The 144,179-nt window shown below is 46.4% G+C and overlaps 1 protein-coding gene across 2 annotated transcripts; it reads left to right on the plus strand.

Annotated features, from left to right (window-relative positions):
• Window positions 1-2,578: 2,578 nt before the first annotated feature.
• TPRG1 (tumor protein p63 regulated 1) lies at window positions 2,579-70,745 on the plus strand. 2 transcript variants are annotated; one of them, XR_010909533.1, is made up of 7 exons: window positions 2,579-2,696; window positions 17,036-17,222; window positions 19,145-19,236; window positions 26,112-26,288; window positions 59,895-60,048; window positions 69,241-69,752; window positions 69,872-70,745. XR_010909533.1 is itself a non-coding variant. In XM_060766756.2 (6 exons), the coding sequence occupies exons 2-6, from the start codon at window positions 17,046-17,048 to the stop codon at window positions 69,433-69,435; spliced, it is 795 nt and encodes a 264-aa protein (XP_060622739.2). In that variant the 5' UTR covers window positions 2,579-2,696; window positions 17,036-17,045; the 3' UTR covers window positions 69,436-70,745. The 2 variants fall into 2 exon arrangements, 1 of the variants encoding a protein (XP_060622739.2); XM_060766756.2 differs by having other exon boundaries at window positions 69,241-70,745.
• Window positions 70,746-144,179: the final 73,434 nt, after the last annotated feature.

Here is a 144,179-nt window from a genome sequence, read left to right on the forward strand (position 1 = left end):
GATTCAAAGAATTGTAGCATGAAGAGACTCCCAGGACCTTCTAGTCCAACCCCTGACATGCAGGAACACAGAATCAGAACACTCCTGACAGATGACCATCCAGTCTATGAGTTGCTGTGAGGTTTTGAGACTGTATGGCCATGCTCCAGTAGCATTCTCTCCTGATATTTTGCCTGCATCTGTGGCTGGCATCTTCAGAGGTGAGTGGAGTGTATATGTATCTGTGTAATGTCCAGGGTGGGAGAAAGAACTCTTGAAGCAAGTCTGGGTGTTGCAATTAGCAAGCTGGAATAGCATTGAGTAGCCACGAAGCTGCAAAGTCAATCAATAAGGGCATCTGCATAGAGGTAGTTAGTTATTTATTTATTTAGCAATTTTGTATACCAGTCATCTCCCTTCTATTGGGGGACTCGGGCCGGTTTCCAACAATAAAATCACAAAACAATCATTAAAAACATCTTATAACTTATTCAATTAAAACATTATAACAAGGTAGCTTGGCTATTGTTGCCTGGAGGCACCCTCTGTTAGAGAGTTGTTCACTGGCACTTGATTGTTGGCTGCCCGGAACTCCCTTGTTTCTGAGTGATGTTCTTTATTTACAGTCTTGAAAATAAAGAACACCAAACACAACAGCTTTGCCCAAACACGAATCAGGAACATGAAAGGCACTGCAGACTAAGTCAACCAGAGAGGTCAGCCATAGCAGAGCACCTGAGGAACCAACCTGGACACAGGATATTATTTGAGAACACAGAAGTGCTGGACCACTCTCACAACCACCATGTCAGACTACACAGAAAAGCCATTGAAATCCACAAGAAGCATGCATTTGTTGAAGCATGTGGACAATTTCAACAGAAAGGAAGAAACCATGAAAATGAACAAAATCTGGCTACCAGTATTTAAAAAACTCTAAAATTACAACAGCACAACAACAGAGAGGAAACAATCAGGCACATGAAATCACTCTCAACAAAAGATTCCCCCCAGACACTTCCAAGCCATTAAATGCTAATCAAGGTGGTCAGTTGAAACATTCACACTTAGCTCCAGCAGACAAGAGTCCTTTGTCCCACCCTGGTCATTCCACAGATATATACACCCTTTTTCCTAGTTCCAACAGACCTCACTACCTCTGAGGATGCTTGCCATAGATGCAGGCGAAACGTCAGGAGAAAATGAATCTAGACCAGTGGTTCTCAACCTGGGGTCCCCAGATGTTTTTGGCCTACAACTCCCAGGAATCCCAGCCAGTTTACCAACTGTTAGGCTTTCTGGGAGTTGAAGGCCAAAAACATATGGGGACCCCAGGTTGAGAACCACTGATCTAGACCATGGCCATATAGCCCAGAAAAACCTACAACAACGCAGTGATTCCGGCCATGAAAGCCTTCGACAATACCATCATAAGGTTTTTCTTCAACACACATTTTGGACTACATTTCTTCAACACACTTCATACGAAACCTGACTGGCACAATCTGGGGATCACAACCAGACACAGTGAAGACATCTGCCCTTGCACTGTGCTATGCTGCTGAGTACGCATGCCCGGTGTGGGACACATCTCACCACAGTAAAACAGTGCATGTGGCTCTTAATGACACATGCCGCATTATCACAGGGTGTCTGCGCCCTACACCACTGGAAAAATTACACTGCTTAGCCGGTATTGCACCACCTGACATCCACTGGGAAGTAGCAGCCAAAAGTGAAAGGACCACGGCAGTGACATCTCCGTCCCATCCCTTGTTCGGATATCAGCAAGCACGCCAACAACTTAAATCAAGAAATAGCTTCCTAAGATTTACAGAGATACTCACAGGAACACCTCAGCAAGCAAGAGTCCAAAAGTGGCAGGTTCAAACCTCAATCAATGGCTGATACCAAATGAGAGATTCCACCCTGGGCACACAGAGGACTGGGCGACTTGGAAGGCGCTGAACAGACTGCGGTCTGGCACTGCGAGATGCAGAGCCAACCTTCAGAAATGGGGCTACAAAGTGGAATCCACGACATGTGAGTGTGGAGAAGAGCAAGCCACTGACCACCTGCTGCAATGCACCCTGCCACATGCACGATGGAGGACCTTCTTCTCGACATGCGAGTGTGGAGAAGAGCAAACCACTGACCACCTGCTGCAATGCAACCTGAGCCCTGCCACATGCACAAGGGAGGACCTTCTTGCAGCAACACCAGAGGCACTCCAAGGGGACAGATAGTGGTCAAAGGACATTTAATGGAATGCCAAGTTTGCAAACTTTGTGTTGTTTTTTTTAAATACAATACAACTGTTTGGTTCGCTCCTGACATGATAGATAAATAAATAAATACATCCTTCTCCCATCTGCACACACTTTGAACCCTTCTGCCCAGGTTTTGTCCTCTCTGGGCCCAGCCTGCAAACCAAACAGGTGGAAGGAGCTCACGCTCCACCCTTCCGGGTTCAAATTCTGCAAGAGGGAGAGCAAGGCCTTTAATGCCTGCAGGGCTTCTGGGAAGGCAAACAAACAACCCTCCCTTTGTAGCCCTAGATAAGAGGCAGCCTCACCTTTTCTCCCAGGAAGCACCGGCACTTCCTCCTCAGGCCGCCCTGACCAGACAGGTAGGTTTGGGCCGGTCACCTGATCCTTCCTCCTGCTGAACACTGAGGGGCAAAGGCACCTAGATCTGCTGCATCACACCTGGAACAGGTAAGTGGGGGGGCTACCTGGGTCCCACCTGTTTAGGGCCACCATGCTAGTGGATCAATGCTGAGAGGAAGGGGATTATTGGTGTGGAAGAAAGAGAGAGACATAAAGGTTTCCAAAGCATTGCCATGTCTGCAGTAATTTTAGAACAGCTGCTTCAGGGAAAAGACTGTATTTTTCCATCTCAGGCTTGACCATCCCTTTGGAAAGACCCAATGAGGCAAAATTGTTTGAACACTGAATGGTGGCGGCAAAAAAAGCCAATAGGATTTTGGCCTGCATCAATAGGAGCATAGTGTAGATCTAAGGAAGTAATGCTACCCCTCTATTCTGCTTTGGTTAGACCACATCTGGAATATTGTGTCCAATTCTGGGCACCACAATTCAAGAGAGATATTGACAAGCTGGAATGTGTCCAGAGGAGGGCGACTAAAATGATCAAGGGTCTGGAGAACAAGCCCTATGAGGAGCGGCTTAGGGAACTGGGCATGTTTAGCCTGAAGAAGAGAAGGCTGAGAGGGGATATGATAGCCATGTATAAATATGTGAGAGGAAGCCACAGGGAGGAGGAGGGAGCAAGCTTGTTTTCTGCTTCCCTGGAGACTAGGACGCAATGGAACAATGGCTTCAAACTACAAGAGAGGAGATTCCATCTGAACATTAGGAAGAATTTCCTGACTGTGAGAGCCGTTCAGCAGTGGAACTCTCTGCCCCGGAGGGAGTGTGGTGGAGGCTCCTTCTTTGGAAGCTTTTAAGCAGAGGCTGGATGGCCATCTGTCAGGGGTGATTTGAATGCAATATTCCTGCTTCTTGGCAGAAAGAGGTTGAACTGGATGGCCCAGGAGGTCTCTTCCAACTCTTTGATTCTATGATTCTATGATTCTATGACTTCATCTACACTGTGGAATTAATGCAGTTTTTCAGCACTTTAACAGCCATGTGTCAATGCTATGGGATCCTGAGAGTTGCAATTTTGCAAAATCTCTAGTTTTCTCTGTCCGTAGAATCATAGAATCATAGAATCAAAGAGTTGGAAGAGACCTCATGGGCCATCCAGTCCAACCCCAGGTGACTGTGGAGCCCTGTTCTTGATCTGCATCTTCTCCCACAGTGAAGGCATCGGTTTCCAGGTGGAAGGAGGTCTCGTTCGGGGTTGGCTTGACGTGCCTTCCTCTTGGCATGTTTCTCTCTTTCGCCCTCCATTCATGCTTCTTCAAATTCTACAGCATTGCTGGTCACAGCTGACCTCCAGCTGGAGGGCTCAAAGGCCAGGGCGTCCCAGTTCTCAGTGTCCATGCCAGAGTTTGTAAGGTTAGCTTTGAGCCCATCTTTCAATCTCTTTTCCTGTCCTCCAGCATTCTGTTTTCCATTCTTGAGTTCAGAATAGAGCAACTGCTTTGGGAGATGGTGGACAACGTGACTGGTCCAGCAGAGTTGATGGCGGAGAATCATCGCTTCAATGCTGGTGGTCTTTGCTTCTTCCAGTACGCTGATATTTCCCCGCCTGTCTTCACAAGAGATTTGTAGGATTTTTCAGAGGCAATGCTGATGGAATTTTCCAGGAGTTGCATGTGACGTCTGTAGACAGTCCACGTCTCGCAGGCGTATAGCAGGGTTGGGAGGACAAAAGCTTTATAGAGAAGCACCTTGGTCTCCCTATGGATGTTCCGGTCCTCAAACACTCTCTGCTTCATTCAGAAAAATGCTGCACTTGCAGAGCTCAGGCGGTGTTGTATTTCAGTGTCAATCTTGACTTTTGTGGAGAGGTGGCTGCCAAGGTAGTGGAAATGGTCAACATTTTCTAATGTTACACATATCTGGCCTTGCAGAGGGATTGTCTTGTGTCTGCTGGAAAAGAACTTTGGTTTTCTCGATGTTCAAGGAGAGGCCAAGCTTCTCATATCGTTCTGCAAAGGTGTATAGAGTGGTTTGTAGGTCTTCTACTGAATATGCACAGACAACATTGTCATCAGCATACTGGAGTTCTATAACAGATGTTGTTGTAACCTTGGTTTTGGCTTTCAGTCTGCTGAGGTTAAATAGCTTGCCATCTGTCCGATAGATGATTTCCACTCCAGTGGGAAGTTTCCCGTCAACAAGGTGAAGTATCATAGCAATAAAGATGGAGAATAGAGTACACTAACACAGACCCACTGGATCAATAGAAACCTGGGAAATCAACACATGCTGAGCTGGGCTTAGCGATGAAGATGGAGAATAACACGTCCCTGTTTGACACCTGATTCCATCTTAAATGGGTCACTTTGGGAGCCATTGCTGTCCAAGACCGTTGCCATCATGTCATCATGATTAAAGTGCATTAATGCTACAGTGTACAGAAAGTCTATGACTCTGCAGAGCAGGATCAAATCCCACTTAGCCATGCAAATCCAGTGGGTCACACTCTCTTAGCTTCCAAAAACTCAGAACAGATCTTGCCAAGGAAACTTAGGTATCAGTTTGGTTTAGGGGCTTGCAAAGTCAGGAATGACTTGAAGGCACAGAAGAACAACAACGTTCTTGACTGGCAACACACTTGCAGCCCTTTCACATCACACAGTTCTAGCACTATGGTATGGTATGTTTTCCATTTCAGTTGCAGTATATACTTCTATGATTTTGTGGGAGAGATTTAGAACTCCCAGCTGGAGAGCTCTAGCTCACCCCCAAACTACAACTCCCAGACTTTCCTGGGATTCAACTGAAGTGGAATCATATTGCTTAAGTGCCTTAAAAGGCCACCTTCTAGTAACCCTGTGGCTACGTTGCAATGAGGGAGCCAAGATATGGTGCAGAGAAATGGGTATATCCAATGACATTGGTATATAGACATTCGGTAAGCTACATATTAACTTGAGTCTAATGACTAAAATGATCAAGGGCCTGGAGAACAAGCCCTATGAGGAGCGGCTTAAGGAGCTGGGCATGTTTAGCCTGAAGAAGAGAAGGCTGAGAGGAGATATGATAGCCATGTATAAATATTTGAGAGGAAGCCACAGGGAGGAGGGAGCAAGCTTGTTTTCTGCTTCCCTGGAGACTAGGACGCAATGGAACAATGGCTTCAAACTACAAGAGAGGAGATTCCATCTGAACATGAGGAAGAACTTCCTGACTGTGAGAGCCGTTCAGCAGTGGAACTCTCTGCCCCGGAGTGTGGTGGAGGCTCCTCCTTTGGAAGCTTTGAAACAAGAGGCTGGATGGCCATCTGTCAGGGGTTATTTGAATGCAAGATTCCTGCTTCTTGGCAGAATGGGGTTGGACTAGATGGCCCATGAGGTCTCTTCCAACTCTTGGATTCTATGATTCTATGATTCTATACATATGCATTCGAGGGGAGCTTTTTGTAAACACTGTAGTTGTAGACATTGCAGATCCTGCAGCCGGTTCGAAACCAGCCTCTGCGGTGCATGCAATCCCCATCTGGAATTACCAGTGTTAATTGCTCCACATTGAAACTGGTTCTTCTACACCAGCTTAAAACTAAGCAGTTCAGTGTAGAGTTGACCTTTGGCTGCGTTTATAATGACCCAAATGGAGTGAACTGATGCAGGCTGTCCTGATGCAGAATGGGTGTATCTCTGGAACCCTTTGCGTGTCCAGACAGCATTAGTGTCAGTAGCCCTGGAGAAATGCCATTTCTGATGAAGTCAGAACATCCAATCATGTGATTATTATTATTGTTATTATTATTATTATTAAATAGTCATGTGCCGTCACACCCATTCCCTATAAAAGTAAAACTAAGATGTGCTTCTCTCTTTGTCTGGGCGGACCGCGGGGGTCTTTCTTTAGAAGCTCAACATTTCTCAGCAACTGAGGCCACTTCAGGTTTGGAACATCAAACAGAATATTTATTTCTCAAAGTCCTTGCAGACTTGGCACAGCTTATTAAAGTTACAAACAAAACAGTCAATTCGTGAAACCATAGAGATGATCTTTCTTCCCTTTTCCTTCAGTTACTGAGGTGCCTTCATCCAAATGGTAGAAGAAAATCCTGAGATCTTTTTACCCCAACCCTGAGCCACTATCTTTTAGAAAGCGTAGGCCTTCCCTATTCCAGCCCAAGGTCAGTTTTGGAGATGAAGCAAATAGTGCTCAATAACTATTTCTCAATAACTCAATATCTATCTATAACTCAATTGCTCAATCACTATCTATAGTGTCTCAATCACTAAATTTATGTTTCTATCTATTTCTCAATCAGCTTCTTTATCTATATAACTCATAGAATCATAGAATCAAAGAGTTGGAAGAGACCTCCTGGGCCATCCAGTCCAACCCCATTCTGCCAAGAAGCAGGAATATTGCATTCAAATCACCCCTGACAGATGGCCATCCAGCCTCTGTTTAAAAGCCTCCAAAGAAGGAGCCTCCACCACAAGAGAGTTCCACTGCTGAACGGCTCTCACAGTCAGGAAGTTCTTCCTCATGTTCAGATGGAATCTCCTCTCTTGTAGTTTGAAGCCATTGTTCCATTGTGTCCTAGTCTCCAAGGAAGCAGAAAACAAGCTTGCTCCCTCCTCCCTGTGGCTTCCTCTCACATATTTATACATGGCTATCATTTCTCCTCTCAGCCTTCTCTTCTTCAGGCTAAACATGCCCAGCTCCTTAAGCCGCTCCTCATAGGGCTTGTTCTCCAGACCCTTGATCATTTTAGTCGCTCTCCTCTGGACACATTCCAGCTTGTCAATATCTCTCTTGAATTGTGGTGCCCAGAATTGGACACAATATTCCAGGTGTGGTCTAACCAAAGCGGAATAGCTTCTCTATCTAAATAACAATCAGCTTCTCTATCTAAATAACTCAATTCTCAATTGTTCTTACAATGGTTTTCTCAGAGTACCTGCCTGACCAACAGCACATCTGAAGCTTGCTTCTCTACTGAAGGAGGCAGGGAAGATTCCAAAATGCAGATCTCAACCCAGGAAAAAAGGCGGTCCCTAGACCCAAAGAGATACTTTTCTAAACCTATAACTGCAGAGGGCCTGCAGTCTGGCTTTGCAGACTCTGATACTGTGCTGCTGAGTCTATAGCAGCCCTGGGGAAATGCAGAAGAATGCTATCCCATGCAGCTAAAAGGCAATGTAAACCATGCTCCTGGAAGACGGAACAAGTCAACAAAAATAATCTCGATGTCTTGGTTTTTATGCTGATCCTCGAGGTTCTTTGGAGCACTGATTCAGAGAATTGGACTGGATAGATTGCAACACCACTGGTTTCTTAAATATAGACATCACGGTTTTCTGTAGGCAAGCAGGTGATGACTGGGAAATGGTACATATTCTGTACCTGATAAGGACCAGCAGGTTAGATAGGCCCAGAAACGGGATTAACATTTGAGGCACCAAAATGTGTGTTGGCCAAGGTTGCTCTGGCTTTGGCCAGTGCCATAGCAATGGATCTGTTGGACCTGCTTTGAGTCTCCTTGTGGAGAGAAAAACCAGGGTATAAATAAACATAATGATAATAGTAATGATAGTAATAATAATACATTTGGGCACTGCAATGGGCCAGATCCAGCTTGATCCAGCTCTCCACACCTCTAAAATACCTTCCTGGAAGCTCCAGAGTAAATCCCGTTCCTACTTGCAACACATTATTTATTTATTTACTAGCCATCCCCTGCCACGCGTTGCTGTGGCCCTCATGGGGGTTCAGTGTGGGAGGTTTGGCCCAATTCTATCATTAGTGGGATTTAGAATGCTCTGTGATTGTAGGTGAACTATAAATCCCAGCAACCACAACTCCCGAATGTCAAGATTCTATTTTCCCCAAACTCTACCAGTATTCACATTTTGGGCATATTGAGTATTCGTGTAGAGCTTGGTCCAGACCCATCATTGTTTGAGTCCACAGTGCTCTCTGGATGTAGGTGAACTACAACTCCAAAACCAAAGGACACTACCCACCAAACCCTTCCAATATTTTCTGTTGGTCGTGGGACTTCTATGTGCCCAGTTTGGTTCAATTCCATTGTTGGTGGAGTTCTGAATGCTCTTTGATGGTAGGTGAACTATAAATCCCAGCAACTACAAATGACAAAATCATTTTTTTTGAGCGAAGGACATACATTGGGTTGTTAGGTGCATTGTGTCCAAATTTGGTGTCAATTCATCCAGTGGTTTTTGGGTTCTGTTAATCCCACAAACGAACATTACATTTTTATTTATATAGATTTATGTGCTTCATTTATATACCACTTTTCTCATCCCTGGGGGAGGACTCAAAGCGGAGTACATCAAGTAATGGCAAGATTCAATGCCTCCATATATATATACAAAACCAAAGCACAGCAGTGCTTCTGCTGTGAATCTTCCATGCAGCAGCTGCAATGTAAGTCCACTTTAGTTGATCCATGTAGACATGGCCACAGACTTGTGTAAGTCACAGTTTGGTTGGGGTGTGGATCATGCTTTGTTTGCTTTTTGCACTGTGTTAAAATACCTCCTACCAGTAGCATTGCCACCCTGTGGAAGAGTCCTGCTCCCGGTCATGCCATTTTCCTGCCTGGGAGGCTGGTGGAGTCTCCTTCTTTTGAGGTGTTCAGGAACAATTGGATGGACACCTGCCAGGAAGGCTTGGATGGTACTTTCCTGCATGGCAGAATGGAATTGGCTGGATGACCTCTGGGAATATCTTCCAACTCTATGATTCTGGAGAGTTGGAAAATGTCACCCATTCAATTCAGGAATTCCAAGTAAGGCAGGGAGCTGTCCAGCTTCTTCCTGAAGGCAATTCAGAGAAGGAGAGCCCAAGGTCTCTCTCTCTTGGCATTTGCCTCCATTGCTGAACTGCTCTCCCTCTCAAGACCTTCCTTTTAATGTTCTGCTGAAATCTACCCACCCAAATGGTCAGTCCCCAATGATGCCCTTGTCTTCCAATTGCTCCAATTTAAGAACAAAACCAGGAGTGAGTCACGTCTCCATTTTGCAGCAAATCCTAAAGTTTTGGGGTTCTTGTTGTCCTCTCCGTTCCCTCCGCAGGAGTCTGCAGCCTCCTTGGCCGCTCCCTCCTGCCAAGATTTGGGATGTCCGGTACATTGGGTATTAGCTAATGGGAGCAAAGCGTTGCAATATTGCTAAGTGATCTCACCCCCTTCGCAGGGTCTCTTTTTGTGCCAGGAAAACTTCCAAAGAGAGGGCAGCGTGACTTTGCAGCAACACCCTGCAAAGCCTTGCCAAGAAGAAGGGAACACCCATTTTTCAGGAGGAAAATGGTTATGTTTATTGAAAGTAAATGGATGCCTTAAAGAGGTGGGAAATGGAGCAGGGAGAAATAGAGGGCGGCTGGAAAGTCCCAGGTCAGGGAGGCAGCAAATCCATTCCTGGTGTTGGTCTAAACTTTGAAGATGTCACTTTCAAAAGTGGATTCTCTACATCAGGAGTCCTCAAACTAAGGCCCGAGGGCCGGATACGGCCCTCCAAGGTCATTTACTTGGCCCTCACTCAGGCTCAACCTAAGTCTGAAACTACTTGAAAGCACACAACAACAACAACAACAACAACAACAACAACAACAACAACAATCCTATCTCGTCAGCCAAAAGCTGGCCCACACTTCCCACTGAAATACTAATAAGCTTATATTTATTAACATTGTTTTTCATTTTAATTATTGTATTGTTTTAAAGTGTTTTTGCACTACAAATAAAATATGTGCAGTGTGCATAGGAATTCATTCATGTTTTTTTTTCAAATTATAATCTGGCCCTCCAACAGTTTGAGATACTGTGACCTGGTCCTCTGTTTAAAAGGTTTGTGGACCCCAACTCTACACAGTTGATATACATCCACACTGTAGAAATACTATAGTTTGATACCACTTTAGTAGCCATGGCTCAGTACTAAGAAATCATAATGTCTTTAGCTGTGCTGGTATGTCTGTAACAGGAGCTCCAACTTTATTTTCTTTCTATCAAGTGTTTGCATGCATTCCAAAGTCTCAGGGATTCTGCAAAAAGGTGGCTTCCTTTGGTTTGCAGTCATAGGGCAAGCCACCTGTCTATCATTGTTAAGTTTGGATCCGCCCCTTCTCCCAGGGAGATGGGAAGGGAAGAGGGGGCCATTTTTAGTTAGTCTTAGTGAGGAAAGCTAAGTTAGAGGACGTGGACAAGCTTCACCTGCAGAAAAGCTTCATTTCTCGGGACATTCCAGGGGAAAATTCCCAAAGCTCTGGCTGGGAGCTTGCAGCCTCTCAGCCTTACAGCATCTGAGGGAAACAGCCCTAAAGTCTTAAGAAATTCCAGAGGGAAAACAGCTTTACAGACCCAAAGAACTCCAGCTGGAGAATCTGCAAGCCTTTACTAGTAGGTCTACTCGGTGCCCAAGATGCAGTTTGGATCCGGTTGTAGTTCCCACATCAGTAACCCTTAGATAATAGATAGCCTGGGAGAGGTTAAAAGGGGTTTTTCCTCTTAAAGTATAAGAACAGTTAACGAAGACAGTTGCCTGTCCCTTGTGGACAAGATTAAGGAAGCCACCAGTTGATTTAAAGCCTTGAAGCATTTGGTTGACTCACTGAAGATTTGAGAAATATTTAATTTGTTCACTAATAAGGACTTTGTTTAACCTTTCAAGCCATCTAAAGACCATTTCTTCAGGAAAATCCTTGAGGGCCTCTTTCGTGGCGCCCTGGCTTTCCCGCTGGGCACAAGGTGCACAACCTATTTCAAAAGACAATTATTACAGGCCCAGTGCGTGACGGAACATTAGCTTTCTCTGGTGTCTTATACTACAACTCGCATGAATCCATAGCATTAGGCCATGGCATTTAAAGTAATGTCAAGCTGGCATTAATTTTACAGTGTAGATGGACCCGTGAAAGCAAACCTTTTCCTCATGAACAAGAATGGAGAACTTACACAGTCTTCTTTTTTTACTTTGAGGGCCTTTGCAAAACAGAAAAGCCAACCCAAAATATGACTAGATTTGATTAGCCAGTGTAGTGTAATGATCTGCATGTTGGGTTACAAATCTGGAGAACAGGGTTTGAATCCCTGTTGAAAACCCAGTCTAGGCAAGTCACACACACTCAGCCTCAGAAAGGTTCACCTTAAGGTCACTATTACACAACAACAACAACAACAACAACAACAACAACAACAACAACAACAACAACATGTCCATTTCAGGCCAAACAGCTTCACATCACACAATTTTCCCACACCCAGATTGTGTACACAGACAGAGAGACAGGCACACCCATTTGTACACACAAGCTGTCACACACCTCTACACCCTTTAAGAAATGCTTTTCCGTGCAAACAATATAACACAAGTAGACATTGTGTAGAATCTCATTGATGTATTGTCGAAGGCTTTCATGGCCGGAATCACTGGGTTGTTGTAGGTTTTTTTGGACTATATGGCCATGTTCTAGAGGCATTCTCTCCTGACGTTTCGCCTGCATCTATGGCAAGCATCCTCAGAGGTTGTGAGGTCTGTTGGAACTAGGAAAATGGGTTTATATATCTGTGGAAAGACCAGGGTGGGGCAAAGGACTCTTGTCTGCTGGAGCTAGGTGTGGATGTTTCAACTGAACACCTTGATTAGCAATTGATAGCCTGGAAGTGCCTGGGGCAATCTTTTGTTGAGAGGTGATTAGATGTCCCTGATTGTTTTCCCTCTGCTGTTTTGCTGTTTTAATTTTAGAGTTTTTAAATACTGGTAGCCAGATTTTGTTCATTTTCATGGTTTCTTCCTTTGAAATTGAAGTTGAAATTGTCCACATGCACATCTAATCCACACTGGGCATGCATACTCAGCAGCAGAGTAGCACAGCGCAAGGGCAGATGTCTTCACTGTGTCTGATTGTGATCCCCAGGTTGTGCCAATCAGCTTTCATATGATATTGTTTCTAGCACCCATTTTTTGCTTCAGGCAGTGCTTCTTGTAGGTCAGAGCACAGTCCAAAGTGACTCCCAGGTATTTGGGTGTGCTGCAGTGCTCCAGTTGGATTCCTTCCCAGGTAATCCTCAGAGCTCGGGATGCTTGCCTGTGTTTTGGATGGGTTGGGGATCAGCTGGTTTTCCCTGTAATAGGCAGTAAGGGCACGTAGAGCTTCGGAGAGCTTCTGTTCAACCATCTCAAAGCTCCCTGCTTGAGCAAGTAATGACCAGAAGCAACCAGAAGCCAACAATATGATGTGGCAGCTCTATAGTGTCTAGATCCAGGAAGTCATGCTACCCATGCTCTATTCTGCCTTGGTTAGACCACACCTGGAATACTGTGTCCAATTCTGGGCACCACAATTTAAGGGAGATATTGACAAGCTGGAATGTGTCCAAAGAAAGAGGGCAACTAAAATGATCAAGGGTCTGGAGAACAAGCCCTATGAGGAGCGGCTTAAGGAGCTGGACATGTTTAGCCTGAAGAAGAGAAGGATGAGAGGAGATATGATAGCCATGTATAAATATGTGAGAGGAAGCCACAGGGAGGAGGGAGCAAGCTTGTTTTCTGCTTCCCTGGAGACGAGGACGCAATGGAACAATGGCTTCAAACTACAAGAGAGGAGATTCCATCTGAACATGAGGAAGAACTTCCTGACTGTGAGAGCCGTTCAGCAGTGGAACTCTCTGCCCCAGAGAGTGGTGAAGACTCCTACTTTGGAGACTTTTAAACAGAGGCTGGATGGCCATCTGTTGGGGGTGCTTTGAATGCAATTTTCCTGCTTCTTAGTAGGGTTGGACTGGATGGCCCATGAGGTCTCTTCCATCTCTATGATTCTATGATTCATCATTTTGAACCCATGCATTTCCAAGGGCTTTCTCAAATGAGGAATACTTGAAGGTGGTTCACTATTATCTTCCTGTCAGATATAGCCTGTCAGAGATGATTTAGCATTGCCTTACTTTGAAATATGATTTGAAGCACCTAGCATTCCTTGGCAACATTTAGAATTAAAATAGTCTGCAATATCAGTATGCAAAGGGATCTTGTAGTATCTTACAAGTCTAGAGAACCATGCGGATAGCATACTCGTTTTGTTGACTGCTTCTGAGGAAGTAGACTCGGGGTGCATCCACAATGTAGAATTAATGCACTTTGATACCACTTTGACTGCCATAGCCCAATGCGGTTGAATACTTGGAGTTGTTGTTTGGTGGCACATCAGCCTTTTTAGGCAGAGAAAATGCAAGACCTTGCAAAACTACAATTCCCAAGCTTCCATAGTGTTGGGTTGTGGAATAGTTTTCTTTGTTTGTATCCTTTGTTTGCATCTCACCTTTCTCTCCAGATTTACAAACAAAGCTGATGCAATATGGAAAAAAACCATGTTGTCATCATGTGCCTCCAAGGCATTCTTGAACTACGGTGACTCTAAACTGAGCCGTTCAGCAGTGGAACTCTCTACCCCGGAGTGTGGTGGAGGCTCCTTCTTTGGAAGCTTTTAAACAGAGGCTGGATGGCCATCTGTCAGGGGTGATTTGAATGCAATATTCCTGCTTCTTGGCAGAATGGGGTTGGACTGGATGGCCCAGGAGGTCTCTTCCAACTCTTTGATTCTATGATTCTGTGATTCTATGAGTATGTTTACCTTGGAGAAACAGAGGCTGAGAGTATAAATATGTGAGAGGAAGCCACAGGGAGGAGGGAGCAAGCTTGTTTTCTGCTTCCTTGGAGACTAGGACGCGGAACAATGGCTTCAAACTACAAGAGAGGAGATTCCATCTGAACATTAGGAAGAACTTCCTGACTGTGAGAGCCGTTCAGCAGTGGAACTCTCTGCCCCGGAGTGTGGTGGAGGCTCCTTCTTTGGAAGCTTTTAAGCAGAGGCTGGATGGCCATTTGTCAGGGGTGATTTGAATGCAATATTCCTGCTTCTTGGCAGAATGGGGTTGGACTGGATGGCCCAGGAGGTCTCTTCCAACTCTTTGATTCTATGATTCTATGATTCTATGTGAGGTGACATGAGAGCCATGTTTCATATCGCAAAGGATGTCTCATTCTATGCAGAGACTAAGATACAATGGAGCCATGGATTCAAATTGCAAGGAAAGAGATTCCACCTAAACATTAGGAAAGAAAGCGCTGTTCAGTGTTCAATACAAACTACCTGGAAGTCCAGTAAATCCTCCTTCTCTGGAAGTTTTTAAGCAGAGGCTGGATGGCCATCTGTTGGGAGGAGTTGGGTTGTGTCTTCCTGCCTGGAAGAAGTGGGTTGGAACGGATGGCCCTTGGGATTTATTTATTTCTTCACTGGAGCATTGCAACGCACCCAAATACCTGGGAGTCACTTTGGACCGTGCTCTGACTTACAAGAACTACTGCCTGAACATCCCCCCTTGGGGGTGAGAAGGGCGGGGTAAAAGTGATGGAAATAATAAACATCAAACAAAAAGTGGGTGCTAGAAACAACATCATACAAAAGCTGACTGGCACAACCTGGGGATCACAACCAGACACGGTGAGGACATCTGCCCTTGCTCTATGCTACTCTGCTGCTGAGTATGCATGCCCAGTGTGGAACACATCTCACTACACTAAAACAGTGGATGTGGCTCTGAATGAGACAAGCCGCATTATCACGGAGTGTCTGCACACTACACCACGGGAGAAATTACACTGCTTAGCCGGTATTGCACCACCTGACATCCGCCGGGAAGTAGCAGCCAATAGTGAAAGGAGCAAGGCAGAGACATCTCCAGCTCATCCCCTGTTTGGGTATCAGCCAGCACATCAACGACTTAAATCAAGACATAGTTTTCTTAGATCTACAGAGACACTCACTGGAACACCCCAGCAAGCGAGAGTCCAAAAGTGGCAGGCCCAAACCCAGCACCTCAATTCATGGGTGATACCAGATGAGAGACTCCCCTCTGGGCACTCAGAAGACTGGGCGACTTGGAAGGTGCTGAACAGACTGCGCTCTGGCACCACGAGATGCAGAGCCAATCTTGATGATCCTGCCTTCTAACCCTTCATTAATGACTTAGATGAAGGGTTAGAAGGCAGGATCATCAAGTTTGCAGACGACACCAAATTGGGAGGGAGAGCCAATAGTCCAGAAGAGAGGAGCAGGATTCAAAACGATCTTGACAGATTAGAGAGATGGGCCAAAACTAACAAAATGAAGTTCAACAGTGACAAATGCAAGATACTCCACTTTGGCAGGAAAAACGAAATGCAAAGAGACAGAATGGGGGACAATGCCTGGCTCGAGAGCAGTACGTGTGAAAAAGATCTTGGAGTCCTCGTGGACAACAAGTTAAATATGAGCCAACAATGTGATGTGGCGGCAAAAAAAGCCAATGGGATTTTGGCCTGCATCAATAGGAGCCTAGTGTCTAGATCTAAGGAAGTAATGCTACCCCTCTATTCTGTTTTGGTTAGACCACACCTGGAATATTGTGTCCAATTCTGGGCACCTCCATTCAAGAGAAATATTGACAAGCTGGAATGTGTCCAGAGAAGAGCGACTAAAATGATAAAAGGTCTGGAGAACAAGCCCTATGAGGAGTGGCTTAACGAGCTGGGCATGTTTAGCCTGAAGAAGAGAAGGCTGAGAGGGGATATGATAGCCATGTATAAATATGTGAGAGAAAGTCATAGGGAGCAGGAGGGAGCAAGCTTGTTTTCTGCTTCCTTGGAGACTAGGACGCGGAACAATGGCTTCAAACTACAAGACAGGAGATTCCATCTGAACATGAGGAAGAACTTCCTGACTGTGAGAGCCGTTCAGCAGTGGAACTCTCTGCCCCGGAGTGTGGTGGAGGCTCCTTCTTTGGAAGCTTTTAAACAGGGGCTGGATGGCCATCTGTCAGGGGTGATTTGAATGCAACATTCCTGCTTCTTGGCAGAAGGGGTTGGACTGGATGGCCCATGAGGTCTCTTCCAACTCTTTGATTCTATGATTCTATGATTAAGAAATGGGGCTACAGGGTGGAATCCTCGGCATGCGAGTGCGGAGAAGAACAAACCACTGACCACCTGCTGCAATGGAACCTGAGCCCTGCCACATGCACAAGGGAGGACCTTCTTGCGGCAACACCAGAGGCACTCCAAGGGGCCAGATACTGGTCAAAGGACATTTAACCAACTACCAAATTTGCAAAATCTGTGTGTGTTTTTTTCCTTTTTCTTTTTAATCTGTGTGTTTGTTTTGCTCTGTTAGAATTGTAATGCAATGGTTGCTGATGACACGATAAATAAATAAATAGCACATATTTTGCTGTGGAAGGACTCTGCTATATTTTTGTTTGCTTCTGGGCACTTGCTACCCAACTTGCAGCAGTTCAGGGAGGTTGTGATTTGGAAACTATAAATCACCTCATGTACTAGCAAATCTTGCGACATGCCTTCCAACTCTTTTATGATCCTGTGTTCTTGTGCTTGCTCTTTCAGTCTCTCGCGAATGATGTCTGGGGGCCCAACTGACCAGCAGTTCTCGAAGGAGGCCGAAGCAGGCTGGACCCAGGGAGACCCAGGTGCCGAGATGCCAAACTCCGCTCCGTCCTCTGCTTCCCAGAGCGTCCTCTACCCACGGCCTTACGATGACCACTCCGATTCGCGGAAGTACTTTGCCACCAGGGTACGTCCCCTTGGAGGAGGGGTTGGTCAAGTTTGGTTATAGGATGACCAACCAGGGAAGTAGAGCTTCATACATTTCTTTTGCAAGGGGTGCATCCACACTGCAGAATGGATGTAGTATAACGTTGTGTTGTCGAATGCTTTCATAGCCAGAATCACTGGGTTGCTGTGAGTTTTTTGGGCTGTCTGGACATGTTCCAGAAGCATTCTCTCCTGATGTTTCACCCACATCAAAGTTTGTTCATTCGTTCAGTCGTCTCTGACTCTTTGTGACATCATGGACCAGCCCACGCCAGAGCTCCCTGTCGGCCGTCACCACCCCCAGCTCCTTCAAGGTCAGTCCAGTCACTAAGGATGCCATCCATCCATCTTGCCCTTGGTTGTGAGGTATATTGGAAATTAAGCAAGGTATGTTTATATATCTGTGGAAGGTCCAGTGTGGGAGAAAGAACTCTTGTCTGTTGGAGGCAAGTGTGAACGTTGCAATCAATCACCTTGATTAGCATTGCAAAGCCTTGCAGCTTCAAGCCCTGGCTGATTCCTGCCTCGGGGAATCTGGCTATCAGTATTTTAAAACTCTAAAATTAGGACAGTAAATAAAGAACAACAAGGTTGTTGTAGGTTTTTTCAGGCTATATGGCCATGGTCTAGAGGCATTCTCTCCTGACGTTTCGCCTGCATCTATGGCAAGCATCCTCAGAGGTAGTGAGGTTATTATTATTATTGGGTTGTTGTAGGTTTTTTCGGGCTATATGGCCATGTTCTAGAAGCATTTTCTCCTGACGTTTCGCCTGCATCTATGGCAAGCATCCTCAGAGGTAGTGAGGTCTGTTGGAACTAGGAAAAAGGGTTTATAGTATATCTGTGGAATGACCAGGGTGGGACAAAGGACTCTTGTCTGCTGGAGCTAGGTGTGACGCTTCTTCTTTGGAAGCTTTTAAACAGAGGCTGGATGGCCATCTGTCAGGGGTGATTTGAATGCAGTATTCCTGCTTCTTGGCAGGGGGTTGGACTGGATGATGGCCCAGGAGGTCTCTTCCAACTCTTTGATTCTATGATTCTATGAATGTTTCAACTGACAACCTTGATTAGCATATAATGGCCTGACAGTGGACATCTAATCACCTCTCAACAAAAGTTTTCTCCAGGCACTGTCAGGCCATTATATGCTAATCAAGGTGGTCAGTTGAAACATTCACACCTAGCTCCAGCAGACAAGAGACCTTTGTCCCACCCTGGTCATTCCACAGATATACTATAAACCCTTTTGCCTAGTTACAACAGACCTCACTACCTCTGAGGATGCTTGCCATAGATGCAGGCGAAACATCAGGAGAGAATGCCTCTAGAACATGGCCATATAGCCCGAAAAAACCTACAACAACCCAGTGATTCCAGCCATGAAAGCCTTCAACAATACAATAATGAAGAACAACACTCTGAAAACGGGGGAATTCCAGACAATAAACAATCGGGGCCAGCTAATCACCTCCCAACAAAGCATTCCCCTAGGCAGGAATCAGACAGACCTTGAAGATGTAAGGCTTTGCAATGCTAATCAAGGTGGCCAATGGCAACATTCACACCTGCTTCAAACATACAAGAGTTCTTTCCCCTGCCCTGGACATTATTCCACAGATATATATATATATATACACACACACACACACACACACACACACACACACATACACACACACCTTTCTTGCTTAATTTCCAATATACCTCACAACCTCTGAGGATGCCTGGCATAGATGTGGGCAAAACGTCAGGAGAGAATGCTACTGGAGCATGACATAAAGAATAGGGAGGAAATTAGAAGACAGGTAGAAAGGAACCACAGAAATTACCTTGTTACTCCATGATTTCCCCTTATATTCTTTCTATTGTTTATTTCTCCTGTCTTCGTGTATATATTTTCAGCCAGGAGCATTTGACCAAGCCATGGATGACCTGAAGGCCCACGTTGTTACCAACATGGGAGAAACGGCCCACAGCTTTTGGCTATTGACTGAGTAAGTTCTTCTTAGGATTATAAGAGTTTCTTCCTTGGATAGACTTTGGGACAGGGTGGTGTCCGCTCTGGGTTCTAGTCTGAACTTCAAAGGAGATCCTCATGGCAATGGACCTCTTTCAGGGAGAGCTTCAAGAGAGCCTTGGGATGTTGACATTGAGACTCTGAGTGTCTTCAGTTCCTTAGTGATATTTACAGGGCATCCACACTATAGGAATAATCCAGTTCCAGACCATTTTAACTACCAGTTAAAAGTTAGATTAAACTGCTTTCATTCTAGTATAAAAGCACATCTGAAGGGCACTAGCCGTCACAACTTTGAGTCCTAAAAGAAGGATCATTGCCAAGCTCTGATGGGAATGGTCACTCTTGATGGGTTGCTGCATTTGTCCATAGAATCATAGAACAAAGAGTTGGAAGAGACCTCCTGGGCCATCCAGTCCAACCCCATTCTGCCAAGAAGCTGGAATATTGCATTCAAATCACCCCTGACAGATGTCCATCCAGCCTCTGTTTAAAAGCTTCCAAAGAAGGAGCCTCCACCACACTCCGGGGCAGAGAGTTCCACTGCTGAACGGCTCTCACAGTCAGGAAGTTCTTCCTCATGTTCAGATGGAATCTCCTCTCTTGTAGTTTGAAGCCATTGTTCCGTGTCCTAGTCTCCAAGGAAGCAGAAAACAAGCTTACTCCCTCCTCCCTGTGGCTTCCTCTCACATATTTATACATGGCTATCATATCTCCTCTCAGCCTCATCATGTCTCCTCTCAGCCTTCTCTTCTTCAGGCTAAACATTTATTTATTTATTTGGTAGTTTTGTATACCGGTCTTCTCACCTCCATTCGAGGGATTCGGGCCGGTTTCCAACATCAATATTACATACCGTCATTAAAACATCATATTTCTAAATCACACTAAAACATTAAAACATTGAAACAATTAAAATGGCAAAAATACAATCATATGATTACAGTGGTCAGTCGTCATCAAAGTCATTATTTGTCGTCATCCATCCATATCACAGAATCATGGCTCATTCGTTGAATGCCAATCCCCAAAGCCAGGTTTTCACCTATTTCCTAAATGTTAAGATTGAAGGGGCAGTTCTGATCTCCAGTGGAAGGGAGTTCCAGAGTCGAGGGGCCACCACCGAGAAGGCCCTGTCTCTAGTCCCCACCAGCCGCGCCTGTAAGGCCGGTGGAATCGAGAGCAGGGCCCCTCCAGATGATCTTAGTAATCTTGATGGCTCATAAACATGCCCAGCTCCTTAAGCCGCTCCTCATAGGGCTTGTTCTCCAGACCCTTGATCATTTGAGTCGCCCTCCTCTGGACACACTCTAGCTTGTCAATATCTCTCTTGAATTGTGGTGCCCAGAACTGGACACAATATTCCAGGTGTGGTCTAACCAAAGCGGAATAGAGCATGGGGAGCATGACTTCCTTAGATCTAGACACTAGGCTCCTATTGATGCAGGCCAAAATCCCATTGGCGTTTTTTGCTGCCACATCACATTGTTGGCTCGTGTTTATTGTTGGCTCATGTTTCCTTTCCTTGAGCATCTTCCCTTCTGCTCTGGCTAAATGTTGTCATATTAAGTTCTTCTTAGGTTCCCTGTGTTACCATTCCCAAAACAAACCTAATACAGCACGAAAAGGAGCTTTTCCAATAGGCCTGGGCGGTTTCGTTCGTTAATTTTGTAATTCGTTAAATATTCGTTAATTTTAGCAATTACAAAACGATTACAAAACTCATTTTTAAACCCGGAAGTGTTTTTAAATATCGAAACGGCAGGCGCCAAAAAATTTTGTATTTCCGTCCATTTCGGAAATACGTAAGATGGCCTGGCGATGCTTGCTGGGAGCTCTCCTCTCTCTCCTCTCTTAGCCAGTCAGAGGCAGAGCCTGAAAGAGGAAGAGGAGGAGGAGGAGGAGAGGGCGGGGAAGGCGCCGGCTGAGCAAGCGAGCGAGAGGGCGAGCGAGAGGGCGAGCGGCGAGCGAGAGGGCGAGTGAGAGGGCGAGCGGCGAGCGAGAGGGCGAGCGAGAGGGCGAGCGAGAGGGCGAGTGGCGAGCAAGAGCGCGAGCGAGAGGGCGAGTGAGAGGGCGAGCGAGAGGGCGAGCGACCCTCAGCGGGAAGGCGGCCCGTCCCTCCTTCCTCACCTTTGCAGTGGGTGTGCTTCATTCTCCCAATTCCTTAGCGGAGGGCTGGGCTAGATGGCCTTTGGGGAGCCCTTCTCCCAATTTCGCATTGCTTCGGAGGAGCCGGGCCCGACTCGGCGGCAGCGCTTGAGGGCCCGCCAGAGTGAGTGCCTGCCTTCCCTCCTTAATAATAATTTCTCCTCCCTATTCTACTAAATTAATAATTAAATTAAAAAAATATTGAAAAAATATTGAAAAAAAAGGGTGCCATCTTTACAAAATGTTTTGTAAATATTAACGAAATTTCGTAAATACCGAACTTTTTTAAGGGAAAATTTTGTAATTATTTTAAATATCGAAACAAAAAAAATCCCAAATATAAATCAATTTTAGAAACAAATTTTTGCGTTGTTACCCAGGCCTATTTTCCAAGTGTTCTGGTTTAAGTTCCTTGCAGTTTAGAGTGTGCCCATTTCTCTCTCTTTGTGCTGCCCCCTTGTGGATACAAAGCAATGTTTTTGTTCCAACCATTCTAGGTTCAATTCTATTTTAATACTTTTAAGATATAGGCTTTAAATTGCATTGTTTGGAATATTGTAAGCCACTTGGAGTCTCAATCGAGAGATAAAAACCAGGAAATAATAATAATAATATTTTTTCATGTCAGGAGCGACTTGAGAAACTGCAAGTTGCTTCTGGTGTGAGAGAATTGGTCATCTGCAAGGACGTTGCCTAGGGGATGCCTGGATGTTTTGATGTGCAAACCATCCTTGTGGGAGGCTTCCCTTATGTCTCTGCATGGGGAGCTGGAGCTGGCAGAAAGAGCTCATCCGTGCTCTCCCCAAATTCGAACATACAACCTGTCGGTCTTTAGTCCTCCCGGCACAAGGGTTTAACCCATTGTGTCACCGGGGACTCCATAATAATAATAATAATAATAATAATAATAATAATAATAATAATTATATAATAAGGATTTAAAGATCAAACTGCAAAGACTGTGGCGCAAGCCAGTAAAGGTGGTCCCAGTGGTGATCGGTACACTGGGTGCAGTGCCTAAAGACCTTGGCCTGCACTTAAATACATCACAGTGATCGAGCTGGTTTGTAAATGGAGATGTGGTTCTGCAAATAGTCTGGGCTGAACCATTTAAAAGCTTTGGAATTGGACATATTATTCTCCCAGAATTTCTTTCTAGAAGCAAGAAATGAGTAATTTAAGCCATCTTTGAAAACTGTGCTATTTTCTATGTTTGTTCACAATTTGGAATTTTAGAGTGTGCAAAATGTGTACATTATTGTCTTGAATAGAAAATAACATTTTTCTGCACGGATATATTATTTTGTGCACATAATAGGCTCTTCGATGTGCAGAAAATTATGGCTGGAAGTCACTGCAAAAATATTTTTATGTTAGCATGAAAATAAAATCCCAAACTGCAAAGAATCATATTATTCCAGGAGTCCAGGAAACACAATTTTTGGACCTTTTTCAGTTGTGAACTTTTTGACACGTTTGGAGTTATGAGGTTTCCTAAAAATAGGAACTCTTAAGGTTTTAAAAAAATACTTCCAAGGGGGTATCTATCTGTAGAACGAATGCAGTTTGACACCATTTGAACTGCTATGGTTCAATGCTATGGAATCCTGGGAGTTGCAGTTCTACAAGGTCTGAGCCTTTTCTGCCAAAGAGTCAAACTATAATTCCCAGGATTCCACAGCATTGAGCCACAGCAGGGAAAGTGGTGTCGAACTGCATTCATTCATTAGATGAAGGGCTGGAAGGCATGATCATGAAGTTTGCAGACGACACCAAATTGGGAGGGAGAGCCAATAGTCCAGAAGACAGGAGCAGGATTCAAAACGATCTTGACAGATTAGAGAGATGGGCCAAAACTAACAAAATGAAGTTCAACAGGGACAAATGCAAGATACTCCACTTTGGCAGGAAAAACGAAATGTAAAGATACAGAATGGGGGACGAGGCCTGGCTCGAGAGCAGTACGTGTGAAAAAGATCTTGGAGTCCTCGTGGACAACAAGTTAAACATGAGCCAGGAATGTGATGTGGCGGCAAAAAAAGCCAATGGGATTTTGGCCTGCATCAATAGGAGCAAAGTGTCTAGATCTAGGGAAGTCATGCTCCCCATGCTCTATTCTGCCTTGGTTAGACCACATCTGGAATATTGTGTCCAATTCTGGGCACCACAATTCAAGAGAGATATTGACAAGCTGGAATGTGTCCAGAGGACGGCAACTAAAATGATCAAGGGTCTGGAGAACAAGCCCTATGAGGAGCGGCTTAAGGAGCTGGGCATGTTTAGCCTGAAGAAGAGAAGGCTGAGAGGAGACATGATAGCCATGTATAAATATGTGAGAGGAAGCCATGGGGAGGAGGAGGGAGCAAGCTTGTTTTCTGCTTCCATGGAGACTAGGACGTGGAACAATGGCTTCAAACTACAAGAAAGGAGATTCCATCTGAACACGAGGAAGAACTTCCTGACTGTGAGAGCCATTCAGCAGTGGAACTCTCTGCCCCGGAGTGTGGTGGAGGCTCCTTCTTTGGAAGCTTTTAAACAGAGGCTGGATGGCCATCTGTCAGCGGTGATTTGAATGCAATATTCCTGCTTCTTGGCAGAAAGGGGTTGAACTGGATGGCCCAGGAGGTCTCTTCCAACTCTTTGATTCTATGATTCTATAATTCCCAGGATTGCACAGCATTGAGCCACAGCAGCGAAAGTGGTGTCGAGGTGCATTCATGCTGCACTCCCAAATGCCAGAGAATATTCTGTATTTTTGCTCATAAATTATTTTAATAGCATCTTGCTGACAGTTTGCTTTGGCTCTCTCTACGGAGTGATGTAAGCCAAAGGATGGGTCTCCTGCCTCAAGATACATACAATTTGGATCTCAATTCAGTCACAACAGTTGAAAGAGATGATGTGGGTAGAGTAGATGCCAGGAAGATAAATGCAATTAGACCTGGTTTACACACAATTCAATTCAATTGTTTAATTCGGAGTGAGAAGTGAAAAGCTGTTGATGGCGGAGTGGGAGAGGCAGCCTTTGTTCCAAACTATTCAAAATCAACAAGTGCACAAATGTGCATCACATCTATATAAATAAAAATGTAATGTTCGTTTGTGATATTCACAGAACTCAAAAACCACTGGGGGAATTGACACCAAATTTGGAGAGCATACACCTAACAGCCCAATGTATGTCCTTCACTCAAAAAAAATGATTTTGTCATTTGGGAGTTGTCGTTGCTGGGATTTATAGTTCACCTACAATCAAAGAGCATTCTGAACTCCACCAACAATGGAATCAAACCAAACGTGACACACAGAATTCCCATGACCAACAGAAAACACTGGAAGGGATTGGTGGGCATTGACCTTGAGTTTGGGAGTTGTAGTTCACCTACATCCAGAGAGCACTGTGGAATCAAACAATGATGGATCTGGTCCAAACTTTACACAAATACTCAATACGTCCAAATGTGAACACTGGTAGAGTTTGGGGAAAATAGAATCTTGACATTCGGGAGTTGTAGTTGCTGGGATTTATAGTTCACCTACCATCACAGAGCATTCTGAACCCCACCAACAATGGAATTGAACCAAACTTGGCATACAGTTCTCCCATGACCAACAGAAAACACTGGAAGGGATTGGTGGGCATTGATCTTGAGTTTGGGAGTTGTAGTTCACCTACATCCAGAGAGCACCGTGGACTCAAATAATGATGGATCTGGTCCAAACTCTACACAAATACTCAATACGTCCAAATGTGAACACTGGTACGTAACACTGGAAAATAGAATCTTGACATTCAGGAGTTGTAGTTGCTGGGATTTATAGTTCACCTACAATCACAGAGCATTCTGAATCCCACCAACGATAGAATTGGGCCAAACCTCCCACACAGAACCCCCATGTGGGCCACAGCAATGCGTGGCAAGGGACGGGTAGTTAGATAAATAAATCCTAACACCAAATACGCACCAAAACTTGCAAACAACTCCCCGAATCCCGTAGCACTGAGCCATGGTAGTTCAAGTGGTATCAAAGTGCATTCATTCTACGGTGCAGAGATGCACCTTCTATTGCTTTGTCCCATTACAGCAAGTTGCAAGACCATAAATGCATGCCTTGTGATATTTCTGTTGGAGTTTTGTGGTTCCAGCTGTTGTGTGCCTTCAAGTCATTTCTCAGATATGGCAACCCTCAGGCAACATGTTTCCCATCCAACTGCATGTGTCCTTTTTGAGTCTTTGCAGGCCTAAATGTTTTGAAGACACCAACTCCATTTGATTTGGGAAGCAAAGCAGGGCTAACCCTGATTAGTACTTGGATGGGAGGCCACCAGTGAAAACTAGGTAGTATAAGCAATATTTCAGAGGAAGCAAATGGCAAAATATTCTGTGAAGATTCCTTGCCTAAGAAAGACCTAAGAAATTCATGAAATCCATTATCATTATTAGGCAAAAGGTGACTTGAAGAGACAGAGAGAGTTCCTTAGAATTAAGGAAGAGGTACTCACTACCTGTCCCAATGGAGCCGAAGACTCTAGGGTTCATATTTTTGGGGTCCAATTTTCTATAGTCCAAACAAAAAAAACCTTCTCCAAAGTCCAGACGGAGAGCCAAGTGCTGTTGGTTGTATTTCAGAGGTCTTACTCATTCTGATTCTAAAAATGTGAGTTAAAGTTGACCTTCCTCTCTCTTGACCGCCTTCTTCCAGGATTGACCACTGGAACAATGAGAAGGAGCGCGTCCTGGTGATCACCGATTCTGCCCTCCTCATCTGCAAATACGACTTCATCATGTTGAAGTGCCTCCAGCTGCAAAGGGTGCCCCTCAGCTACATCGACCGGGTTTCCTTGGGTCCCTTCACTTTTCCGGAGAGGTCATTGGACAAGTGAGGCACATGTGATTATTATTACCTTTTGGATTCTGGGTGGGGGTGTTTTCCAACTTGCTATTGGTGTACTATAAGCAAATGAAGCTTCCAAAGGTCAGGGCAGTATGTTGTTGTTCATTCGTTCAGTCGTCTCCGACTCTTCGTGACCTCATGGACCAGTCCACGCCAGAGCTCCCTGTCGGCCGTCACCACCCCCAGCACCCCCGTCACCACCCCCAGAGGGCAGTATACCTCTGAGTATTAGATGTTTCATGTGTTACAATTGGGAATCATAGAACTGGAGTGGTCTCCAAAGGTGATTGACTCTTATGTAGAAATCAACTTCATAAGTCAGACAATATTAGAAGGCAAGCAAAATGGCATGACCTGATGAAATGAAATGAAAACTTCTTTTTAGGGATGTAATGGTTCACCAAGGTAGCATCTACATTGTAGAATTAATTCAGTTTGACACTACTTTAACAGCTATGATTCAATGCTATGGAATCCAGGGAGTTATAGTTTTGCAAGGTCATTCTCCTTGTGTTAAATCGTGTTGGTGCTTCACCAAGCTACAACCCTTGTGGTACCATAACATTGAGCAATGGAAGTTAAAGTTGGGTCGAACTGAATTAATTCTACAATGTAGATGCATCCTAGAACTCAAGGGGGCAATGGAGTTAATCTCCAGTATTTAGATCACACCTTTTAATGAACTTCTTAATGTCAAGAGACATTCAAGAGTAGAATCTAGGGCTGTGCATGGATCCGTTCTTCAAAACAGTCTAATGCTTTAACCCAGGTCTAGTTGAAGGATATGAGGGTTGACGACCCCATAAAAGGTGGTTTTTTAAGTCTGATGCTTTAACCCAGGTCTAGTTGAAGGATATGAGGGAAAACTAACCCAGAAAAGGTGGTTTCTTAAGTCTGATACTTTAACCCAGGTCTAGTTGAAGGATATGAGGGAGATCTACCACAGAAAAGGTGGTTTCTTAAGTCTGATGCTCTAACCCAGGTCTAGTTGAAGGGTTCGAGGGTTGACAACCCCAGAAAAGGTGGTTTCTTCAGTCTGATGCTTTAACCCAGGTCAAGTTGAAGGATAGGAGGGTTGACAACCCCAGAAAAGGTGGTTTCTTAAGTCTGATGCTTTAACCCAGGTCAAGTTGAAGGATAGGAGGGTTGACAGCCCCAGAAAAGGTGGTTTCTTAACCCAGGTCAAGTTGAAGGATATGAGGGAAAACTACCCCAGAAAAGGCAGTTTCTTAAGTCTGATGCTTTAACCCAGGTCTAGTTGAAGGATATGAGGGAGATCTACCACAGAAAAGGTGGTTTCTTAAATCTGATGCTCTAACCCAGGTCTAGTTGAAGGGTTCGAGGGTTGACAACCCCAGAAAAGGTGGTTTCTTAAGTCTGATGCTTTAACCCAGGTCTAGTTGAAGGGTATGATGGTTGACAACCCCAGAAAAAGGTGGTTTCTTAAGTCTGATGCTTTAACCCAGGTCTAGTTGAAGGGTATGATGGTTGACAACCCCAGAAAAAGGTGGTTTCTTAAGTCTGATGCTTTAACCCAGGTCTACTTGAAGGGTATGAGGGTTGACATCCCCAGAAAAGGTGGTTTCTTAAGTCTGATACTTTAACCCAGGTCTAGTTGAAGGATATGAGGGAGATCTACCACAGAAAAGGTGGTTTCTTAAGTCTGATGCTTTAACCCAGGTCAAGTTGAAGGATAGGAGGGTTGACAACCCCAGAAAAGGTGGTTTCTTAAGTCTGATGCTTTAACCCAGGTCACGTTGAAAGATAGGAGGGTTGACAGCCCCAGAAAAGGTGGTTTCTTAACCCAGGTCAAGTTGAAGGATATGAGGGAAAACTACCCCAGAAAAGGCAGTTTCTTAAGTCTGATGCTTTAACCCAGGTCTAGTTGAAGGATATGAGGGAGATCTACCACAGAAAAGGTGGTTTCTTAAATCTGATGCTCTAACCCAGGTCTAGTTGAAGGGTTCGAGGGTTGACAACCCCAGAAAAGGTGGTTTCTTAAGTCTGATGCTTTAACCCAGGTCTAGTTGAAGGGTATGATGGTTGACAACCCCAGAAAAAGGTGGTTTCTTAAGTCTGATGCTTTAACCCAGGTCTAGTTGAAGGGTATGATGGTTGACAACCCCAGAAAAAGGTGGTTTCTTAAAGTCTGATGCTTTAACCCAGGTCTAGTTGAAGGGTATGATGGTTGACTTCCCCAGAAAAGGTGGTTTCTTAAGTCTGATGCTTTAACCCAGGTCTACTTGAAGGGTATGATGGTTGACAACCCCAGAAAAAGGTGGTTTCTTAAGTCTGATGCTTTAACCCAGGTCTACTTGAAGGGTATGAGGGTTGACATCCCCACAAAAGGTGGTTTCTTAAGTCTGATGCTTTAACCCAGGTCTAGTTGAAGGGTATGATGGTTGACAACCCCAGAAAAAGGTGGTTTCTTAAGTCTGATGCTTTAACCCAGGTCTACTTGAAGGGTATGAGGGTTGACATCCCCAGAAAAGGTGGTTTCTTAAGTCTGATGCTTTAACCCAGGTCTAGTTGAAGGGTATGATGGTTGACAACCCCAGAAAAAGGTGGTTTCTTAAGTCTGATGCTTTAACCCAGGTCTACTTGAAGGGTATGAGGGTTGACATCCCCAGAAAAGGTGGTTTCTTAAGTCTGATGCTTTAACCCAGGTCTAGTTGAAGGGTATGATGGTTGACAACCCCAGAAAAAGGTGGTTTCTTAAGTCTGATGCTTTAACCCAGGTCTAGTTGAAGGGTATGAGGGTTGACATCCCCAGAAAAGGTGGTTTCTTAAGTCTGATGCTTTAACCCAGGTCTAGTTGAAGGGTATGATGGTTGACAACCCCAGAAAAAGGTGGTTTCTTAAGTCTGATGCTTTAACCCAGGTCTAGTTGAAGGGTATGATGGTTGACAACCCCAGAAAAAGGTGGTTTCTTAAGTCTGATGCTTTAACCCAGGTCTACTTGAAGGGTATGAGGGTTGACATCCCCAGAAAAGGTGGTTTCTTAAGTCTGATGCTTTAACCCAGGTCTAGTTGAAGGGTATGATGGTTGACAACCCCAGAAAAAGGTGGTTTCTTAAGTCTGATGCTTTAACCCAGGTCTAGTTGAAGGGTATGATGGTTGACAACCCCAGAAAAAGGTGGTTTCTTAAAGTCTGATGCTTTAACCCAGGTCTAGTTGAAGGGTATGATGGTTGACTTCCCCAGAAAAGGTGGTTTCTTAAGTCTGATGCTTTAACCCAGGTCTACTTGAAGGGTATGATGGTTGACAACCCCAGAAAAGGTGGTTTCTTAAGTCTGATGCTTTAACCCAGGTCTAGTTGAAGGGTATGATGGTTGACAACCCCAGAAAAAGGTGGTTTCTTAAGTCTGATGCTTTAACCCAGGTCTAGTTGAAGGATATGAGGGTTGACAACCCCAGAAAAGGTGGTTTCTTAAGTCTGATGCTTTAACCCAGGTCTAGTTGAAGGGTATGATGGTTGACAACCCCAGAAAAAGGTGGTTTCTTAAGTCTGATGCTTTAACCCAGGTCTAGTTGAAGGGTATGATGGTTGACAACCCCAGAAAAAGGTGGTTTCTTAAGTCTGATGCTTTAACCCAGGTCTAGTTGAACGGTATGAGGATTGACAACCCTTGAAAAGTTGGTTTCTTAAGTCTGATGCTTTAACCCAGGACTAGTTGAAGGATATGGGGGTTGACAACCCCAGAAAAAGGTGGTTTCTTTAGTCTTATGCTTTAACCCAGGTCTACTTGAAGGGTATGAGGGAAAACTACCCCAGAAAAAGGTGGTTTCTTAAAGTCTGATGCTTTAACCCAGGTCTAGTTGAAGGATATGAGGGTTGACAACCCCAGAAAAGGTGGTTTCTTAAGTCTGATGCTTTAACCCAGGTCTAGTTGAAGGATATGAGGGAAAACTACCCCAGAAAAGGTGGTTTCTTAAGACGGATACCCTAAATATGATGGAAAGGGGAGCCTTGGAAGTTCTCCCATTGCTGCCAATGCGACAAGTCTTTCCGGAGCGAAAATTGATCTTTTGGCTGGTGGATTGAAAAATGCAATTTTCCTACCCGAATTCGCCAGACTCCTGAAAACCAGATTGGGGAGGAGAGTGTGGACACCAAAATTCAGACACCTAATATGGCATGGGATTTCACTGAATTGCACACCCCTAGTAGAATCTACTACTACGTTGAGTCATGGAGGAGTCTCCTTTTCTGTAGGCTTTTGGGTGGCCATCTGATGGGAAGGGTTGAATTGTGTCTTCCTGCATGAGGTCTACTTGTGGAGAGAAAAAGCAGGATATAGATAAACATAAACATAAACAATAGTTAAACAGAATGGTCTTTGGGGTCTCTTCCTATTCTAGGATTCTTTTTTGAAGGTGGCCAACTGGCAACCCTTGAACCAAATCTGCCCAAATTCAGAATGTCACTTGGCTCTTTAGATGCCACTTTCAGAGGTTTAGGAGAAAAATAGAGGTGTGGATGAGCTATTTTGGGAAGAATGGGATCCTTTGAAGGGTTTTGCTGGGTACTTTGGCCCACCCTCCCCTTGTTAAAATGGCCCTCTGGCAAGGCCTGGCGCCTTGGAAGTGGAGCCAGTTACTCAGTTGGGCGCGATGAGCCATCCCTTCAATGGGGCAGCCTCTGCCAGCTTCCACTCCCAAAGTCTTTGGGCTTTACAGTTACATCCTTTGTGGGTAATTATATCCTGTTAGACGCTTGCTTTTGGGGAGAAAAATATACATATATTAAATAGGCCATCATCATTGTAGTCATAAAAGCTCCCCAGGGGGGAAAAAAAGTAATAATTACTAGGGCTCTTATGAATGGATGCATGGGAATGGAGATGGCAAGCCCAAACACATGCTGGGCTTGGAAAAGCCTTCCTTATGGTTGCTTCTTCTAACCTCCAAGGCTACAGGGTGTCCAGGGTGCATTTTCCTTGATGCATCCCAATGTAAAGCCTTAAAGGTAAAGGAGTCCCCAAAATTCTGGTTGGCATCCTCCATTCAGTGGGGTATTGATCTGTGCCATATCATGGCTGGACCAGTGGAGTAAAGATGTCTAGAGAAGGTGGCCAATATGGTCAGATATGGAAGTCAAGCCCTGTGGCAGCTTTTCTCAACCTGGGGGTCACGACCCCTTGGGGGGTTGCAAGGGGGTGTCAGAGGGATTACCAAAGACCATCTGTTGGTCACAGGGGTTCTGTGTGGGACGTTTGGCCCAATTCCATCACTGGTGGGTTTCAGAATGCTCTTTGATTGTAGGTGAACTATAAATCCCAGCCACTGCGACTCCCAAATGTCAAGGTCTCTTTTCCCCAAACTCCACCACTGTTCACATTTGGGCATATTGAGTATTTGTGCCAAGTTTGGTCCAGATCCATCATTTTTGAGTCCACAGTGCTCTCTGGACATAGGTGAACTACAACTCCAAACCTCAAGGTCAATGCCCACCAAACCCTTCTATTATTTTCTGTTGGTCATGGGAGTTCTGTGTGCCAAGTTTGGTCCAGTCCTATTGGTGGAGTTCAGAATGCTCTTTGATTGTAGGTGAACTATAAATCCTAGTAATTACAACTCCCAAATGACAAAATCACACACACACCCCAACCCCACCAGTATGCAAATTTGGGCATATCTGGAATGTGTGTTAAATTTGGTCCAGTGAATGAGAATCCATCCTGCATATCAGATATTACATTACAATTCATAACAGTAGCAAAATGACAGTTGTGAAGTAGCAGCAAAAATAATTTTCTGGTTGGGGGTCTCCACAACATGAGGAACTGCATTAAGGGGTTGCGGCATCAGGAAGGTTGAGAACCACTGCCCTATGGAGACTTTGACATATAAAAGCTGCAGAACATATATTTGGAAAGGAAAGAATCCATATATGTCCTCTGAAATGATTCTATTTTGGGGTTCAGCCAGCATTTTATGTGACGAGAGGGAAACTTGGGTGGGGCTTGAAAGTCTTCATTTTGATCATCTAATGCTTTTTGATAAGAGGTTCTTGGGTACGTTTTGTGAGAAAGCATCCAAAAGTGAGGATATTGTGTCTGTGTTAGAAAAAGAGCAGATGGTACAAATGGAGCATCATGCTCCATCTACTTGATGTGGGATCTCAGATCCCACATGTTCCCACATGCAAGATCCCACATGCAAGATACTCCACTTAGGCAGGAAAAACGAAATGCAAAGATACAGAATGGGGGATGCCTGGCTCGAGAGCAGTACGTGTGAAAAAGATCTTGGAGTCCTCGTGGACAAGAAGTTAAACATGAGCCAACAATGTGACGTGGCGGCAAAAAAAGCCAATGGGATTTTGGCCTGCATCAAGAGGAGCATAGTGTCTAGATCTAAGGAAGTAATGCTACCCCTCTATTCTGCTTTGGTTAGACCACACTTGGAATATTGTGTCCAATTCTGGGCACCACAATTCAAGAGAGATATTGACAAGCTGGAATGTGTCCAGAGGAGGGCGACTAAAATGATCAAGGGTCTGGAGAACAAGCCCTATGAGGAGCGGCTTAAGGAGGTGGACATGTTTAGCCTGAAGAAGAGAAGGATGAGAGGAGATATGATAGCCATGTGTAAATATGTGAGAGGAAGCCACAGGGAGGAGGGAGCAAGCTTGTTTTCTGCTTCCATGGAGATTAGGACAAGGAACAATGGCTTCAAACTACAAGAGAGGAGATTCCATCTGAACATGAGGAAGAACTTCCTGACTGTGAGAGTCGTTCAGCAGTGGAACTCTCTGCCCCGGAGTGTGGTGGAGGCTCCTTCTTTGGAAGCTTTTAAGCAGAGGCTGGATGGCCATCTGTCAGGGGTGATTTGAATGCAATGTTCCTGCTTCTTGGCAGAATGGAGTTGGACTGGATGGCCCATGAGGTCTCTTCCAACTCTTTGATTCTATGATTCTATGATTCTAAGCCAGAAAGAAGTGTTCCCTGAAAGCTTGATCCAGGGCTGGAATCCAATACTGCAAAATCCCAAATGGATTGAGTCTTCATTGTGTTATGCAAGTCTTGTGTGGAATGGCAAAGCTATGCACCCAAACATGCAACCAGCTCTACACACAAACAAATGTATAAATAGAAGATCTTTGTTGATTTGAGCAAGAGCGGAGAGATACACAGTCTGGGAATGTACACCTTCGTTCTTCCAGAACTGAATACAAATATTGTGTTTTGGACAAAAATGCCCAAAAGCTTGTGTTGGGAAATGTATGCTTCGATGAGACGGCAATAGGATTTCAGATCAGGTGACGCGGCAGTGCTCGAAGTCTCGGTTGCGTAACAGTTGAGGGCTTTGGCCTTTATGCTTTGCACAACCCATTATTCTGATGGTCAGGGGCCAAGAGCCTTGTGCGCATCCCTTGATTTGTTGTCTTTGGAATTATATGAATAATGTACCCAACATGCCTCTTCCTGAAAGGTGTGGCAATCCAGGGCTGGGTCTCCTTTGGAGGAGAGAAAGAGAAAAGGCAGGAGACTTAAGAGGTCTTTCTAATATCTGTTTATTTATGAAGATACAAGCAGTGTAGAAGTGGAAGCAAATAGGCACACCTTTGTTAGTCCACAGATCTCCATTGATTGGCTTGCAGATCTCATTATAATACATTCCTCGGTTCCAGCTAAAAATGTTTTCCTTTCTTGCCTTCCTGCTCACTTTGGGTGCAGCTACATTGTAGGATTAATGCAGTTTTACATCACTCATGGCTGTGGCTCAGAGCTATGGAATCCTGGGAATTACAGTTTTACAAGGCCCTTAACCTTCTCTGCCAAATAGTTGGGAGCCTCACCAAACTCCAACTCTCAGGATTCCTTAGCATTGAGCCATGACAGTTTGAGTGGCTTCAAACTACATTAATTCTACAGTGTAGATGTAGAATTAATGTATGTAGGTGTGCCTGTTTGACCCCACCTCTTCCTAGAGAGCAGGACAGTGTTTCCTTTTCCATTCCACCATCAAACTTTCTATCAGATGGACATGAGAGAGAGACTTGGCTCTGAAGCCCTTGATTAAGTTACCTCTCAGCACCAATTCTGAGGTTCTTACCCTTGAGACTTATGCTTCATGTTCAGATCAACCTGGACGACGTTGAGAAGTTTCAAGCGCCTTCAAACCAGTCCTTTGGCACCAGAGGAAGACTTTGTGTCTTCAAACATAGGCCATTTGGTCTGGGGTTGTGGATTGCTCCGGCATTCGCAGCCATTGAGAAAGAGGGACCTGGAAAAGCTTCTCAGCTGCAAAACTCCTTGGACCCAAGACAACCAGAGACTGTAATGTATATTTTCCTTTACCCTTTGAAACTTCCAGCTTATTGCCTTAAAGGGATAACTCTTTGTGAGCAATTAAACTTATTTTGAGTTATCTACAATGTTTTGGTTTCAGTTTTCCTAAAGGAGGGCAAGAAGCAATCCCCTGGGGGAAAGATGTCACGTCCATGCCTCTTTCATCCCAGGCGCGACGGCACACAAACATTCAATGCCATAGACACACAACATATATAGACAGACACACAGAGGCTATTTAACATTCCAGGTTTTCCATAAGGGTATTCTGGCCACCAAGGGAGCTGTCGCTTCACCGTCCATTTGTGACACTGATGGAGTACTTCCTCATTCTTTGCATACTTGTTGGAGATTTTTATGGTGTCATAAATTAGCCTCCCCGCATAAGTGGTACCTAAATATCCTACTTGACAGATGCAACTGTCTTTCAGGCTGCAAAGGTTGACAGCAAACTACACAAATTGGTCAGGAGCTCACTCCGACCTGGGCTGGCTTCAAACTCATGACCTTTTGGTCAGTAGTCATCTTAATGCAGCTGACTCCCAACCAGCTGTGCCACAGTCCCAGTGCTTCATGGCTTCCAGACCATTTTGGTGGACTTTCTCTGGGCATCTCTTTCTTGAACTGAACTGGACACAAGGTTATTCCAGAGAGACCTGACCATGAAGTGCCAGGACTGTGGCGCAGCTGGCTGGAAGTCAGCTGCATTAAGATGACTACTGACCAAAAGGTCATGAGTTTGAAGCCAGCCCAGGTCGGAGTGAGCTCCCAACCAATTTGTGTAGCTTGCTGTCGACATCCGTAGGGATACCAAGGTACTTGTCTACAAAGCTATTGTCCTCCCAACCTTGCTATATGCCTGCGAAACGTGGACTGTCTACAGACGTCACATGCAACTCCTGGAACTATTCCATCAGTGCTGCCTCCGGAAAATCCTGCAAATTTCCTGGGAAGACAAGCAGACAAACGTCAGCGTGCTGGAAGAAGCAAAGACCACCAGCGCTGAAGCGATGGTCCTCTGCCATCAACTCTGCTGGGCCGGCCACGTTGTCCAGATGCCTGACCACCGCCTCCCAAAGCAGTTGCTCTACTCTGAACTTAGGAACGGAAATCGGAATGTTGGTGAACAGGAAAAGAGATTTAAAGATGGCCTCAAAGCCAACCTTAAAATCTCTGGCATAGACACTGAGAACTGGGAAGCCCTGGCCCTTGAGCGCTCCAGCTGGAGGTCAGCTGTGACCAGCAGTGCTACAGAATTCGAGGAGGCACGAGTGGAGGGCGAAAGAGAGAAACTTGCCAGGAGGAAGGCGCGTCAAGCCAACCCCGACTGGGACCACCTTCCACCTGGAAACCAATGCCCTCACTGTGGGAGAAGACGCGGGTCAAGAATAGGGCTCCACAGCCACCTACAAACCCACAAGGAAACGCATAAAGGAAGACCATCTTACTCGTCCAACGAGGGATCGCCTAAGTAAGTAAGTAAAATCAAAGCAGAAGAGAGTGGGGCAATGCCTTCCCTGGATCCGGGCACTGTCCTCCAACGGATGCGGCCTAGAACTGCATTTCCTCTGGTGAATGAAAAAGGAAGGCCGTGCCGGAGGAGTGACAACAGATCCAAAGACTCTTAGCTGGAGGCCTCCCTTCTGCCTCTCTCCTGCCAAATCCCATTCTTGACTCTCCCTGGGACAAGCCCAAGCTTGGTGCTCAAGGACGGAGGCCAAGCTGGCACAACGGTTCTGGCCATGTTGTGCTAAGGAGGGAAGGAGGGCACCCTGTCCACGGAACATAAAGGAAACATTGCCTTTGGCACACCTGCCCAGAACATAATGTTGTGGAGATTAGATCCTTGAAATCCTTTGCTTCAGATAGCAAGTGAACTGAGTCTGACCTGGATCTGGGTCCAAAGCTTTTGCAAACTTTCCTCGCTGATTTTGAATGAGATTTTCCTGCTTCTTGGCAAGAGGTTGGACTGGATAGCCCACGGGGTCTCTTCCAATCAAGGATTCTATGATTCTATGATGTGGCAATTGGTGACACTTAGGATTGGGTGCATTTCTTGGGTTGTGATTTCCCTTTGCCTTTTATGGCAGGTGACTTTAGCCTGACTTGGAACTGGGCTCAAAGGTTTTGCAGACTCTTCTAGCTGACTTTGAGGATTGGATGCATTTCTTGGATTTCTCTGTCAGGAACGCTCTGACTGAAGGAAAGTGGTTTGGATTGTTGTAGATTTTTCGGGCTGTATGGCCATGTTCCAGAACCATTCTCTCCTGACGTTTTGCCTGCATCTATGGCAGGCATCTGTAAAGAAGACCGTTTTAATGCCACCGAATGCCACCAAATGTGAAGGTGCGAGTGGTAAAACACCCACTGCCACCTAATCTATGAGGGAAGCCAGGCAACGATCAATATCAACCTAGGAGCTATTTTATAAAGGGACTGCCAACTACAGAAGGCTTTATTTATTTGATAGCGTAGCGTTTACTGTTCCTGGCTGACTTTACTATTGCAGGCTGTTCAACTTAGGAGAAACTGTATCAGGCAAGGCTTGAGGAGAACAGTAACAAGTTTATTTTAACAGGAGTATAACATGTTTAACTGTTTCTTCAAAAGAGGCACAAATCTTGATGGTTACATTGGAAAGGTTTCATGAGTAATCTCAGGCACAGACTTCAAAACGTTTCACAGCAGGTACAACAGGCTTAAACCCTGCCAAACCTTGATTCTTAATTCAGAATCAACAACCCCCTGTAGCTCTCTCACTACCGGGTCCTTCTCTACAACCACTTTGGTCACCAATTGATTCCCTGAATCTCCACCCTGAGATCCAGTCTTTCCTATAGCACACCGGCTACAGACACATTCCCTGAATCTCCACCTAGAGACTCAGTTCTCTCAGTAGCTCCCCGGCTTACTAACTGACCTTTTTTAAAACAGCTGCCTCCTGAAGAGGCAGTTGGCTCCACCCCTGTTGCTATGGCAACTCAGCTAACGCCAAGCCACCATCTCCAACAAACATAGTCTCCCATACTTACCATCCCTAAACTACTGTTTAAATTACACATAACCAAAGGAATAAAATGTACACATCGTCACAGCATCCTTGGAGGTTGTGAGGTCTGTTGGAAACTAGGAAAATTGGATTTATATATCTGTGGAAAGTCCAGGGTGGGAGAAAGAACTCTTGTCTGTTGGAGATAGGTGTGAATGTTTCAACTGGCCACCTTGATTAGTATTTGATGACCTGACAATTTTTAGGTGTGCCTTGTTACTGCCTGGGGGAATTCTTTGTTGAGGGGTGATTAGATGTTCCTGATTGTTTCTTGTCTGGAGTTCCCCTGTGTTTGACCATTGTTCTTTATTTACAGTTATTTTAGAGTTTTCAAATACTGGTAGCCAGATTGTGTTCATTTTCATGGTTTCCTCCTTTCTGTTGAAATTGTCCACATGCTTCTTGTCGGTTTCAATGTGTTCTCTGTGTAGTCTGACATGGTGGTTGTTGGTGTGGTCCAGCATTTCTGTGTTCTCAAATAATCTGCTGTGTCCAGGTTGGTTCATCAGGTGCTCTGCTATGGCTGATTTCTCTGACTGAAGTAGTCTGCAGTGCCTTTCATGTTCCTTGACATTGGTTTGGATGTCCCTTGGGGACATCCAGGTCTAGGAGCCTGTGAGTTTCATGCCATCCTTCAGTAGGTGGCACCCTTCCCTCTGCATACAGTTGCCTTGGAGTTGGATGCCCGAAAGGGGAATTCCAAGGAGAATGGCACTGCTCCCAAAAAAGGGTTGTTTGCAATCTTCCACTGGAGCCAAATCCTCCTTCGTTTGTCCTTGAAGATTGTATGACTGTAAGGATTCACCCCAGAAAGAGAGAGAAGTATAGAAATTCCAAGCCTAGGATGGCATCCATTGGCTGTGAGTCTTCTGCATGTTGGAAGCAAGGCAGGATTGTTATCCTTAGGGAACCTTGCCCTGGTCATATTGTGTTTGCTATTTCAGAGTCTTGTTTGCACCCACTGCAAACCCTCCAGAGAGCTTTGGGAAGGAATTGTCTCAATGCCACATTAAAAAGAGGGAATTCCACAGAATCGTAGTTTGGCGAGGCACTCACTCTCTTTGGCAGGGAAAGTGGAAGACTTTGTAAAACTACAACTCCAGGATTGCAATAGCAGTGAGTCATTGCTGACGAAGTGGGGTCAAACTGCATTCATTCCCCACTGTACACAATGGGTGGAACCCCCCCCCTCCCCCCCCCCCCCCCCCCGTGGCACAGCAGGTTAAAGTGCTGATTGATTTTGTCATTTGGGAGTTGTAGTTGCTGGGATTTATAGTTCGCCTACAATATCAAAGAGCATTCTGAACTCCACCAATGATGGAATTGAACCAAACTTGGACACAGAACTCCCATGACCAACAGAAAATACTGGAAGGGTTTGGTGGGCATTGACCTTGAGTTTTGGAATTGTAGTTCCCCTACATCCAGAGAGCACTGATGCATCTGGACCAAACTTGGCACGAATATTCAATATGCCCAAATGTGGACACTGGTGGGGGATGGGGAAGATAGACCTTGGCATTTGAGAGTTGTAGTTGGGATTTATAGTTCACCTATAATCAAAGAGCATTCTGAACTCCACCAATGATAGAATTGGGCCAGACTTCCCAGACGGAACCCCCACGACCAACAGAAAATACTGGAAGGGTTTGGTGGGCATTGACCCTGAGTTGAGTTGTAATTCACCTACATCTAGAGATTACTGTGGACTCAAACAATGGTGGATCTGGACCAAACTTGACATGCATATTCAAAATATGCATGTCAAAATATGCATATGGGGAAAATAGACTTCACATTTGGGAGTTGTAGTTGCTGGGATTTATAGTTCACCTACAGTCAATGAGCATTGTGTTTTCTAATTGTCTTTGGTGACCCCTCTGACACCCCCGCGTGACCCCCCCCCCCCCCCGGGGTCCTGACCCCCAGGTTGAGAAACACTGATGCAGTCCAATCTCTTGCAATGCAAGAACTCATGAATAACTTTTTCTGTCTGTGTGCTGGTACGGCTTTTCTTTCTTTGAGCGTTTGCAAAGTTCCATGCATTTTGCAATAAGGTGGCTTCCCTTGGTTTGCAGCCACCTGCCTATCATCGTTGGGTTTTTTAGTTCTGCCCCTTACAGTCTTACAGTTGAAAGCTTAGCTACAGGACGTGAATCAGCTCCATCTGTAGAGAAGCTTCATTTCTTACGAAATTCTGGGGGTGGGGGCGACAGTTCCAAAGGACTCCAACTGGAGAATCTACAAAGCCTTGACTGGTAGGTCTACTCGGGACCTAACAAGCAGTTTGGAGCCGGGAGTAGAGCCCACACCAGCAAGGTTTAGAAAGTAGATCACCAAAGGAGGGGTTAAAAGGGGTTTTCCTTGTTAAAGAAAATAAACAGTTCATGAAGCCAGTTGTCTGTCCCTTGTGGACAAGACCCTTTACGACTCCGGCCCAGCGTACCTGTCCGAACGTATCTCCTTCTACGTCCCACCTCGGAGTTTAAGATCTGCTGAGGGGGCCCTGCTCTCGGCCCCACCTTTATCACAAGCGAGAGTGGTGGGGACGAGGGACAGGGCCTTCTTGGTGGTGGCCCCTCGCCTGTGGAATGCGCTCCCCGGGGAAATTAGGACATCAACATCCCTCCTCTCCTTCAGAAGGAAGCTAAAAACCTGGATGTGGGACCAGGCCTTCGGGTAAGCTGGCAGATGGACAAAGACAACCAATAATGACCAGAGTAGGAAAGGACAATGACGATGCTAAATGGTTTACGGACTTGGATTTGGTGAACATTGACCACAAGATGTTTTTATTGCTGCAGTATACTGCTAGTATTGCTGCTAGTATTCCTCTCACATATTTATACATGGCTATCCTATCTCCTCTCATCCTTCTCTTCTTCAGGCCAAACATGCCCAGCTCCTTAAGCCGCTCCTCATAGGGCTTGTTCTCCAGACCCTTGATCATTTTAGTCGCTTTCCTCTGGACACATTCCAGCTTGTCAATATCTCTCTTCAATTGTGGTGCTCGGAATTGGACACAATATTCCAGGTGTGGTCTGACCAAGGCGGAATGGAGCATGGGGAGCATGACTTCCCTAGATCTAGACACTAGGTTCCTCTTGATGCAGGCCAAAATCCCATTGGCTTTTTTTGCCGCCACATCACATTGTTGGCTCATGTTTAACTTGTTGTCCACGAGGACTCCAAGATCTTTTTCACACGTACTGCTCTCGACCCAGGCATCGTCCCCCATTTTGTATCTTTGCATTTCGTCATTAACCTTGACAGCTTTTGGATTCTTTCTGATTTGGTGACAATAAATCACAAGATCAGGTCTTCCATTGGAAAGTAGCTCTGTCTGCGTCATCTTGAGCGTGTTTGGTCTTGATTCTCAACGGAGCCCAAATCTCCAAAAGAATCAAAATGCATCTAGAAGCAAAACCCCTCTTCGTTCTTTTCCTGGTTCTTTTCTGACTAAGGAAGACAAAGGAAGAGAAGAGAAGCCAAGATTTGAGAAGATGATCTGGTTAAATACCCTCTTTGCTGATTTCCAGGCAGCACCCGAGTCATGTTGATTGTTTAGGGTGTGCTTTTCGTCCCTTCGGGGGATAGGTGCGTCTTACCAGCCCATCCCGAGAGGGAGAGAGGCATGAATGCCAAGTCAATCCCTCTGACTTTGACTGCAGGTCTCTTCCCCTGTCTTCTTTGCAAGGTGCCCAGACCTTGGCAACCCAAGCTTTGGATCTGACTCTGTAATCTTTATTTACTGCAGTGTTTCTCAACCTTCCTAATGCCATTTTTTTTGTCATGTCAGGAGCGACTTGAGAAACTGCAAGCTGCTTCTGGTGTGAGAGAATTGGCCGTCTGCAAGGACATCCTAATGCCATGACCCCTTAATACAGTTCCTTATGTTGTGGTGACCCCCAAACATGAAATCATTTTTGTTGCTACTTCATAACTGTAATTTTGCTACTGTCATCAATTGTAAAGTACATATCTGGTGTATTTTCATTGACTGGACCAAATTTGACACAAATACACGATATATCTGAGTTTGAATATTAGTGGTGTGTGTGTGTGGGGGGGGGGGGGGGGGGATTGATTTTGTCATTTGGGAGTTGTAGTTGTTGGGATTTATAGTTCACCTACAATCAAAGAGCATTTTGAACTCCGCCAACAATGGAATTGAACCAAACTGGACACACAGAATTCCCATGATCAAAAGAAAATACTTGTGCCGTCACGCCTGGGGGCTATTATTCTGGGGGCTATTATTCTTTCCCCCAGGGGATTGTTCTTGCCCTCCTATAGGAAACTGTAACTTTCAAGAACCCAAAACACCATAAATAACTCAAAAAAAGTTTTATTTAACACAAAGTCATTTCCTTAAAGCAATGAGCTGGAAAACTTCAGAGGGGTGAAGGAAAATATATGTTACACTCTCAATTAGTCCTGGGTCCAAGGAGTTTGAAGCTGAGAAGCCTCACCAAGTTTCCTCTTTCCTCAATGGCTGTGAATGCCGGAGCAAACCACAACCCCAGTTCAGATGGTTTATGTTTTGAAGACTCAGGATCTTCCTTTGGTGCCAAAAGAACCGGCTTGAAGGCGCTTGGGTCTCCTCAATGTTGTCCAGGATGATCTGGACATAAAGCATGAGTCCCAAGGGTAAAAAACCTCAGAGTTGATGCTAAGAGGTAACTTAAATCAGGGTCTTTTAGAGCCAAGTCTCTTACTCACGTCCATATGGTAGGAACTCTGATGGCAGAATGAAAAGAAAAGGAAGCTCTCCCCTCCTGCAGGAAGGGGTGGAGCCAAACAGTACTGATAGACAGCTATAAGTAACCAATCCATACAACTATACATAAGCAGGCTAAAAGGGGCAGGATTAAGCATGATACAATTAAAATCTTGCAACTAACAGTTTTACACATAGGTGGCGCCACTTGCGCCGTCACAATACTGGAAGTGTTTGGTGAACATTGACCTTGAGTTTTGGAGTTGTAGTTCACCTACGTCCAGATTGCACTGTGGACTCAAACAATGATGAATCAGGACCAAACTTGGCAAAAATAATATGCCCAAATGTGAACACTGGTGGAGTTTGCGGAAAATAGAATCTTGACAGTTGTAGTTGCTGGGATTTATAGTTCACCTACAATCAAAGAGCATTCTGAACCCCACCAACAATAGAACTGGGCCAAACTTCCCATACAGAAACTCCACAACCAACAGAAAATAGTGTTTTCTGATAGTCTTTGGTGACCCCTCTGACACCCCCTTGCGACCCCTCCAGGGATCCCCACCCCCAGGTTGAGAAACACTGATTTACTGTATTGAAAAATAGATGTTTTGGAGAACAGTTCCATAGATTTGTTGTCGAAGGCTTTCATGGCTGGAATCACTGGGTTATTGTAGGTTTTTCAGGCTATATGGCTATGTTCTAGAAGCATTCTCTCCTGACGTTTAGCCTGCATCTATGGCAAGCATCCTCAGAGGTTGTGAGGTATGTTTGAACTGGGAAAATTGAGTTTATATATCTGTGGAATGCCCAGGGTGGGAGAAACATCTACAACAACCCAGTTCCATAGATTTGGGTATTTGTGTCAAATCTGGTCCAGTGAATGAAAATGCATCCTACATACATCTTGCATATCAGATATTTAAATTACGATTCATAACATTAGCAAAATGACAATTATGGAAGTAGCAATGAAAATAATGTTATGGTTGGGGGGTCAACACAACATGAGGAACTGTATTAAGGGGTTGCAGCACTAGGAAGGTTGAGAAACACTGCTTTAACTGCTGTGGCTCAATATTATGGGATTGTAAATGATGGAGTTTGGTACCTGTGCTCTTTGGCAGAGAAGGCTCAAGACTTTATAAAGCTACAACTTGCACGATTGCATTCTCTTCTCTCTTAGGCGATCCCTCGTTTTCCGAGGATGATTGTCTTCCAGTGTTCTTGTGGGTCCTTATGTGGCTGTGGAGCCCTATTCTTGATCTGCATCTTCTTCCGCAGTGAGGGCATTGGTTTCCAGGTGGAAGGCGGTCTCGGTCGGGTTGGCTTGACGCGCCTTCCTCTTGGCACGCTTCTCCCATTCACCCTCCATTCGTGCCTCTTCAAATTCTGCAGCACTGCTGCTCACAGCTGACCTCCAGGTGGAGCGCTCAAGGGCCAGGGCTTCCCATTCTCAGTGTCTATGCCAGAGTTTTTAAGGTTGGCTTTGAGGCCATCTTTAAATCTCTTTTCCTGTCCACCAACATTCCGTTTTCCGTTCTTGAGTTTGGAGTAGAGCAACTGCTTTGGGAGACGGTGGTCGGGCATCCGGATAACATGGCCGGTCCAGCGGAGTTGATGGCGGAGGATCATCGCTTCAATGCTGGTGGTCTTTGCTTCTTCCAGCACGCTGACGTTTGTCCGCCTGTCTTCCCAAGAGATTTGCAAGATTTTCCGGAGGCAGCACTGATGGAATCGTTCCAGGAGTTGCATGTGATGTCTGTAGACAGTCCACGTCTCGCAGGCATAGAGCAGGGTTGGGAGGACAATAGCTCTATAAACAGGCATCTTGGTATCCCTATGGATGTGCCGGTCCTCAAAAACTCTCTGCTTCGTTTGGAAAAATGCTGTGCTCGCAGAGCTCAGGCGGTGTTGTATTTTGGTGTCGATGTTGACTTTGGTGGAGAGGTGGCTGCCAAGGGAGCGGAAATGATCAACATTTTGTAATGTTACACCATTAAGCTGTATCGCTGGCATTGGAGGGGGATTGGCTGGTGTCTACTGGAACAGAACCTTGGTTTTTTCAATGTTCAATGACAGGCCGAGCTTCTCATATGCTTCTGCAAAGGTGTTTAGAGTGGCTTGTAAAACTTCTTCTGAATGCGCACAGATGACGTTGTCATCAGCATACTGGAGTTCTATAACAGATGTTGTTGTAACCTTGGTTTTGGCTTTTAGTCTGCTGAGGTTGAATAGATGATTTTCCACTCCGGTGGGAAGCTTCCCATCAACAAGATGAAGTATCATAGCGATGAAGATGGAGAATAAAGTTATTCTCCATGTTATTGCCCCAACGATTACATTGAGCCATAGCAGTTAAAAGTGCTGCCAAACTGCATTCATTCTACTGTGCAGATGCACCCCCTCCCAGGCTTGCTCCATGTCTACAGCAGACCTATTTGTGGCCTGATCGTCCCAGGTTCCCTTCACTGATAATAATGGAGTTAAGCCATGTCTCTTTGTTGCTGCATCAGCTTAACTTCCTAAACCCTGTGTTTGTTTGCTTAAAGTCCCGTGTTTGAATATCGCCTTCCCTCCACCGTCGCCACAAAGCATCTTGCAGAAACGGGGCAGGAAGCGCACCAACCCCCGGCCTGGAATGCTTTCCCTAAGTGGTTTATCTCCGCAAACCATGTGAGTAATTAACGGGAACAGAGAGGGAAGGCTCACGGATTCTGATGGGATTATCACAGCCAGGGATTGTTAGCAGCCCTGGCCTCAGGGCTGGCAGCAGCAGAAGCTATGGCAACCACATCCAGCTCCAAAGACAAGCACACACCTCTCAGAATCTAGGCTGCTCCTTTGATGAGATGTAACGTCTTATCCTGCTGCCATTTTGTTTGGAATCCTACAGTTGGAAGAGCTGCAAGTCGCTCCTGTCACTTCTGGAGTGTGAGAATCAGCCGTCTATGAAAACGTTGCCCAGGGGACTCCCAGATATCTTCCAATCCTGTGGGGAGGCTTCTGTCATGTCACCCTGGGCATGTCCCCTTCTCTCATGATCTACAGAGACACGCAATCATAAAATCAAAGAGTTGGAAGAGACCTCATGGGCCATCCAGTCCAACCCTATTCTGCCAAGAAGCAGGAATATTGCATTCAAATCACCCCTGACAGATGGCCATCCAGCCTCTGTTTAAAAGCTTCCAAAGAAGGAGCCTCCACCACACTCCAGGGCAGAGAGTTCCACTGCTGAACGGCTCTCACAGTCAGGAAGTTCTTCCTCATGTTCAGATGGAATCTCCTTTGTTGATTTTGAAGCCATTGTTCCTCGTCCTAATCTCCATGGAAGCAGAAAACAAGTTCGCTCGTTCCTTCCTGTGGCTTCCTCTCACATATTTATACATGGCTCTCATCATATCTCCTCTCATCCTTCTCTTCTTCAGGCTAAACATGCCCAGCTCCTTCAGCCGCTCCTCATAGGGCTTGTTCTCCAGACCCTTGATCATTTTGGTCGCCCTCCTCTGGACACATTCCAGCTTGTCAATATCTCTCTTGAATTGTGGTGCCCAGAATTGGACACAATATTCCAGGTGTGGTCTAACCGAAGCGGAATAGAGCATGGGGAGCATGACTTCCCTGGATCTAGACACTATGCTCCTCTTGATGCAGGCCAAAATCCCATTGGCTTTTTTTGCTGCCACATCACATTGTTGGCTCATGTTTAACTTGTTGTCCACGAGGACTCCAAGATCTTTTTCACACGTACTGCTCTCAAACACCTAAGCAAGCAAGAGTCCAAAAGTGGCAGGCTCAAACCCAGAACCCCAATCCATGGCTGATACCAAATGAGAGACTCCCCCCTGGGCACACAGAGGACTGGGTGACTTGGAAGGCACTGAACAGACTGTGCTCTGGCACCATGAGATGCAGAGCTAACCTTAAGAAATGGGGCCACAAAGTAGAATCCACGACATGTGAGTGTGGAGAGGGACAAACCACAGACTACCTATTACAATGCAACCTGAGCCCCGCCACATGCACAATGGAGGACCTTTCTCACAGCAACACTAGAAGCCAGCTACTGATCAAAGGACATTTAATAAAATCTCAAGTTTTCAAACTTTATTTTTGTGTATGTTTTAAATACAATACAACTGTTTGGTCCACTCCTGACACAATAAATAAATATTTGGAAACGGCCCCTAAAGGCTATGCAGTCCGCCCCTCTTCCATCAGGTGGGACAACATATTCCAAGCCATTCAACCCCTGTTGAAAAACTTGCAGAGAAGAAGATTCCATCGCACTCCGAAATCATTCACTCCATCGTCCAAAGACCCCTTACATAGTGTGCTGGTACGGCTGTACCAGGAGCTCCAACTTTATTTTCTTTCTGTTATCTGTTTGCAGTCATAGGGCAGGCCTCCTGTCCATCACAATTAAGCTTTGGTTCCGCCCCTTGTTCAGGGCTCTGGGAGGGAAAGGAGCCATTTTTTGGGCAGTCTCACATAAGGAAGCTAAATTACAGGACGTAGACCAGCTCGTCCCGTAGAAAAGCTTCTTTTCTCAAGAACATCCGGGGAAACAGAAACAGAAATTCCAGGGAAAAGGTCCCAAGGCTCTGGCTGAGAGCTCACAGCCTTTTAGCCTCACAGCAATCAGAGGGAAAACAGCCCTGAAGTTCTCAAAGAATTCTCTGAGGGAGGACAGCACTACAGATCCACGGAATCCCATCTGAAATGTCTACAAGTCTCGGCTGGTAGGTCTACTCGATACCCAGACGCATTTGGAATCGGTAGTAGGACCCACACCGATGAGGCATAGATAGTAAACAGCCTGGGAAAGGTTAAAAAGAGTTTTTCCTACAGAGAAAGTACAGTTAATCAAAGTCAGGTACAAGTCCATTGAGGACTAGACTAAGAAAGCCTTGAAGTGTTGTTTGAACTATTGAAGATTTGTTGTTTGTCCCATAATAAAGACTTTCTTGTATCATAAAAAGACTCATAAAATGACAAGCTGGAATGTGTCCAGAGGAGGGCGACTAAAATGATCAAGGGTCTGGAGAACAAGCCCTATGAGGAGCGGCTTAAGGAGCTGGGCATGTTTAGCCTGAAGAAGAGAAGGCTGAGAGGAGATATGATAGCCATGTATAAATATGTGAGAGGAAGCTACAGGGAGCAGGGAGCAAGCTTGTTTTCTGCTTCCTTGCAGACTAGGACGCGGAACAATGGCTTCAAACTACAAGAGAGGAGATTCCATCTGAATACGAGGAAGAACTTCCTGACTGTGAGAGCCGTTCAGCAGTGGAACTCTCTGCCCCGGAGTGTGGTGGAGGCTCCTTCTTTGGAAGCTTTTAAACAGAGGCTGGATGGCCATCTGTCAGGGGTGATTTGAATGCAATATTCCTGCTTCTTGGCAGAATGGGGTTGGACTGGATGGCCCATGAGGTCTCTTCCAACTCTTTGATTCCATGATTCTATGACTCTAAAGACCATCACTTCAGAAAAATCCCTGAGAACCTCTCTTTGAGGCGCCCTGGCTTCCCGCTGGGCTTAAAGTATACGTCCTATAGAAAAGACAGCTGTTACAGGCCCAGCGCGCGACAGAACACATAGAATTCTGTAATCCTACAGTGAAAGGATCCCCCAAAATTCATCCAGTCCAACCCTCTTTTGCCCTATAGGAAGACATCAACATAGCCCTCCTGACAGACAGCCATCCAGCCTGTGTTGAGAAATCTCCACCGGACTTTCAGGCAGCAACACATGCCATGGTCAAACAGCTCTTACTCTTAGGAAGTTCTTCCTCAAGTTTCAATATCCTTTCAGATATTACAACACGGCTCTTCTTAACCATTTCTTCTTCAAGCTAAATACACACAATTCCCCAAACTGCTCCTCGGAAGGGTGCATGGCTTCCAGACCTTTGATCATTTTGGTCATCCTCTTCTGGACATCTTTCATGCTTTTCCATCTCCTTCTTGACATTTGGTCCACAGAACTGGACTCTCGGCTATTCCAGGTGATGAGTCAAGGGACCCCCTTGACCGGCTTGTGCCAGAGGCTTTGCAGTTCGATCTTTAAATCCTCATTATTGTGTCAGCTTTTCCAATTGTTTTGCTTCAATCCTGCTGTCGCCTGGGATTGCAACATTGATGATCCACACTGTTTTTTAACACAATCGTGAGGTCAGGAGTCTTGTGCTCAAAAACTCCATCAGTCTGAATCTGGAAGTCCCAGAGTAGTTCTTGTGGGTTTTTTCGGGCTATATGGCCATGTTCTAGAGGCATTTCTCTTGATGTTTCGCCTGCATCTATGGCAAGCATCCTCAGAGGTGAGGATGCTTGCCATAGATGCAGGCGAAACGTCAGGAGAAATGCCTCTAGAACATGGCCATATAGCCCGAAAAAAACCACAAGAACTGAGTGATTCCAGCCATGAAAGCCTTCGACAATACATAGTCCCAGAGTAGCTTCACATGTTCATTCTCTCTAACTTTTTCCGGCTTGTGATCCCACCAGTTCTTTGTGGCAGGCAGATGGTCTTTGTGGCACAAGTTCCAATGAATCATCTAAGCAACGGTGTTGTGTCTCTGCTTATAGTCTGTCTGCATGATCTTCTTGCAGTAGCTGAGGATATGATATATTGTTTCACCTGCTTCCTTGCAGAGTCTGCATTTGGGATTATCATCATCATCATCATCATCATCATCATCATTCCTTCCTTCCTTCCTATCTTCCTCCCCCCCCCCCACCCCACCACCCCCTCTCTCTGGAAAGGGGGAAAATAATACATTCTTCAAAAAGCATGAATAACTTTTCACTGGGTTGCTAGTAAACCTCCATCTTCATTTTCTGCCTTTGATTCTGTGATAGTATTTATGCCGCTTGTAAACCCGACCACTAAGCACCGTAATTACCATGTTTCCCGGGCTGCTGCGTCGCTTGTGAGGCGTCAACCCCGCAGCCTCTCTCCTGGAGGACCGTTTGGCCTCCAAATTGGTAGGAAAAGTCTATGAGAACAAAAGGGAGAGGCCGAGGCAAAGAATTACCATTTGTGAGAAGAAAGAGGCCGAAGGAAAACCACGTGGAGAGTAGTCATGGACATTGAGCCATGATTCACAAATCTACTTCTCAAGAACATCCGCTTCTTGTGCTTCCTAAAGTGTTAGGATATCTAGTAAAAAATAATATTTTGGTGAGTGATTCCACACCCAGGTAGCTTTTCCCCTTCCATTCAAATGAGCTGAGCTCTTACATCTGGTCTGTAAGAAGACCTCCAAGGATATTGTTGCACATTGATTCGCTGCATGACTTTGGGAATGGAAATGTGGAACAATGGTAACATTGCCCAACCAAACACGTTACCAAATAAATGTATAATGAAATATGCAATGGAAAGGTTATCACTGGCAGTTCCAGAAGCACCATATGGATCAGTGTACTGATGGTGGGTCCGTAGGTGAATGTGGAGCCCTATTCTTGACCTGCATCTTCTCCCAAAGTGAGGGCATCAGTTTCCAGGTGGAAGGCATTCCTGGTTGGGGTTGGCTTGATGTGCCTTCCTCTTGGCACATTTCTCTCTTTCACCCTCATTTGTGCTTCTTCAAATTCTACAACACTGCTGGTCACAGCTGACTCCAGCTGGAGCACTCAAGGGACAGGGGTTCCCAGTTCTCCTTGTCCATACCAGAATTTTTAAGGTTGTCTTTTAGCCCATCTTTAAATCTCTTTTCCTGTCCACCAACATTATGTTTCCCGTTCTTGGGTTCAGAGTAGAGCAACTGTTTTGGGAGATGGTGGTCGGGCATTTGGACAACATGGCCGGTCCAGTGGAGTTGATGGTGGAAGACCATTGCTTCAGTGCTGGTGGTCTTTGCTTCTTCCAGCACGCTGATGTTTGTACGCTTGTCTACCCAAGATATTTGCAGGATTTTTTTGGAGGCAACGTTGATGGAATCATTCTAGGAGTTGCATGTGATGTCTGTAGACAGTCCACGTTTCACAGGCGTATAGCAGGGTTGAGAGGACAATAGCTTTATAAACAAGCCCCTTGGTATCCCTATGGATGTCCCGGTCCTCAGACACTCTCTGCTTCATATCTCAAAATGGTGATATGATCAACCATCTCCAAACACTTGAAGGGCTGTTATGTGGAAAGTAGAGAGAGTTATGTGCAAGGAAGAGCATAAGACCCAAGTGGCAAAAAAGGAGATTTTCATAAATATTAGGAAGAACATCTTGACAGTGAGAACAGTTTGAGGAATGGACTCCCCTGGGATGTGGTGACCTCACCTTCACTGGAGGTTTTCAGAGCCAGTCTGGAGTCCCATCTCTCATGGTGTCTGTACCAAAAGGGGTTGGACTAGATGGCCCTTAGAATCATAGATCATAGAATCAAAGAGTTGGAAGAGACCTCATAGGCCATCCAGTCCAACCCCATTCTGCCAAGAAGCAGGAATATTGCATTCAAATCACCCCTGACAGATGGCCATCCAGCCTCTGTTTAAAAGCTTCCAAAAAAGGAGCCTCCACCACACTCCGGGGCAGAGAGTTCCACTGCTGAACGGCTCTCACAGTCAGGAAGTTATTCCTCACCCCTTGGGTAAGGCTCAGTCATTCCTTCATTGTCCCCTTCTTTTCAAGCACAGACTCAAGAGCAAATCCTTAGTTGAACTTTTGCAAAAGCTTTGTTTGCCATCCATGTGGCACGCCAGGACACGCGTGGTCCCTTTGTGGGTTTGAGGACAGTGGATACAACTGTGAAAAGAAAAAGAAGGAAATAAAATCCATTTTGGCCTGACACCTTGCCAACATCGCTGGGGATGGGCTTGTCATTGCGGTGGAAGTGGCATGTGTGTGTGTGTGTGTGTAGGGTGGGGAGCCACCTCACCTGCTAGGTCTCACCTGCCCTCTGAGGTGCCAGCGCTTCACTTTGTTTGTGTCTCCATGTATAAACAAAGGCAGAGGAGAGTGCCCTCAGTTGCTGGGCAGGGCTGGGCCTTGTTTGCTCCAGAGAGGGAGAAAGGGGTCTCCATCTCCCCGTCCTTTTGTCTTTTGGAAGTCCTGAGTGTTTGCTCTGCCTTTTTCTCCTGGGCGCACAGCCACACCCAGCCTTTGGAGCAAGAATCAGTGTCTGTGTTTCTCGTAAATCCTGGCGTGCCGCCCCAGGCTACCTTTTTAATTCACTTTCTGAGGTTTGGGAGGAGGAGGAAGAAGAAGAAGAAAGGAGGGAAGAAAGGAAGGGAGAGGCTGGAGGAGCCGAAGGAGGTGGAAGTCACACCTGCCCACCTTGAACCCTCACGCATCAGGGCTAGGCATTTGTGTCTCACAAAAGCAGACCTTGTTATACATTCCATGCAGAATGTATTGTTGAAGGCTTTCATGGCTGGAATCACTGGGTTGTTGTAGGTTTTTTCAGGCTATATGGCCATGGTCTAGAGCAGTGGTTCTCAACTTGGGGTCTCCAGATGTTTTTGGCCTTCAACTCCCAGAAATCCTAACAGCTGGTAAACTGGCTGGGATTTCTGGGAGTTGTAGGCCAAAAACATCTGGGGACCCCAGGCTGAAAACCACTGGTCTAGAGGCATTCTCTCCTGACGTTTCGCCTGCATCTATGGCAAGCATCCTCAGAGGTAGTGAGGTTCACTACCTCACTACCTCTGAGGCTGCTTGCAATAGATGCATCCTCACTACCTCTGAGGATGCTTGCCATAGATGCAGGCGAAACGTCAGGAGAGAATGCCTCTAGACCAGTGTTTCTCAACCTGGGGGTCAGGATCCCTGAGGGGGTCGTGAAGGGGAGTCAGAGGGGTTGCCACAGCATTTTCTGATGGTCATGTGGATTCCATGTGGGAAGTTTTAGCCAATTCTATCGTTGGTGGAGTTCAGAATGTTCTTTGATTGTAATGAACTATAAATCCCAGCAACTAAAACTCCCAAAAGTCAAGGTCTATTTTCCCCCAGGCTCCACCAGCGTGCTGAAAGAAGCAAAGACTACCAGCATTGAAGCAGTGGTCCTTCCATCAACTCAGCTGGACCGGCCACATTGTCCAAATGCCCGATCACCGTCCCCCAAAGCAGTTGCTCTACTCTGAACTCAAGAACGGGAAACGGAATGTTGGAGGACAGGAAAAGAGATTTAAAGATGGGCTCAAAGCCAACCTTAAAAATTCTGGTATGGACAATGAGAACTGGGAAGCCCTGGCCCTTGAGCACTCCAGCTGGAGGTCAGCTGTGACATTTGTGCATATTGAGTATTTGTGCCAAGTTTGGTCCAGATCCACCATTGCGTGAGTCCACAGTGCTCTCTGGATATGGGTGAACTACAACTCCCAAACTCAAGGTCAATACCCACCAAACCTTTCCAGTGTTTTCTGTTGGCCATGGGAGTTCTGTGTGGCAAATTAGGTTCAAATCTATCGCTGGTAGAGTTCAGAATGCTCTTTGATTATAGGTGAACTATATATCCCAGCAACTACAACTCCCAAATTACAAAATCAATCCTCCCCCAACCCCACTAGCTGCATTGTGGTTGCATTGGGTATTTGTGCCCGGTTTGGTCCAGTGAATGAAAATACATCTTGCATATCTGATATTTACATTATGATTTATAACAGTAGTAAAATGACTGTTATGAAGTAGCCACGAAAACAATGTTATGGTTGGGGGTCACCACAACATGAGAGACTGTATTAAGGGGTCACGGCATTAGGAAGGTTGAGAACCACTGCTCTAGACCATGGCCATATAGCCTGAAAAAACCTACAACAACCCACATTCCATGCAGAATTTTGAATTTGGGTTGCTGTAAGTTTTTTGGGCTGTATGGCCATGGTCTAGAGGCATTCTCTCCTAGGAACATAGTCATACAACCTGAAAAATCACAGCAACCCAGTGGACATGAAAGCCTTGGATGGCTTTATCCAGAACTGGACACAGGGTTATTGTTCCAGGTGAGGCAGTCTAACCAAATCAGAAAAGAATAGGACATTGACTTCCCAGAGGCGGCCCTAGGTAATTTTCAAGGGTAAGCAAACAGTATTTTGGCGCCCCCCCCCCCAACCAATCATGGATATAGAATCATAGAGAATCATAGAATCATAGAATCAAAGAGTTGGAAGAGACCTCATGGGCCATCCAGTCCATCCCCATTCTGCCAAGAAGCAGGAATATTGCATTCAAATCACCCCTGACAAATGGCCATCCAGCCTCTGCTTAAAAGCTTCCAAAGAAGGAGCCTCCACCACACTCCGGGGCAGAGAGTTCCACTGCTGAACGGCTCTCACAGTCAGGAAGTTCTTCCTAATGGATATATATTTTCTGTTCATCATGGGAGTTCTGTGAGCCATATTTGCTTCAATTCCATCATTGGTGGAATTCAGAATGCTCTTTGATTGTAGGTGAACTATACATCCCAGTAACTACACTTGCCGCATTTGCTCCCTTGCCTGGCCCGCTTTGGGTCCAGAGGCATGTCTGAAGACCCAGCGTGTGCACCAAAAGTCACCTCTTCTCCTGACTTTCTCCTCAGCCATTGGGACCAAGAGAGAGAGAGAGAGACAAAGGAGATGCCCACCTTTCCTGAAGGTAGGCGCAAAAACAAAGGAGGGAGCGGAGGTGGGAGATACCTCCAGCCGGAGGGGCTCTCTCTCTCTCTCTCTCTCTCTCTTGGTCCCAATGGCTGAAGAGAAAATCAGGAGAAGAGGCGACTTTTGGTGCGCACACTGGGGTCTTCAGACACGCCTATGGACCCGAAGCGGGCCAGGCGCGGCGGCTCCACCCCTTGGCCCACCCGCGGATTGGGGAGAAGAGAGGAGGCGGGTGGAGCCTGTCATGGGAGCCGGTCATGGGGAAGGGATCGAACGCAGAGAACGATTGAGCGCCGGCTCTGCTCACACACCCGGTGGCCAGGTGGAGCGGGAACGAGAGGGGCTAGGCGAGGCCCAAGGGCCCGGCCCTTTTGGGAAGAGGATCGCCCGGTAGCGAGGCAAGAAAGCCGAGGCTCCCCCCGGACTGCTAGGGCTGTTGTGAGCTGAGGGCACACTCCTCAAGTGGCGGTCGAGGGGCATTTACAGAGGCACCTCTGCACCCCTGGCAAAAAAAAAGTGTTCTGCGACCGCTTACTTCGCGTAATGGACGAGCTGCCCCTGTGACTTCCCTTGATCTAGACATGAGAGTCCTTTGGATGCAGCCCAAAATCCCATTGCATCCAGAAGAGAAAATAGCAGCGAGGGGAGGAATTTTGCCTTTTGAAGACGCTTATTTGGGTCCCCTCAGACATCAACCCTCTTCGGCAGAGAAGGTGAAAGACCTTGTAAAACTACAACTCCCAGGACCCCATAGCATTGAGCCATTGCAGTTAAAATGGCGTCAAACTGCATTAATCGATAACATAGATGCATTTGAAGGCAGGATTGGAGAACGAGTGTCTCATGGGTCGAGTGCACTTCTTAGGGACTGTCTAGGGCTCCCAGGATCTTGTTTCCAAATCTGCCCAAACTCAGTGAGGATGGAGCCACAGTATTGGTTCCTTCCTTCACCATAAGGCAGTGCTTTGGTTTAGACTCCTAGACCACCATTTCCCAACTTGGGTGTCCGGACCCCTGAGGGGGGATCGCAAAGACCATGAGAAAGACAGATTTCTGATGGTCTTAGAATCCCCTTTGGCAGAGAAGGCTGAAGATCTCTTCGCCTGTCCTTCTCTTCCTTTTTGGAAACACATGGAAAATCCTCCCACCAAAAGCCCTCCTTCTGCTGTGATTGGCTGGCCTCTCAGCCAAGGTGAGGGCTGTTTCTGGGACTCCAAGCAGGAAGGAGAGAGCAGGTGTGTTTGGCGCATGGCAGCATGGAGCACATGTGCGGGTGAGGGAGAGCATGCAAGAATAGGGAGGCTCATGCCAGCATGTCCCTTCAAGGCATAGAGGTTCTGTATGGGAAGTTTGACCCAATTCTATCATTGGCGAAATTCAGAATTCTCTGATTGTAGGTGAACTATAAATCCCAGCAACTACAACTTCCAAATGTCAAGGTCTATTTTCACCAAACTCCACCAGTGTTCACATTTGGGCATATTTGTGCCAAGTTTAGTCTGGATCCATCATTGTTTGAGTCCACAGTGCTCTCTGGGTGTAGGTGAACTACAACTCCAAAACTCAAGGTCAATGCCCACCAAACCCTTCCAGTGTTTTCTGTTGGTCATGGGAGTTCTGTGTGCCAAGTTTGGTTCAATTCCATTGTTGGTGGAGTTTGAAATGCTCTTTGATTGTAGGTTAACTATAAACCCCAGCAACTACAAAATCAATCCCCCCATCCCCATCAGTATCCAAATTTGGCACAAATACCCAATATGCCCAAATTTGGATACTGATGGGGATGGGCATAATGGGTATTTGTGCCAAATTTGGTCCAGTGAATGAAAATACACCCTGAATATCAGATATTTACATTGCAATTCACAACAATAGCAAAATTACAGTTATGAAGCAGCAATGAAAATAATGTTATGGTTGGGGGTCATCACAACATGAAAAACTATACTAAGGGGTTGCGGCATTAGAAAGGTTGAGAGCCACTGCCTTAAGGGATTGAGAGTGGGGCATGGTCTCTGGGTTTGAATCCTGGTTCAGCCATGGAAACCCATTGGGTCATCTTAGGCAAGTTGCACTCTCTCAGCCTCAAAGGTAGAAGAAATGTGGCCAAGGAAACCCTAAGAAAAGGAACATGATGCATTGCTTTGAGTCTCGGACTCCAAAGTTCAGGATTTGAATCCCTGCTTGGTTATGGAAGCCCAAGCCATGCTCCCTCAGCCTCAGAGGGAGACAATGGCAAATGCCCTTTGAAGAAATATGGCCAAGGAAACCCTAAGAAAGACAATATGATGCATTGCTTTGAGTCTTGGACTCCAAAGATAAGGACTGGAATCCCTGCTTGGTTATGGAAGCCCATGGCATGCTCTCTCAGTCTCAGAGGGAGACAATAGCAAACTTCCTTGGAGGAAATATGGCCAAGAAACCCAGCAACTACAACTCTCAAAGGATAAAATCAATATCCCCTTAACCCCACCAGTATTCAAATCTAAGCAAATTGGGTATTTGTGCCAAATTTGGTCCAGTGAATTAAAATACACCCTGCATATCAGATATTTACATTATGATTCATAACAGTAGCAAAATGACAGTTATGAAATGTCAACAAAAATAATGTTATGGTTGGGGGTCATCACAACATTAGGAACTTTATTAAGGATCGCAACATTAGGAAGGTTGGGAAACACTCTCCTAGACTCTCCTGTCCTGCGTGACTGCATGGAGCACAGTAGTTCAACATAAATAACTTTTCTGACCTTTGGAGTACCATGAAAGTTCCTTTTCCACACTCTGGTGTTATCTCCTGAAAGACGCAACATTTAGAGCTAGCAAAGTGATCTGTTGGAGGAAACGGTGCATCCTTTTTCGGTGTGTTTTCTCCACCGCCGCAGTGAGCCAGGTGCTTTCTGAATGGAAACACAAGGCCTGAGCATTTCTTTGTTTTTGCAACCCTTTAAATATATATATATATCTTCCAGTTTCAGAAGTTGGGAACCTGGAACAGAGCTCTGTGTTTATGGGATCATGCGTGGAGGGGGAAGGATTTGCCTGGTTTGCACAACAGACAATACAAACCCAAGCCCAGGTTTTTGGCAACGGTAACAGAAGTCTCAAGCGGGATTTCGGTAATTATATGTTAAACTGGAAACCTGATCATATTTTTTGAAAAAAATATATCTCATCTGTCTCTTTTTAAAAGATTGAAGTGCTCCAAAGCAACACGTAAAATGCAACGGAGACATAAACACACCAACGTTTGTGTGTGTGTGTGTGTGTGTGTGTATAAAAAGTGAAAAACACACGCTTAACTAATTTTACACTGAGTTGCATTGCTTTAAATCAGAGATTCATAGAATCATAGAATCATAGAATCAAAGAGTTGGAAGAGACCTCATGGGCCATCCAGTCCAACCCCATTCTGCCAAGAAGCAGGAATATTGCATTCAAATCACCCCTGACAGATGGACATCCAGCCTCTGCTTAAAAGCTTCCAAAGAAGGAGCCTTCACCACACTCCGGGGCAGAGAGTTCCACTGCTGAACGGCTCTCACAGTCAGGAAGTTCTTCCTAATGTTCAGATGGAATCTCCTCTCTTGTAGTTTGAAGCCATTGTTCCGCGTCCTAGTCTCCAAGGAAGCAGAAAACAAGCTTGCTCCCTTCTCCTCCCTGTGGCTTCCTCTCACATATTTATACATGGCTATCATATCTCCTCTCAGCCTTCTCTTCTTCAGGCTAAACATGCCCAGTTCCCTAAGCCGCTCCTCATAGGGCTTGTTCTCCAGACCCTTGATCATTTTAGTCACCCTCCTCTGGACACATTCCAGCTTGTCAATATCTCTCTTGAATTGTGGTGCCCAGAATTGGACACAATATTCCAGGTGTGGTCTAACCAAAGCGGAATAGAGGGGTAGCATTACTTCCTTAGATCTAGACACTATCTTCCTATTGATGCAGGCCAAAATCCCATTGGCTTTTTTTGCCGCCACGTCACATTGTTGGCTCATGTTTAACTTGTTGTCCACGAGGACTCCAAGATCTTTTTCACACGTTTAGACCAGATTAGACCAAAACAATTCTTTGGGGGTTTGCAGTTACCATTTATTCCCCAAAGTAGTCATGACTGAGGCAATCTTGGAATTTTAATAACCTTGGGTACTTCTGCACTGAAGAATTAATGCAGTTTGACACTACTTTAACTGCAGTGGCTCAATGGGATGGAATTATGGGTATTGTAGTTGGGTGAAGCACCAAACCCTTTTTGGCAGAGAAGGATAAAGACTGTGCTGTCACGCGCCGGGCCTATAGCAATTGGCTTTTGAACAGGACGTGCTCTTTGTGCCCAGCGGGAAGCCGGGGTGCCTCGGCTGAGAGGCTCTAAGGATTTTCCTATACAAACTCTTTAGAAGCTTGAAAAGTTTAACAAAGTCCTTTATTATTGCTTAGGTCTTCAACAAACAATCAAATATTTTTTAGATCTTCAACAATGAAATACTTTTTAGATCTTCAACAAGTCAAATAAATGCTTCTTATCTTGCCCACAAGGGACAGGCAACTGGCTTCATGAACTGTTTCTTTTCTTTAAGAGGAAACCCCTTTTTAACCACTCCCTGGGGCAATCTGTTTTCTAGGCTCTGCTGGTGTGGGCCCTACTCCCGGCTCCAATTGCTTCTGGTTATCCGAGTAGACCTACCAGCTAAGACTTTGTAGATTTTCCAGCTGGAGTCCTTTTGGAATTTTTCCACGAATGATGTGGAGCTGTTTCTTTAACCCCAACAAAGGTTGTGCTGTCAAACTGTTTTCCTTAGAAGCTTTAGGGCTGTGTCCCCTGGATGTTGTGAGAAACGAGGCTTCTCTACAGGTGGGGAAAGCTCATGCCCTGTGGAACCAAAAACTTAACGATGATTGATGGGTCATTGGCCCTATCATTGCAAACCAAAGGAAGCCACCTTATTGCAAAATGCATGGAACTTTGGAATACATGCAAACACTCAAAGAAAGAAAAGGAAGTACGAGCTCCTGGTACAACCGTACCAGAACAAAGACTATTATTATTGTGTTGTCGAAGGCTTTCATGACTGGAAACACTGTGAGTTTTCCGGGCTGTATGGCCATGTTCCAGAAGTATTCTCTCCTGACGTTTTGCCCTCTTCTTTGACAGGCATCCTCAGAGGTTGTGAAGTTTGTTGGAAACTGGGCAAGTGGGGTTTATATATCTGTGGGATGATATCCAGTGTGGGAGAAAGAACTCTTGTCTGCTTGAGGCATGTTGCAAATGGTCACCTTGATTAGCATTTAATGGCCTTGTATCTTCAAAGTCTGGCTGGTTGCTGCCTGGGGGTTCTTTATTGAGAGGTGTGAGTTGGCCCTGATTGTTTCCTGCCTGGATTGCACATGCCATATGTGTGTGTGTGTGTGTGGAGTTACTCTTTAAAATGTAGCTGTTTCTACTTGCATACAAATTCAACTTAGAAACATACCTACAGAACCTATCTTGTTAGTAACTTGGAGACTGCCTATACTCAAAGAACTGTGATTTCACAGATGCGCAAAGAGCAAAATATGCTCTCACTATTAATTATTTTTAAATGTTTATAATTTGTATTGTGTAAACGTGATATACAGAATGTACAGAAAATACATCAAATAGGTCATTCGGGAGATGGCACGGTAGGCTCCCACTGGAGATGACCATCAAGCTGTGATGGAGAACCCTGCAAATTCCCAGAGATGAGACCGAATGATGTTCCACATCAGGCAACAAGTGTCTGAATGCTTCTGCAGGGAAAGTTGCATCTGCATGAGTCACCCAAAGCGTTCCAAGTCAATATGCTTCTCATTTCTAGTCTTCATTCTTTTCCATCGCTGTCCTGACCAATGAGAGTCACCCACTCACTTCACTCAAATGGGTTGACTGTGGCCAAAGCTCACCTGTTGGACTCTTCTCCTTTCTAGGAGGGAAGGTGAAGGCCTGCGCATCTTCTGGGACAAAGTGCGGGAGCCGAAATTCCTCTCTCGTTGGAACCCCTGGTCCACCGACGTCCCTTTTGCGACCTTCATTGAGCATCCGGTGAAGAACAGCAGCCAGAGGTTCAGCGCCATTTGCCAGGTGAGATATAGACTAAGGGAGTGACCGGTGTATCTACACTATACAATCAATGCAGTTTGACATCACTTTAATAGCTATGGCTCAATGCTATGAAACCTTGGGATTTTGCAAAGTCCGGAGTTTCAGGGTGCGGTGTCACCTGTACGCAGATGACGTCCAACTCTGTCACTCCTTTCCACCTGCTACTAAGGAGGCTGTCCAGGTCCTGAACCGGTGCTTGGCCGCTGTGACGGTCTGGATGAGGGCGAACAAATTGAAATTGAATCCAGACAAGACAGAGGTCCTCCTGGTCAGTCGAAAGGCCAAACAGGGGATAGGGTTACAACCTGTGTTGGACGAGGTTACACTCCCCCTGAAGACGCAGGTTCACAGTTTGGGAGTAATCCTGGACTTATCACTGAGCCTGGAACCCCAAGTCTCGGTGGTAACCGGGAGAACTTTTGCACAGTTAAAACTTGTGCACCAGCTATGCCCGTTCCTTGGGAAGTCTGACTTGGCCACCATGGTCCACGCTCTGGTTACATCTCGTATAGACTACTGCAACGCTCTCTACGTGGGGTTGCCTTTGAAGACTGTCCGGAAGCTTCAAATGGTCCAGCGGGCGGCAGCCAGGTTGCTAACAGGAGCGGCACTCAGGGAGCATACAACTCCTCTGTTGCTCCAGCTCCACTGGCTGCCAATCTGCTACCGAGCACAATTCAAAGTGCTGGATTTAGCCTATAAAGCCCTAAATGGTTCCAACCCTGCTTACCTGTCCGAATGTATCCCCCCTTATGAACCCTGAAGGAATTTAAGATCTTCTAGGGAGGCCCTGCTCTCGGCCCTGCCATCTTCACATGCTCAATTGGCAGGGACGAGGGATAGGGCCTACTCAGTGGTGGCTCCTCAGTTTTGGAATGCCCTCCCCAGGGACATTAGATCAGCCCCCACCCTCTTAATGTTTCGCAAAAAAAGTTAAAACCTGGCTATATGAGCAGGCCTTCCCAAACGCAGTGTAGCTATGAAACTCTGATCTCTGAACGGTTGGACAACGTGACTGGACAATGATTGGTAATGAAATGCGGAGGACTTTGTATTGTTGTGGGCATCGAATTGTGCCGTTTTGTAGACCGCCATGAGTTGCCCTCAGGCTGAGAATAGCAGTATAGAAGCATAGTAAATAAATAAATAAATAAATAAATAAATAAATAAATAAATAAATAAAGTATTTAGCCATCTCTTCCAGAGAGTCCTAAACTACAACTTCAGGATTGTATAGCATGGAGCTATGACACTTAAGTGGTGTCAAACTGCATTCACATTACAGTGTGGGACTCCACATTGTAGAGTGAACAAGAGAGATCCCTCCATGCTTTCTTCAGGGGAACACTTCCCAGAATTGACTAGAAATGGAAGGGGAAGTTGCCAAGAGAAGGTGAAGCACCATTTCCCAAAACAAGGGCATAGAAGAGGAAGGAGGGGTTTTTTTTTTTTGGTTTTTTTTGCATTTATGGGACAAAACAAATATTGTGGACAAATGATTTCCAAGAAGACATCTGATTCACTGAAAACTCACATTGTTCATGCTTCACGGACTGAAAGAAATCCAGCAGACTTTGAAAGGGAAAGTCAGGAGCATAGTTTCCAGGCAACGGTCCTTGGAAGAATAGCAAATAAACTCCAATATCCCACTCTCCTGACTGAACTGAATAAACTTCAGCTTTCCATATGTTTTTGTTGTTGTTCATTCATTCAGTCGTTTCCAATTCTTTGTGACCTCATGGACCACCCCAGGCCAGAGCTCCCTGTCGGCTGTCACCACCCTCAGCTCCTTCAAGGGCAATCCAGTCACTTCAAGGATCCCATCCATCCATCTTGCCCTTGGTCGGCCCCTCTTCCTTTTTCCTTCCATTTTCCCCGGCATCATACTGTTCTCTAAACTTTCCTGTCTTCTCATGTTGTGGCCAAAGCACTTCAACTTTGTCTCTAGTCTCCTTCCCTCCAATGAGCAGCCGGGCTTTATTTCCTGGAGGATGGACTGGTTGGATCTTCTCGCAGTCCAAGGCACTCTCACAACTTTCCTCCAACACCACAGTTCAAAAGCCTCTCTCTTCCTTTGCTCAGTCTTCCCTATGGTCCAGCTCTCACATCCGTAGGTGACTACAAGGAATACCATTACTTTAACTATGTGGATCTCTGTTGCCAGTGTGATGTCTCTACTCTTTACTATTTTATTGAGATTGGACATTGCTCTCCTCCCAAGAAGTAAGCGTCTCCTGATTTCCTGGCTGCAGTCTGCATCTGCACTCATCTTTGCACCTAGTCTGTCAAAGTCTGTCACGGCCTCCACATTTTTGCCCTCTATTTCCCAGATGTCAATCATTCTTGTTTCCATAATCTTGGTTTTTTGGATGTTTAGCTGCAACCCAGCTTTGGTGCTTTCTTCTTTTGCCTTGGTTGGAAGGTGAAAGAATGTTATAGCATCACAACTCCTATCATTCCTAGTCATGATGTTTAATAGATGAAGCATAGATGAAGCTTCATCTATGTTGATGACCATGCCATTACTGCTCAAGGAGGGAGCTTTGAGATGGTTGAACAGAAGCTCCCTGAAGCTCTAGGTGCTCTTACTGCCTATTGCAGGGAAAGCCAGCTGATCCCTAATCCATCTAAAACACAGACATGTGCTTTTCATCTCAAGAACAGACAAGCATCCCGAGCTCTGAGGATCACCCTGGGAAGGAATCCCACGGGAGCATTGCAGCGCACCCAAATACCTGGGAGTCACTCTGGACCATTCTCTGACCTACAAGAAGCACTGCCTGAACATCAAGCAAAAAGTGGGTGCTAGAAATAATATCATACGAAAGTTGACTGGCACAACCTGGGTATCACAACCAGACACAGTGAAGACATCTGCCCTTGCTCTGTGCTACTCTGCTGCTGAGTATGCATGCCCAGTGTGGAACACATCTCACCATGCTAAAACAGTGGGTGTGGCTCTTAATGAGACATGCCAAATTATCACAGGGTGTCTGCGCCCCACACCACTGGAGAAATTACACTGCTTAGCCGGTATTGCACCACCTGACATCCGCCGGGAAGTAGCAGCCAATAGTGAAAGGACCAAGGTAGTGACATCTCCAGCTCATCCCTTGTTTGGGTATCAGCCAGCACGTCAACGACTTAAATCAAGAAATAGTTTTCTAAGATCTACAGAGACACTCGCTGGAACACCTCAGCAAGCGAGAGTTCAAAAGTGGCAGGCTCAAACCCAGCACCTCAATCCGTGGCTGATACCAAATGAGAGACTCCCCCCTGGGCACACAGAAGATTGGGCAACTTGGAAGGCGCTGCAGAGACTGTGCTCTGGCACCACGAGATGCAGAGCCAACCTTAAGAAATGGGGCCACAGAGTGGAATCCACAACATGCGAGTGTGGAGAAGAGCAAACCACTGACCACCTGCTGCAATGCCACCTGAGCCCTGCCACATGCACAAGGGAGGACCTTCTTGCGGCAACACCAGAGGCACTCCAAGGGGCCAGATACTGGTCAAAGGACATTTAATCAACTACCAAGCTTGCAAACTCTGTGTCTTTTGTATGTTTGTTTGTTTGTTCTGTCAAAAATGTAATACAACTGTTCACGATAAATAAATAAATATGATGTTTAATGTGGAGAAAGTCAGCCGTTGAAATCCAGCATCTGAGGGCCACATAAAATGACATGCCGGGCTGCATTTGGCCCCCAGGGCTTGCGTTTGACGCATGTGGTGTTTGACGCATGTGCATCCCTGGATGGAGGGAAGAGCATCAAGGAGTGGCTGGCTGTGAAGAAGTGGCATGACCTGAAATGCAAAGTGCTTCCCACTCTTCCCAAGAACCTGTCTCCGTCGTATCTTGGCAGCCGACATTAATCTGGAAAATCCCAAGCGCAGTTGCATTTGGGGCCTCGGCGCGCCTGTCTCCAGAGATTTGCATCCTTGTGATGATGCATCCATGACCCTCCTGCCATTTTGGCACACCTCCGAGGTGCAGCCGACTTAGGGCAAGGTGACAAATCGAATTCATGTATCCCTTTTTGATGCAGAGTTTGACAGAAGATGGTCGTCTGTTTCCCAGGGTAAATCTGTGCTCTTCACAGGGACAAGCAAGATTCTCAAATTCTTTCCAAAAGCAGGATTTTGAGGCCTCTGATTTGGGCCTGGAGTGAACTTTTAAATGCCTGGAAATCACCTTCTGCCCTGGCTTCCAGGGATACTGTCATACAAAGATGCCTGGGGGATGGAAACACCACATCCAAAGCATACACACACACATATCTGTGACCCTCCTGCTATCTTGGTACACACACACACACACACACATACATTCCTACCCCATTGTGCCAAGAAGCAGGAAAATCACATTCAAAGCACCCCCAACAGATGGCCATCCAGCTTCTGTTTAAAAGCTTCCAAAGAAGGAGCCTCCACCACGCTCTGGGGCAGAGAGTTCCACTGCTGAACGGCTCTCACAGTCAGGGAGTTCTTCCTCATGTTCAGATGGAATCTCCTCTCCTGTAGTTTGAAGCCATTGTTTCACGTCCTTGTCTCCAAGGAAGCAGAAAACAAGCTTGCTCCCTCCTCCCTGTGGCTTCCTCTCACATATTTATACATAGCTATCATATCCCCTCTCAGCCTTCTCTTCTTCAGGGTAAACATGCCCAGCTCCTTAAGCCGCTCCTCATAGAGATGAAAGGCACATGTCTGTGTTTCAGATGGATTAGGGATCAGCTGGTCTTCCCTGTAATAGGCAGTAAGAGCACCTAGAGCTTCTGAAAGCTTCTGTTCTATCATCTCAAAGCTCCCTGCTTGAGCAGTAATGGCACAATCATCAGCATAGATGAAGCTCTCTGTCCCTTCTGGCAGTGGCTGGTCATTTGTGTAGATGTTGAACATGGATGGAGCAAGCACGCTCCCCTGAGTCAGGCTGTTCTTCTGTTTCCGCCATCTGCTTCTCTGGCCCTGGAACTCGTGATCCCGCCCGTGTCGCAATCGCGCCTGGTGGGGACTCGAGACAGGGCCTTTTCTGTGGTGGCCCCCCGACTCTGGAACGCCCTCCCAAAAGATCTTAGACCCGGCCTGGCCCAGTTTTACAATGTCTTGATGTCTCAATGTATTGTTATTGCTGTTGTTTATTCTGCTTAATCTGTTTTTAATTTGCTCTAGGTATTGTATTGTTGTATTGTGTTTGAGGCCTTGGCCTGTGTAAGCCACATCGAGAGTCCTTCGGGAGATGCTAGCGGGGTACAAATAAAGTTATAATAATAATAATAATAATAATAATAATAATAATAATAATAACTCAACAAAAAAAGCTCCTGTTTTGTAGCAGGTTTCCTATGAGGCGGGTGAGGTGGTAGTCCTTTGTGATATTATACATTTTTCTCAGGAGGAGGAGGCAGTGGTTCACAGTATCATAGGCTGCTGACAGGTCTATGAAGATAGCGCCTGTGATCTGCTGCCTTTCAAAGCCATCTTTGAAAGATGGGGGGACATGGGAGAAGCCTCCTCGCAGCATTGGAAGACATCCGGGCGTCCCCTGGGCAACGTCTTTGTAGACGGCTAATTCTCTCGCCACAGAAGCAACCAGCATGCAAGCAAGCAAGCAAAGGAGGTTGGACTGGATGACCTTTGGGACCTCTTCCAACACCACTTTATGGTCCCCCCACTTATGTCTCTTTCTGTTGCTCCTTGGAGGGCTTTTGGCTGCTCTCTCCGGCTCCTGGTTTGGCGTAACACAATCCCTTTGTGTTCCCGGCATTCTGGGCATCTTGTTTTTCATCATCCTTAACATCTTTTGAAGGTGTTGAGAACTGGATCTCAGTCATGTTCTGATGTTTTTTGGGAAAGGGGCGAGAGTGCAGCCAAGGGATAAGAGAAAGACAGGCACATGTCCCAAGGCATTGACACGGAGACAAGGTGGATCCAGTTACTTCATAACACTCGTTTGGGGGAGCCAAGCATTTGCTGGACCTTCTGGGCAGGTTGCTGTTACCCTCTCCTGCTTGCTACTCGTTGCGGAGAATGTTGTCGTGAGTGACGCACAAATTGCTCGCGGTCCCTGGCTGGGTTTCATCATTCCTGCCAGAGTATTTTTAATCCACCCTGACAGACATCCATCAGCAAGCAGGGCATTCAACACGTCTGTTTCCTTCTTTTCCTGGAGATACCCATCAAAAAATAGGATCCTAGAGCTGGAAGGAACCCTAAAGGCCATCCAGTCCAACCTCAGTTCTGCCAGGCAGGAAGGCACAATCAAAGCCCTCCCAGCAGATGGCCATCCAGACTCTGCTTCAAAAACTCCAAATGTTCACACATGCACAAGGTGCCTATTTCCGCCTATTGTGCACCATTCACCTCTGAGCACATCACACAAGGAGACCCCATGCACAACTCCATATCTGTGAATGCAGACACCATGTGTTGGACAAACAAAAACACGTCTGTTTCCTTCTTTTCCTGGAGATACCCAAAGGCCATCCAGTCCAACCTCAGTTCTGACAGGCAGGAAGGCACAATCAAAGCCCTCCCAGCAGATGGACATCTAGCCTCTGCTTCAAAACCTCCAGATAAGGAAACTTTACTCCATATCTGTGAATGCAGACACCATGTGTTGGACAAACAAAAGCACATCTGTTTCCTTCTTTTCTTGGAGATACCTCAAGGGCCATCCAGTCCAACCTCAGTTCTGCTAGGCAGGAAGGCACAATCAAAGCCCTCCCAGCAGATGGCCATCTAGCCTCTGCTTCAAAACCTCCAGAGAAGGAAACTCCAAATTTTCACACATGACTATTTCTGCCTATTGTGCATCATTCACCTCTGAGCACATCACACAAGGCTACTCCATGCACAACTCCATTTCTGTGAATGCTGACATCACGTGTTGGACAAACAAAGATGTCCCAAGCACATCTCTATGCGGAATATACATCAAAGTATTCATTTTTATACACATTAATGTAAACCTATATAAATAAAAATGTAATGTTCGTTTGTAATACGAAGACAGAATGGCTAAGACGATGTAAACGGATGAGGAATTTGGAAGGGAAGACTTTTAAAATTGATTTTTATAGTTTTTATAGTTTTTACGAATTTTATATGTCTTTATGATGTGTTTTAATTGCTTTTAACTGTTTGTGTGTGTGTGTGTGTGTGTGTGTGTGTGCGTGGCATCATGGCATCTAATTGTGGCCAGTCTCTACACTGTCCTGAGTCGCCTTTGGGATGAAATGGGCAGGATAAAAATGACATAAATAAATAAATACACAATCAAAGCACCCCTGACAGATGGCCATCCAGACTCTGTTTAAAAGTTTCCAAAGAAGGAGCTTCCACCGCACTCCAGGGCAGACAGTTCCACTGTTGAACAGCTTGTACAGTCAGGAAGTTTTTCCTCATGTTCAGGTGGAATCTCCTTTCCTGTAGTTCATAGAATCATAGAATCAAAGAGTTGGAAGAGACCTCATGGGCCATCCAGTCCAACCCCATTCTGCCAAGAAGCAGGAAAATCGCATTCAAAGCACCCCCGACAGATGGCCATCAAGCCTCTGTTTAAAAACCTCCAAAGAACGAGCCTCTACCATACTCTGGGGCAGAGAGTTCCACTGCTGAACAGCTCTCACAGTCAGGAAGTTCTTCCTCATGTTCAGGTGTGCATGTGTGTCTACTCATTCATATGTGTGTGTGTTATTTCTTTTCTCCTTCCTATTTTTTCATGATGAGTTTGCTTTGTTTTGTGATTTTTATTTTATTATTTTATTTGTTCGATGGTTTGTTTTTTTTATCTTAGTTGCCTTTTTGGTTTGTTATTGTTATTTTGATTGAAGATTAAACCAAGGTCTTTAAAGTTCTATTTCAAGGTCTTTAAAATTCTGTAAATTATCTGTTGTCATTCTTTTTCTCATGTGAACATTCAGTTTTATACCTGATTTTGCATTCTGTCCTTAACTTTAATCAGTAGTCATTTGAAACCTTTGCTATTCTTTGCAAGTAATACGGTATCGTCTGCGTAACCTATGTTGTCAGTTTATAATGTTTCAGCTGCCTTTTTATTAAAAAAAACTAGCGGTCCCCTGCCAGGCGTTGCTGTGGCCCAGTTTGTTGATCTGGAAAATAAAATAATGAGAAAATGTTGGTTTCTAATATATGTAATTTCTTTATGCTTGTGGGTAAACAGTATTTCTTGCTGTTTCTTTGTCATTGTTGATGTGGAGAGTGTCTGGTTTGCCCACTCTGGAACATGCAAGATATCATTGTCCTTCTTTAAGGGTCCCTTTCAAATCTATGATACTATATCTGTGTGGGTGTGAATCATATCTATCTATCTATCTATCTATCTATCTATCTATCTATCCATCCATCCATCCATCTATATCTATGGCTGGATGGCTCTTTGTCAGGAGGGCTTTGATTACATTTTCTTGCCCTGATGAAGGGAGTTGGAATGGATGGCCTTAAGTATATTCTTTTGGTTATGGGGTTCAGTGTGGGAAGTTTGCCCCGATTCTGTCGTTCGTGGGATTCAGAACGCTCTTTGATTTTAGGTGAACTGTGAATCCCAGTGACTACAACTCCCAAATGTCAAGGTCTATTTCCCCCATCTGTATTCCTATTTGGGCATATGGAATATTTGTACCAAGTTTGGTCCAGATCCATCATTGTTTGAGTCCACAGTGCTCTCTGGATGTAGGTGAACTACAACTCCCAAACTCAAGGTCAATGCCCTCCAAACCCTTCCAGTATTTTCTGTTGGTCATGGGAGTCCTGTGTGCCAAGTTTGGTTCACTTCCATCATTGGTGGCGTTCACAATGCTCTTTGATTGTAGGTGAACTATAAATCCCAGCAACTACAACTCTCAAATGACAAAATCATAATTTTTTGAGTGATGGTCACTCCTTGTGTTGTGAGACGTTTTGTTGCCAAATTTGGTGTGATTTCGTGCATTGGTTCTTTTGTTTTTAAGGTACTCATTATGCCCAGAGCATTTATATATAGATAGATAGATGTAGCCACGAATTCTTGTTTTCTACATCATTTTCTCTTGATCTACAGAAACATAAGCTTTACTCCAACACAGACCAACAACAACAACAACAACAACACCACTTTATTTATATTTACGGCTAGTAAATAAATAAATAATATGTCACTCTCTCCTTCTGCAGCTCTCTGCGTTCACATCTCAGCTGGTCCCAGCGGTCCAAAATGCCCAGCGGAAGGATCCGGTGCCCGGCCGAACCACAGGCATTGAAGTGGTGGACGAACCCATCTTCATTGACACCTTAACGGGGCTGATGTCGTTCTTTGGGAACCGGAACAAACTGGGTTATTCCCTCGCTCGGGGCAGCTTTGGTTTCTGAAGTGCAAAAAAGTCGGGATCTTTTCCTCTTCTTATTGAACAATGTTGGCTTTTTCATCTCTCTCTTGCAAAGTTGCAAGGTTGGGGTTCAGAGGTCTTTTGAATACCTGGTCTTGGGGTGCATCTACACAGTAGGATTAATGCAGTTTGGGTTCACCAGAACTGCCGTGGCTCCATAATACAGAATTATGAGAATTGCAGTCACAAGGTCTTCAGTCTTCTATACCAAAGTGTGCATATGCCTCACCAAACTATAATTCCCAGGATTGCATAATAATGAGCTACGTTAGTTAAAGTGGTGTTAAGAACTACATTAGGGTTCACAAAGTCTTCAGTCTCCTCTGCCAAAGAGTGCATATGCCTCACCAAACTATTATTCCCAGGATTGTATAACATTGAGCTATGGCAGTTAAAGTGGTGTTAAAAACTGCACTGAGGGGTTGAATGAAAAGTAATGCCTCCACCTTCGTTACTTGGGTTTGGATGGGAATATTTTAATCAATCAAACGCAGAAATAATCCTTAGAATTATTCAAGTACCACTATTCACTTTTCTAAATAATCACCAGACAATTGGAATGGATACATTTCTGCCAACAATGAACAAGTTTTCTGAAGCCGTCAGGGAAGAAGTCGGCACTCGGTTTCCGCAACCAGTGTCTCACCGTTCTCTCAACGTCTTCATCAGAAGCATCATGATGTCCCCGCAGATCTTCTTTCATTATCAGATGGAAGTCAGTCACACCTGAGGTGTCGAGAATTCAATGACTGCATGCTGCTTAAGTCGCATTGACTGACCATCTGTGCAGGGTTCCATACTTGCCCTTTAACAACACAACCATTTAATGCTAAGGCTTCCCACCAAAATGGAACTGTAGAGGAGAGTCTACTGAACAAGGCAGTACCTGCGGCATACCAGTACTGCCATCCGTTGAGGAGTTACGAAGGTGGAGGCATTACTTTTCATTCAACCCTCATAGTTCTGTAGTATGGATGCATCCATAGGAGCCACCAGAAGAAATGACAGGATGGGCAGCAAATCCATGCTGGGTCTTAGTCTGAACATTAGTAGTGCTGAATCTTAAGGGCCGCTGCACAACTAATTGAGTTTGACATCAATTTATTTAATGGGGAGTTGTAGTTTTGCAAGAGCATTAGTCTTATTCCTTGGCATTGAGCCATAGCAATTGATGTGCTGCCAAATTGAATTAATTCAACAGTGTGGTTGAGAAAAGAAGCTAGAAGAAGCACACCATTGTTTTCTATTGTCTTGCCTTTGTTGATTGGAGTTTGCAAAAGCAAATAAATTTATTTTCCCCTTTGCAGTTGTGCCTCTCAAGAGTCTCTTTTCTGATCAACAATGGTCCGGCTACCACATCACCATATTTCACCAGATCCATATGTGATGGGGCTGTGAAAAGCTAAAACATGTCTACAACAAGATTATGGATGAGATGAAAGAATTATTACAGAGAAAAACTGGATTAATGCATTGTCAAAGGCTTTCATGGCCGGAATCACTGGGTTGTTGTGAGTTTTATGGGCTGTCTGGCCATGTTCTAGAAGCATTCTCTCCTGATGTTTCACCTGCATTTGTGGCACGCATCCTCAGGGGTTGTGAGGTCTGAGTTGTAGGTTTTTCAGGCTGTCTGGCCATGTTCCCGAAGCATTCTCTCCTGACATTTCACCTGCATCTATGGCAGGCAAGCTCAGAGGTTGTGAGGTCAACAACCCAGTGATTCCAGCCATGGAAGCCTTTGACAATACAGTGAAGTCTGTTGGAAACTAGGAAAATGGGGTTTATATATCTATGGAATGTCCAAGGTGGGAGAAAGAACTCTTGTCTGTTGGAGGTAGGTGCGAATGTTTCAATTGGCCACCTTGATTAGCATTTGATGACCTAGCGGTTTCAAGGTGTGGCTTATTACTACCTGGGGAAATCCTTTGTTCAGAGGTGATTAGCTGACTCTGATTGTTTCTTGTCTGGAAAGCATGTGGACAATTCCAATAGAAAGGAAGAAACAGTGAAAATGAACAAAATCTGGCTCCCAGTATTACAAAACTCTAAAATCATAACAACACTAAAAAAAAACAACAGGGGAATTCCAGACAAGAAAAAATCAGGGTCGGCGAATCACCTCCCAACAAAGGATTCCCCAAGACAGTAAGCAGCCAGACCTTGAAGCTGCCGGGCCATTAAATGCTAATCAAGGTGGCCAATTGAAACATTCACACTTACCTCGAACAGGCACGAGTTCTTTCTCCCACCCTTGACCCAGACCCAACAAGGAGGGCCCGCTACGCTGGTGAGCGAAAAAGAAGACACGCAATATGGAATTTCCCTGATTTCCCAAATAAATCTCACCAAAGTTGAAGAAAACACCACCGAGTTGCTTTATTGCGATCCAGCTAGAAAGGATGCAAAGCCGCGATATTTCGTCAGGCAAGCATACATTCAATACAAAGCTGTGTCATTTTATAGAAAATACAGAGCTGTAGATTTCTATAATTTTTGTAATACTGGGAGCCAGATTTTGTTCATTTTCACTGTTCCTTCCTTTCTATTGAAATTGTCCACATGCTTTCCAGACAAGAAACAATCAGGGTCAGCTAATCACCTCTGAACAAAGGATTTCCCCAGGCAGTAAGCAGCCACACCTTGAAACTGCTAGGCCATCAAATGCTGATCAAGGTGGCCAATTGAAACATTCACACCTATCTCCAGCAGACAAGAGTTCCTTCTCCCACCCTGGACATTATTCCACAGATATATAAACCCCATTTTCCTGGGGTTGGCGCTGACTGTCTGGCACACTTAACAGCTGAGAGGAAGCTTGGTGGCCAATCAGCGAGGCGCTGTCGCCTCGGTCCTGGCCAACCAGGAGAAGGGGAGGTGGGACGAGCAAAGACAAGGAATGGATGAATGGATTAATGTCCCAATTGTTCTTGGATCTGGATTTTTCCTGCAATGGCCTTGGAAACAATAAGCATGATCTGTGTAGCAGTTTCGGTGTGGAAGTAAACAAAGGATGAAGCAACTGGGGACTTGTTTGTCCCTTGTGTCTTGATGGGATCAACCAGACGGATGTATGCCCCAAGAGGTCCAGCTTCGAGGCTTGGGACATATTTCCTTTATATTGTCCATGCAAGTAGTTTCTGTCAGGATCCCTTTCAATCAAAGGATCATCTTCTCAGAGGAATGTGAAGTTTTCCCTAAGGCTTTGGGTGCTGGGGTCACAAAGAGTGGCATTTCGTATTTCATATAAGGGGTATGGGGAAGGGGGAAACATGCAAGGGAATCATATGTGGGTACATTCATATAAAGAGAAAGAGCCCATTTCCACCTCCCCCCACCCACCAAAGTCCATTGGGAATTCATAAAGCCATTTTGAGAGCCCATAGGGCTGGGGAGAGGAACAAGTTTTAAAAAGTCTAAAGGTTCACGGGGCTTGAAAAGGTAAAGCTTCCAAAAAGTTTCCAAGAGTCCTCCAGAAGGAAAAAAAAGTCCCATAAAAGTTCAAGAGAGTACATAAGTGTAAAGGGAGGTGGTTTCTCAGTAATAAATGTGTTAGGTAAAGGTAAAGGTAGTCCCCTGACATTAAGTCCAGTCATGTCTGACTCTAGGGTGTGGTGCTCATCTCCATTTCTAAGCCGAAGAGCCAGCGTTGTCTGTAGACACCTCCAAGGTCATGTGGTCGGCATGACTGCATGGAGCGCCGTTACCTTCCCGCCTATTGATCTACTCACATTTGCATGTTTTCGAACTGCTAGGTTGGCAGAAGCTAGGGCTGACAGCGGAAGCTCACGCCGCTCCCCGGAATCGAACCTGCGACCTTTCGATCAACAAGCTCAGCAGCTGAGTGCTTTAACCCACTGCGCCACTGGGGGCTCCTTACAATAAATGTGTTACCTTCTGCTATATATGAAACATAGGGCATAAAACCTTGATTAAACGTACACACTATCTGGCATGGGAAGGGTCCCTGTTGTGGTTGTTAGTGTCTTTGCAAACTGACCAAGACTTGACCCCTATTATCCAGCCTGATGTCGTTGTCCTTAGCAAAACTATAAGTTACTATCTCTTATGGGGGGGGGGGAGAGATCATGTTCGACCTCACTTCCATTATGCTGTGGCATAATTGCAAGACCTCAGCAGTTGGTGCACAAAATGCGGGGAAATGTGCTATGATTCTTGTGCGCCAGCTGCGCCTGTACTTTGGGAAGTCTGACTTGGCCACAGTAGTCCACGCTCTTGTCACATCCTGCCTAGACTACTGCAACGCTCTCTACGTGGGGCTGCCCTTGAAGACGGCCCGGAAGCTCCAATTAGTCCAACGTGCGGCAGCCATGATTCTAACAGGAGCGGAGCGCAGGGAGCACACAACCCCCCTGTTGCGCCAGCTCCACTGGCTGCCGATTTGCTACCAGGCTCAATTCAAGGTGTTGGCATTGGCCTATAAAGCCCTAAACGGTTCCGGCCCAAGATGCCTATCCGACCGCATCTCGGCCTATGAACCCACCAGGACTTTGAGATCTTCCAGAGAGGCCCTGCTCTCGATCCCGCCGGCCTCCCAAGCACGGTTGGCGGGGACGAGAGATAGGGCCTTCTCGGTGGTGGCTCCTCGGCTGTGGAACGCCCTTCCTACAGACGTTAGGCTGGCACCATCTCTCATGGCATTCCGAAGAAAGTTGAAGACCTGGATGTTTGTGCAGGCGTTTGAGTAATCTAGTGCAATCTGGTAACTGAACATAGGAATGGAACAATGGACGACGAACGTGGACTATGCTTGGATGATGAGAAGATTGGGTACGGTTTTTTTGTAATAATTGTGCATTGTAATTACTTATGGGTTATTAGTGGATAAAGTCAATTGTTATATGTTATATGGAACTACTGCTGTTTTTATTATTTTTACTGTTTGTGAACCGCTGTGAGTCGCCTTCGGGCTTGAGATACAGTGGTATATAAGCAAAGTAAATAAATAAATAAATAATAAATAAAAATAAATATGATTCTATGACATCCTTTTGCATTACTCACCCTCCCCTGAAAGAACAGTTTGCATAAAATGCGTAGAATATATGCATTGTTCTTTGGGCCATGCCTTTTCAAGGTGTTTGCATCACTGTACCGAAGCACCAGGAAACGGAAGTGCTTTGGACAAATGTCGCAAAGGATTCAAATGGGCCAAGTTGGCGTCATATTGGTGCCATCCTTAGGCCATCCCTTTCCTTGGCAGCGTCTCCATCCCCTCCATTGCAAGAATGGAACCGCCATGCCTGAATCATGCTCGGTGTGAGGAAGGCTTTGGCGCCACGGGCCCAGCGTGGATCTGGCAATACGTTGGGCTTGGCACCCGGAAGGGAAACTGTTGAAACGGCCGCCCACTTTTGCTCCTCCTTGGCATTGCTTCAGGCTGCCGCGTCATGGAGGAATGTGCTTTGGGTGTGTGTCTCTGTGTGTTTTCCGCCCACGCCATGCCCTCCAAGCACATCCCTTTAATAACCAATTTCTTTGCCCATTTTGGGCACCAGTTGTCAGTGGTTTGTAATCATGACGGCAACAAAGAAATTTCCTTCTTCAGAATGATTTCTGTGGCTGTTTTATCCAACCGCAGCTCTCCTGGATTTCATGCAAGGATCTCTCCTGGAAAAGAATGAATACAGATGCAAGACATTGCTATAAATGCATACAGCCCTTATCCAAAATTGCGATATCAGAAATATTCCAAAATCCAAAACTTTCCACATGGCTGGATGAGACACTCATACCTTTGCAATCTGATGGTTTAGTATGCCTAACATTATTTACAAATATTACTTTTGGTCTATGTGCAGACAAATTGGTTAAGTGGACGAACCCAGAAGGTGATTCTCCCCAAGGCTTCCTCTTCCTCCTGGAAAGAAGTGACGAGCAGGGTGCCATCAGCAGGGTTCCCTCCTTGGACCGGTCCTCATCGGGATCTTCATTAATGACTTAGATGAAGGGTTAGAAGGCAGGATCATCAAGTTTGCAGATGGGACCAAATTGGGAGGGAGAGCCAATACTCCGGAAGACAGGAGCAGAATTGACAGATTAGAGAGATGATGGGCCAAAACTAACAGGATGTTCAACAGAGACAAATACAAGATACTCCACTTAGGCAGAAAAAATGAAATGCAAAGGAACAGAATGGGGGACGATGCCTGGCTCAAGGGCAGTACGTGTGAAAAAGATCTTGAGGTTCTCGTGGACAACAAGTTAAACATGAGCCAACAATGTGATGCAGTGGGGGAAAAAGCCAATGGGATTTTTGGCCTGCATCAAAAGGAGGATAGTGCCTAGATCCAGGGAAGTCATTCTACCCATGCTCTATTCTGCCTTGGTTAGACCACATCTGGAATATTGTGTCCAATTCTGGGCACCACAATTGAAGAGAGATATTGACTCTAAGCTGGAATGTGTCCAGAAGAGGGCACCTAAAATGATCAAGAGTCTCAAGAATAAGCCTTATGAGGAGCAGCTTAAAGAGCTGGGCATGTTTAGCCTGAAGAAGAGAAGGCTGAGAGGAAACATGATAGCCATGTATAAATATGTGAGAGGAAGCCACAGGGAGGAGGGAGCAAGCTTGTTTTCTGCTTCCTTGGAGACTAGGACGTGGAACTATGGCTTCAAACTACAAGAAAGGAGATTCCACCTGAACATGAGGAAGAACTTCCTGACTGTGAGAGCCGTTCAGCAGTGGAACTCTCTGCCACAGAGTGTGGTGGAGGCTCCTCCTTTGGAAGCTTTTAAACAGAGGCTGGATGGCCATCTGTTGGGGGTGCTTTGAATGCAATATTCCTGCTTCTTGGCAGAATGGGGTTGGACTGAATGGACCATGAGGTCTCATTGTAGTCTATGATTCTATGAAATCATAAATGAAATTTTGTCCCATATCCAAGATAGCTCATTATATACGTATCCAAAATGCTTGGGACGGAATGAGATATCTCAGAGATGGGTCCCAAGTCAAAATTTATTTCCGTTTCATTTAGATCTTATTCACATAAGCTGAAGGCATGTAATGAAGTGGGATTTTGACAGGTTGTGTCATTTTTAAATTAAACTTTAAACTGTATTTTAATATTTATGTGCTTCATGACACAAAAAGGAGCCCACGGTGGCGCAGTGGGTTGAACTGCTGAGCTGCTAAACTTGTTGACCAAAAAGTCACAGGTTCAAATCTGGGGAACGGGGTGGGCTTCAGCTGTCAGACCCAGCTTCTGCCAACCTAGCAGTTCAAAAACATGCAAATGTGAGTAGAGCAATAGGTACCGCTCCGGCGAGAAGGTAATGACGCTCCATGCAGTCATGCTTGCCACATGACCTTGGAGGAGTCTACGGACAACACCGGCTTAGAAATGGAGATGAGCACCAACTCCCAGAGTCGGACACGACTGGACTTAATCTCAGGGGAAAACCTTTACCTTTACCCTGACCCAAAAAAACTTATTTTATTAATTTTTATATTCATATTTAGCATTTGCTCTGTTTTGCATTGCATTGTGTCATGTTTGCTGTTCACCACCTTGAGTCCCTATACTTGGAGAAAGATATCAAGTAAGTAAATAAGTCATTGCATAAGATATGTATATACTGAACCATCCGAAAGCAAAGGCATCACTATCTCAGCAATGCGCAGGGACAACTTTGGGTTTTGGAGGATTTTGGAATTCTGGATAAAGCATCCGAACCTGTATTCAACGGCAAGGTGAGCGACACAAAACTCAAGCTGAATGTGGGCTCTTGGCCTCAGTTCTCCTCTCTCCTTTTGGGCAAAGCGACTTCGTTTTCCGTTAACAAGCTGCCCCAACTGTCTCCAAGCATGCAAAGGATGCGTGCCTTCTAAAAAGGGTCCTGGGAGGGAAGAGCATCCATGCGCCAGGCCAGAAATCCTGGGAATGTGGGGCTGGGCAGCCACGTCCTTCACACCTCTCTCCCATTAAAGTCTCACTTCTATAGTTAGCTGTCCAGGGGTCCTTTCCGGCTGGGGCTAAAGGGCTTTCACAAGCCTGCCAGTGGGCGATGTTGAAAGAAGCCTTCACATGACAGCTATCATCCATAGGATTATACACTGCTTGCATTCCAGAGACCCCTAAAGGCCATCTATCCTGACATGCAGGAAAACATACATCCTCTGGACAGATACCCATCCAACCTCTGCTCGGGAGTGTGGTGGAGGCTCCTTCTTTGGAGGCTTTGAAACAGAGGCTGGATGGCCATCTGCCAGGGGCGCTTTGAATGTGATTTTCATGCTTCTTGGCAGAATGGGGTTGGAATGAGTGGATGGCCCACAAGGCTTAATCAGAGGACCATCATCTTTGAGGGCTTTAAACAAAGATATTTGGAGTCCAGGCATAGAAGTTCGCTTACTGTTCAGTTGTGTTGAATTCTTGAAGCTGTGTTACACAAAAGGGAACTTTTCCATGCTTCGGGCTAAAGTGATGAAAGAGAGAGGATTTAACAAGGCTGTCATCATCCTTTCCCTTCCTTTCAGTTTCTTCCAATTGCATTTAGCAACTTCCATCAGGTTTCAGTCTGTAGTCTCCTTGAGGCAGGGACATGTTCGTGTCTATGGCGGATCTTTAGATGGTCGTTCTGAAGGTCTGGTCCTTTGGGACTCTGATTCCCAAAAATCCCCAAACATTGGTCAAATACCTGGAGGATCGGGCATTGAAATCCACCAAGGACAATTCCCTTTCCTAAGGAGGCCAAAGTCTGGAACCTAAAAGGGGTTTCTTAATGCAAATGGGGGAATCTGAAAGGGAAGGAGATGATAGGTGTCAGCAGCCATTTTTGAAACACAAATTGTCATGAAAATAAATCAAGAATTGCCAAAGAAACTTATCTGCAAACAGCCACGGTGCTGAGGAGTTGATCCAAGTTGCATAACGTGGATCCTGGCCAATCTTGTGGTTTTTCTAAGAGCTTCATTACAAAGGCTCGTTAAAATAAAATTGGAAAAGAAGAAGGAGAAGAAGAAAACCACACCAGTGTTTTCCTGCTATCAGCAAAAGGGATCTTTTCCTCCCACAAACAGAATTGAAAGTCAGGGGAAAATCAAGATTTTTCACTCAGGACGAAAAGCAAGGGAGGCAATTTCCAAGCCAGGAGCAATGGGGCCATTGATAGAATCTGTTTTTCTCCCTTGTCATCCACAATGATTGTTTTTGAGCAACCGTTTGGCCAATTTTTTGCCCAGAGGAGAGCTTTTGGGGATCGAATTATATTGCTGAGATTCCCAAACACAGCCATGCACCGTTTTTCCCAACAGCAAAGTCATTGTGGTTTTTCATCAAAGCGATTCCACCCCATAATTTTTATTTTATGGGTACAAAGTGACCAGGAGAGCACTAAAGCTTTTGCCAGATTGCTCTGATAAGAATAACATGCGGGAAGGGTTTTTTAAAAAGTTTAGTGAATACATGTATATGAGCAAAACCATTTGCAATGTGCAGTCATAGAGACATGAGAGTCATGCCCAACCAGAAGGAACCAGGCACAACACACATTTCCATATATAATGCATCAAATGTGCAATTCTGCCTCCATAGCTTCAAATGCAACACTCACCCATGTTGCAAAAAAAAAATGCAATTGTTCTATAGGGGAACTTAAGTACATAGATGCCGGGGTTCTAAAAAAAAACACTCAATATTCAACCGGAAGGCAGCAGATCACCGGAGCTGTCTTCATAGAATCATAGAATCAAAGAGTTGGAAGAGACCTCATGGGCCATCCAGTCCAACCCCATTCTGCCAAGAAGCAGGAATATTGCATTCAAATCACCCCTGACAGATGGCCATCCAGCCTCTGTTTAAAAGCTTCCAAAGAAGGAGCCTCCACCACACTCCGGGGCAGAGAGTTCCACTGCTGAACGGCTCTCACAGTCAGGAAGTTCTTCCTCGTGTTCAGATGGAATCTCCTCTCTTGTAGTTTGAAGCCATTGTTCCACGTCCTAGTCTCCAAGGAAGCAGAAAACAAGCTTGCTCCCTCCTCCCTGTGGCTTCCTCTCACATATTTATACATGGCTATCATATCTCCTCTCAGCCTTCTCTTCTTCAGGCTAAACATGCCCAGTTCCCTAAGCCACTCCTCGTAGGGCTTGTTCTCCAGACCCTTGATCATTTTAGTTGCCCTCCTCTGGACACATCCCAGCTTGTCAATATCTCTCTTGAATTGTGGTGCCCAGAATTGGACACAATATTCCAGGTGTGGTCTAACCAAAGCGGAATAGAGGGGTAGCATTACTTCCCTAGATCTAGACACTAGGCTCCTATTGATGCAGGCCAAAATCCCATTGGCTTTTTTTGCCGCCACATCACGTTGTTGGCTCATGTTTAACTTGTTGTCCATGAGGACTCCAAGATCATTTTCACACGTACTGCTCTCGAGCCAGGCATCCCCCATCTGTAGACCTGTCAGCGGCTTATGATACTGTAAACCACCGCCTCCTCCAGAGAAAAATGTATAATATCACAAAGGACTACCACCTCACCCGCATCATAGGAAACCTGCTATAAAACAGGAGCTTTTTTGTTGAGTTCCAGGGCCAGAGAAGCAGATGGCGGAAACAGAAGAACGGCCTGCCTCAGGGGAGCGTGCTTGCTCCATCCATGTTCAACATCTACACTAATGACCAGCCACTGCCAGAAGGGACAGAGAGTTTCATCTATGCTGATGATCGTGACATTACTGCTCAAGCAGGGAGCTTTGAGATGGTTGAACAGAAGCTCTCCGAAGCTCTAGCTGCTCTTACCACTTATTACAGGGAAAACTAGCTGATCCCGAATCCATCTAAAACACAGAGAAGGAGTGCCTTTCACCTTAAGAACAGACAAGCATCCCAAACTCTTAGGATCACCTGGGAAGGAATCCCACTGGAGCATTGCAGCGCACCCAAATACCTGGGAGTCACCCTGGACCGTGCTCTGACCTACAAGAAGCACTGCCTGAACATCAAGCAAAAAGTGGGCGCTAGAAACAATATCATACGAAAGCTGACTGGCACAACCTGGGGATCACAACCAGACACAGTGAAGACATCTGCCCTTGCACTATGCTACTCTGCTGCTGAGTACGCATGCCCAGTGCAGAACACATCTCACCACACTAAAACAGTGGATGTGGCTCTTAATGAGACATGCCGCATTATCACAGGGTGTCTGCGCCCTACACCACTGGAGAAATTACACTGTTTAGCCGGTATTGCACCACCTGACATCCGCCGGGAAGTAGCAGCCAATAGTGAAAGGACCAAGGCAGAGACATCTCCAGCTCATCCCTTGTTTGGGTATCAGCCAGCACGTCAATGACTTAAATCAAGAAATAGAAGGAGCTGAACAGACTGCGCTCTGGCACCATGAGATGCAGAGCCAATCTTAACAAAAGGGGCTATGATGTGGAATCCACAACATGCGAGTGCGGAGAAGAGCAAACCACTGACCACCTGCTGCAATGCAACCTGAGCCCTGCCACATGCACAATGGAGGACCTTCTTGAGGCATCAGCAGAGGTACTCCAAGTGGCCAGCTACTGGTCAAAGGACATTTAATCAACTACGAAGCTTGCAAATTTTGTGTTTTTTATGTTTGTTTGTTTGTTTGTTTGTTCTCTTAGAAATGTAATACAAATGTCTGGTTGCCCTGACACGATAAATAAATACCGGAAGGGGAAAGAAAAAGTGTCCCATATGAAAACGCTTGGTGAGTTAACCTTTAAAGAAATATGCTTCTTTATCTGTTGGCCTTGCCCAAGAAAAATATGACATTCCATTTGAGGATGGACTACAGATTGAGATTCCATCAAACATAAAATAATAGAATTGGATTAAGGCCATCTAGTCCAACCCCCTGCCATGCAAGAAAAGCACACTCAAATCCAGCCTCTGCTTAAAAGTTTCCAAGGAAGGAGCCTCCACCACACTCTGGGGCAGAGAGTTCCACTGCTGAACAGCTCTTCTTACAGTCAGGAGGCTCTTCCTCATGTTCAGGTGGAATCTCCTTTCCTGTAGTTTGAAGCCATGGCTCCATTGTGTCCTAGTCTCCAGGGCAGCAGAAAACAAGCCTGCTCTCTCTTCCTTAGGACACCCTTCCACATACTTCTACATGGCTCCTCTCATGGCTCCTCACAACCTTCTCTTTTGCAGACTAAACTGACCCAGCTCTTTAAGACACTCCTTAGAGGGACTATTCATGGTCTCCAGACCTTTGATCCTTTGAGTCTCCCTCTTCTTCTGGACTCCTTCCAGCTTGGAGTCAATCTCTGTTTTGAACTATGGGGCCCAGAATTGGACACAGTGTGATTAAAGAGGTCTGACCAAAGCCGAATACATAGACACCACGACTTCCCTCAATCTAGACACTAGACTCTTTTGGATGCAACCCAAAATCCTATTGGTTTTTTAAGCTGCTGCATCACCCTCTTGGCTCACGTTCAACTTGTTCTCCAGGAAGACTTCAAGATCTCTTTCACATGGACTGTTGTTGAGCCAGGCATCTCTCAGTCTATATCTTTGCATTTCATTTTTTTCCTGTCAAACTGTAGTATTTTACATTAGTCCATGTTGAAATTCATTGTGTTAGTTTTGGCCCATCAGCTCTCTAATGTGTTGAGGTCATTTTGAATTCTGATCCTGTCTTCTGGAGTATTAGCTCTCCCTCCCACTGTGGTCCCATCTGCAAATGTGATAAGGATGCCTTCTAAACCTTCACCCAAGTCATTGATAAAGATGTTGAACAGAACTGGGCCAAGGACTGAACCCTCTGAATGGCACTCCACCAGTCACTTCTTTCCAGGATGAAGAGGAGAGAAGCACTCTTTGGGTTCAGTCACTTAACCAATTACAGATGCAACGGAGGCAATAGTGAAGATGTTCAGGCCCAACATCTGGAGAGTGGTCTTTCTCCAACTCTCCATGTGCTGGTATGGCTGTACCAAGAGCTCCAACTTCCTTTTCTTTCTTTGAGTGTTTGCATATATTCCAAAGTTCCATGCATTTTGCAATAAGGTGGCTTCCTTTGGTTTGTAGTCATGGGGTTAGCCACCTGTCTATCATCGTTAAGTTTTAGTTCCGCCCTTTTTCCCAGGCTCTGGGAGGGAAAAGAAAGACTTCAGGCAGTCTTACACTTTTGGAAGCCCAGTTACAGGACCTGAGCTTTCCCCACCTGTAGAGAAGCTTCATTTCTCACAACATCCGGGGGAAACAGCTCCTAAGGAAAACAGTTTGACAGCACAACCCTTGTTGGGGTTAAAGAAACAGGTCCACATCATTTGTGGAAAAAGTCCAAAGGACTCCAGCTGGAGAATCTACAAAGCCTTGGCTGGTAGGTCTACTCGGGACCCAAGAAGCAGTTTGGAGCCGGGAGTAGGGCCCACACCAGCAAAGTTGAGAAAGTAGATTGCCCAAGGAGGGGTTAAAAAGGGTTTTCCTCTTAAAGAAAAAAAAACAGCCCATTGTGGGCTAGACAAGAAGCATTTGTTTGACTTGCTGAAGATTTAAGAAGTATTTAATTGTTTGTTGAAGACCTAAGCAATAATAAAGAACTTTGTTGAACTTTTTAAGCTCCTAAAGACTTTTGTATAGGAAAATCCTTAGAGCCTCTCAGCTGAGGCACCCCGGCTTCCCGCTGGGCACAAAGAGCATGTCCTGTTCAAAAGCCAAATACTATAGGCCCAGTGCGTGACAGCACACTCCACAAACTGCTTTCCTCCAGATATATTTGGATTGCAGGAACTGCCTGGGGGCCTATGGGTGCTGGAGTCCAAGGCATCCACCTCCAGCTCAAGGAAAACCTCCCTAGACTTTTAAGACAAACCAGCAACCCAATCATGTCACATATGAGCAACTATCACCTTGGTATTATCTTTGGCATTCCCAAATTCCCATTATCCCTTGTCTCCATAGCTGGAGATTGGTTGAACTGCTGTTTATCAACATCTGGAGTTGTCCAACTGTGGATCTAGGCTTGGAGTTAATCTACACTGTGGAATGAATGCAGTTTGGCACCACTTTAACTGCCGGGGCTGAAAGATACGGAATCCTGGGAGCTGTAGTTTGATGAAGTACCACCAGCATTCTTTGGCAGAGAAAGGCAAAGACCTTGTAAAACTAACTACAGCCTCCAGGATTCATAGAATCATAGAGTTGGAAGAGACCTCATTTTATTTATTTATTTATTTCGGGTACTTTTACCCCGCCCTTCTCAACCCCCGAGGGGGGACCCAGGGCGGCTTACAAAGAAGGCACATTTTGATGCCTATACAAAATTACACATAATATACAAAACCATAGCTAAAACAATTATCACAGTTAAAAACAATAAAAACAAACAGTACATAACATGTCATATAAAAACTATAAAAAACTGTTCTCATGCTCAGCGCTTCGTCTTTCAGAATTCCATAGTTCTATTCCATTAATCATTTCCTAATCATTGTCAAGTCCTTTCTTTATCTGCCTAACTATCCGAATGCCTGGTCCCAAATCCATGTCTTCAGTTTTTTCCTAAATGAAAGGAGCGATGTTGCAGATCTAATTTCCCTGGGGAGTGAATTCCACAGGTGGGGGCCACCACCGAGAAGGCCCTGCTCCTCGTCCCTGCCAATCTCACTTGTGATAGAGGCGGGGTCAAGAGCAGGGCCTCCCCAGAAGATCTTAAGACTCCGGGGTGGGACGTAGAGGGAGATCCGTTCGGACAGATACACTCATGGGCCATCCAGTCCAACCCCATTCTGCCAAGAAACAGGAATATTGCATTCAAACACCCCTGACAGATGGCCATCCAGCCTCTGCTTAAAGGCTTCCAAAGAAGGAGCCTCCACCACACTCCGGGGCAGAGAGTTCCACTGCTGAACGGCTCTCACAGTCAGGAATTCCATTTCTTTGAGCCATTTCAGTCAAAGTGGTATCAAACTGAATTAATTCTCCAATGCAGATGCACCCTACAACAAGCAAACTTTCCACTCTTGTGATTGGAAAGTTGAAACATCCCCAAATGGGAAAGAATGTCTCAAACCCAGACAGAAAATCTGAACAGCCTGGTTGGATCTACAAAGTCAAACAAAACTGCTTTTATAATTTTCAAATAAACATACTCTGTTTATTCAGTGGCTTGAATATTTGTCCTAGAAGCAAATGCCCATAGGCTAAATTCAATAGTCCTTGGAGGAAAATAAAAGCCTGGTTTCAGCATGGACCGGCAACTTGGATTCTTTTCTTTCGTGCCTGGAGAGATCTGGATGCCAAGAGGGATTCGGAGGGTGCCAAGGAGGAAAAGGAGAGGAACCCGCCCAAAGTGGCATTCCTGGCTTCCTTCCTTTCCGAGAGGGTCACCGTGACCCTACTATAAAGTTATTTGAAAGCATGAAATCTCCAAGGGTTGAGTTTGCCTGTGTTTGTGTGCCATGTCTCCAGCTTAGAGATCAGAGCAAAATCCTCACTCATAAAAGCCTTGGGACAGTTTGCAACAAAAACCCATGTTGACAACCATGAGTCAACAGGAGAGGATTTTTTTTGGAAAGGATTTCTTTATATCACTTCATCAATTGCTCATTGACTGTTTACCAGATACTCTATTCCATCTCCTCCTGCTGCAGATGGCTTTCTTTTCTTTTGCTCCATTGCAAAAATTGATTGTGTAACCACATCTCTGTATACAAACCCACACGATCCCTTCGATCATCCGGGGAGGCCCTGCTCTCGATCCCACCAGCATCGCAGGCACGATTGGTGGGGACGAGAGAGAGGGCCTTTTCGGTGGTGGCCCCTCGACTCTGGAACTCACTCCCTAAAGACATCAGACAGGCCCCAACTCTGGCAGTCTTCAGGAGGAGCTTGAAGACATGGTTGTTCCAGGGTGCCTTCCAGGAATAATGATCTCATAGCACTTTGTCCTCCAAAGCACTTTACATTTCTTTAGGTCTGCTCGTATGCTCTTCCACAAACACCGGTATCACCTTTCGTCCATGTCCCAGCATTATTTCCAATTTTAACTCTACATTTGGCCTTCCCACTGTTTTTAATTGTGTGTTGGATTATTGATAATGTTGTGTATTTTATTGTCTATGTTTTTAATTGCTTGTATTGTTGTTTTATCACTTGTATTGTTGAGTTTGGGCTCGGCCTCATGTAAGCCGCACTGAGTCCCTTGGGGAGATGGTAGCGGGGTACAAATAAAGTGTTATTATTATTATTATTATTATTATTATTATTATTATTATTGCCATTTTGGACCATATTTCCTATCTTTTCGTTGTCAAGTCTGGATTCGTGGAGGAAAGAAATGAGGATGCAATGCACCATCTTTTCCTTTCTCCACAAAGTCCACCACATCATAACACCATTTTGAGAATGACAAAAAGGAATTTGTGATGTTATGATCTAAGATAAAATTTGTATGAGCGTGATGATATTTGGATGGTTAGGCAAAATGCACAAAACCGCAAAAAGTACATGTTGGAAATGTGGTAAAGGAGAAGGAACTTTTCCCCGCATGTGGTGGACATGTAAGAAAGCAAAAAGGTTTTGGGACCAACAGCAAAAGTCATTGCAAAACAATACTTGAAGCCCCAATTCAATCAGATTCAGAACTACCCCAGGTTGGTTCTTTCCAAACTATTGTTTTTGATCTAAGATGACTCCACCATTGGGTTTTGGGGGCTGAGAGAGTGTGACTCAACCAAACAGGTTTCCATGGTAATCCTACAGTGTCCCTATCTCAGGATTATTTTGGCAAGATTTATTCAAATGGAGTTTACCATTGCCTTCCTCTAAGGCTGAGGGAGTGGGACTTCCTCATGGCCAAGCAGAGATTAGAATCCAGGTCTCCAGAGATCATAGAATCATAGAATCATAGAATCAAAGAGTTGGAAGAGACCTCATGGGCCATCCAGTCCAACCCCATTCTGCCAAGAAGCAGGAATATTGCATTCAAATCACTCCTGACAAATGGCCATCCAGCCTCTGCTTAAAAGCTTCCAAAGAAGGAGCCTCCACCACACTCCGGGGCAGAGAGTTCCACTGCTGAACGGCTCTCACAGTCAGGAAGTTCTTCCTGATGTTCAGATGGAATCTCCTCTCTTGTAGTTTGAAGCCATTGTTCCGCGTCCTAGTCTCCAAGGAAGCAGAAAACAAGCTTGCTCCCTCCTCCCTGTGGCTTCTTCACTTCACTTACTTAGCCGATCCCTAGTTGTCCGATCAGTGTCTTGGAGGTCGGTCCATAGGTGACTGTGGAGCCCTATTCTTGACCTGCATGTTCTCCCGCAGTGAGGGAATTGGTTTCCAGGTGGAAGGCTGTCCCAGTCGGGGTTGGCTTAATGCGCCTTCCTCTTGGCACGTTTCTCTCTTTTGCCCTCCATTCGCGCCTCTTCAAATTCTACAGCACTGCTGGTCACAGCTGGCTGACCTCCAGCTGGAGTGCTCAAGGGCCAAGGCTTCCCAGTTCTCAGTGCTTACCTACCAACATTCCATTCTCCATTCTTGAGTTCAGAGTAGAGCAACTGCTTTGGGAGACAGTGGTCAAGCATCCGGACAATGTGGCCGGTCCAGCGGAGTTGATGGTGGAGGACTATCACTTCAATGCTGCTGGTCTTTGCTTCTTCCAGCATGTTGACATTTGTCCCCTTGTCTTATTATTTATTTATTTATTTATTTGCTTTACTTCTATACCGCCTTTCTCAGCCGAAATGGCGACTCAAGGCGGTTTACATAGTAAAGGTTAACACAAAAACATAAAAAAGGCAATTAAAAGCACATTATACAAAACATATCAAGTCAAAAACAATCATTATCATAGACGTGCGCTTCAGCAACCAAATCAGAATCAGAGTCTGTAATCATAATCCTTTATACCTATGTTCCCATCTTACTGTATTTCATTGCACTATTTAGCCAAACGCTTGTTCGTAAAGCCAAGTTTTGACCTTCCTCCGGAATGCCAGCAGTGAAGGGGCCTGCCTGATGTCCACAGGTAGGGCGTTCCACAGCCGAGGGGCCACCACCGAGAAGGCCCTGTCTCTCGTCCCCGCCAACCGCGCCTGCGATGCGGGCGGGACCGAGAGCAGGGCCTCCCCAGATGATCTTAATGTCCTAGTCGGTTCATAGGAGGAGATGCGTTCGGAGAGGTAAGTAGGGCCAGAACCGTTTAGGGCTTTATAGGTTAAATCCAGCACCTTGAATTGTGCCCGGTAGCAGATTGGCAGCCAGTGGAGCTGGCGCAGCAGAGGAGTGGTGTGCTCCCTGAGTGCCGCTCCTGTTAGCAACCTGGCTGCCGAACGTTGGACCATTTGAAGCTTCCGAGCAGTCTTCAAGGGCAACCCCACGTAGAGATCGTTGCAGTAGTCTAAGCGGGATGTAACCAGAGCGTGGACTACCGTGGCCAAGTCAGACTTCCCAAGAGATTTGCAGGATTTTCCGGAGGCGGCCCTGATGGAATCGTTCCAGGCAGGCCTGTAGCCAGGATTTTGATTTGGGGGGTGAGGGGGGGGGGCTGAGTCTGAGTGAAAGAGGGTCTACCCTAGCAAACCTTTTGAATTGGTACCCTAATACCCCCATGCATATGGGATATATTGAGCATGGTGATGAGATCATGATATGAAGAAACATAACAGTTTAAATAATGTACCAGTAAGGCCTTTTCTCAGACCACCATAAGAATTTTGGGGGGGGGGGGGCTGAAGCCCCCCACGGCTGCATGCCTGGTTCCAGGAGTTGCATGTGACGTCTGTAGACAGTCCACGTTTCGCAAGCATAGAGCAGGGTTGGGAGGCCAATAGCTTTATAAACAAGCCCCTTGGGCTTGTTTTGGAAAAATGTTGCACTCGCAGAGCACAGGTGGTGTTGAATTTCAGTGTCAATGTTGACTTTGGTGGAGAGGTGGCTGCCAAGGGAGCGGAAATGGCCAACATTTTCTAATGTTACACCATTAAGCTGTATTAAAGAGGAATTGGCCGGTGACTGCTGGAAGAGCATGTTGGTTTTCTCAATGTTCGGTGACATGCCGAGCTTCTTGTATGCTTCTGCGAAGGTGTTTAGAGTGGCTTGTAGGTTTTCTTCTGAATGCACACAGACAACGTTGTCATCAGCATATTGGAGTTCTATAGAAGATGATGTTGTAACCTTGGTTTTGGCTTTCAGTCTGCTGAGGTTAAACAGCTTGCCATCTGTCCAATGTATGATCTTGTTTCCAACAAGGTGAAATATCATAGCGATGAAGATGGAGACTAAGGTTGGGGCAATAACAGATCCCTGTTGGATGCCTGATTCCACCTGAAATGGGTCACTTTGGGAGCCACTGCTGTCCAAGACTGTTGTTATCATGGAGGAGCCGCAGGATGTTCACAAATTTGTTAGGGCACCCAATTTTGTGGAGGATGGTCCAGAGAGCGCTGCGATTCACTGTGTCAAATGCCTTTGCAAGGTCGATGAATGCCATGTACAGAGGTTGGTTTTGTTCCCTGCATTTTTCTTGGAGCTGTCGTGCATAGAATCATAGAATCATAGAATCAAAGAGTTGGAAGAGACCTCCTGGGCCATCCAGTCCAACCCCATTCTGCCAAGAAGCAGGAATATTGCATTCAAAGCACCCCTGACAGATGGCCATCCAGCCTCTGTTTAAAAGCTTCCAAAGAAGGAGCCTCCACCACACTCCGGGGCAGAGAGTTCCACTGCTGAACAGCTCTCACAGTCAGGAAGTTCTTCCTCATGTTCAGATGGAATCTCTTCTCTTGTGCAGTGAAGATCATGTCCACAGTTCCTCTGGAGGGGCAGAAGCCGTTCTGGGATTCTGGGAGGGTGTCTTCTGAGAAAGCTCCTCTCAATGAAGGCTTAGTGACTAAAGTTACTAATGACTAAAGTTAATAGGTTAGAGTTACTTAGTGAGTAAAATTAATAGGTTTAGTGACTAAAGTGGAGTAGCAATGCGTTCCAAAGACAAGGCCTTGAGTTTTAGTCTTGTTGCTCATTCCAGGAGAGCTTTCTCTGAAAAGGTGAGGCACTTTGCTTGCTTTCCTTCTCCTGCAGCTTTTGGGTTCTTTTCTTCTTTTCTTGGCTCCTGATGCCAAACAATGCTTTCTGCCTCCAAAGGGACATTGTTGAGCCAATGCAGGTTGCTACATGTCAGGGCAAACAGTTCATGGCAGGGCTGCAGTTATGGAGGGAGGCAAGATCAGGGCATTGCCCTCCCAGGTGAAAGCTTTTTGCAAATAAGGTATCCCTTTGGCTAAACTGCAGTAACTTAGGCACCCAAAGATAAAGGGTACTACACAATGTGGCCCAGGGGATGCAAAAATAGCAAACAGAAGTGTTCTAAGGTGCATCTACACTGTAGAATCAATGCAATTTGACACCAGTTTAACCACCATGGCTCAATGTTATAGAATACACGGAGTTGTAGTTTGGTGAGGCATCAGCAGTCAAGCAGAGAAGGCAAAATACAAATATTATGATTCCATAGCAGTTTAAGTGATATCTTCATTCTGGAAAGAAGTGACAAGCGGAGTGCCATCCGCAGGGTTCCGTCCTGGGCTTCAAGATCTTTATTTACGACTTAGATGAAGGGTTAGAAGGCAGGATCATCAAGTCTGCAGATGAGACCAAATGGGGAGGGAGAACCAATACTCCAGAAGAAAGGAGCAGAATTCAAAATGACCTTCCCAGATTAGAGAGATGATGGGCCAAAACTAACAAAATGAAGTTCAACAGGGACAAATGCAAGAGACTCCACTTAGGCAGAAAAAAACGAAATGCAAAGAGACAGAATGGGGGACGATGAGGCCTAGCTCGAGAGCAGTATGTGTGAAAAAGATTTTGGAGTCCTCGTGGACAACAAGTTAAACATGAGCCAGGAATGTGATGTGGCGGCAAAAAAAGCCAATGGGATTTTGGCCTGCATCAATAGGAGCCTAGTGTCTAGATCCAGGGAAGTCATGCTCCCCATGCCCAATTCTGCCTTGGTCAGACCACATCTGGAATATTGTGTCCAATTCTGGGTACCACAAATGAAAGGAGATATTGACTCTAAGCTGGAATGTGTCCAGAGGAGGGCGGCTAAAATGATCAAGGTTCTGGAGAACAAGCCCTATGAGGAGTGGCTAGGAGAGCTGGGCATGTTTAGCCTGAAGAAGAGAAGGATGAGAGGAGACATGAAGTGGGAGGAAGTCATAGGGGGGAGGGAGCAAGCTTGTTTTCTGCTGCCCTGCCAATGGAGCAATTTATTTATTTAATTAATTCAAAACATTTATATTCTGCCCTTCTCACCCCGAAGGGGACTCAGGGTGGAGCACAGTGTATACATGGCAAACATTGAATGCCAGGACACAAATTCACATGCAATACATAAACATTAAAAACATTTATCAAAATATTAAAATACACAATTTAAAACCATCCTAGCCATCCACAATGGCTTCAAACTACAAAAAAGGAGATTTCACCTGAACATGAGGAAGAACTTCCTGACTGTGAGAGCTGTTCAGCGGTGGAACTCTCTGCCCTGGAGTGTGGTGGAGGCTCCTTCTTTGGAAGCTTTTAAACAGAGGCTGGATGGCCATCTGTCGGGGGTGCTTTGAATGCAATTTTCCCGCTTCTTGGCAGAATGGGGTTACACTGGATGACCCATGAGGTCTCTTCCAACTCTGTGATTCCATATTAAACTCCAGTCACTCTGCAGTATAGATCAGGTATGGGCAAATTGTGGCTCTCCAGGTGTTTTGGACTCCAACTCCCACAATTCCTAACAGCTGGTAGGCTGTTAGGAATTGTGGGAGTTGGAGTCCAAAACACCTGGAGGGTCACAGTTTGCCCATGCCTGGTGTAGATACACTGAAACTGTGAATGGTTTTTCACTATCTTGCTCTTTGCAAGTCTAGGAATTTCGCGAGATACGCCAGGATTTATAGTGGTCTGCATCAGGACTTTGGAGACCAGGATATGAATTTCACTCTGGCTCCCCAGTTTCCAGTTTCTGTATTAACTAGTACTGAATAGGGACTTGAGTATTAGTGAGATGATAAATGTAATATTTGTTTCCAAGGTGCTGAAACCAATTCCTAATGAAACTCAGTACCATGGACAGCTCAAACCAAGCTTAGCTGAAATCTGGAATGGCTAAGTTGCTTCACTTGCAAACCACTGGCCTCCATTGTAGCAAGTGGTCAACGCAGACAAGTAAACAAATGCATTCAAAGGGTAATAGAAGATGGAGATTCAGCCTTGTACAGTGTTTTGGGACCAGGGTTCGAATCCCCACAGAGCCATAAAAATCCCACCGGGTGACACTCTCTCAGACTCATATGAAGGCAAAGGCACCGAGATATGTTCAGATTTTCTTTGTAGATTCATCAATAGTATGTCTTCCATTTCAACAACTACTTTATCCTACTTTATCCTCTTTTTACACTCCCACCATAAATGTATAGAAGTCCCTGTTTCCTTATTGTACCTTCAACAATTTTGTAGGTTGTTTTTTCTCCAAATTGTTTTTGTAACCATTCTCTTTAATTCTAATGGATATATTATCCATAATGTTTTGCTTCCAAATCTTTCTTTCTTTCTTTCGAATATATGGAATCTATTGCCGTGATGAATCCGTAGCCTGCGTCCATTTCTTTTAATACTGCTTTGATTAGGTTCCAATTAACGTTATCAAAAGCCTTTTCGGCATCTAAGAACAGGAATGCTACCTCCTTTCTTTCTTTCTTTACAGTATTTTATATTCCGCCCTTCTAACCCACAGGGGACTCAGGGTGGATTACAATGCACATATACATGGTAAATATTCAATGCCAATTAGACATAAAACATATATAGACAGACACAGAGGCAATTTAATATTCTAGCTGTTTCGGCTTCATGAGGGTATGCTCGATTCCGGCCACAGGGGGAGCTGCTGCTTCACCGTCCATTTGTGACACCGAGTCCTTTGATGGAGTACTTCCTCATTTTCTGCACACTGCTGGAAGGTTTTATGGCATTGTAAATTGGTTAAATTAGCCTCCCTGCATAAAGCGGTACCTAAATTTCCTACCTGACAGATGCAACTGTCTTTTGGGCTACCTTGGTCAACAGCAAGCTAGACTAATGGCCAGAAGCTTACTCCGACCCGGGCTGGCTTCGAACTCCTGACCTCTCGGTCAGTAGTGGTTTAATGCATCTGTCTATCAGCTAGCTGTGCCACAGCTCGGTACTTTTAACAATTCCTCCTCTCTAATATTCATTCCTAAGACCCTTTCCTGTTTGCAAGCTTGGCAGTTGATTAAATGTCCTTTGACCAGTATCTGGCCACTTGGAGTGCCTCTGGTGTTGCCGCAAGAAGGTCCTCCATTGTGCATGTAGCAGGACTCAGGTTGCATTGCAGCAGGTGGTCAGTGGTTTGCTCTTCTCCACACTCACTTTGTAGCCCCATTCCTGAAGGTTGGCTCTGCATCTCGTGGTGCCAGAGCGCAGTCTGTTCAGCGCCTTCCAAGTTGCCCAGTCTTCTGTGTGCCCATTGGGGAGTCTCTCATCTGGTATCACCCATGGATTGAGGTTCTGGGTTTGAGCCTGCCACTTTTGGACTCTCGCTTGCTGAGGTGTTCCAGCGAGTATTTCTGTAGATGTGCTGACTGATACCCAAACAGGGGTGAGCTGGAGATGTCTCTGCCTTGGTCCTTTCACTATTGACTGCTACTTCCTGGCGGATGTCAGGTGGTGCAATACCGGCTAAGCATTGTAATCTCTCCAGTGGTGTAGGGCGCAGACACCCTGTGATAATGTGGCATGTCTCATTAAGAGCCACATTCACTGTTTTAGTGTGGTGGGATGTGTTCCTCACTGGGCATGCATACTCAGCAGCAGAGTAGCATAGTGCAAGGGCAGATGTCTTCACTGTGTCTGGTTGTGATCCCCAGGTTGTGCCAGTCAGCTTTTATATGATATTGTTTCTAGTGCCCACTTTTTGCTTGATGTTCAGGCAGTGCTTCTTGTAGGTCAGAGCACGGTCCAGATTGACTCCCAGGTATTTGGGTGCGTTGCAATGCTCCAGTGGGATTCCTTCCAGGTGATCCTCAGAGCTCGGGATGCTTCTCTGTTCTTGAGATGAAAGGCACATGTCTGTGTTTTAGATGGGTTGGGGATCAGCTGGTTTTCCCTGTAATAGGCAGTAAAAGCACCTAGAGCTTTGGAGAGCTTCTGTTCAACCATCTCAAAGCTCCCTGCTTGAGCAGTAATGGCACAATCATCAGCATAGATGAAACTCTCTGTCTCTTCTGGCAGTGGCTGGTCATTTGTGTAGATGTTGAACATGGATGGAGCAAGCACGCTCCCCTGAGGCAGGCCGTTCTTCTGTTTCCGACATCTGCTTCTCTGGCCCTGGAACTCAACAAAAAAGCACCTATAACACTTATTAACCCTTTTGTTACTTCATCTGTCCCATTCTGCTTTAATGGTTGCATAACCTTTTCAAGGCAGCGTTCTTGCTCTGGGATTCCTCCTGCTTCCTGCTCAGCCATTGACTCCAGGGCAATTCCTGTGGAGATTGCCAGCTGCCCTGTGATCAGAAGCGCCATCAGATTAGGAGATAAGTCATTCCCCAGGGCTCTGAACCACAAGTCCCATTGAGCTGTCATCTGGAGCTAAGAGCTGTTGGTAGACTTGCCTGCCATAACTTTCTCTGGTTGGCTTAATGGGCTTTGCAAGAGGATGGCTCCAGGGCAGAGAGAATGGGCCTTTGGACAGCTAATATGTAGAACCTCCAGGTTTGGGAGCATTTAGAGGATGATGATGAGGAGGAGGAGTACGCTTCTTGCCTCTCTTGAACAAGATTCAAGGCAACTGTCAGATAAATGCAAATTGACCTCATGTGTACAATTATATCTCAATGCTATTGAATAAGGAGTTATATAGTTTTGCAAGATCTTCGAACTTTTTCTGCTGGTGTCTCATAGAATCATAGAATCATAGAGTTGGAAGAGACCTCATGGGCCATCCAGTCCAACCCCATTCTGCCAAGAAGCAGGGATATTGCATTCAAATCAACCCTGACAGATGGCCATCCAGCCTCTGTTTAAAAGCTTCCAAGGAAGGAGCCTCCACCACACTCCGGGGCAGAGAGTTCCACTGCTGAATGGCTCTCACAGTCAGGAAGTTCTTCCTCATGTTCAGATGGAATCTCCTCCCTTGTAGTTTGAAGCCATTTTTCCATTGCGTCCTAGTCTCCAGAGAAGCAGAAAACAAGCTTGCTCCCTCCTCCTCCCTGTGGCTTTCTCTCACATATTTATACGTGGCTATCATATCCCCTCTCAGCCTTCTCTTCTTCAGGCTAAACATGCCCAGCTCCTTAAGCCGCTCCTCATAGGGCTTGTTCTCCAAACCCTTGATCATTTTAGTCTCTTTCCTCTGGACACATTCCAGCTTGTCAATATCCCTCTTCAATTGTGCTGCCCAGAATTGGACACAGTGCGATTCCAGGTGTGGTCTAACCAAGGCGGAATAGAGCATGGGGAGCATGACTTCCCTAGATCTAGACACTATGCTCCTCTTGATGCAGGCCAAAATCCCATTGGCTTTTTTTGCTGCCACATCACATTCCTGGCTCATGTTTAACTTGTTGTCCACGAGGACTCAAAGATCTTTTTCACACGTACTGCTCTCGAGCCAGGCACCCCCCATTCTGTATCTCACCAAAAAACAGCTCCAAAAGCTTTGAGAACCCAAATTCCTGTCTTGTCATCTTAGTAGGATTGTTGGAAATCCCTTGGGTCTACATCAGGAATGGAAATCTTTTGGGTCTACATCAGGAATGGGCACACTTTGGCCCTCCAGGTGTTTTGGACTTCAACTCCCACAATTCCTAACAGCCGGTAGGGCTATACCCAGAATTTATTTCTAAAATGTTTCACAACTAAACTAGAGGGAAACATAGTTCTGCAGGGTTTTTTTCTTTGTTTTTCAGGGATATCTTCTTGTGAGGTCTTGGGGTGCATCTTACATTGTAAAATGAATGTAGTTTGACTCCACTTTAACTGCCATGACGCAATACTATGAGATCTTTTGAGTGTAGTTTTGCAAGGCCTTTAGCCTTCTCCACCAAAGAATGCTAAGGCCTAACCAAACTACAAGAGAGGAGATTCCATCTGAACATGAGGAAGAACTTCCTGACTGTGAGAGCCGTTCAGCAGTGGAACTCTCTGCCCCGGAGTGTGGTGGAGGCTCCTTCTTTGGAAGCTTTCAAAGAGGGGCTGGATGGCCATCTGTCAGGGGTGATTTGAGTGCAATGTTCCTGCTTCTTGGCAGTTGGACTGGATGGCCCATGAGGGGTTGGACTGGATGGCCCATGAGGTCTCTTCCAACTCTTTGATTCTATGATTCAACAAATCCCAGGGCTCCATGGCATTGAGCCATGGCTCTTGAAGTGGTATCGAACTGCATTAATCCTACTGAATAGACACCTCCCTGGTCCACAAAAGTAACTTTGGAACTGGACCAAAAGCCCTTGCTTTGATCTTAGCGCTTGATTCCAATGTCCTTGTGACAACATTTCATGAGATCTTATCCAAAGTTCAAAGCCCGGTTCTTCCGTGAGCGTTTGGCTCGCCTTGTGCCGCAATGCGCAGAGAAAGCCTACTATGGATGAGACGCCAGGCATGGCTGGAGCGCCTGGTTTAAAGTGCGAACAGAAAAGAGAAATGACACCGGTCAAGTTGACAATAAAGTTCTCATTAAGTTTCGGCACCAGAAACCGGACCCTGCAAAGTCAGGCAGCTTATGCTAATCCTCGTCCATCACTCCTCTGGGCTTTCCATGGACTTAACATATCAATGGAATCTAGTGTGAATAAATGCCCCCCAAAAAGTGTTTCACTGCATGTCTTCACTGTGTTTGCATTTGGGAGTACACACCTGATGCCATTCTTAATTTTTTTCCCCCGGTACAGGCTTCATATTTTGCTCTCATTGGGACTTGGAGATTTATTTATTTATTTATTTAGCAATTTTGTATCCCGGTCTTCTTCTCCCCTCTATCGGGGGACTCAGGCCGGTTTCCAACAATAAAATCACAAAACAATCATTAAAAACATCATATAACATATTCAATTAAAACGTTATAACAGCAAAATGCAATCACATAATAACAATGGTCAGTCGTCATAGTGAAGTCGTTGTCCATCATTCATCGTCATCTATCCGATCACAGAAATATTGATTCACTCGTCGAAAGCCAAACCCCATAGCCAGGTTTTCACCCGTTTTCTGAACGACAGAATGGAGGGGGCAGTTCTGATCTCCAGTGGGAGAGAGTTCCAGAGTCGAGGGGCCACCACCGCGAAGGCCCTGTCCCTCGGCGATCAAGACAAATTTACCTGATTTTATCTGTATCAGGTTTCTGCTGCAGCATAAACCAGCAGTTTGACCCATTGTGAACTATGATGGTTCAATGCTATGGAATCAGGGGAGTTATAGTTTTGCAAGGTTATAGAATCATAGAATCCTAGTTTTGGAAGAGACCTTGTGGGCCATCCATTCCAACCCCATTCTGCCAAGTAGCAGGAAAATTGCATTCAAAGCAGCCCCGACAGATGGCCATCCAGCCTCTGTTTCAAAGCCTCCAAAGAAGGAGCCTCCAACACACTCCGGAGCAGAGAGTTCCACTGCTGAACGGCTCTCACAGTCAGGAAGTTCTTCCTCATGTTCAGATGGAATCTCCTCTCTTGTAGTTTGGGGAATGACTTATCTCTGGGGAATGACTTATCTCCTAATCTGATGGCGCTTCTGATCACAGTGCAGCTGGCCATCTCCACAGGAATTGCCCTGGAGTCAGTGGCTGAGCAGGAAGCAGGAGGAATCCCAGAGCGAGAGCGCTGCCTTGAAAAGGTTATGCAACCATTAAAGCAGAATGGTACAGATGAAGTAACAAAAGGATTAATAAGTGTTATAAGTGTTTTTTTGTTGAGTTCCAGGGCCAGAGAAGCAGATGGCGGAAACAGAACAACGGCCTGCCTCAGGGGAGCATGCTTGCTCCATCCATGTTCAACATCTACACAAATGACCAGCCACTGCCAGAAGAGACAGAGAGCTTCATCTATGCTGATGATCGTGCCATTACTGCTCAAGCAGGGAGCTTTGAGATGGTTGAACAGAAGCTCTCTGAAGCTCTAGGTGCTTTTACTACCTATTACAGGGAAAACCAGCTGATCCCCAACCCATCTAAAACACAGACATGTGCCTTTCACTTTAAGAACAGACAAGCATCCCAGGCTCTGAGGATCACCTGGGAAGGAATCCCACTGGAGCATTGCAGCGCACCCAGATACCCGGGAGTCACCCTGGAACGTGCTCTGACCTACAAGAAGCACTGCCTGAACATCAAGCAAAAAGTGGGTGCTAGAAACAATATCATATAAAAGCTGACTGGCACAACCTGGGGATCACAACCAGACACAGTGAAGACATCTGCCCTTGCACTATGCTACTCTGCTGCTGAGTATGCATGCCCAGTGTGGAACACCTGGATTTGAAACAGAGGCTGGATGTATTGTCAAAGGCTTTCATGGCTGGAATCACTGGGCTGTTGTAGGTTTTTTTGGGCTATATGGTCATGGTCTGGAGGGATTCTCTCCTGATGTTTTACCTGCATCTATGGCAAGCATCCTCAGAGGTAGTGAGGTCTGTTGGAACTAGAAAAAAAGTGTTTATATATCTGTGGAAAGACCAGGGTGGGGCACAGGACTCTTGTCAAAGGACTCTTGAACAAAATCTGGCTACCATTATTAAAAAAACTCTAAAATTACAGTAGCACAACAACAGAGAGGAAACAAACAAGGCCATCTAATCACCTCTCAACAAAAGTTTTCTCTAGGCACTGTAAGGCCATTATATGCTAATCAAGGTGGTCAGTTGAAACATTCACACCTAGCTCCAGCAGACAAGAGTCCTTTGTCCCACCCTGGTCATTCCACAGATATATAAACCCTTTTTCCTAGTTCCATGAGACCTCACTGCCTCTGAGGGTGCTTGCCATGGATGCAGGCGAAACATCAGGAGAGAATGCCTCTAGACCATGGCCCAAAAAACTACAACAACCCAGTGATTCCGGCCATGAAAGCCTTTGACAATCCAAAGCTAAAATGTCTCTTCATTTTTGTACGTTAGAGACCAATATCCCCAATGCACAGCCTTTCTGCGTAGGTGCACTTTGGATGCCAGAGATCCCAGGGGTCATTTGGGGTCACGCGTAATGTGAGTGGCAATCTCTCCCAGTTGGCTGCAGCCATCTGGCTGGATTGTAAACACACCCCACCTGCCACAAGTTATGTGTGTTTCTCTCTCTGGGACCCCCTCTTTCCAGCATTGCTTGCATTTCCAGAACACTGTCCCTCCCCACAAGAAACCCCCCCCCCCTTCCCATCCAGCCCCGACCCTGGACAGCAAGCAACACAGCTGCAGCCCTGGTCTCCTGCCAGACGCACACTCTCCCCATTCCATCTTGGAACACCTCCTTCTGGGGATCAAAATACTCCCTGGATTATTTTGGAATCAAAATGACTTACCAGGCAGCTGTTGGTGTTGTGTCTGGGTCACTGGGACTGGAAGGGTGGTGCGACCCATAGGAACTGCACCAACTCTCATCGAAGCATAGGATCAGATAACACTCAAGGGCTATCCGGTTTAGTCCATCGTTAATGGAGGTGAAGAGAAAGAGCTTGCCCTGAGACCAGGCATGGGCCAACTTGGGCCCTCCAGGTGTTTTGGACTTCCACTCCCACAATTCCTAACAGCCTACCGGCTGACAGATATGTATATGACAGATATAGTATCATAGATTTGAAAGGGACCCTTAAAGAAGGATCATGATATGTTACATGCTCCAGGGTGGGCAAACCAGACACTCTCCACATCAACACTGGCAAAGAAACAACAAGAAATACTGTTTACCCACAAGCGGAAAGACATTACATACATTAGAAACCAACACTTTCTCATTACTTTATTTTCCAGATCACAAGACTGGGCCACAGCAATGTCTGGCAGGGGATGGCTAGTAAATAATAGATCAGCAAAGTTCTCCATCCTTAGATCATCCAGGCCAGCTGCTTTGCCATTTTACATTTATTGAGAGCCATGTCCAATTCAGTAGGTGTAAAGGTTTCATGGAGGTGGTTGTTCTCAATCTCTGATTGTCTGGTTATTGGTTTCTTTCTTGCTGCACAGTTGGTTTCTTTCTTGCTGCACAGTTACAAAGCCATATTGGGCTCACTACACACGACATCAAGGACTCAGCCCACTTCATAGAAAAAAATCAGCAATCTCAAGCTAAATACCAATGACAAACTGATCAGCTTCGATGTGGTATCTCTATTCACCATGGTCCCAGTTGCAGACACCATGGCACTCATCAACCAGAGGTTCCCAGAAGACATCACGGATCTGTTTCACCATGGCCTCACCACCAGCTACTTTCAGTGGGACAATGAGTTCTATGAACAGAAAGATGGAGTAGCTATGGGGAGCTCTCTCAGCCCAGTCATAGCTAACTTCTACATGGAACACTTTGAAAAACAAGCCCTGGAAACAGCCACCAAAAAGCCCACTATATGGTTCAGATATGTGGATGACACCTTCACCATTTGGAGCCATGGAGAAGAAGAACTCAACAGGTTCCTGGAACATCTCAACAGCATCCACCCAAACATCCAATTCACCATGGAAAAAGAAAAGGAAGGAAGACTGCCTTTTCTAGATGTTGTAGTCATCCGCAAACCAGATCAACAATTGGGTCACGCCGTCTACAGAAAACCCACACACACAGATAGATATCTACATAAAAACTCCAACCATCACCCAAGTCAAAAAAGAAGCACCATCAAAGCCTTGGCAGACCGTGCAAAAAGAATCTGCGAAGCACACCTCCTCCAAGATGAACTGAACCACCTCAACTGGGCTCTCCAGGCCCATGGAGACTCCACCGCAGACATCAGAAGAGATGCAAGACAACCGAGAAGAAGCCACAAGAGTCAAGACAAAGATCCACCCAGAGGAAAAGTGTTATTGCCATACATCAAGGGAACCACTGACCGCAGAGGGAAGCTGATGAGGAAACACAACATACAAACCACTTACAGATCCACCAAGAAAATCCAACAAATGCTACGTTCAGCAAAGGACAAGAGGGATCCTCTCACCTCTGCAGGAGTCTACCATTGTATACCATGCAGCTGTGGACAAGAAGTCTCCAGAGGGACCACCACACACAGCAGCATTGCCCAGACACGCATCAAGGAACATGAAAGGCACTGCAGACTACTCCAACCAGAGAAGTCAGCCATAGCAGAGCACCTGATGAACCAGCCTGGACACAGCAGATTATTTGAGAACACAAAAATGCTGGACCACTCTCACAACCACCATGTCAGACTACACAGGGAAGCCATTGAAATCCACAAGCATGTGGACAATTTCAACAGAAAGGAAGAAACCATGAAAATGAACAAAATCTGGCTACCAGTATTTAAAAACTCAAAAATTACAACAGCAAAACAACAGAGGGGAAACAAACAGGCACATGAAATCACTCTCAACAAAAGATTCCCCCAGGCGCTTCCAAGCCATTGAATGCAAATCAAGGTGGTCAGCTGAAACATTCACAGCTAGCCCCAGAAGACAAAAGTCTTTTGTCTCACCCTGGTCATTCCACAGATATATAAACCCATTTTTCCCAGTTCCAACAGACCTCACTACCTCTGAGGATGCTTGCCATAGATGCAGGCGAAACGTCAGGAGAAAAATTGCCTCCAGAACATGGCCATATAGCCCGGAAAAACCTACAACAACCCATGGATTCCAGCCATGAAAGCCTTCGACAATAGCTTTGAGATGGTTGAACAGAAGCTCTCCGAATCTCTAGGTGCTCTTACTGCCTCTTACAGGGAAAACCAACTGATCCCTAACCCATCTAAAACACAGACATGTGCCTTTCATCTCAAGAACAGACAAGCATCCTGAGCTCTGAGGATTACCTGGGAAGGAATCCCACTGGAGCATTGCAGCGCACCCAAATACCTGGGAGTCACTCTGGACCATGCTCTGACCTACAAAAAGCACTGCCTGAACATCAAGCAAAAAGTGAGCGCTAGAAACAATATCATACGAAAGCTGACTGGCACAACCTGGGGATCACAACCAGACACAGACATCTGCCCTTGCGCTATGCTACTCTGCTGCAGAATATGCATGCCCAGTGCAGAACGCATCTCACCACACTAAAACAGTGGATGTGGCTCTTAATGAGACATGCCGCATTATCACGGGGTGTCTGCGCCCTACACCACTGGAGAAATTACACTGCTTAGCCAGTATTGCACCACCTGACATCCGCCGGGAAGTAATAGTGAAAGGACCAAGGCAGAGACATCTCCAGCTCATCCCCTGTTTGTGTATCAGCCAGCATGTCAACGACTTAAATCTAGAAATCGTTTTCTAAGATCTACAGAGACACTCGCTGGAACACTTCAGCAAGCGAGAGTCCAAAAGTGGCAGGCTCAAACCCAGAACCTCAATCAATGGCTGATACCAAACGAGAGACTCCCCCCTGGGCACACAGAGGACTGGGCGACTTGGAAGGCACTGAACAGGCTGCGCTCTGGCACCACGAGATGCAGAGCCAACCTTCAGAAATGGGGCTACAAAGTGGAATCCTTGACATGCGAGTGTGGAGAGGAGCAAACCACTGACCACCTGCTGCAATGCACCCTGAGCCCTGCCACATGCACAATGGAGGACCTTCTTGCAGCAATATCAGAGGCACTCCAAGGGGCCAGATACTGGTCAAAGGACATTTAAGCCACTACCAAGCTTGCAAACTCTGTGTCTTTTGTATGTTTGTTTGTTTGTTTTTGTCAAAAATTTAATACAAATATCTGGTTGCTAATGACACAATAAATAAATAAGCTAAGTACTCCCTTCCTCAAGTTCAGAGACATTTGTATATTTGCAGGGATTGCAACTCCCAGTATCCCCAGCCTATGGCCATGCTGTGTTTGGAGGCTGGGGTGTGTAGTCCCTGCCTTGAGGAATGTTGCCCTGGAAGGGTAAAGGGAGGTCAGGCAGGTGGACCAACTTGAACCCAAAGGCTCCCTTCCAGGCCTCTGTCTTGCTCCCATTCCACCAAGTAACATTCAATTGATATCGAGCTCTTTTGGGGGGTTCTCCCAGCGAGGGGAGGCCCAAAGGACCGCAAATGGGGTCCTGACCTTGGCGAGCGACCAGCGGAGGCCAATCCAAAAAGACGCAAAAACGTTGAAAATCAATCTCACCAAGGCTGAAGAGGAGACCTGCAACCGAAGCGTTTATTTTGCGATTCAGCTGAAAAGGATGCGTTACAGGGATGAATCCTCAAGTAAGCATGCAATACAGTGATTTTCAGGCATATTTATACAGTCAGAACAAAGAAATCCTGGTTTGAATCTCCCGCCCGCCTCCTGTCAGTTTCCCTTGTCCTGATTGGCCGGCTCCGGAACAGCTGGGAGGAGGCTTGGCCGCTGGTCCCACCCTCCCTCCAATCGCCGGCCGCTGCCGCCTCTAAAGGGCCAATCAGAGCCCTCAGAGCGCCTCCAGAGATTGTCCAATCAGCGGCCGGGAGGCGGGCTCTGGTTTGACAGCACAGGAGGGCGGAACGCCCGGGAGGCGTCCGCCAGCTGATTGAACACCTTTTGTCTCCTCACAGCAGGGGAGGCGGATGGGGGAACAAGGGATTTCCTGGGTCCTGATAAAAGATGTGTATAGGCAAAAGAGGGTGGCTATGGGTGGTGTCTGGATCTTCAACCTTGCGGGCAAAGGGTCCTTTGTCACAAGGGAGCATGCACAAACACCGTAATTGATGCAATCAGTCTGTTTTTCCGGCTTCTGGCTGATCAAATCTCTGGCTTTTGTTTGTCTGAACTCTGAAAAACAAAGCCACAGATTTGCCAGTATTTTCCATGCAATGTCAATATGGATGGAGTTCCTTCCAAGGAAATTGAATTTCCTTAACTGTAATCCCCTGGTCGCATATTCTTTTATAGGGTAAAGTTCAAGAGGGGAAAGACAAGGAAGGGGAAGGCGAGGATACATCTCATTTCATTTCATATTACACATACTTCATACATACATTCTTTACAGTTTATCATAATTCACAGATTTCATAGGGAAGATCCCCATCCCAGCAAAGTTTATTAGGAAACCCCACAGCAATTAATAAAGGCAATCATCAGAGTTCCTGAGGTATGATCCTTTGCAACAAGGGCATGCACCCACAAGCGGGGGCCATGCTTCTCAAGCGGCTGGTTTGGAGTTCATAGAGGAAGTCCGTGGCGCTAGGGCACCAAGTCAGTCAGAGAAGGCAGAAAAAGTCCGTAAAAGAATCTGTGAGTGGTGGCAGGCGGGCCAATGTCCCTTGGAGAACTGCATCTCCCAGCCAAGACCTGGGACTCATCTGGCCTCCCTCCCCGGGGCCGCTGCGGTCGGCTGCTGCAGGTCCCAGGCGGCCTGAGTCCACGTGGAGCGAGGGCTGCCGCGGAGAAGCGGGGAGCCCCGGTTTGACAATCAGCTGTTTCTCTGCAAGGCAGAAGTTCTAAAAAACAAACCTAATTTCTTCCCGGGAGGAGCAGCCCAAAACAGAGAAACTGGGATGGCAGATAGACTTAGAATTAGTCACTGAACAAGGCAAAATTGGAACGGCGGCGATCCGCCATGTTAAATGTTTAGTGGATAGCGGGGTCCGAAATGGCGGTTTCCTTATCCGCGTTTTGGTCGAACGCAGATTCGGGGTCCGGGGAGCACCTGGAGGTGCCCCCCGCGGGCTCACGGCTCTCCGGAGCCCAGAAAGGAGTTTTTGGAAACGTTTATGGAGTGCTGAGCCAGGAAGGGATACAAAAGTATCATGCGGAAAGACAAAAAGTTTCAAGTTTCAAGTGGTTTATTAGGGAACGATACAAAGTAAGGAGAGGGGAAAGTTAGCTGAGGTTTGCAGGCATTCCTGGTCTTGGAGCTGGCGGCTGAGGCACATTCCATCTGCTGGCCTCAAAGTTCGGCCCAGGAACTGCGGAACTCCCTGCTGCAGTTCAAATTAAAGTAAAAGCTGGGCTACCGGCAGCGTCAGCTGTCAAATCCCCACTCGGAGGCGCTGGAGGCCGAGGGAGGCGGCCTCCTACAGCCTCCGCCCACGCACGGTAGCCCGCTAATGGCAGCATGGCCATCTGCCTAGACGGATCTGCACGTCCCCTTTTTTGGCAAATTTTGAGCAGAGAGGGAATGTGCGACCAGCAGCAGCTCAAGGCCAGCAAAAGAACAACAAGACCCAGGAAAACTAGAAAGCCCTTTCTGAGCCATGCTAGCGAAGGAAGCCAATCTGTCAGAAAACCGAGATCAAAGCCTACTGATTCTTTTATCCCCGCCACCAAATCATTCAGGCCCTCTATGGCTTTTCTGACTACAGGGGTCCGGTCTGTCAAATTAAAGCAACACATGTGTCGCACACTCTCACAGCCGTAGTGGTTCTTCAACAAAAGAAAATCAATGGCAGCCCGATTGTCCAACACGGCCTCCCTTAGCTCATGCATCTCAGTAGCTATGGAGGCCAAGGCTTGTGAGGTGTAATTGATGTTCTTGACCAGAGCACAGGCCAGATGTTTAACGGCCCTGTAGTTCATTGCCGCTGCAACCCCAGGGGTAAACAGGGCCGCTGCCACAAATTGGGGAATGCCCTTAATTACCATAGAGGGATCACAATTTGGGTCCAAGTTTTGTATGGACCTAGCCTCTCGATCCAGGGAGTGTGCCAGCTCCAGATCGCTTTTGGAAGGCAAAAAGATAGACAGCCTGCCCAAGGCACAATTCCCAATGGTGGAATTGGCTGGGAGGTAGCTATAGGCTGTCTGCCCGCACAGGAAGAACCATCCAGGGGGCAACACCAAATGGGCATTCATGTAAGGCAGCACTTCAACGGAAGAACAATTTAAAAGATTTTCTTTGGGCAAATCATGGCACTTCCCCACACATTTGGGGATTTGGAAGCAGTGATGGGCATGTGGCTGATGTGCCAATTTAATGACCACCATGCCCGGCTCCCTTTCCCTGACGGCCCTGCCCCACACAGAAATGTCTCTATAGGACATGGCCTTCGATGGGATATTTTGGAAAACTGTAAAATTTCGAAAAATCTCCAGGGGCTCGGGAACCCCTATCAGGCAGGAAGAGAAGATATCAGTGGCTGAGGCCCCACTAGTCAGACAGAAATCGGAAACATTTAAGACTCGGTATGCCAACTGTTGCCAAAAGTTAACCTTAGTTGACAACCACTCATACAGTACAGGGCTGGAAGTCATGCATTGGGAAGGGAAAAGCAGGCAAAATAATAGGGGAAAAATCATGCTGAAAGGTGTTGGACAGCTCCTCCCCCTAGTGGCCAAATAGACTTACTGTTTGCAGAGAGTGCTGAATTGCTGGACAGCTCCCAGCGGTCTTGATAGAGCAATGGAGAGGCGAAAGCGGCAGAGATGTCTCAAACGCGCCTGTCAAAATCAGCTGATGGTGAGTTTGACAGCCGTCAAGAGCTGTCAGTGGAACTTCTGAACCCGGAAGTAGGCGGAAAAGGTGGCTTCCCGTGGGGCTATCGGCTTGAAACTTGGTGGGGATCTTTTGGAGGCCCTCCTCGACCAGAGGCACGTCGTCTCCTCCTCCTGGATGTTCTGGAAGGGGGTGGATCGGTGGGCTCAGGAGCCGAAGGGTCTTTCGGCGGCAACCTCCGGAATAGAAGCCGCAGATCCTCCCCTGGCTCTACAGCCCACTGTTCGTCGTCACCTCCTCCCTCAGTGGTCCCCACTTGTGGCTCTGGGGCGAGCTTCAGCCTGGAATGGTGGACCCAGGACCGGATACCCGCTACCTTAGCCGCAGTGTGGGTGGTGAGGAGGATCTGGTGGGGCCCGACCCACTTTTCGGTCAATGCCTCCGGTCGGTACGTACGGACCAGGACCCAATCACCGATAGAGAAGTTGTGGACAGGAGCATCCAAAGGAACAGGAAGATGAGAAAGCAGGTACCTATTCATAGAAGAGAGGATAGAAGTGAGAAGAGACAGTCTCTCCCTGATGCTCTCGGATCCCACCTCATGCAAGTGTTCAGCCTTGAGGGGGACCCGGGAGGAAGGGAAAGGCCTACCATAGAGGATCTCAAAAGGACTCAACTTCAAGCCCTTCCTAGGAGCAGCCCTGATTCGAGTGAGAGCTAGTGGGAGGGCATCTGGCCAGGGCAGGCTCGCCTGCTGACAGATCTTAGCCAATTGCCTTTTGATGGTCTGGTTCATTCGCTCGACCTTCCCGCTTGCTTCAGGGTGCCAGCTGGTATGCAGGTTCCACTGGATCTGGAGAGCCTGGGCGACCTGCTGGGTGACTTTGGAGACGAAAGATGCTCCGTTATCTGAGGAGAGGCAGAGGGGCAATCCGAAACGGGGGATGATGTGATTGAGCAGGGCATGGCTCACCTCCTTGGCAGCACAGGTGTAGCAAGGGAAGGCCTCAGGCCACCCACTATAACAGTCCACAAACACCAACAGATATTTGTACTTCCGGCTAGAGGGCAGTTCTGCGAAGTCCACTTGCCACACTTGCCCTGGTTGGAGGCCCGACTTGAGATGCCCCACTTCTGGCCGCTTCTGGATCTTGGGGTTGTTCTTAAGACAGAGGAGACACCGACGACAAGCCCAAATGGACTGCTGGGCCATGCGAGGGCCGATGAAGAGAGTCCTGAGATGCTCCAGCATAGCATCATGGCCCCAATGGGTGCTCTTGTGGAGGCGCAGGGCCACTTCACGCATAAGGGGATCAGTCAGCAACAGACGGCCTTGGTTGTCCTTCCACCAGCCCTCCTCCTGCTTCAGACCCTCTCCCTTCGCGAACTCATCATCCATGGCTCCATACACAGGGAGAGAGGTCACAGTGGTGTCTGGGATCAAGGCACCAAGGAAGATGGGCTCTCGATTGGCAGCCGCCTTGGCTGCAGCGTCTGCTCTTCGATTCCCCTTAGCTGTGTCCTGGTCCCCGGCCTGGTGCCCCCTGCAGTGGATGACGGCTACTGCAGCAGGCTTGCAGACAGCCTCCAAGAGTCTCAGAATCTCAGCCTGATGCTTCACGGGGCTGCCAGCTGTTGTCAGCAGCCCCCTCTCCTTCCAAATAGCCCCGTGAGCGTGGAGCACATGGAAGGCAAACTTAAGGTCCGTGTAGATGTTGGCAGTCTTTCCCTCGGCCAGCTCCAGGGCTCTGGTGAGGGCGATGAGCTCTGCCTTCTGGGCGGAGGTGCCAGGAGGGAGTGGTTCAGCCTCGATGGTGTCCCAGAGAGTGACCACAGCATACCCGGCTCTCCTCTCGCCCTGATGACAGCTGCTGCTGCCGTCGGTGAAGAACTCAAGCTCAGCATCAGGAAGGGGCTGGTCCTTGAGGTCAGGGCGGCTGGAGTAGACTTCTTCGATGGTGGCAATGCAGTCATGGGGCTCCTGGTCGTCTCCTTCAGCCAGGTCGATGGGCATCAGGGTGGCAGGGTTGAGACAGTTGGTGGTGGCCAGGGTGAGGTCTCCTTGGTCGATGAGCAGGGCCTGGTAGCACGTGAGCCGGCCGGCGGACAGCCAGTTGGTCCCCTTGGCATCCAGGACTGCCAAGACGCTGTGGGGAACGTAGACGGTCGTCGGTTGGCCCAACGTCAGCTTCCTGGCCTCCTCAGCAATCAGGGCAGTTGCAGCCACGGCTCTCAGGCAGGCAGGCCACCCAAGGCTGGTGTTGTCTAGGCGTTTGGAAAAGTAGGCAACTGGTCTCTTGGTGCTGCCCAGTGGCTGGGTAAGCACTCCTGCTGCCACCCCCTGGCGTTCATGGACATAGAGGAAGAAGGGCTTGGTCATGTCAGGGAGTCCCAGGGCAGGGGCCGACATCAGGGCTTTCTTGATGGCTTCAAAGGCTGTCCTGCATTCAGCTGACCAGACTAGGAACGTCTCTGGCCCCGAGGTCGCCTCATACAGGGGCTTGGCGATCAGTCCAAAGCCTGGAACCCAGATTCTACAAAATGAAGCCATGCCCAAGAAGCCCCTCAGCTGTTTCTTCGTCCTAGGCTCCTTGACCCTGCAGATGGCCTCCTTCCTCTCTGGTCCCAATGCCCTCTGCCCTTGGCTGACGTCAAACCCCAGGTACCTCACAGTGTCCTTACAGATCTGGGCCTTCTTCTTGGATACCTTGAAGCCGGCTTCCCCCAGGAAGTTGAGGAGGCTGATGGTGAGACGTTCACAGGTATCCTTGTCCCCACAACAAAGCAGCAGGTCGTCAATATACTGCAGCAGGACCCCTTGGTCGCGATCAGGCCACTTCTCCAACTCAGAGGCGAGGCTTTGGCTGAAGATGGTAGGGCTCGACGTGAAGCCTTGGGGCAGAACCTGCCAGCAAAGTTGCACCCGCCTGGCAGTGCCCACATGCTCCCACTCGAATGCAAAGATCTCCTGGCTATCCTTGTGAATAGGGATCGAGAAAAAGGCATCCTTTAAATCCAAAACAGTAAAGCAAGAACAGGAAGGAGGAATAGTAGAGAGTAGAGTGTAAGGATTGGGCACCACAGGGTGCAGATCCACCACTACAGCATTGATGGCCCTCAGGTCCTGAACAAAACGATATTCAGAACCATCACCTTTTCGTACTGGGAGGACTGGGGAGTTGAATGGAGAGGCACACTCTCTCAGCAGAGAGTGCTTTAAGAAATTATCAATAATGGGCTGGAGGCCTTTCCTAGCCTCCATGGGAATCCTATACTGAGGGATTCTAGGGGGAGTGATGTCAGGTTTGAGGGTGATTGAGACAGGGGCAATGTTCTTAGCTCTTCCCGGGACCCCATCTGCCCAAACTATGGGATCCACCTGCTGTAGGACTGCCAGAGGAATCAGATCAGCCTCTGGACTGGGCTGATGGAGAAGGAAGGCCTGAGCTCTCCATCCTTCTTCCTCAGGCACTGCTAGGATGATCTTTTCTGGCCCAAAGGCAACTTGGGCCCTGATTTTACAAAGGATATCCCTGCCCAGAAGGGGGACAGGACACTCTGGCATATATAAGAACTCGTGAGACAAGGTCCTCCCCCCCACTTCACACTCCATGGGCTTCATGAAGGAACGCTCTGCCTCTTTCCCCGAGACCCCAACTACCTGAGCCTTCCTGTTCCCCAATTCTGTTCCCCTGAACCCCTCTGTGAGCACTGAGTGGGTGGCCCCACAGTCCAGGAGGAAGTCGACAGTCCTCCTCCCAAACTTCAATGGCACAATGGGGTCAGAGGGTGCCAGGGAGATCCTTCTTCCTAGTCACAGGACCCTCTCGTGGGCCCCCCTTTCCCTTCCCTCTGGGCAGTCCCTTCTGATGTGTCCTGTCTTTTTGCACCCATAACATTGGACATCCCTGTAGTCCCTCTGCCTCCCCTGGTTCCGATTTCCCCCATTCTGTCTGTCCCTGTTGTCCCTGTGGTCCCTCCCTCCATCCCTGCCCCTATCCCTGTCTGCCAGAGCAGCCAACATGCAAGTGGCCTGAACCTCAGCCTGTGCCTTCCTGTCATCCTCCTCCTTTTGTGCAGCAGCGTCTTCCCGGTTGTGGAAGACCTTGAAAGCTATGTTGATGAGCTGGGAGATGGGCATTGCCTCCCCTCCCTCAATTTTCTGGAGCTTAAGTTTGATGTCCCTGGTGGACTTCCCAATGAAGAGGGTGTTCAGCATGCGCTGGCTGTCGGGGTCAGTGGGGTCAATGTTGGTCCAGTTCTTGGCCATTCGACACATCCGGTCATAGAAGTCCGAAGGACTCTCGTCCGGCTTCTGTTGAATGTCAAGAAGCTTGGAGAGGTTCAAGGGGCGAGGGTATACCAAAGGCACACCCACTAGGATATGGCGATGGAAGCTCTTTAGAGCCTTCCTGCCATCTTCCGTGTTGAAATTCCACCCAGGGTCTTCCTTGATTGGGAAAACAGCCTCCCTGTCCTCCCCATCGTCCACCTCCCCCTTCATGGCTTCTGCCTGAGCAGCGGCCAGTAGGCGGCGCTTCTCTTCCTGGGTGAGGAGTGAACCCAGAAGGGTCATGACATCCCCCCATGTGGGGCGATGGGTTAGGAAAATGGTTTTGAGCAGCTCGTACATTTCAGTGGGATCCTGGGAAAGGGGAGCTGTGCTCCTCTTCCAATTGATGAGGTCTGAGGTAGTGAAGGGAACATGCACGAGGAAGGAAGTGCCCCCCGGCCCCACTGTCTCCCTCAAGGGAGCCTGGATGTGAGCAGGGTGGCTACGCAAGCTGCCCTTGGTGATGAGGGGCTCAAAGGGATCCTGAGGGTCTGTGGGGACCCTTGGGGAAGCTACAGGTGGGGCAGGAGAGGGGATCAAGGGTTGCTCAGGAGGGGGAGGGGCCCTGGGAGTGCCTTGGTGGCCGCAAGGGGAATGGGAAGGTGCTGGGGCACTGATGGCAGGGAGCCTGGGTTGGGGAGCGAAGCAGGGGGCGAGGGGGTCAAGTTCCCTCAGGGAAAGGGGCTCTAGCCGCAGGCTGGGGCACCTTTTAGGGGTCTGAGCGGGAAGTGGGAGAGGATCAAGAGGGGTGCTGTGTCTGGCCGGGGCGAAAGAGGAAGAGAAGGAGGAGGGCGGGCAGCTGAGGCTCAGCGAGGGGGTCCTGGAGGAGCTGGGGGGTGAGGATGGGGTAGGAGTGGGGCTGCAGAGAGGGGCAGATGGCAGTGGAGGGTACAAGGGGGTGGAGGCGCTCTGGATAGAGGGCCCAGACTTTGCAGAGGGAGATGTCCCTGCTGGGGAAGATCGGGGCTGGCTGGGTGCCTGGGCTGGGGAAGACAAGAGGGCAGGAATCCCTGGGAGGAGAGATTCTGAAGGAGGGGTTGTAGAGGAGGGCTCAGGAGAGGTTACAGGAGGGGAAAAGGGAAGGCTGGGGCGGTAAGGAGGGGGGTAAGCAAGTGTGTCAAGGAGGTCCTCCTCGGGAGGAGGCAAAGGGTCTGGAGGGAGGTTTCCCGGGGGCTGGGGCTTCGTTCCCTTCTCCTTGCATGGGAGGAGTTGGACACGACTGCCCCCTTCCGCCTCCTTCCGGTGCAGGGCGAAAAAGCACGAGGCATAGGCTAGCTCGGCCCATTTGGCCCTGGCACAACAGTCCCGCTGGAGCTTCAAGATGAGCTCCGGATCAGTGCTGCCGTGAGGGGGCCACGAAGCTCCGCCTTCTAAGGGCCTGGTAGGCCACTTCCTCATGCTAAATTTCACCATACTGGCCTGCGTCAGCGACCGTGACGCGACACTGTCCCATTCCGCCAGTATCCTTCCCAAAGGTGTTTCTGATGGAACAGTACGTTTGACCCCTGAATAACATGCGCCCATCTCTCTTGATAGCCCCACACTGAAGTGGCTAATCAGGGTAGTCCCCCCAACCGCTGGTAGGCTAGAGCCTGAACGGTCCCCTAGCAAGAGAGCCCGAGGCGATCAGCCCTTGGCAGCTAGGCAGTCCGAAAGGGAAGGGCTCCCTCTCCAGCGTAGCTCCAGCCAAGGCCGCAAAAGCGAGCTGAGTTGCTATTCTGGACCTCAAACGTGGATGTTCGCTACCTCCCGCCAGGAATTTGTTACCGAGACCTAGAGAATCCCTCCCCAGTGGGCCGACTCCGAAGCTGGTTCAGAAAGCCTAGAATCCCCTCCCACCTGGCAGCCAAGGCAGCCCGCGGTTGGCTTCTTACCCGTCCGGACGTTTTCTTCCCCCCTTCTCGCGTCGGTCGCTCCTCTTCCTGGAAGTCCTTAGATCAAGGCTTCCCTGGCGCTCTTTTGTGCTGAAACCCCAGGTCAGGGCTTAGGAGGAGATGGCTGCGGGAGAATTTGTAGTTTTGGTTAGCTGGTCAAATGGAAGTCCAAATTGGGAGAGGCGCCTCTTTTCCCGAGCCGCTCCTCCGCCGCCACTGGCCCAAAGAATCAGTCCAAGGCGCCTGCTTGAGAATTTGGGCTATAATTTGGTCTGGAACCTCAAGCAGCAGTCCCTTCGTGGTAAAGCCAAATGATATCGAGCTCTTTTGGGGGGTTCTCCCAGCGAGGGGAGGCCCAAAGGACCGCAAATGGGGTCCTGACCTTGGCGAGCGACCAGCGGAGGCCAATCCAAAAAGACGCAAAAACGTTGAAAATCAATCTCACCAAGGCTGAAGAGGAGACCTGCGACCGAAGCGTTTATTTTGCGATTCAGCTGAAAAGGATGCGTTACAGGGATGAATCCTCAAGTAAGCATGCAATACAGTGATTTTCAGGCATATTTATACAGTCAGAACAAAGAAATCCTGGTTTGAATCTCCCGCCCGCCTCCTGTCAGTTTCCCTTGTCCTGATTGGCCGGCTCCGGAACAGCTGGGAGGAGGCTTGGCCGCTGGTCCCACCCTCCCTCCAATCGCCGGCCGCTGCCGCCTCTAAAGGGCCAATCAGAGCCCTCAGAGCGCCTCCAGAGATTGTCCAATCAGCGGCCGGGAGGCGGGCTCTGGTTTGACAGCACAGGAGGGCGGAACGCCCGGGAGGCGTCCGCCAGCTGATTGAACACCTTTTGTCTCCTCACAGCAGGGGAGGCGGATGGGGGAACAAGGGATTTCCTGGGTCCTGATAAAAGATGTGTATAGGCAAAAGAGGGTGGCTATGGGTGGTGTCTGGATCTTCAACCTTGCGGGCAAAGGGTCCTTTGTCACAAGGGAGCATGCACAAACACCGTAATTGATGCAATCAGTCTGTTTTTCCGGCTTCTGGCTGATCAAATCTCTGGCTTTTGTTTGTCTGAACTCTGAAAAACAAAGCCACAGATTTGCCAGTATTTTCCATGCAATGTCAATATGGATGGAGTTCCTTCCAAGGAAATTGAATTTCCTTAACTGTAATCCCCTGGTCGCATATTCTTTTATAGGGTAAAGTTCAAGAGGGGAAAGACAAGGAAGGGGAAGGCGAGGATACATCTCATTTCATTTCATATTACACATACTTCATACATACATTCTTTACAGTTTATCATAATTCACAGATTTCATAGGGAAGATCCCCATCCCAGCAAAGTTTATTAGGAAACCCCACAGCAATTAATAAAGGCAATCATCAGAGTTCCTGAGGTATGATCCTTTGCAACAAGGGCATGCACCCACAAGCGGGGGCCATGCTTCTCAAGCGGCTGGTTTGGAGTTCATAGAGGAAGTCCGTGGCGCTAGGGCACCAAGTCAGTCAGAGAAGGCAGAAAAAGTCCGTAAAAGAATCTGTGAGTGGTGGCAGGCGGGCCAATGTCCCTTGGAGAACTGCATCTCCCAGCCAAGACCTGGGACTCATCTGGCCTCCCTCCCCGGGGCCGCTGCGGTCGGCTGCTGCAGGTCCCAGGCGGCCTGAGTCCACGTGGAGCGAGGGCTGCCGCGGAGAAGCGGGGAGCCCCGGTTTGACAATCAGCTGTTTCTCTGCAAGGCAGAAGTTCTAAAAAACAAACCTAATTTCTTCCCGGGAGGAGCAGCCCAAAACAGAGAAACTGGGATGGCAGATAGACTTAGAATTAGTCACTGAACAAGGCAAAATTGGAACGGCGGCGATCCGCCATGTTAAATGTTTAGTGGATAGCGGGGTCCGAAATGGCGGTTTCCTTATCCGCGTTTTGGTCGAACGCAGATTCGGGGTCCGGGGAGCACCTGGAGGTGCCCCCCGCGGGCTCACGGCTCTCCGGAGCCCAGAAAGGAGTTTTTGGAAACGTTTATGGAGTGCTGAGCCAGGAAGGGATACAAAAGTATCATGCGGAAAGACAAAAAGTTTCAAGTTTCAAGTGGTTTATTAGGGAACGATACAAAGTAAGGAGAGGGGAAGGTTAGCTGAGGTTTGCAGGCATTCCTGGTCTTGGAGCTGGCGGCTGAGGCACATTCCATCTGCTGGCCTCAAAGTTCGGCCCAGGAACTGCGGAACTCCCTGCTGCAGTTCAAATTAAAGTAAAAGCTGGGCTACCGGCAGCGTCAGCTGTCACAATGAGGATGGTGATAAACAATCCCCCCCCCCCCCCCCCAATATCCCCTGGACTGGAGCCCTGAGTTTGAATCCAGGTTTGGAGGCCAAATCGAGGATAAACTGTGAAACATCTTGGCCATCTTGCTCATGTCAGGCACTTGAAAAATGAAAGGGGGAAGGGGAGGACGGTTGGCATTCCGGAGGAGAAGGTTATGGAATCTTAATCCGTGCTGCTCAGACCGAAAATACTTCCAGCCTCCGGAGAACCTGGGCCAATGGGGTGGCAGGGCTGAGGTGGGCTCCATTCCCCCCAACTCCCCCCATTAAAGACACGTTAAGCTCTTGGCATCCCACTTTCCCTGCTTTTTGAATGCATTTCCCCCTTTTGTAAGAGTCTTACAACCCAAAGCCTCACCAAAGTGGTGGCCCTACAATAACACTATGTCACACCATTTTTGTTCCTGGGTTATAAATATCATTTATAAAAGCCAATGGGATTTTGGCCTGCACCATAGAATCATAGAATCAAAGAGTTGGAAGAGACCTCCTGGGCCATCCAGTCCAACCCCATTCTGCCAAGAAGCAGGAATATTGCATTCAAATCACCCCTGACAGATGGCCATCCAGCCCCTGTTTAAAAGCTTCCAAAGAAGCAGCCTCCACCACACTCCAGGGCAGAGAGTTCCACTGCTGAACGGCTCTCACAGTCAGGAAGTTCTTCCTCATGTTCAGATGGAATCTCCTCTCTTGTAGTTTGAAGCCATGGCTCCATTGCGTCCTAGTCTCCAGGGAAGCAGAAAGGAAGCTTGCTCCCCCCTCCTCCCTGTGGCTTCCTCTCACATATTTATACATGGCTATCATGCCTGCTCTCAGCCTTCTCTTCTTCAGGCTAAACATGCCCAGCTCCTTAAGCCGCTCCTCATAGGGCTTGTTCTCCAGACCCTGGATCATTTTAGTCGCCCTCCTCTGGACACATTCCAGCTTGTCAATATCTCTCTTGAATTGTGGTGCCCAGAATTGGACACAATATTCCAGGTGTGGTCTAACCAAAGCAGAATAGAGGGGTAGCATTACTTCCCTAGATCTAGACACTAGGCTCCTATTGAGGCAGGCCAAAATCCCATTTGGCCTCATGCTCCCCATGCTCTAATCTGCCTTGGTTAGACCACACCTGGAATATTGTGTCCAATTCTGGGCACCGCAATTGAAGAGAGATGTTGACAAAGTGTCCAGAGGAGGGCGACTCAAAGGATCAAGGGTCTGGAGAACAAGCCCTATGAGGAGCAGCTTAAAGAGCTGGACATGTTTAGCCTGAAGAAGAGAAGTGTGCTGTCACACGCTGGGCCTGTGCAGAAGACTGTAGACAGGACATAAATTCCGTGTGCCCAACGGGATGCCGGGGCTGCCTCAGATTAAAGGCCTTTGGATATCCTTAAAACAGAGTCTTTAGATTGCTCAAAGGTTCAACAAAGTTCTTTATTGATGAAAACAAACAAGTACGTTAAGGCTTTCTTAACAGTCTGTTGGCTCTCTCTCAGTCTTGTCCACAGGGAACAGGCACTATCTTCATAACTGTAACTAATGGGGAAATCCTTAACTTCTAATCTGGGCAGTCTGTCTTTGCCTCTGTTGGCGTGGAGCCCCTGCACCCGGTACCAACTGCTTCTGGCTTCCGCAAGTGACCCTTACCAAGCAGAGCTTGGTAGACTTCCAGAGGAAAAGGAGTTCAGGTTTCGATGATGGTTGGCTGAAGTCCCTCAGCAAAGAAGCTGTAGGGTTGTATATCTCCCCGGCCAAGCCGTAGAAGGCGAAGCTTTCTACAGGAGCTCTTGGTATTATGTCCTGCATGAAAGGCTTCTCTGTGTGGACTGAACTCAAAATGGCTCCTATTCCCTCTAAAACCCAAAAAGGGGGCGGGACCAGGGAACTTAACTATAATTGACAGATGGCTTGCCCTATGATTGCAGCCAAAAGAAGCCACCTATCTGCAGAGTCCCTGAAACTTAGGACTACAACAAACATGTAATGCAAAGCAAACAAAATTGGAGCTCCTGGTACAGTTGTACCTGCACAAGAAGGCTGAGAGGGGACATGGTGCCCATGTATAAATATGTGAGGAGAAGTCAGAGGGAGGAGGCAGCAGACTTCCTTTCTGCTGCCCTAGAGACTAGGACGCAATGGAGCCATGGCTTCAAACTACAAGAAAGGCGATTCCACCTGAGCATTAGGAAGAACTTCCTGACTGTGAGAGCCATTCAGCAATGGAACTCTCTGCCCCGTAGTGTGGTGGAGGCTCCTTCTTTGGAGGCTTTGAAACAGAGGCTGGATGGCCATCTGTCGGGGGTGATTTGAATGCAATATTCCTGCTTCTTGGCAGAATGGGGTTGGACCGGATGCCCCATGAGGACAGTTTTCTAAGTGTGGCTTGTCACTTCCTGGGGGGAATCCTTTGATGGGAGGTGATTAACTGTTCCTGTTTGTTTCTTGTCTGGAGTTCCCCTGTGTTTGCGTTTTGTTAGTTGTTGGCGTACGTCAAAGTTGATTGAGGAGAGTGTTGGTTTTTCTGGTTATTTTGGAAGATGGGTTGAAACTCAATGAGATAGTCATTGAAAAACAAGAGCAAAGTGTGCTGCAGGATGAAGCCCCTTCTGTAAAAACAAAGTTTTTGCACTTTAATAAATATTTCCCATGTTTTTATGATAGGACCAATTAGGAGATGACATTCATAATCTAGGAACAAAAATTGTGTTGCATAGTGTTACATCACCAGAAGAGAAAAAAAGTGCATCCTTTAAGTTAGGAGCTGGGTCCTTTGAGGTTTATTTGTCGTGTCAGGGCAACCAGTCAATTGTATTACATTTCTAACAGAACAAAACAAACAAACAGACAAAACACAAAATTTGCAAACTTGGTAGTTGGTTAAATGTCCTTTGACCTGTCTCTGGCCCCTTGGAGTGCCTCTGGGGTTGCTACAAGAAGGTCCTCCATTGTGCCTGTGGCAGGGCTCAGGGTGCATTGCAGCAGCTGGTCAGTGGTTTGCTCTTCTCCACACTCGCATGTCGTGGATTCCACTTTGTGGCCCCATTTCTGAAGGTTGGCTCTGCATCTCGTGGTGCCAGAGCGCAGTCTGTTCAGCGCCTTCCAAGTCGCCCAGTCCTCTGTGTGCCCAGGGGGGAGTCTCTCATTTGGTATCAGTCATTGGTTCTGGGTTTGAGCCTGCCACTTTTGGACTCTCGCTTGCTGGGGTGTTCCAGCGAGTGTCTCTGTAGATTTTAGAAAACTACTTCTAGATTTAAGTCGTTGACGTGCTGGCTGATACCCAAACAAGGGATGAGCTGGAGATGTCTCTGCCTTGGTCCTTTCACTATTGGCTGCTACTTCCCGGCGGATGTCAGGTGGTGCAATATGGGCTAGACAGTGTAATTTCTCCAGTGGTGTAGGGCGCAGACACCATGTGATAATGCGGCATGTCTCATTAAGAGCCACATCCACTGAGATGTGTTCCACACTGGGCATGCATACTCAGCAGCAGAGTAGCACATCGCAAGGGCAGATGTCTTCACTGTATCTGGTTGTGATCCCCAGGTTGTGCCAGTCAGCTTTCGTATGATATTGTTTCTAGCACCCACTTTTTGCTTGATGTTCAGGCAGTGCTTCTTGTAGGTCAGAGCACGGTCCAGAGTGACTCCCAGGTATTTGGGTGTGCTGCAATGCTCCAGTGGGATTCCTTCCCAGGTGATCCACAGAGCTCGGGATGCTGAGAGAATCAGCCGTCTACGATGACATTGCCCAGGGGATGCCCGGATGTCTTGCAATCCTGCGAGGAGGCTTCTCTCATGTCCCCCTCCTTTGAGGTGCATCTACACAACAGGAGGAATGAGGTGCATCTACACAACAGGAGGAATATGGTTTGACACCACTTTGCCTGCCATGCTTCAATACTAAGGGATTGGGAGATATAGTTTGGCAAGGCAAAAGCACTCTTTGCCAAAGAAGGCTAAGGAGATCTTGCAGAACTTCAAGTCCCGCTCTTATGTAGCATTTAGCCACAGCAGGGCCAAGCTACATTCCCAGCTCTCAGGAACCCACAGTATTGAGCCATGGCAACTAAAGTGGTGCTGAACTGCATTAATTCCACTGTGTAGACGAACCTTCAGAGTTCTGCATCTCAGATACCTTGCACTGGTAACATTTGCTTCATGAGAGGGAACCCAGTTTTGAAACTATTTGTTTATGGGGAAGGCGTAAACTCCCATGGGTCTCTTGTACCAGTCATTTCTACCTTGTCTGTGGTCAATGTGGTTGGCGGAAAAACCCTCCACGGCCCCGACATTTCCAGATGATCTAATTTAATCTCAGCCAGCTGCCGTTTCTTTCACCGATTTTTCAAGATCTGCTTGTGGCTATTTGCTTTCCTGAGTTGAATTTGCACAATGGCCAGCATTTCACTGCCGAAACCCATGGCATGCAATGGCCAAGGAAGGTCAAGAGGGTCATGAATTGGGAAGAACACACTGCACCTGAATCCATATTCAGCCCAAAGAGCTTTGCAATGTTAGGTTTTTTGCACTAGAAGTCCCAGCATCCCCTCACCAGCACAGAAAGGCTGATGGAGGTGTTCTGGGAAATTGTAATGGAAAAACAGCCATGTTTTTCCAAGCATTGATGAGACTCTGTAGTGCCTCGGTACATGTGAGAGGCATCCACACTGTTGAATTAATGCAGTTTGATGTCACATGAACTGCTATGGCTCAATGCAATGGAATTCTGGGGGTTTACAATGTTTTTTGCCTTCTCTGTTAAAAAAAATGCTGGTGACTCACTGAACTACATACCCGGGGAAGGGGAAGGGGAAGGGGAGAAAGGAAGGAAGGAAGGAAGGAAGGAAAAAGAAGGAAGAGAAGGAAGGAAGGAAAAACGAAGGATGGAGGAAAAGAAGGAAGGATTAGAAGGAAGAAAAAATAAGAAAGAGAAGGGAGGGAGGAAAAAGAAGGAAGGAAAGAGAGAAGGAAGGTATGGAAGGAAAAGGAAGGAAGGAAAAAGAAGGAAGGAAAGGAGAAAGAAGAGAAGGAGGAAAAAAAGGAAGGAAGGAAGGAAGGAAGGAAGGAAGGAAGGAAGGAAGGAAGGAAGGAAGGAAGGAGAGAAGGAAGGAAGAAGAAAGAAGAAAGAGAAGGGAGGGAGGAAAAAGAAGGAAGGAAAGAGAGAAGGAAGGTATGGAAGGAAAAGGAAGGAAGGAAAAGAAGGAAGGAAAAGAAGGAAGAGAAGGAAGAAAGGTAAAAAGAAGGAAGGAAGGAGAGAAGGAAGGGAAGAAGGAGAGACAGGAGGAGGAAAGGAAGGAAGGAAGGAAGGAAGGAAGGAAGGAAGGAAGAGAAGGAAGAGAAGGAAAAAGAAGGGAGTAAGGACAGAATGAAGGGAGGAAGAAGGAAGGAAGGAGTAAAAGAATGAATGAATGAATGATGGAAGAAAGGAAGGAAGGAAGGAAGGAAGGAAGGAAGGAAGGAAGGAAGGAAGGAAAAATTAATGATTTTAAAGATACTCTAGGCTTAAATAATTTCTCATTTGGAACTGGCCACTAGAGGGCGGCATGACTGAAAACCAGGCCTGCTTTTCTACTATCTATATATATAAATTTGTTAGGGGCATCCAACGAGGAAACAAAACTCAAAAACCCCCCAACGAAACTTAACCAAAATTCCCATGCCCATAACACAACCCACAAGGTACAAACATATCTACGCAAAATGAAAAACAACACAACAACACACTCACAAAACGGCAAAACAACAAAACTCAAAAATCCCCCAACGAAACTTAACCAAAATTCCCATGCCCATAACACAACCCACAAGGTACAAACATATCTACGCAAAATGAAAAACAACACAACAACACACTCACAAAACGGCAAAACAACAAAACTCAAAAATCCCCCAACAAAACTTAACCAAAATTCCCATGCCCATAACACAACCCACAAGGTACAAACATATCTACGCAAAATGAAAAACAACACAACAACACACTCACAAAACGGCAAAACAACAAAACTCAAAAATCCCCCAACAAAACTTAACCAAAATCCCCATGCCCATAACACAACCCACAAGGTACAAACATATCTACTCAAAATGAAAAACAACTCACTCCAAGCCCCGTCGCGCCGCTTCCCGCACACACCCCCCGCCACACACACACACACAAGCCCACACTCCATCACTCCCCCCCCCCGCCGCATGCACACACGCAACCCCACTCCCCCCGCCGCCGCACACACACACGCAACCCCACGCTCCATCACTCCCCCCGCCGCCGCACGCAAACACGCAACCCCACTCCCCCTGCCGCCGCACACACACACGCAACCCCACGCTCCATCACTCCTCCGCCGCTGCACACACACACGCAACCCCACGCTCCATCACTCCCCCGCCGCTGCACACACACACGCAACCCCACGCTCCATCACTCCCCCACCCCAATCTTACCTCCTTTTACTTCACCCCCCCTCCAAACCCCACCCCGCCCCTTCCCGCCCTGTCAAAATCTAGGAAAGACAGGAAGGAAGGAAAGAAGGAAGAAAGAGAAAGGGAGGTAAAGAAAAAGGGGGAAGGAAGGAAAGTTAGAGAAAGAAGGAAGAAGAAAAGGAAAGAAAAGGAAAGATGGAAAGAAAGAAAAGAGAGACAGCAGAAAAGAAAGAAAAGGGGGGAAGGAAGGAAAGAGATAGAGAAAGAAGAGGAGAAGGAAAGATGGGAAGGAAGGAAGGAAGGAGGGAAAGAAGGAAAGAAAGAGGGAAGATTGGCCACAGCAACACGTGGCGGGTAAAGGTTGTTATTTCTATTATTATGATGATGATGCTATTGTTCCTCTGAGACCCTTTTAGGGGGAATGGGAGAGGTGTCAGGTCCCAGAGGCAATGCATTGCATTATTGTTATTGTTATGATGGTGGTGAAATAAAAGGAAATAAAAAGTGAAAGAAGGAAGCAAACAGGGAGGGAAGAAAGGCAAAGGAAGAAAGGGGGAGGGAATGAAGGAAAGAGAGAAGGATGAAACCAAGTAGTGAAAGAAAGAAAGAGGTAGAGAAGGAAGAAAGGAGAGAAAGGGGGAGGGAAAGGGTGAAGGAATAGGTAGGGACCTCTCTTTCATAATAGTCCAGATATCTACCTCAACTTTGATAAGTTTTACTATAGGCCACAGCAACGCGTGGCAGGGCACAGCTAGTTAATTTATGTTTATGTTTATCCATTCATGAAAGGCTAATTCTTAAATCTTTTGTTAATGTAGTCTAAAGAATGTTTGATTTAATTGTTCAAGAAGAGACTAACTTGCAACACACTCAGGGTACATCTGCACTATATGGTCAATGCAGTTTCACCCCACTTGAACGGCCACATCTCAATGCTATAGAATCATAGAATCATAGAATCATAGAATCAAAGAGTTGGAAGAGACCTCATGGGCCATCCAGTCCAACCCCCTGCCAAGAAGCAGGAATATTGCATTCAAATCACCCCTGACAGATGGCCATCCAGCCTCTGTTTAAAAGCTTCCAAAGAAGGAGCCTCCACCACACTCCGGGGCAGAGAGTTCCACTGCTGAACGGCTCTCACAGTCAGGAAGTTCTTCCTCATGTTCAGATGGAATCTCCTCTCTTGTAGTTTGAAGCCATTGTTCCGCGTCCTAGTCTCCAAGGAAGCAGAAAACAAGCTAGCTCCCTCCTCCCTGTGGCTTCCTCTCACATATTTATACATGGCTATCATATCTCCTCTCAGCCTTCTCTTCTTCAGGCTAAACATGCCCAGTTCCCTAAGCCGCTCCTCATAGGGCTTGTTCTCCAGACCCTTGATCATTTTAGTCGCCCTCCTCTGGACACATTCCAGCTTGTCAATATCTCTCTTGAATTGTGGCGCCCAGAATTGGACACAATATTCCAGGTGTGGTCTAACCAAAGCAGAATAGAGGGGTAGCATTACTTCCTTAGATCTAGACACTATGCTCCTCTTGATGCAGGCCAAAATCCCACTGGCTTTTTTTGCCGCCACGTCACATTGTTGGCTCATGTTTAACTTGTTGTCCACGAGGACTCCAAGATCTTTTTCACACGTACTGCTCTCGAGCCAGGCGTCACCCATTCTGTATCTTTGCATTTCGTTTTTTCTGCCAAAGTGGAGTATCTTGCATTTGTCACTGTTGAACTTCATTTTGTTAGTTTTGGCCCATCTCTCTAATCTGTCAAGATCGTTTTGAATTCTGCTCCTGTCCTCTGGACTATTGGCTATCCCTCCCAATTTGGTGTCGTCTGCAAACTTGATGATCATGCCTTCTAGCCCTTCATCTAAGTCGTTAATAAAGATGTTGAACAGGACCGGGCCCAGGACGGAACCCTGCGGCACTCCGCTTGTCACTTCTTTCCAAGATGAAGAGATAAGAGTTGTAGCATTATTATTATTATTATGTTTATTTATATCCCACATTTTCTCTCCATAAGGAGACTCAAAGCGGCTAACATTAAAAGCATCACAATACCATTTAAAATATACTAATATACTAATAGTAAAACAGTATTACACATAATTAGTATTTAAAACAATTCAGATTAAATCCATAGAAACATATAAACCAAGTCTGTCAAAGAGTACTGGTGATTTCCCAAAATACAACTCCCAGTATTCCATAGCACTGAGCTTGGCTTCTGCCTGGGAATCCAAGCGATTCTCCTCTGGACGTTTGTTTATAAGTGTTGTCTGGATGGTCATCTGTTGGGAAGGCTTTGACTATGTCTCCCTTCCTGACTGGCAGAATGCGGTTGGACTGGATGACTTCTGGAGGTGTCTTTCAATCCTATAATCTATTATTCTATGAGCCGCCAGACCCTTCAAAATGCCAATTGACACGTCAACATCTGTTTCATGCCATGTTGCCTCCTTGGCACTGGGCATGAAACTTGTCCTGCTGCGACAGGTGCTTTGGCATTCTTCTTGCAATGGCTGAATGGAACGAGGCTTGAGTTACCCGGGAATCTGTGGATTTCATTGGGAAGCTAAAGTGCCAAGGAGCTGCTCGGTGCCATCTCAGGGTCCTGAGGTATGGGCATTCCAAGGCCCAATGCTGTGGAATGGTGGGAAGTTATAGTATGGTATGGTACTAGCACTCTGTGGCAGAAAATGCCTTATGAAAGGACAGCGACAACAACAACTCCCTGGATCCCACAGCATTAAGCCATGGCAGTTCAAGTGGTGTCCAACTGCACTAATTCTACAGTGTAGATGCACCTCTGCAGTATCTGTTTGGAAAACCTCCCAATATGGAGACTCCACCACACTCCCAGGTAGCCATGGCATGAACAATTCTGGACCAAAATGGTCACAGGAAACGATGAATCCCAATGAGAGGCTTCCTAAGGAGCCGAGGATGTTAAGTTTGGAGAAGAAAAACTTGAGAGAAGGTGACATGAGGGCCATGCTTCAATATTCAACATTGACACTGAAATTCAACACCGCCTGAGCTCTGCGAGTGCAGCATTTTTCAGAATGAAGCAGAGAGTGTTTGAGGACCGGGACATCCATAGGGAGACCAAGGGGCTTGTTTATAAAGCCATTGTCCTCCCACCCCTGCTATGTGCCTGCGAAACGTGGACTGTCTACAGACATCATACACAACTCCTGGAACGATTCCATCAGCGTTGCCTCTGAAAAATCCTGCCAATCTCTTGGGTAGACAAGCGGACAAACATCAACGTGCTGGAAGAAGCAAAGACCACCATCCTTGAAGCGATGGTCTCCGCCATCAACTCCACTGGATTTGAAACATGTTCTGTTCCTGGTTTTGATATCGAGCTGCTTTTAGGAGGGTCTCCCCAGCCGAGGAGATCCCTGAGGACCGCACCAAAGAGAGTCCTGGAACCTTGGTGAGGCCAGCGAAGCCAATTTCAGCGATAAAAATATTAAAAATAATAAATCTTCACCAAAGCGATCTCCATAAACAAAGGCTTTCCTGTCCTTGATGGGTTTTGGTGAGGGAAACAAACAGGATCAGGGCAGCGGACCTTGGGGGGATCAACGCTGCCCTTTGTAGAATCCATTCATAATGTCCGTATCCAAATAGACTTCTTATCTCGCCAGACCAACTCAGAGAGCGAGACAGAGGAAATCATAAATGGCTTTTTTTGTCTATGCTGATGAGTTAATCAAAAAAGAAGTTTCGAGGGAGGCGGGGGTTCTTCCTCGAGCATTGCAACAGTCCTTGGTCACTTCTTTGTGAGGCAAAAGTCAAAGGGAAGGCGGGAAAACGGACGACATTTCATACATTATTGTCTTATATAAAATCCATAAAGAAAAACCCCATTCCCACCCCACATCTTAATCAATTTTATTAAAACAGTTGATTTTTATTAAAAGAACTTGAAATCCCATGTTCCTGGGGAGATTTCATGGAGACGGAGGTGGCTTGCAGTCCAAATCAAGCCGCAGAGAGTCATTTCTCCCAATAGGAGTCAGCAGATGGGCGCTGAGTTGATTAACAACAAGATCCATCGTTCGGTCCTTGGGGAACCATAACTCCCTCCCAAGGACTAGGTCTCCTGCCCGGCCTCCTCCCCAGGGTCTCCTGGAAGCATCCACAGCAAGTCCCCGGCGGCGGGGCTTGGCAGGAACAAACGGCAATGGAGAGAAACAGACTGCTGCGGCGGAGCCGGCGGAGTTGACAATCAGCTGTTTTCTGTCAAAATTTATTCTTTAAAACAAAACAATTATTTCTTGGGCGTAGGGATCTAAAGTGAGAAAAGCGAGATAGCACTTAGGCTTAGAATTAATTATAGAAAAATATAAAATTAAAACGGAGCCAATCTGCCATTTTGTAATTCTCACAGATACGGGGGTCCAAAATCGCGGTTTCGGTATCCGTGGTTTTAACGGACGCAGATCCGGTGTCCTGGGGACGCCGGAAAGGCATCCCCGGCAGGCTCATGGCTCTCTGGAGCCTGGAAAGGGTTTATTTCATGCAAAGTGAAGGTTCAGGCAAGGAAAGGACACAAAGTAGCAAGCGGAAAAGTTTTTAAAGTTGCAAAACTCAAGTACCTTTATTAGGGATCTGTTACAAAGTAAGGGGAAGGGAAAGTAATGGAAGGCTGAGCGCAGTTCTAGTTTTTAGCCGCCTGCTGGGACACATTTCATCAGTTGGTCCCAAACTTGGCTTCCAGGAACTGCGGAACTCTCCGCTGCGGTTCACACCAATTTGAAGGCGGGGGTCTCCGCCGCTCTCGGGGACAGTTTGAAAGTGTTATGTCCTGTTTAATTGTGTGAGTCTTACTGTGAAAGTAATTGTTCTCCTCCAGAAACCAATGCCCTCACTGTGGGAGAAGATGCAGGTCAAGAATAGGGCTCCACAGCCACCTACATATCCACAAGAACACAGATCATGGAATACTATCCTACTTGTCCAACGAGGGATTGCCTAAGTAAAGTAAAGTAAAGTAAAGTAAAGTAAGTAAGTAAGTAAGTAAGTAAGTCAGAAATGAGCCATTCTCTGCCTGAGCAATCCCTTAAGAGTGGATCTGGAATCCAGTCCTTGAAAGAACAGACTTGTGGAGTGAAATGACCAATAATCTAATTGCCAAGGGCTATTTGGGGGCAAGGAGTGGATGCTCCCCTTGGGAAAATGCAAAGCACGAAGGGTGAAGGCTGCCTGGGTGGGTATGCCTAATATGCTTCCCCTCCTTCTCTCCAGATGGAAGGAATTGCTCCCGGCTTCTTCTTCCTCGCTCCGGGGAGGCCTTGGGCCTGTGTCTAGGTGGCAAGGACCCACATTGGTGGCCCCGGCATGAACCGTCCTGGGAATGCCTCAAGGCCAGCGAGGAGAGGGGGCTTGAAAGATTAGAAGGGGGCAAAATGCAAGGGATTTGCTCTATTAGGTGTGCAGCACGGGGTCATAGCATGGTAGAGTCGGAGGAGACCCCCAGGGCTTATCCCAGGCATGAGCAAACTTCAGCCTTCCAGATGTTTGGACTTCAACTCCCACAATTCCTAACAGCTTGTAGGAAAAATGAATTCCCAAAAACATTAGGAAGAATCATAGAATCATAGAGTTGGAAGAGACCTCATGGGCCATCCAGTCCAACCCCCTGCCAAGAAGCAGGAATATTGCATTCAAAGCACCCCTGAGAGATGACCATCCAGCCTCTCTTTCAAAGCTTCCAAAGAAAGAGCCTCCACCACACTCTGGGCCAGAGAGTTCCACTACTGAACGGCTCTCACAGTCAGGGAGTTCTTCCTCATGTTCAGATGGAATCTCCTTTCTTGTAGTTTGAAGCCATGGTTCCATTGCGTCCTAGTCTCCAGGGAAGCAGAAAACAAGCTTGCTCCCTCCTCACTGTGACTTCCTCTCACATATTTATACATGGCTATCATATCTCCTCTCAGCCTTCTCTTCTTCAGGCTAAACATACCCAGCTCTTTAAGCCGCTCCTCATGGGGCTTGTTCTCCAGACCCTTGATCATTTTAGTCGCCCTCCTCTGGACACATTCCAGCTTGTCAATATCTCTCTTCAATTGTGGTGCCCAGAATTGGACACAATATTCCAGATGTGGTCTAACCAAAGCGGAATAGATGGATAGCATGACTTCCCTGGATCTAGACACTATGCTCCTATTGATGCAGGCCAAAATCCCATTGGCTTTTTTTGCCACCACATCACATTGTTGGCTCATGTTTAACTTGCTGTCCACAAGGACATGTACTGCTCTCAAGCCAGGCCTCATTGTTCCCCATTCTGTATCTTTGCATTTTGATTTTTTGCCAGACCATCATAGGTGTTCATCAGTGAAATATTTTCAGCTCTGGTGGAGCCTCTCTTAAAAGCAAAGGCTGGATGGCCATCTGCTGGGAGGGCTTGGACTGTGTCTTCATGGGTGGCGGATGGGATTGGATAGGATAGCCCAGGCATGGGCAAACTTTGGCCCTACAGGTGTTTTGGACTTCAACTCCAATAATTCCACATTGCAGATGGCCATCCAGCCTTTGATTCTAAGAGAGGCTCCACTAGAGCTGAAAATATTTCCATGATGAACATCTATGATGGTCAGGACATTCTTCCTAATATTTCGTGAATTCTCTTTTCCTGCGGCACAAGGCGGGGACGAGAGACAGGGCCTTCTCAGCGGTGGCCCCTCGGCTATGGAACGCCCTCCCCAAGGAGATTAGATCAGCATCTTCACTCCTAAGGTTTTGGAAAAAATTCAAGAGATAGCTGTTTGAGCAAGCATTTGCAAATATTGAGTAATGGACACAGGAAAACGGAACAACTATATGATGGAATTGGATGTTTTTATTGAGGATTTACTGACTTATGTTTTTACTGCTGTTATGATTTTATTGATGTTAATGTTTTTAAATTGCTTTTGTATTTTGTGGCATTGAGTTTTGCCTTGTAAACTACCTCAGGTCACCCAAGGCTGAGAGTAAACAACAACAACAAAACCAATTTGTTTTAATCCCCCTCCAAACTATATTATAATGTCTATGACTACACTTTGTAACTCGAATTTTGTTCCTGGGCTATAAATGCCATTTCCTAATTGGTTCTTTCATTAAAAGGTGAAAAAAAGTTTATTAAGCTGCAAAAACTTTGTTTTGGGGGGACATCCTGCAGCACATTTTGTGATAGGTTTTCAATGACTCTCTCATTTGAGTCTCAACCAATTCAGCCTGGTTTGTGACAGCCACAAAAACAAAGTTTCTGGAGCATAATGACTACTTTCAAAGTAAGTATTACACAATTAATCAGAAAATATCACTTTCATAGGCATTTGACACAGTGAACCGCGGCGCTCTCTGGATCATCCTCCAAAAAATCGGGGCCCCCAACAACTTTGTGAACATCCTGCGGCTTCTCCATGATGACATGATGGCAACAGTCTTGGACAGCAGTGGCTCCCAAAGTGACCCATTTAAGGTGGAATCCGGTGTCAAACAGGGATGTGTTATTGCCCCAACCTTATTTTCCATCTTCATCACTATGATACTTCATCTTGTTGATGGGAAGCTTCCTACCGGAGTGGGAAAGGCCCCCTCCATGGTCGTGGCTGTTTAGCTTGCACAGCAGCCATTTTGGAGGGGGGCAGGGCCAACTGAGGCGGCTTCCCGACCCACGGAAAATGGCCCAGCGACCCCCTTGGGGGTCGCGACCCCCAGGTTGAGAACCGCTGGCTTAAGTCACTTTGAAACCAGGAACCAAATATTTTTTTAAATTTGTTACACAGTGTTATCATATGTGTTGTCGAAGACTTTCATGGTCAGAATCACTGGGTTGCTGTGAGTTTTCTGGGCTGTTTGGCCAGAAATGACTAAAATGATAAAAGGTCTGGAGAACAAGCCCTATGAGGAGCGGCTTAAGGAGCTGGGCATGTTTAGCCTGAAGAAGAGAAAGCTGAGAGGGGATATGATAGCCATGTATAAATATGTGAGAGGAAGCCACAGGGAGGAGGAGGGAGCAAGCTTCCTTTCTGTTTCCCTGGAGACTAGGACGCGGAACAATGGCTTCAAACTACAAGAGAGGAGATTCCATCTGAACATGAGGAAAAACTTCCTGACTGTGAGAGCCGTTCAGCAGTGGAACTCTCTGCCCCGGAGTGTGGTGGAGGCTCCTTCTTTGGAAGTTTTTAAACAGAGGCTGGATGGCCATCTGTCAGGGGTGATTTGAATGCAATATTCCTGCTTCTTGGCAGAATGGGGTTGGACTGGATGGCCCAGGAGGTCTCTTCCAACTCTTTGATTCTATGATTCTATGTTCCAGAAGCATTATCTCCTGATGTTTCACCCACATCTATGGCAGGAATCCTCTGAGGTTGTGAAGTCTGTTGGAAACTAGGAAAATTGCATTTATATATTTGTGGAATGTCCACTCTTGTATGTTGGAGGCAAGTGTGAATGATGCAATTGACCACCTTGGTTTAGTGCTATCGTACTTTGGATGTATATTGAGAATATTAGGAATTCCATTGCACTTAGTTCACTGATAGGGCCTTTTGGGGGGGGGACAATCCGCTCATTTTCTACCCTATAGCTACACATTAATCTAGCCATAGACCCATGAGCAATGTTCAGACCCAAACCCAACACTTGGGTTTTTCCTCCAATATTAGAGGGAGACAATTTTGGGTGTTTGATTGTTAAATCTACCCCAAGAGACTGGAACTTGGCTGTCAAACCGAAAGCTTCCAAGTCCCGCCTACGTTCCCCCTTCCCCTGCCCCACATACATTGCTGGCTGAAGCCCAACATGGATGTGTTCCAGCTCAGCAGAGAGAGGAGACGTAAGTGGGGAAATGCTCCTGAAAATCTGTTCCTCAGACTTTGCTGAAGGCCAAGGCAGGGCTCTGAGTCAGACAAGGAAGAGGGGAGGTTGATAGGAAGCTGCCTGGGGGTCCCTCCGAGTTGCATTTCTCCTTCACGAATGTTGACGTTTCTAGAGGACAATAAATCTTCAGCTGTTTCCCAAAAGGAGATGGGGAAAGCGCTTGCTTCTTTTTCCTGGAATCTCAATATGGGGAAATTGACAACAACGATTCCAGGCTGAAGGCAACAATAGGTGGACCAGCTTCATTGTGGACAACATGTGTGGATTGCTGTAGGCAGATGGGTCAGGCTCCCCATTGGGGACCCCCAAAACCAAGCCTATTATAGTGAGCTTTTCTTTCCATGTTAGAGCTTCCAGGTCTCAGAAGCAGACTCAGAGTCTCATGGCTTGCGCTTATAGTCTACTTGGAAAAGGAGAGAAATATGAAGGTGGGAGCATTTCTTTGGTGTGGTGGAATGGTTCATATCTTCACCAAGTCACACACTGGCTTGGTTGATCCAAAAAAACTGTTCAATACTTGTTTTGGATTTAGGGGGCACTGGTGGTTCGATTCGGAATTGAATTCTGAATTTTTCCTTTAAAAAATTCGGAAATTTCTGAAATTTTCAAATCGCTTTGTTAATGGCTAACGCGATTGCACAATACGCAAAAAATCAGCAAGTGGCACTGATTCTCTCAGAGAGAGGCCTTTGTGATTTTGGAAGTTGATATCACACCTTTAGGAAGGATATTTCAACTATATGGGATTTGTAGTGTTTTTTCGAGCAATGTAAAGCAAAAGGAAAAAACAGCAGAGAGAAGCCTTTGGGGTTTGGGAAGTTGATTTCACACCTTTAGGAAGGATATTTTGACTATATGGGATTTGTAGTGTCTTCTCTGGCAATGCAAGGCAAACAAAGTAAACAAACAGAATAGAGCGTGGCCTTTGGGATTTTGGAAGTTGATATCACACCTTTAGGAAGGATATTTTGACTATATGGGATTTGTAGTGTCTTTTTTGGCAACGCGAGGCAAACAAAGGAAACAAACAGCAGAGAGAGGGCTTTGTGGTTTTGGAAGTTGATTTCACACCTTTAGGAAGGATATTTTGACTATATAGGATTTGTAGTGTCTTCTCTGGCACCGCGAGGCAAACAAAGGAAATAAACAGCAGAGGGAGGCCTTTGTGGTTTTGGAAGTTGGTTTCACAACTTAGGGAAGCAGAGTTTGTGTTCAAAGAGTGGCTTGAATTGATGGGAGATCTAGTTCTATTAAGGCAATGTAGAGTCGAGGCCAGAGAGACCTGCTTCAATGCTGGGGCTTTTGCAAATGTTGTGTCATCAAGGGCAGCGGAGGCCCCCGCCTTCAAGTTGGTCTGACCCGCAGCGGAGAGTTCCACAGTTCCTGGAAGCCACAATTGGGACAAACTGATGAAATGTGCCCCAGCAGACAGCTCAGCACTCAGCCTCTATGCCTTTCTATCACTTTCCCCCAAGCCGTAACATTGTAACTATTCCCCTAATAAAGGTACTTGAAATTGCAACTTTTAAACTTTCTAGCCTGATACTTTGTGTCACTTCTTGCCTGAGCCAATTAAATGCATGAATTCAACCTTTTCCAGGCCGCGGGGGACTGCGAGCCTGCCCGGAATGTCTCCCTGGCGTTCCGGGGATGCCGGATCCGCGCCGCTTGAAACCGCGGATATGGAGTTTTTCCTTTCAGATCTCCGTATCCACAAAATGGCGGATCGGCTACATTTTAATGTCTTATTTTTCTGTACTAAATTCTAACCCTATCTGCCATCTCGCTTTTCTTATTTTGGACCCCTACGCTCGGGAAATAACCTCTTAAGTTTTGAAAATAGAAACAGCTGATTGTATCTCTGTACATGTTTTGGCTATAAAAATGCTTGCAAACTTTGTAACGGCATGCTTGTATGTGAGCTATCCCTGCAATTGCATCCACTTCAGCTGAATCACTCAATTAAAAGCCTCGGTCACCTCTTCTTCCGCTTTGGTGAGACAATTAATATTTTTGTTATTTTAATATTGCTGAAACCCATCTTTTCTGTCCTCGCCAAAGTTGCGGACCCTCTTTGGTGTGGTCCTAGGGGTCTCCCTTACCAGGAAAACCCTCCTAAAGTCTAGTTTGACTTCAGTTGGAGTGCTTTGTTTCCTCTGTGCTCTTCCTTCCTTCCACCCATGCCACGCCATGCACCCTCACACCCCAATATTACCCACCCACGCATCGCCCACCCATCCCAAACCCCAACAGCCACAACACCAAGTGGCAAGGCAGGCAGCCCAGCCAGGCAATAGCTCTTCTCCACTTGCCCTGCTCTTCCAACCATTCTTTTTCCAACCTTCCTTCCCTTTCTCTTTCCCTTTCCCTTCTCCCTTCCCTTCCCAGGCTCACAATGAGCCTCTGAGCCACGTGCTTCCCTTTATATAGTGCAATGGCTGCCATGCCAAAATCCCTCTCCTCCCCAAAACTTCTCCCTTCATTGGCTGGGAGGCAAGCAGCTTTCATGCTGGGAGCTCCAAATGCTGACTCACTCCCGACTCACTTCCTGAGTTGTATCAAAAATTGTGAGGGAAGCTTCGAAAGGGCAAAGGGACTTCCTGTTTTTAAAATAACTTCGAAATTGCTTCAAAAAGTAACTTTTCTGACTTTATTCCGGAAAGCAAGTATTCCAACAAAACCTATCCATGCCTACTGTCTTGCAAGAGAAAAGATATGCCACGCAGATGATCATCAAAAAATAAGGTGTTTACTTTTTGTTATGCAGAGCAACATATATACAGTCATGTGAACAATTGCGTTGACTCACACAATGTCCTTTGGTGTCCATGTGAAGGATCTCCTTCCAGCAGCCAAAAAGCAAAAATACACACTGTCTTGGCAAGTTCCTGCACAGAAAATTTAAAACATGTAACTGTTGCCAAAACTCCCAGGCTCAGCTAGCATCTGGGTGTGGCCCAACCAATCAGCATCATGCTTTGCATTTTTCATTTAACACACCCGCCAACTGATTTTTTTACATGCTCCAACATTTGATAATCATTCTCTCTCACTTATTGTAACTATTTCTGTGTATTCTTGGTTCTCTTTTGTTCAGGGGACTGGTACCGACTACCTGCAGTTTTGCTTATTGACATTTTCTAGGCCCTCCAGTTTAATTCTGTGGCACAACTTCACCATAAATTGATCTCAGAGTTGTACAGAAATGTTAGAGAAATGTTTCCTCTAGGCATGAAGGAGTGCATGAAGTGTGATCCCTAAGGTAAGGTTCGGGAAATAGGAAATCAGTTGGACATATGCATCCCATGGGGAAGAGAGCTGCAGCCAGCCCCTTGACCGCTTGCCCTCTTCATCCCTTGACGGACTCTCCATCCATCCATTCATTCATCCATCCATCTGTCAGGAGGAGCAGCAACTGGCCGATAGCATCACCACAGTGAAGGCAACTGCAGAGGGACGCAGACAAATAAGGCTGGATTTCCAGGGCCGAGGTCGCTGAAGCATTCCTTTATTTATACCCGCTCACGCCTCTGCTCTAGGCATTTTGCTGCAGGGACTTTCCACCTGGATGAGGAGGCTGGACCCGTCCCTAAAGAAGGTCATGTGTCTTGAGTTCATCCCAAAATGGAGACCCAGAGCAGTCAGAATGCATCCACGTTAGAGCCCAGGCTGAAGCGAATTGATCTGAGGCCATGTCTACATGGACCAAATAACATGGATTCAATTTGCAATGGATCTACATGATGTACAGCCAGTTTTGCAGCTAAAGTGCTGCTTAAAGACATTGATCTGGCACAAGGGAAAGAGGGTGCAGGAAGCTTCTGAGTTGATCCCAGCCAATCAGGGAATGGAACAAATTCATTAACGTGGCTGTTAGATAACAATGCTACAATAGTCAGCAGGGGATAAATGACTGGTTCCATTATTCTCAATTACAGGATATATTGCAAAGCAATGGCACTACCTAGAACAGTGGTTCTCAACCTGGGGGTCAGGACCCCTGGAGGGGTCACGAAGGTGTGTCAGAGGGGTCACCAAAGACCACCAGAAAACACAGTATTTTCTGTTGGTCATGGGGATTCTATGTGGGAAGTCTGGCCCAATTCTGTCGTTGGTGGGGTTCAGAATGCTCTTTGATTGTAGGTGAACTACAAATCCCAGCAACTGCAACTCTCAAAATGTCAAGGACTATTTTCCCCAAACTCCACCAGTGTTCACATTTGGGCATATTGCGTATTCATGCCAAGTTTGGTCCAGATCCATCATCGTTTGAGTCCATAGTGCTCTCTGGATGTAGGCGAACTACAACTCCAAAACTCAAGGTGAATGCCCACCAAACCCTTCCAGTGTTTTCTGTTGGCCATGACTGTTCTGTGTGCCAAGTTTGGTTCAATTCCATCATTGATAGAGTTCAGAATGCATTTTGATTGCAGGTGAATTACAAATCCCAGCAACTACAACTCCTAAATGACAAAATCAAGCTACCACTCCACAACCCCACCAGTATTCAAATTTGGGCATATTGGGTATTTGTGCCAAATTTGGTACAGTGAATGAAAATACATCCTGCATATGAGATATTTACATTACGATTGAGCAAAATGACAATTATGAAGTAGGAAGGAAAATAATTTTATGGTTGGGGGTCACCACAACATGAGGAATTGTATTAAGGGGTCGCAGCATGAGGAAGGTTGAGAACCCCTGACCTAGAAGAACCCTTCACCTTGTGCAATGGTGGAGCAAAACAAATAATTCAGCACCTGTATGATTGCCCACAATGCCCTGCCTCATGCACAGAGGAAGAACTGTTTCAAGCTACAGACTGTCACAATTCCAGGGCTCTGCCATTATTCTGGCAGAGGTGAACCAAACAAACTTCCAGTTTGTGTTAAACTATTTAATTAAAGCAGCACTTACTATCTGGCTGTTTTAATAGTCCAAAACATAAAAAACATAAAGATAGCACTCAGCCACAGAATATAAATCAAAAATCTGAATATAAAACAAAAAGCTACACCATAGTAAAAGGGTCCAGTCCAGTGGTCAAATGCTGAGAGTTCAGTGAGCAAAGACCAGGGATCAAGATTCTATACTGTAATCAAAAGCCAGGCCAAAGATTCAAGGTTCTAGGGTTCCAAGAGTTCAGAAGACAGGTCGGAAACCTGGGGGGAAACCAGCAGCATCTACCACCAAAATAAGACAAATACTTTTTCTCCCAAAGATCAGTCCCAAGGCTAGCTCATTATATCCAGAAACACCCAGCTGAAACCTATGTCTTGCATACCTCCACCTTTAATTGTTTTCACCCATGAACTCTTACTTACAGATTACTCAACCCTTTAGAACTAAGATTTACATTAACCTTTCCATCACCAACTGCTAGGCCTACCACCACCAACCACCACCAACTGCAGGACATGTGACATGACACAAACAATGTGGTTTAGCAACTTGCATTCCCTCTATTTTATCAGTTTTACAGTGTTCCCTTGCTACTTCGCAGTTCGCTTTTTGTGGATTCGCTGTTTCGCGGGTTTTTGCATCCCAGTTTATGAATGGTTGCTGTTGCCCAGAACGGCGTTCTAATCCGGCCTCCTGGCAACGATGGAGTATGGGTTGAATTTCACCTTCCCCCTTGGGAGAAAGGCAGCTGTCATGTGCCAGGGCTCTCCCTTGTTTAGGTAGAGATTAATCAAAACTCCCAGTTTTATCAAACAGTTTAATTAAAACAGCACTTACTTGCTGGCTGTTTTAATAAACCAAAATATAAAACACTGAGATAGCACACAGCTACAGAATAAACAAAAACTGATAGCAAAAATAACTTTGTAGTCAAAAGGGTCCAGTCCAATGGTCAAATGTCAAGAGTTCAATAACAGAGTCCAGGGATCAAGAGTTTATACCGTAGTCAAAAGCCAGTCCAAAGGTTCAAGGTTACAGGATTACAAGAGACAGGTCAGGATACTGAAAAATCCAACAGACCTGGGGGGAAAACCAGCAGCATCCACCAAAATACAGCAGATACTTTTCTCCCAAAAATCAGTCTCAAAGTTAGCTCCTTAAATCCAGTAACACCCAGTTGCAACCCATCTCCAGCATACCTCCACCCTTAATTGCTTTTACCTCTAAACTGTTACTTACAAACTACTCAGCCCTTTAGAACCAAGACTTAGATTAACCCTTCCATCACCAACTGCCAGGTCTACCACCACCAACCACCATCAACTGTGGAACATATGACAGCAGCCAATCAGGAGAGATTGCAAAGCAAAGCAGAGCTAGCTAGCTAGCAAAACAAAACAAAACAAAACAAAACAAAACAAAACAAAACAAAACAAAACAAAACAAAACAAAACAAAACAAAACAAAACAAAACAAAACAAAACAAAAAGGATGTGTGGTGCCTTTACATCTCTTCTTGCTTCTGACTCACCCTCGGAATGCTATATACATATATAGCATCCCTACTTCACGGATTTTCACGTTTTGCGGGTGCTGAAATGTAACACCCACAACATCCTGAAATGAAACACCCGCAACAAGTGAGGAAGCACTGTATAGTAATTTATTAATGCAATGCTTTTGACATGAAATAAATACAACAGGATATATTTAGGAAAGACAATAAAACTGGGTTCTCCAAAAAGTAAATCTGAATTGGGGCATATTTTGGAGAAAGAAAATAAAGACTGGATCTCTGGGTTATACAAATATATTGGAGACTATAACCTGGACAATTATCAATTAAAAACAGCAATGATTTCCTCGTAGAGCCAGAGACTTTTCAATGTTTTTATGACAGAATCATAGAATCATAGAATCAAAGAGTTGGAAGAGACCTCATGGGCCATCCAGTCCAACTCCCTACCAAGAAGCCAGAATATTGCATTCAAATCACCCCTGACAGATGGCCATCCAGCCTCTGTTTAAAAGCTTCCAAAGAAGGAGCCTTCACCACACTCCGGGGCAGAGAGTTCCACTGCTGAACGGCTCTCACAGTCAGGAAATTCTTCCTCATGTTCAGAAGGAATCTCCTCTCTTGTAGTCTGAAGCCATTGATCCAATGCGTCCTAGTCTCCAGGGAAGCAGAAAACAAGCTTGCTCCCTCCTCCCTGTGGCTTCCTCTCACATAGTTATACATGGCTATCATGTCTCCTCTCAGCCTTCTCTTCTTCAGGCTAAACATGCCCAGCTCCTTAAGCCACTCCTCATAGGGCTTGTTCTCCAGACCCTTGATCATTTTAGTCGCCCTCCTCTGGACACATTCTAGCTTGTCAATATCTCTCTTGAATTGTGGTGCCCAGAATTGGACACAATATTCCAGGTGTGGTCTAACCAAAGCGAAATAGAGGGGTAGCATGACTTCCCTAGATCTAGACACAATGCTCCTATTAATGCAGGCCAAAATCCCATTGGCTTTTTTTGCCACCACATCACATTGTTGGCTCATGTTTAACTTGTTGTCCACGTGGACTCCAAGATCTTTTTCACATCAATTAGGAAATGACATTTATAACCCAGGAACAAAAATTGTGCTGCATTGTATCATTACTCAGAAACAAAACTTTGAAAAATGGCTCTGAATCCTGAAGAACTGTTTACACCCACTCCTATGCACACACACATACCACTTGGTAGTAATGAGTAAATGTGATTTATTACACCAGCATCTTCTGTTGCTCCTCTCACCAGCTGTTATGCGATGTGGTGAAAAGAATGTTGTTTTGCCCATGTAATGCACTGCAGGTAATGTTGCTACTTTTAGCCCTCATTTTCCAAGCCCTGGGAGCATCAGGTGGCCGATGTCCCAGCTCATGATGTGTTTTGCCCTGACTTTCCATGCGCACAAGTGGGTGCTGAAGCAATCTGGAAGCTGACAAGAGGGAAACGTGTTTTGTAGCCATTGGCTTATAATGATCACATTTTTAAAAATAACTAAGAGAGTAAGCTGATCAGTTTCTGTTTGAAAACCTTTAGGGAAGGAGACTCCACTAGACTCCCAGGCAGCAATGGATTCTGGTTCCCATCTGCTCTTTCACCTTGAAGGTTTTTCCCCCAATATTCAGGTAGACTTGGTTGATCCACAAAAAGAAATGGTTCAAAACATGTTTTAGATATAGGGGATTTGATTATAAAGTCAATTCCAATATTCACAGAAAAAAAATCAAAACTTTTCGAAACTTCAGAGACTTCTGAATCCTTTCGTTAATGGTTTGAAAGTGTTATTTCCTGTATCATTGGGTGGTCTTTACTTTGAAAGTAGTTGTTTTACTTCAAAAGCAGGAAAAAAGAAGTGGAAGAAATTCCTTCCTTCTCTGGTTTAAAACTCGCTTGAGCTGAGGCCAGGAAATTCATTCCTTCTCTGGTTTAAAACTGGCTTCTCTGGCTTGAGCTGAGGCCAGGGACCAGAACTGGGGAAAAGCAAATGGAGGAAATTCGTTCCTTCTCTGGTTTAAAACTGGCTTCTCTGGTTTGAGCCAAGGCCAGGGACCAGAAGTGGGGAAAAGCAAATGGAGGAAATTTGTTCCTTCTCTGGTTTAAAACTGGCTTCTCTGGCTTGAGCTGAGGCCAGGGACCAGAAGTGGGAAAAGCAAATGGAGGAAATCCGTTCCTTCTCTGGTTTAAAACTGGCTTCTCTGGTTTGAGCCGAGGCCAGGGACCAGAAGTGGGGAAAAGCAAATGGAGGAAATTCGTTCCTTTTCTGGTTTAAAACTGGCTTCTCTGGCTTTAAAACTGGCTTCTCTGGCTTGATCCAAGGCCAGAGACCAGAAGTGGGGGAAAGCAAATGGAGGAAATTTGTTCCTTTTCTGGTTTAAAACTGGCTTCTCTGGCTTGATCTAAGGCCAGGGACCAGAAGTGGGGAAAAGCAAATGGAGGAAATTCGTTCCTTCTCTGGTTTAAAACTGGCTTCTCTGGCTTTAAAACTGGCTTCTCTGGTGTGATCCAAGGCCAGGGACCAGAAGTTGGGGAAAGCAAATGGAGGAAATGCATTCCTTCTCTGGTTTAAAACTGGCTTCTCTAGCTTGAGCCAAGGCCAGGGACCAGAAGTTGGGGAAAGCAAATGGAGGAAATTCATTCCTTCTCTGGTTTAAAACTGGCTTCTCTAGCTTGAGCCAAGGCCAGGGACCAGAAGTGGGGAAAAGCAAATGGAGGAAATTTGTTCCTTTTCTGGTTTAAAACTGGCTTCTCTGGCTTTAAAACTGGCTTCTCTGGCTTGATCCAAGGCCAGAGACCAGAAGTGGGGGAAAGCAAATGGAGGAAATTTGTTCCTTTTCTGGTTTAAAACTGGCTTCTCTGGCTTGATCCAAGGCCAGGGACCAGAAGTGGGGAAAAGCAAATGGAGGAAATTCGTTCCTTCTCTGGTTTAAAACTGGCTTCTCTGGCTTGATCCAAGGCCAGGGACCAAAAGTGGGGAAAAGCTGGATCATTTCTAACTCACTTCCTGCGTCATAACAAAAATGGTGGGAAAAGCTTCGGAGGGGCAAAGGGACTTCTGGTTTTTTAAAAAACTTCAATATCGCTTCAAAAAGGTGATTTTTACGACTTTATTCAAAATTCTGAAGATTCCGACGCACCTAACCATGCCTAGTGCTCCTCTCAATTTCTAAGCTGGAGAGCCGAAGAGACATAATTGTCTGTGGACACCTCCAAAATCATGACTGCATGGAGTGCCGTTACCTTCCCATCCAAGTGGTACTTATTGATCTACTTACATTTGCATGTTTTTGAACTGCTAGACTGGTAAAAGCTGGGGCTGACAGCAGGAGCTTACTGCGCTTTCTGGATTCAAACCCGTGACCTTTCAATCAGCAAGTTCAGCAGTTTAGTGCTTTAGCCCACTGTTTCACCGGGGGCTCCTACTATGCTACTAACCTTAGCAAATGTGTACAGATGACAACAACATAGTTCGCCAGAATAGATAAATGCAATTGGAAGATAGAAGAGCCAACGTTTGGCCTTCAACTACTGGTGGCTTGCAGCTTGTTACCGTGGCCTGAATGTCCAAGTATTTAATGAGCTTGTAAAGGAAAAGGGCAGCACTATTAAAAATGGATTCTGTGGGAAGACAGTTCTCTTAAGTAGACGACAAGTAATTGCTCCATTAGCACCAATGCCAAGGTGAGGTCCTCTTCCTTTCTCTCAACAAGGGTCATTTGGGGAAGACGAGAGGGAAAGGGCGGGCGCCCAAAGTTGCCAGCTGTCAGTCGGGGCCAGCAGCTGCCGGGCCAAAGCAAGGAGCGATGGAGGTAGTAAATACAATCCCGTTTGTTTTGCTCGCCTCACATTCCGCAGGCAGGCCGTCATGGGCTTGTATTGTGTTCCTCTCTCATCCCCAAAGAGTTCGCCCACTTGCAAGAGGGGACCCAGCTCAGCCCTCCAGCCTCTTTTCTTGCAGGGCTTCCATGGAGAGCAAGCCCACCAGAATTCCATGGATGGAAACCAGGACATATGCTTGTTCCAGCAACATCAGAGTGTGGTCAAGGTGGCCATCTTTGTCATTGAGGGAGAACATGCAAAACAGTAAAGGCAGCAGCTCTTTGCTTTAACCTGAATCCACTGGGAATTTCAAAGGCCCAACACTTCTTCTCTATGCCCCACTATTAATAACACTATGTAACATTATGATTTTTGTTCCTGGGTTAGAAATGTCATTTCCGAATTGGTTCTAACATATAAAAGCATGGGAAAAGTTTATTAAACTGCAAAAACTTTGTTTCTGCAATACATCTTGCAACACAGTTTGCTCTAGTTTTTAAATGAGTATCTCATAGAGTCTCAGCCAATTCAACATAGTTTGTGGCAGCCACAAAAACAAAGTTTCTGGAGCAGAACAACTACTTTCAAAGTAAGGATCACACAAGTAAACAGGAAATAACACTTTTAAACCGGGAACAGAAAATATTTCACATTTAATTGCACTTGGGACTCAGTTTGCAGCTTAGGACACAGGCTGAATACAGTATATATACGGTGTCTATACAGTAGAATAAATACAGTCTGACACTACTTTTATGTATGTATTTATTTACCCTATTTATACCCTGCCATTCTCAACCCTGTGGCTTACATACACAGGCAATGATTCAATGCCACGTTAACATACATTCATATATATATATATATATATATATATATATATATATATATAATCATTAAAAACATAGCAAACCTTAAAAACACTTTTTAAAATCACATTGTCCAAAATTGTAGTCCAGACCATTCCAAAATATCATTGCACTATTCCATTACTACTACTTTAACTGTCATAGTAAAATGCTATGGGATCCTGGGAGTTGTAGCTTGGCAAGGCACCAGAGGAGGCTAAGGATCTTGTAAAAGTACAACTCCTAGGATCCCACAACATTGAGCATGGTGAGAAACATGATGCATTCAAGATTGTGGATTACAGTGCACATATATATGGCAAACATTCAATGCCATAGACACACAACATATACAGACAGATGCACAGAGGCTATTTACTAGGGCTGGGCGGTTTCGTTTCGTAATTTCGTAATTCGTTAAAAATTCGTTATTTTTTTTTTATAACGAAGCGATTTTGAACCATCCAGGAGCATCTAAAAAATGAAACGAATTTTTCAATTCGTTTCGTAATTGCTTCGTATTTGTTTTGTATTCGTTTCGAAATCGTTTCGAAATTGTTTCGTTATTATTACGACGAACCTGGTCTATGCTTGGATGATGAGAAGACTGGGTGGGTACGGTTGTTTTTTGTAATAATTGTGCATTGTAATTGCTTATTGGTAATTTATTATTATTTATTTATTTATTTATTTATTTATTAGATGCACTTATTGACCGCCATTCTCAGCCCTTACGGGCGACTCATGGCGGTGTACAGTACACATAAAAAGACAGTTACAGAGGCCAGTATCAACAACATATGACTATACAACAAATACAAACTACATAAAAATCCGCTTCGTCTCTTAGTAGAATCATAGCCAGTCTCATTTTCCTTATACCATTCCAGTTCTCATTACCGTAATGTTGTTGCTTAGCACTTAATTAAATGCCCTCTCGAACAGCCAGGTCTTAAGGCTTTTTCGAAAGGACATGAGGGAGGGCGCCTGTCTGATGTGTGCCGGGAGAGTGTTCCACAGCCGGGGGGCCACCACCGAGAAGGCCCTCTCCCTCGTCCCCGCCAGCCGTGCCTGTGATGCAGGCGGGATTGAGAGAAGGGCCTCCCCAGACGATCTCAAGGTCCTCGTGGGCTCGTAGGCCAAGATGCGGTCAGAAAGGTATTTTGGGCCGGAACCGTTTAGGGCTTTGTAGGCCAAGACCAGCACCTTGAATTGGGTCCGGTAGCAAATCGGCAGCCAGTGGAGCTGGGACAACAAGGGCGTTGTGTGCTCCCTGCCACCCGCTCCAGTTAGTAACATGGCTGCCGCACGCTGGACCAGCTGAAGCTTCCGGGCCGTCTTCAAGGGCAGCCCCACGTAGAGAGCATTGCAGTAATCCAGGCGGGATGTGACAAGAGCGTGTACCACCGTGGCCAAGTCAGACTTCCCGAGATACGGGCGCAGCTGGCGCACGAGCCTAAGCTGTGCAAATGCTCCCCTGGTCACCGCTGAAACCTGGGGATCCAGGCTCAACGATGAGTCCAGGGTCACACCCAAGCTGCGAACCTGCGCCTTCAAGGGGAGTGCGACCCCATCCAGCATAGGCTGTAACCCTATATCCCGTTCGGCCTTGCGACTGACCAGGAGTACCTCTGTCTTGTCTGGATTTAGTTTCAGTTTGTTCGCCCTCATCCAGACCGTTACAGCGGCCAGGCACCGGTTCAGGACCTCGACAGCCTCCTTAGTAGCAGGTCGGAAGGAGTGACAGAGTTGGACATCATCTGCGTACAGATGACACCGCACTCCGAAACTCCGGATGATCTCACCCAGCGGCTTCATGTAGATGTTAAACAGCATGGGGGACAGTATGGAACCCTGTGGCACCCCACAAGTCAAAGGTTGTGGTGCGGAACAGGAGTCCCCCAATGACACCTTCTGGGTGCGACCCTCCAGAAATGACCAGAGCCACCGCAAAGCAATGCCTCCAAGACCCATTTCCACAAGGCGCCCCAGAAGGATACCGTGGTTGACGGTATCGAAGGCCGCTGAGAGGTCCAGGAGCACCAACAGGGACACACTCCCCCTGTCTAGCTCCCGGCGCAGATCATCCACTAAGGCGACCAAGACCGTCTCGGTACCATGCCCCGGTCTGAAACCAGACTGTGCCGGATCCAGATAATCCGTGTCTCTCAAGAATACCTGGAGTTGTGAGGCCACCACGCTTTCCATGACTTTGCCCAAAAAGGGGAGATTGGAAACAGGCCGAAAGTTGTCCAATTTAGTGGGGTCCAGTGATGGCTTCTTCAACAGCGGCTTTATAATAGCCTGTTTTAGGCTCGCTGGAATCTTGCCTTCCCGAAGGGAGGCATTCACCACCACTGTTACCCACTCGGCCAATCCCCCTCTGGCCTCTCTCAGAAGCCAGGATGGGCAGGGGTCTAGGATGGACGTGGTGGGCCTCATTCCTCCAAGTATCTTGTCCACATCCTCGGGTTTCACAAACTGAAAAGAATCCAACAAAATAGGACAAGCAGGTGCTCTCGTTACATCCACAGAGTCTGCATCTAACGCGGCGTCCAGCCCAGAACGGATCAAGGCGACTTTGTCTGCGAAGAACCGAGCAAATGCTTCACAGCGCGCGACCGAATTGTCAGGGCTCCCACCTGCAGAGGCGGGAGTTAAAAGACCTCTGACAATCTGAAATAGCTCCGCCGGATGGTTCTTTGCAGACGCAATAGTGGCCGCAAAGAAAGTTTTCTTTGCGGTCTTTATTGCCGTGGCATATGCCCTAAGAAAGGACACAAACCGTGCTCGGTTTGACTCGCTCGGTTCCGAACGCCACACGCTCTCTAGTTCCCTCTTCCTTTGCTTCATAGCTGCCAGCTCCTCAGTAAACCAAGGGGCTGGTTTAGCTCGGCTACTTGAGAGGGGACGTTCCGGAGCAATCATGTCAATAGCCCTGGTCATCTCCCCATTCCAGAGAGCCACCAAGGCTTCGACATGGTCACCTACCGAGGTGGCGGGAAAATCCCCAAGAGCCGTCAGGAAGCCATTCGGATCCATCAGTCTCCTGGGGCGGACCATCTTAATGGGTCCTCCACCTTTGCAGAGGTTAGGGGGCGCAGTGAGCCTAAATCTGATCAGGAAGTGGTCGGTCCATGGCAACGGAGAGATGGACAACTCCTCCACACCGCCACCCTGTTCCCATCCCTGACAGAAAACCAAATCCAATGTGTGTCCAGCACAGTGGGTGGGGCCAGATATTTGTTGGGACAGCCCCATGGTTGCCATGGCAGACATGAAGTCCTGAGC

The sequence above is a fragment of the Anolis sagrei genome, chromosome 3, assembly GCF_037176765.1.
Source record: "Anolis sagrei isolate rAnoSag1 chromosome 3, rAnoSag1.mat, whole genome shotgun sequence".
NCBI lineage: Eukaryota > Metazoa > Chordata > Lepidosauria > Squamata > Dactyloidae > Anolis > Anolis sagrei.

Coding starts and splice junctions, on each gene's coding strand:
- TPRG1 (XM_060766756.2), top strand. CDS start 17,046: ATGATGTCTGGGGGCCCAACTGACCAGCAGTTCTCGAAGGAGGCCGAA. Junction 17,223..19,144: donor GGAAGTACTTTGCCACCAGG/GTACGTCCCCTT, acceptor ATATATTTTCAG/CCAGGAGCATTTGACCAAGC. Junction 19,237..26,111: donor AGCTTTTGGCTATTGACTGA/GTAAGTTCTTCT, acceptor GCCTTCTTCCAG/GATTGACCACTGGAACAATG.